The sequence below is a fragment of the Arvicanthis niloticus genome, chromosome 5 (genome assembly GCF_011762505.2).
Source record: "Arvicanthis niloticus isolate mArvNil1 chromosome 5, mArvNil1.pat.X, whole genome shotgun sequence".
NCBI classification, from domain to species: Eukaryota; Metazoa; Chordata; class Mammalia; order Rodentia; family Muridae; genus Arvicanthis; species Arvicanthis niloticus.
Window position 1 is genome coordinate 7,871 of NC_047662.1, and position 121,896 is coordinate 129,766.

Genomic DNA, 121,896 nt, shown 5'->3' on the forward strand with positions numbered 1-121,896 from the left:
CCCTAACCCTAACCCTAACCCTAACCCTAACCCTAACCCTAACCCTAACCCTAACCCTAACCCTAACCCTAACCCTAACCCTAACCCTAACCCTAACCCTAACCCTAACCCTAACCCTAACCCTAACCCTAACCCTAACCCTAACCCTAACCCTAACCCTAACCCTAACCCTAACCCTAACCCTAACCCTAACCCTAACCCTAACCCTAACCCTAACCCTAACCCTAACCCTAACCCTAACCCTAACCCTAACCCTAACCTAACCCTAACCCTAACCCTAACCCTAACCCTAACCCTAACCCTAACCCTAACCCTAACCCTAACCCTAACCCTAACCCTAACCCTAACCCTAACCCTAACCCTAACCCTAACCCTAACCCTAACCCTAACCCTAACCCTAACCCTAACCCTAACCCTAACCCTAACCCTAACCCTAACCCTAACCCTAACCCTAACCCTAACCCTAACCCTAACCCTAACCCTACCCTAACCCTAACCCTAACCCTAACCCTAACCCTAACCCTAACCCTAACCCTAACCCTAACCCTAACCCTAACCCTAACCCTAACCCTAACCCTAACCCTAACCCTAACCCTAACCCTAACCCTAACCCTAACCCTAACCCTAACCCTAACCCTAACCCTAACCCTAACCCTAACCCTAACCCTAACCCTAACCCTAACCCTAACCCTAACCCTAACCCTAACCCTAACCCTAACCCTAACCCTAACCCTAACCCTAACCCTAACCCTAACCCTAACCCTAACCCTAACCCTAACCCTAACCCTAACCCTAACCCTAACCCTAACCCTAACCCTAACCCTAACCCTAACCCTAACCCTAACCCTAACCCTAACCCTAACCCTAACCCTAACCCTAACCCTAACCCTAACCCTAACCCTAACCCTAACCCTAACCCTAACCCTAACCCTAACCCTAACCCTAACCCTAACCCTAACCCTAACCCTAACCCTAACCCTAACCCTAACCCTAACCCTAACCCTACCCTAACCCTAACCCTAACCCTAACCCTAACCCTAACCCTAACCCTAACCCTAACCCTAACCCTAACCCTAACCCTAACCCTAACCCTAACCCTAACCCTAACCCTAACCCTAACCCTAACCCTAACCCTAACCCTAACCCTAACCCTAACCCTAACCCTAACCCTAACCCTAACCCTAACCCTAACCCTAACCCTAACCCTAACCCTAACCCTAACCCTAACCCTAACCCTAACCCTAACCCTAACCCTAACCCTAACCCTAACCCTAAACCCTAACCCTAACCCTAACCCTAACCCTAACCCTAACCCTAACCCTAACCCTAACCCTAACCCTAACCCTAACCCTAACCCTAACCCTAACCCTAACCCTAACCCTAACCCTAACCCTAACCCTAACCCTAACCCTAACCCTAACCCTAACCCTAACCCTAACCCTAACCCTAACCCTAACCCTAACCCTAACCCTAACCCTAACCCTAACCCTAACCCTAACCCTAACCCTAACCCTAACCCTAACCCTAACCCTAACCCTAACCCTAACCCTAACCCTAACCCTAACCCTAACCCTAACCCTAACCCTAACCCTAACCCTAACCCTAACCCTAACCCTAACCCTAACCCTAACCCTAACCCTAACCCTAACCCTAACCCTACCCTAACCCTAACCCTAACCCTAACCCTAACCCTAACCCTAACCCTAACCCTAACCCTAACCCTAACCCTAACCCTAACCCTAACCCTAACCCTAACCCTAACCCTAACCCTAACCCTAACCCTAACCCTAACCCTAACCCTAACCCTAACCCTAACCCTAACCCTAACCCTAACCCTAACCCTAACCCTAACCCTAACCCTAACCCTAACCCTAACCCTAACCCTAACCCTAACCCTAACCCTAACCCTAACCCTAACCCTAACCCTAACCCTAACCCTAACCCTAACCCTAACCCTAACCCTAACCCTAACCCTAACCCTAACCCTAACCCTAACCCTAACCCTAACCCTAACCCTAACCCTAACCCTAACCCTAACCCTAACCCTAACCCTAACCCTAACCCTAACCCTAACCCTAACCCTAACCCTAACCCTAACCCTAACCCTAACCCTAACCCTAACCCTAACCCTAACCCTAACCCTAACCCTAACCCTAACCCTAACCCTAACCCTAACCCTAACCCTAACCCTAACCCTAACCCTAACCCTAACCCTAACCCTAACCCTAACCCTAACCCTAACCCTAACCCTAACCCTAACCCTAACCCTAACCCTAACCTAACCCTAACCCTAACCCTAACCCTAACCCTAACCCTAACCCTAACCCTAACCCTAACCCTAACCCTAACCCTAACCCTAACCCTAACCCTAACCCTAACCCTAACCCTAACCCTAACCCTAACCCTAACCCTAACCCTAACCCTAACCCTAACCCTAACCCTAACCCTAACCCTAACCCTAACCTAACCCTAACCCTAACCCTAACCCTAACCCTAACCCTAACCCTAACCCTAACCCTAACCCTAACCCTAACCCTAACCCTAACCCTAACCCTAACCCTAACCCTAACCCTAACCCTAACCCTAACCCTAACCCTAACCCTAACCCTAACCCTAACCCTAACCCTAACCCTAACCCTAACCCTAACCCTAACCCTAACCCTAACCCTAACCCTAACCCTAACCCTAACCCTAACCCTAACCCTAACCCTAACCCTAACCCTAACCCTAACCCTAACCCTAACCCTAACCCTAACCCTAACCCTAACCCTAACCCTAACCCTAACCCTAACCCTAACCCTAACCCTAACCCTAACCCTAACCCTAACCCTAACCCTAACCCTAACCCTAACCCTAACCCTAACCCTAACCCTAACCCTAACCCTAACCCTAACCCTAACCCTAACCCTAACCCTAACCCTAACCCTAACCCTAACCCTAACCCTAACCCTAACCCTAACCCTAACCCTAACCCTAACCCTAACCCTAACCCTAACCCTAACCCTAACCCTAACCCTAACCCTAACCCTAACCCTAACCCTAACCCTAACCCTAACCCTAACCCTAACCCTAACCCTAACCCTAACCCTAACCCTAACCCTAACCCTAACCCTAACCCTAACCCTAACCCTAACCCTAACCCTAACCCTAACCCTAACCCTAACCCTAACCCTAACCCTAACCCTAACCCTAACCTAACCCTAACCCTAACCCTAACCCTAACCCTAACCCTAACCCTAACCCTAACCCTAACCCTAACCCTAACCCTAACCCTAACCCTAACCCTAACCCTAACCCTAACCCTAACCCTAACCCTAACCCAAACCCTAACCCTAACCCTAACCCTAACCCTAACCTAACCCTAACCCTAACCCTAACCCTAACCCTAACCCTAACCCTAACCCTAACCCTAACCCTAACCTAACCCTAACCCTAACCCTAACCCTAACCCTAACCCTAACCCTACCCTAACCCTAACCCTAACCCTAACCCTAACCCTAACCCTAACCCCTAACCCTAACCCTAACCCTAACCCTAACCCTAACCCTAACCCTAACCCTAACCCTAACCCTAACCCTAACCCTAACCCTAACCCTAACCCTAACCCTAACCCTAACCCTAACCCTAACCCTAACCCTAACCCTAACCCTAACCCTAACCCTAACCCTAACCCTAACCCTAACCCTAACCCTAACCCTAACCCTAACCCTAACCCTAACCCTAACCCTAACCCTAACCCTAACCCTAACCCTAACCCTAACCCTAACCCTAACCCTAACCCTAACCCTAACCCTAACCCTAACCCTAACCCTAACCCTAACCCTAACCCTAACCCTAACCCTAACCCTAACCCTAACCCTAACCCTAACCCTAACCCTAACCCTAACCCTAACCCTAACCCTAACCCTAACCCTAACCCTAACCCTAACCCTAACCCTAACCCTAACCCTAACCCTAACCCTAACCCTAACCCTAACCCTAACCCTAACCCTAACCCTAACCCTAACCCTAACCCTAACCCTAACCCTAACCCTAACCCTAACCCTAACCCTAACCCTAACCCTAACCCTAACCCTAACCCTAACCCTAACCCTAACCCTAACCCTAACCCTAACCCTAACCCTAACCCTAACCCTAACCCTAACCCTAACCCTAACCCTAACCCTAACCCTAACCCTAACCCTAACCCTAACCCTAACCCTAACCCTAACCCTAACCCTAACCCTAACCCTAACCCTAACCCTAACCCTAACCCTAACCCTAACCCTAACCCTAACCCTAACCCTAACCCTAACCCTAACCCTAACCCTAACCCTAACCCTAACCCTAACCCTAACCCCTAACCCTAACCCTAACCCTAACCCTAACCCTAACCCTAACCCTAACCCTAACCCTAACCCTAACCCTAACCCTAACCCTAACCCTAACCCTAACCCTAACCCTAACCCTAACCCTAACCCTAACCCTAACCCTAACCCTAACCCTAACCCTAACCCTAACCCTAACCCTAACCCTAACCCTAACCCTAACCCTAACCCTAACCCTAACCCTAACCCTAACCCTAACCCTAACCCTAACCCTAACCCTAACCCTAACCCTAACCCTAACCCTAACCCTAACCCTAACCCTAACCCTAACCCTAACCCTAACCCTAACCCTAACCCTAACCCTAACCCTAACCCTAACCCTAACCCTAACCCTAACCCTAACCCTAACCCTAACCCTAACCCTAACCCTAACCCTAACCCTAACCCTAACCCTAAACCCTAACCCTAACCCTAACCCTAACCCTAACCCTAACCCTAACCCTAACCCTAACCCTAACCCTAACCCTAACCCTAACCCTAACCCTAACCCTAACCCTAACCCTAACCCTAACCCTAACCCTAACCCTAACCCTAACCCTAACCCTAACCCTAACCCTAACCCTAACCCTAACCCTAACCCTAACCCTAACCCTAACCCTAACCCTAACCCTAACCCTAACCCTAACCCTAACCCTAACCCTAACCCTAACCCTAACCCTAACCCTAACCCTAACCCTAACCCTAACCCTAACCCTAACCCTAACCCTAACCCTAACCCTAACCCTAACCCTAACCCTAACCCTAACCCTAACCCTAACCCTAACCCTAACCCTAACCCTAACCCTAACCCTAACCCTAACCCTAACCCTAACCCTAACCCTAACCCTAACCCTAACCCTAACCCTAACCCTAACCCTAACCCTAACCCTAACCCTAACCCTAACCCTAACCCTAACCCTAACCCTAACCCTAACCCTAACCCTAACCCTAACCCTAACCCTAACCCTAACCCTAACCCTAACCCTAACCCTAACCCTAACCCTAACCCTAACCCTAACCCTAACCCTAACCCTAACCCTAACCCTAACCCTAACCCTAACCCTAACCCTAACCCTAACCCTAACCCTAACCCTAACCCTAACCCTAACCCTAACCCTAACCCTAACCCTAACCCTAACCCTAACCCTAACCCTAACCCTAACCCTAACCCTAACCCTAACCCTAACCCTAACCCTAACCCTAACCCTAACCCTAACCCTAACCCTAACCCTAACCCTAACCCTAACCCTAACCCTAACCCTAACCCTAACCCTAACCCTAACCCTAACCCTAACCCTAACCCTAACCCTAACCCTAACCCTAACCCTAACCCTAACCCTAACCCTAACCCTAACCCTAACCCTAACCCTAACCCTAACCCTAACCCTAACCCTAACCCTAACCCTAACCCTAACCCTAACCCTAACCCTAACCCTAACCCTAACCCTAACCCTAACCCTAACCCTAACCCTAACCCTAACCCTAACCCTAACCCTAACCCTAACCCTAACCCTAACCCTAACCCTAACCCTAACCCTAACCCTAACCCTAACCCTAACCCTAACCCTAACCCTAACCCTAACCCTAACCCTAACCCTAACCCTAACCCTAACCCTAACCCTAACCCTAACCCTAACCCTAACCCTAACCCTAACCCTAACCCTAACCCTAACCCTAACCCTAACCCTAACCCTAACCCTAACCCTAACCCTAACCCTAACCCTAACCCTAACCCTAACCCTAACCCTAACCCTAACCCTAACCCTAACCCTAACCCTAACCCTAACCCTAACCCTAACCCTAACCCTAACCCTAACCCTAACCCTAACCCTAACCCTAACCCTAACCCTAACCCTAACCCTAACCCTAACCCTAACCCTAACCCTAACCCTAACCCTAACCCTAACCCTAACCCTAACCCTAACCCTAACCCTAACCCTAACCCTAACCCTAACCCTAACCCTAACCCTAACCCTAACCCTAACCCTAACCCTAACCCTAACCCTAACCCTAACCCTAACCCTAACCCTAACCCTAACCCTAACCCTAACCCTAACCCTAACCCTAACCCTAACCCTAACCCTAACCCTAACCCTAACCCTAACCCTAACCCTAACCCTAACCCTAACCCTAACCCTAACCCTAACCCTAACCCTAACCCTAACCCTAACCCTAACCCTAACCCTAACCCTAACCCTAACCCTAACCCTAACCCTAACCCTAACCCTAACCCTAACCCTAACCCTAACCCTAACCCTAACCCTAACCCTAACCCTAACCCTAACCCTAACCCTAACCCTAACCCTAACCCTAACCCTAACCCTAACCCTAACCCTAACCCTAACCCTAACCCTAACCCTAACCCTAACCCTAACCCTAACCCTAACCCTAACCCTAACCCTAACCCTAACCCTAACCCTAACCCTAACCCTAACCCTAACCCTAACCCTAACCCTAACCCTAACCCTAACCCTAACCCTAACCCTAACCCTAACCCTAACCCTAACCCTAACCCTAACCCTAACCCTAACCCTAACCCTAACCCTAACCCTAACCCTAACCCTAACCCTAACCCTAACCCTAACCCTAACCCTAACCCTAACCCTAACCCTAACCCTAACCCTAACCCTAACCCTAACCCTAACCCTAACCCTAACCCTAACCCTAACCCTAACCCTAACCCTAACCCTAACCCTAACCCTAACCCTAACCCTAACCCTAACCCTAACCCTAACCCTAACCCTAACCCTAACCCTAACCCTAACCCTAACCCTAACCCTAACCCTAACCCTAACCCTAACCCTAACCCTAACCCTAACCCTAACCCTAACCCTAACCCTAACCCTAACCCTAACCCTAACCCTAACCCTAACCCTAACCCTAACCCTAACCCTAACCCTAACCCTAACCCTAACCCTAACCCTAACCCTAACCCTAACCCTAACCCTAACCCTAACCCTAACCCTAACCCTAACCCTAACCCTAACCCTAACCCTAACCCTAACCCTAACCCTAACCCTAACCCTAACCCTAACCCTAACCCTAACCCTAACCCTAACCCTAACCCTAACCCTAACCCTAACCCTAACCCTAACCCTAACCCTAACCCTAACCCTAACCCTAACCCTAACCCTAACCCTAACCCTAACCCTAACCCTAACCCTAACCCTAACCCTAACCCTAACCCTAACCCTAACCCTAACCCTAACCCTAACCCTAACCCTAACCCTAACCCTAACCCTAACCCTAACCCTAACCCTAACCCTAACCCTAACCCTAACCCTAACCCTAACCCTAACCCTAACCCTAACCCTAACCCTAACCCTAACCCTAACCCTAACCCTAACCCTAACCCTAACCCTAACCCTAACCCTAACCCTAACCCTAACCCTAACCCTAACCCTAACCCTAACCCTAACCCTAACCCTAACCCTAACCCTAACCCTAACCCTAACCCTAACCCTAACCCTAACCCTAACCCTAACCCTAACCCTAACCCTAACCCTAACCCTAACCCTAACCCTAACCCTAACCCTAACCCTAACCCTAACCCTAACCCTAACCCTAACCCTAACCCTAACCCTAACCCTAACCCTAACCCTAACCCTAACCCTAACCCTAACCCTAACCCTAACCCTAACCCTAACCCTAACCCTAACCCTAACCCTAACCCTAACCCTAACCCTAACCCTAACCCTAACCCTAACCCTAACCCTAACCCTAACCCTAACCCTAACCCTAACCCTAACCCTAACCCTAACCCTAACCCTAACCCTAACCCTAACCCTAACCCTAACCCTAACCCTAACCCTAACCCTAACCCTAACCCTAACCCTAACCCTAACCCTAACCCTAACCCTAACCCTAACCCTAACCCTAACCCTAACCCTAACCCTAACCCTAACCCTAACCCTAACCCTAACCCTAACCCTAACCCTAACCCTAACCCTAACCCTAACCCCTAACCCTAACCCTAACCCTAACCCTAACCCTAACCCTAACCCTAACCCTAACCCTAACCCTAACCCTAACCCTAACCCTAACCCTAACCCTAACCCTAACCCTAACCCTAACCCTAACCCTAACCCTAACCCTAACCCTAACCCTAACCCTAACCCTAACCCTAACCCTAACCCTAACCCCTAACCCTAACCCCTAACCCTAACCCCTAACCCTAACCCTAACCCTAACCCTAACCCTAACCCTAACCCTAACCCTAACCCTAACCCTAACCCTAACCCTAACCCTAACCCTAACCCTAACCCCAACCCTAACCCTAACCCTAACCCTAACCCTAACCCTAACCCTGACCCTGACCCTGACCCCGACCCCGACCCCGACCCTGACCCCGACCCCAACCCCAACCCCAACCCCTACCCCTACCCCTGACCCTGACCCTGACCCTGACCCTGACCCTGACCCTGACCCTGACCCTGACCCTGACCCTGACCCTGACCCTGACCCTGACCCTGACCCTAACCCCTAACCCTGACCCTGACCCTGACCCTGACCCTGACCCTGACCCTGACCCTGACCCTAAACCCTAAACCCTGACCCTGACCCTGACCCTGACCCTGACCCTAACCCCTAACCCTGACCCTGACCCTGACCCTGACCCTGACCCTGACCCTGACCCTGACCCTGACCCTGACCCTGACCCTGACCCTGACCCTGACCCTGACCCTGACCCTGACCCTGACCCTGACCCTGACCCTGACCCTAACCCCTAACCCTAACCCTAACCCTAACCCTAACCCTAACCCTAACCCTAACCCTAACCCTAACCCTAACCCTAACCCTAACCCCTAACCCTAACCCTAACCCTAACCCTAACCCTAACCCTAACCCTAACCCTAACCCCTAACCCTAACCCTAACCCTAACCCTAACCCTAACCCTAACCCTAACCCTAACCCCTAACCCTAACCCCTAACCCCTAACCCTAACCCTAACCCTAACCCTAACCCTAACCCTAACCCCTAACCCTAACCCCTACCCTGACCCTGACCCTGACCCTGACCCTGACCCTGACCCTGACCCTGACCCTGACCCTGACCCTGACCCTAACCCTAACCCCTAACCCTAACCCCTAACCCTAACCCTAACCCTAACCCTAACCCTAACCCTGAACCCTAACCCTGAGTCTGACCCTAAATCAAGCCTTGTACAATCTTCTAGGGTTACAAAGATACTGAAGACAGGCAAAATGCGTCTGCTCACCCAGCAAAAGCATAGATAACTCATGGCCTCTGAAACCTCTGTGTCCTGAGATAGCTGTTGACTCGGGTTCTACAGTGATGTGAAGATACCCAGTTCTTTAGTTGTGTTCAGCCCATACATAATTCAAGCAGAAGCCAAGTTACATTGAATTCTTCTGCTAGAAGAGGCAAGGGGAAGGTCTGACTATAGGGGGAAAGGGGAGAGTGAGTGTCCTCAGTGAAAAGGACCCATGTACCTGCAGCTTCTCCAGATGTCTCTGGCTGCAACTATACAGTGCATCTGCCTGATTCCCACTCAACCAACCTCTCTGCAATCAGAGGTGAAAGGGTTAAACAGCTGTGGCAGTGTGGGAGCCTTGGAGAGTAACTCACTGGGGCAGGCCTAGGGGCAGCTGTGAAAGGACCAGCAGTGGTCCAGACTTCCTGGATGGGCTTGGCGCCCCATGAACGGAAACTGCACAGCTGCTTGAGGACAGCTCCACTCCTGAACCAGCATCCCCTTGCACCACTCCCAGACTTTTCTCTGAGGCTCATCAACCAAGGTGACAGCACTGTTGGCTATCAGCTCCACTGAAACCACCAGCCCCACAAGAAACAGCAGAATCACTCCTGTAGGATTGAATTTGTCTGACACTGTAACTAGCACAGAGATCTCCTTCCTGGCTGCTTGGAGATGGCATTAAGAAGCTTTACTTTGTACTGGGGATGTGGCTCAGAGGTTAACAGCACAGCATGATCTTCCAAAGAAGCTTTACTTTGGGCTGGAGAGATGGCTCTCTGGTTAAGAGCACTGACTGCTCTTCCAGAGGTCCTGAGTTCAATTCCCAGCAACCACATGGTGGCTCACATGGGATCTGATGCCCTCTTCTGGTATTTGTGTGAAGACAGCTACAGTGTATTCATATAAATAACATAAATAAATATTTCTCCAATTAAAAAAAAAAAAAGAAGCTTTACTTTGGTAGGATGGAACTACCTGAGAAACTTGGACATTTTTACTATGTGTAGGGCAGTGTCTACTTAATCACCCAGAACTCAGGAAATTCACAGGCCAGAAACAGATGAGATGTTTCCTCCTTGATTATTATGTAACCTCAAGCCTGCTGAATCCCTTGCTGTTAGCTGTGGTTTGGGTCTTCGGGGAAGATGGGCAGACTGGCCATAGGTAAGTTTCCTAATGGAATAAATGGAAGAGGTTCCAGGAATCCCACAATCCACATCCAAAGGTTAAGGCAGATATGATTGACTATGGATGAGACAGTGAAACAGACATTATCACACTAATTTGTGCAGAAGCTGAAGAAAAGGAGACACATGTGAAAACAACCTCATGTTTTTCTATCTGGGTATAAAAAATGTGCCTGTTTGTCCCTCATTCTCTGCCTCTGGACCTTGGCCCTGGGCATATTTGTGAGGCAGCCGTGTCAGTGCTTGCCTCTGGGACCTCTGGGACCTCAGGGACCTCAGGGACCTCAGGGACCTCTGGGACCCGAGCAAGAAGGCTGAGTCTATGTCTTCTGTCTCCTCCACTTCCAAAGTCTTGCCGACTGCCAGCCACACTGTCACGCTTTCTCCTTACCCTCCCTCTCATCCTCTGCCATCCTTCCTCTATACAAGGCAGGGGTTCTGAGCATCCCTCTTTAGGCAAGAGGTAGCCAGGCAATCTTCTGCCTCAGCTCCCTCATCTATCACCCTGAACTGTGTTTCATGATAAAATTACTCATACTCCGTCAGTGATAAATGAAACCAGTCTCAAGGCTACCACACAGCACGTAACTGGGAGTGCCCCATTCAGGAACTCCAGGCATAGGTGAGGGAAATCCAGGTGAATCATTTTTGTGTTAATGTACTGATCAACCAGTAGACAGGGCCCTTCAAGGAGCAGGAAAATTTCTTTGACAAGCAGTAACATCTCAGAGGAGACTCCTGTGTGCAGATACACAGGTCTGTTTACTTCAACATTTAGAGACAATGATTGGAAGGCAAAGAGCGCAAGAAGGCAGCATGGGCTCCAAATTACCTTGGAGGTAGCTAGACATAGCTTACCCATCATAGGCCTTCACCTAGAGGGTTTTCAGGAATCTGCTGATGGCTGTATTAAGGATGTATGGCTTCTGTTTCATTCTTTCTTTTACCTTCCTCTTTATTTTTTACAGTGCTCTGAATGAAGTCCGGACTTCACACATATTAGGCAAGTACTTTATCCCTGAGCTGCTGCATCCCAATCCAAATAGGTGCCGATTTTAACAAGGCCACCACCACCTCAGAGAATCCATTAGAAATAGTCTCATCAGAGTTAAAAACGTAGCTCAATAGTAGAACATTTGCTTAACATGTGCAAAGACCTAAGTCTAACTCCCAGGGCAAATGCATGCATGTCAGCACACACACACACACAGAGAGAGAGAGAGAGAGAGAGAGAGAGAGAGAGAGAGAGAGAGAGAGAGAGATTTAGAAGATGCTTGCCCACTGATGGCTTTGGGTGCAAGCTGCCTACCAAACTGAAGAAAAAATGTAGGAACTCAAGACCCAGGATTATCTCACACTCATGCTTTCTGCCTGCCTCTGCCTCTACCATCCCACTCTTAGATGCCCCATTCCTGACTCCTCTGCTTGTCAATCTGCACAACTGGGAGCAAAAGCCAGAATGCACCTGGAGGTGCTACCTTATTCCAGACTGTAAACCAGAGTACTTCTTTACCAAAGGGATTCCATAGAAATCCCAAATCCCCCAATAGCAGAAGTAACCTCATTGTCACCACAGACAGTGTTTCAAACTATTTCCAGAGACCAAACACTCACTAGGTGTCATGTCCAGCTAGCTGTATGCTTTATATGACACACATGTATGTATGTTCAGTCTCAGATGCTTCCCTGCAGCCAACAGAGACCTCACTTCCAGTGGGAAAAAATAGACCCCAACATCAGCAGGCTTCATTTCTAAGATTATCTTCTTACAGGGCATTGGTAATGAGTCCTCTTTACGGATAGGATCCTGGTCCAGGGCCAACAGGAGTCTGCTGCTTTCAGTATGAAGTAGAGACTCACCCACAATCACAATAAACATGCTCCTCCTGGTTCTACAAGAATCTCACCAGCCTCCCTGAACATCAGGGTCAACCTGAGGTGCTATAGATAGGAAGCAGTGCCAAGATAAGGGACTATAGGTCCCGTAGGTGACAATGGAGTTCCTCTGACCCATTCCTTGGGTGAAACTCAGGTAAGATCTGTCTAATCAAGAGACAACTAGGCATCTGAAGAGCCAGTGCTGCACCACACATTACAGGCACCACAGGGACTATCCATGTAGTACATGACCCAGGCACATTCAGAAAAGACTTCCAAGAAACTCCTTTGTGCCAGGCTATACTTCTGGTGTACAGTGATACCAGAAACACCAGTCAGGAAGAACAAGGAGCCTAAGGAGTCATACAAATGTTGAGTCCTGACTCAAGAATATCCAGGTTACAGTACCAAAAGAAGAACCCAGAATAGTTCAGAAGGTCTCTCAAGGGAAAAGAGCAGAGCTGGGAGCCCTACCATCATCAGCAAGCCCAGATCAGAGATAGCAATACTAAAAGGCCCAGAGAGAAGCAAACATATATATAAAAGAGAGTCCTGTCAGGGTCTATGCAGCTTCCACAGCTAATCTGTAGAACTTTAGCCCACCAAAGGGACCAAGCAGGGCCTTTAACACAGTGATGTGGGACAAAGTTCAACCTAGATGAAATGCTCTTCTGTCCAACCAGCAAGGCTTCAGAGCAAAACACAACAGGACCAAATGGTTTCCAAGTGCCTTTTTAATATCCAGAACAAAGTGAAATTTATTTTTTAAAAATAGTACACACTAAACAAAACCCACAGTTCCTTTTTTCCAATCAAAACTCACCAGACAGATGAGGCAGTAGGAAAATACAAATCAAAAGAAGGAAAATCCGTCAATGGAAGATGACCCAGAAACAATAGAAGTGATAAGATCATAGACATACAAGTTACAGTAGTCGTAGTCACTGCATTCCAATGTTTAGGTACTTGGTGAAGGGTTGATGGGATGTAGCAAGTAAGAACATTTTGGAGCAGTGCTGTGAGAAATGGGAATTGATGTGGTCCAGAGGGCATGTGCTGGGCTGTCTACACAACATGACATATCTGAGACATGTACACCTCACCAAACACCAATTTTATGTCTTTTAATAATAGTCAGTTCCATCTTACAAATAGAATTCAAGGTTAGGGTTGAGTGCTTTTCCAAAGCCACACAGCCAGAAAGTGGTGGACAAAGAGCCCTAGGAATGCTAGCTCCAAGCCTCTGTTCCATACAATATAGGCCACCAGATATCACCATCCTTACAAATGCTTGGGTGACTCCCAGCATCAGGAATTTAAGGCTGAGTCAGAGGGGTTTAGGTCTAACAATGTTACCTGGCTAGAACCAGAGGCTATTACCATCCTTCCTTCCCTCCATACCTACTCCTGGCTTTTCAACCTTGTTTGAAGCTCTCCTTCCATAGTTTGAAAGTGGAAACAAAGACCCAGACAGGCTGGGATCCTGCACTGCCACACTTCTGTTAAGCCTTATGGCTAGAGCTCTCCTTTGAGTTCAAACACAGACCACAGCTACCTCAGCCCCTGTATGTCAGAATTTAAAAAAAAAAAAAAAAGCATAGGAACAGAATTCTTGAAAGGTACCACAATCCCAGAAAGCTCCTGGTTCCCTACTTGAACCTGCTCTTCATAGGGGACCAAGGCCTCCAAATAGCATCAGTTCCAAGGTGGGCACTCTGCTCAATATCCCCAGACTCGGAGCTGGTCCAGAAAGACAGACAGACAGACAGACATTCCCTGCAGGTATGGAAATTCAAGTATAGATGCTCTGAGCCCCACCCAGTGTGAAGCCAAGTAGCTGGACAATTTGGACAGGGGCCAGTCTGTGAGCTTCTGTAATGAGCACATGGTGACAAAAGAGCTCTGTCTTTTACTGAGCAGGTGTGTGCCTGGGCTTTGGGCTTTACAAATAAAGGACTTGTTTTCACTTAGCAATGGTTAGAGGCCCAGGGAACCAGAAACAAAGCCCTATGCCCCATAGTAGCCACAGCCTCCAACTCTGAGGTTTCAGCCTGAGGCACTAGGATGTTGGCTGGAGTGACAAAGGGTCCCACCCACAGATTCCAAGACAAGTAGCTGCCCAGAGTACACTCTGAGTAGGACCTCTCAACCCCCGTCAGACCATGGCAGCATGAGCTATGGCAGCCCAAGCGATAAGAAACTAATAATTTATGTTTCCAGCTCCCACTGCTGGCGCCAAGGGATGGCTGAGCCACAACCTCCCCCTCACTGGAGCAGCCTCAATCCTTTGCTGCACGAATTATTAACGACCAGAAAATGAATGACTGTAATCAGATCGGGGCTGCCAGCACTCTTTATTTCATTTATTTGTATAAATCCTGAAGTCAGGGTAGCTCCCAGTGGCTAAGCATCCAGGCTATGACAGGTCCACATAGTGGTAGAAGGCATAAAAGGGCTAAGGGAGCTAACCTGAACCCACAAAAACCCCATTTGAAGATTGACCCTGAGGATCTGAACCATGTTCAAGCCTGATCTCTAAGCCAGAGATACCTGTATTGTGGAGGTGTGAGATCAGAAGTATGGGCTTCCCACCCCAAAGTGGCAGACCACCTCAGCACCGCTGCCCTCCTCATCTTCAACATGAATGGTTATTATCATAAACAGGGATGGCCTAGGGCAGCTCTGGCTGTGACCTTGTGACAGTCACTGCTCTCTTCCTGTTTATCCTTCGCTGTATATACCTCTGCAACAGAGTCTTACCTGCCCTTCACACTGCCTTCCTGTTGGGCAATCAGTCCATTTGAGCAGGAGTCAGGATATGAGAATTCCTGTGCAGCATTACAGACGTGCCTTCAGTGACTCTCACAAGTCCACTTTCAAGTTCATTGACCTCGTGGTATATAGTATGGTGTATAAACTTAGATTTGGAGATCTTATATTCCATCATAAATTGGGTTGGCAGACTTCTGATCAACAAGATAAAGCTGTCTTCTTCAAGGTGGGGCTGTTTTATTAGTCTTAACCTCACTGCTGCAACAGGGGCTTGAGCGGGGAGCGGAATCTGCTCTGGAGACTTCCTGCATTGTAGGAGAATAAACGGTGCTCAGAATAAAAGGGACATGGGTAACTCCAGCCTGGGCTACTACACAACCACTACCCAAAGACTTCACCACAGCACCAGAGAAACCTTGATTCCAAAGAAAGCAGCCATGCTGGGTCCCCTGGGCAATAGTCTTCATTTAAAACCCATGTACATGCAGACATCTGAGCATGTACTGTGAACATGTATGCCTTTCCTCCCATTGCAAACTGGTGGAAACTAGACCACAGGCTTCTGTGTACATTTTATGCAAGGCCTCCATGTACCTATTTCTCAGGCTACAACAAAGGTTGCAGTACATGACTCCAGAGTTACATAGCACGGGCTTTCTTTTCATTTTTATCCAGCAGATGACTTGGTCCTGACACCCAGGTATCCCTCACAGGATACCAAGACATCAGTGCACTGCAAAAGCACTCACCAGAGAATGGGGCCCATTGGCAATGGGGGCCCACCAGTAGCCCTAGATGGTACCACAATCATGCCAAGTATTATGTTATAAGGTAGTGTGCTCTATGTCATGCCCATGTTACATATCTTGACTCCATTACTATCTGTCAAATTCTGCTCTGTATCATGTGACTGAATCTTGCCCTAAGACATATGCCACACAAGGGCAAGGGCACACAGGGAGATCTTCGTTATTCTGGAAGCTGCCCTTGGGATGTTGCACCTTGATCATTCTATCAGGCCCTCTTGAGTTGGTACGCCTTCCTGTAGGTGACCATCAGATTCTTCCTGCTCAGTGGACATTACTCAACCAATGCTGTTACCAGGCAACTCTAGCTGGTTTTATCTATTTTGAGGTTCCATTGCCTTTCCCTTGTCCTGAGTTCTGCTTTCTAGAGCCCCAGAAAGTAAAACTGCCACACAAACTTATTGTACACAGAGAAACCAATGATAGATAAAACTTTGTTGGTATCAAGAGACTTCAGTCAAGCACCTAGAACTTGGGATACAGGATTGTAGGCCAATCTGGTTTTCTCCCAGCCATATTCTTGCATGCCTTATCAGGGCATGTAGAAAAGAGCACCATACATACCCCATATACCATACCCCTGGACTACAAACCTAGGTAGTGTCTACTAATAGCAAGGATGTCAACCCTGATTATGCCAAAATTTTCTCCCAGGTATGTCTCTTTGATGAAGAGGGGACCTATAATCAAACTCTTAATAATACTATGGGACACAAAGGTATGTAATATCCCACCAGGACAAGCATCTGAAGAAGAGAATAGGTAGGCAATGGGGCTACCACAACACTGGGAAAGCTGCCATAAGGCAGGGGCTACCCCATCTCTATGGTAGCCAGAAACAGGTATCTCTGCCCTGTTTAAGGGGAGGGGCTGAGCATGCAGATCAAGTGAGGACAGAAGATCCCTGCCAAGGATACTAGATCAAGATCTAGAAATTGTGTTGGGGTCACTGCATGTATCAGCATACATAAACATGGCAGTGAACGTCAATGCATAGATAACAGAGGTTTGGGTCTGCATGCCCCTATAGGCACCTGCTAGAGTGTGTTGGCAAGGCAATGCTTCCCACACACCCACATGTGTGGTACCAGTCTGAGCTTAGGCTCATCTCCATTTCTTTGGGTGAAAAAAGGTTAGGGTCAGTAGACAGCCCAGCCTCAGAAACATCTCCTTTCTCCTGAGAGACATAACATGCCCTATAGCCAGCTCATAGCAAGCCCCAGGAGAGGCATGTCCCAGCAGGGGAGCTCCTCTGTAACTGACCAGGACCAGAAGCAGACACATTCCTGGAGGGTCTGACCCTTTGCAAAAATGTCTAAGGAAGCATCAGCTAATTTACTACTGACCTCTAACCTTGAAGGTTAACCCTTCCTAGGAAGTCCAACAGCACAATCATCTAGATGCATAGAACAAACATGCTATCTTGGCAGAAAAATATGTGGAACAAAGTTTATCTGATACTAGTGACAACAAGTCTGGTATTTTGTGTACATGTTTTGGTATACATGTGATTTGTCTATGCTGTTTGTGATAAAACTGATTGCTTTGTGTAGACACTTGAGAGGATGCCTATGCCTTGTGCACCATCATGCACATTCAAGTTCAGGAACTTTAAAAGCAGCAATGTAGATGCAGGTTGAGACCCACCTATGTTTACTGTGTGATTTGAACATGCATATATTTGCTGGTGCTTAGACATGTGTGTGAACAGGTGTGCTTCCTCATAGCTCTGTGTCCACTGAGACATACATCTGTGAACCTATAGCTCTGAATTTGTCTGTCTGTATAGCTCTGAACTTGTCTGTCAGTATACTGGAGGGTCCAGACCTGCATGGTATGCATCCCCATTACCATAAGCAGGCAGACAGCCTGGGTGATAAACTAAGATTTTATTCACAGTACCTCCTCTGATCACATCCATAGTCTCCAACATTTCTGGTCTAAACAGCTGAACCTCTAGTTCCCTCTTTCAAGGGACTGTACCACATTTGGGCTTGGAAAACAGATAATTGATGGGAAGATGAGTAAAAGGGCCCTGAGAGAGGAGCAATCTTAAATTGACAGACAAGCCTTTTTGGGACAGAGGGGTCTATGACCAGAACAAGCCCCTCCTATATATCTCAGGTCACAGCCACCAGGGTTATTTATGACTCTCCTCCCCCTCCTACAGTGGCACTCTGGTCTCAGCCTGAAGCAGAGGGCCCCAAACAGGGGGACCGGGAGCAGCGACCAGGCCATGCCAAAGGCAGTGGGTGGGACCTCCTGAGTGGAGGAGGGGCTGTAGTGTAGGTGTAGGCTGCCTGGATGATTCTAATACCAAAACTATTTTCCCTTCTGAGGAGTACAGAGGAAGATGTGTCCCAGGTATTCAGACTAGGATACAGGTATAGCAAGTATAATGTCCAAAAAAAAAAAAAAAAAAAAAAAAAAAAAAAAGCCTGATATATGAACAGTGATCTCAATCCCCACAAAAGGAGAAGGTTGGAAGGGGTGTCCTTGTCAAGTCCTGGAATGGCACAGTGGACAAAGGAAGGGTCTTCCAGCCTGGAGCCTAGGCCAAGGCCTTTCTTTTCAAAAAGAGAAAAGTACTAGTGCCTAGTGCTCCAGGTGTGACAAGATGGACATGAGGTTAGGCTGAGTGTTTTGGACAGCCCCCTACACACACACACACACACACATACACTTCACAGTGGCTTTTTCAGATCTAAGTCTGTTTTTTCCAAATACACAGAAGGTCTCAAAGCCAAAACCTCTGCACACAGGTACAGATTAACATGAGAAGCTCTAGGCTGGGAGAATGTCTTTAGCAGCAAGATTGGGGGTTATGTCCAGACAGTGAACACACTTGGCCTTAATCAGGTGCTTTTACAGTCTCTCCATGTGTGCCACAACTACTCATTAATGTGATGGACTCTCACAGGCAGCAGCTATATGCTTTAGACATTGATGCATCATACCTTAGACAAGACACAGGCCATAGAGAGAGAAGAGGAAGGCTTATTGTCTGTCACACTTGATGTCAGGGACATGCTAGTGTCTAGAATCCAGGCAGGATAATGAAACCAAATTTGGTGAAGAAAGGAGTGGCCACCCACTTCCATCTGAGGATCAGATATGAACAGTAACATTATTAGGAAGAGTACAAGGGCTGTCTAGATTCCTAGCACATTCCTCACATGAACAGAGCATGTACAGATCTCAGTCTCCAAGTCAACTTGGGAATGACTGATGGATGAAGCAGGCCCATTGTTGGTGGGGAAAGTAGAATTACCACATACCAGTGGGTGATGGGTCACTAGGGGAAGTGGCAGGAGGCACTGTTTCCTCTCTTCCAGGCCCTACCTTGAAAGGGGTGTTTGTACAGAGAGGTGTCCCAGCTCAGCCCCCAGGACAAAGTCAAAGGATGCCAGGTACATTTCAGAAGGCAGGGAAAAACAAGGGGCCACTTTCTAGTGAGCCCAAGGTGACACATCAACAGATATGCTCCTCTTGCAAGCTAATAACAAAGCCACAAGATCTCTCAGTTTCTCTTCATGCTTATCTTGATTCTATTCAGATATGGGAAAGAAGAGTCATGCAGCTAATTTACTTCCTTCAAGATACCAAAGTGAACACAGATGTAGGGCAGGTCCCTCTTTCCCGATATTGGGACTCTTGGGGATAAAAATGTGTTGGTGTGCACACTTGTTCAGCCAACTGCCTCCACCGACTACTACCACCACGATTTTATTAAGGCCTCCTCTTCCTCCTACTCCATTCCATGTCCTGGAGGTAGGCATCAAAGTCTAAACAGATATGTGTCAACCAAATGCAAAATGAGAAAAATCTGCAATATGTGATCAAGTGAACCAACTCCGTGAGAAATGGGTAGTGAAAGAAAACTGACAGAGAACTGCTGTTCTTATAAACAAACTCATACCCTCCACAATCCAAACACAGACCCCCCGCAGTTGCATAGAGACACTCTGAGGAGAAGGTTCACATTCAAGGGGAAATGGGACTATCCCAGCTCCATTTCAGCGAAAGGCCACTCACCTATCCTTCAAGCTACCCCACTTTCCTTTAGGCTCACAGTTGGGGTCTTGCACTCAGCACCCACACTTTCCTCCACCCCACTGAGGGAAAGCCAGGGGCTGCAGTCCTGTCCCGCGATCTCCATGCCATCAGGGTCCAGTCGGCCTTCACGCACCCCCCGCCGGAGCCCGCTCCCGATCGCCGCGCCAGGGCTGTTAAAATGGGCCAAGTTGTGGCGGCGGCGGCGGCGGCGGCGGCGGCGGCGGCGGCGGCGAGTCTTCCAAGTCCTACAGTCAAGCGGTGTGCGCCGGGGCAGCTGTGGGGCGGGGAAAGGCGGGGCTGAGGCTTAGAACGCCCGGCTGGACTAGGAGCACGACTGGAGTCTGCAACTTCTCACTGCCAGGCTCAGCCCAGCTCTGAGGCAAGGACTGGCCCTGAGCGCGAGTGCAGTTGGACTTCAGATGCTCTGCAGAAACCCAAGACCCGGGAGATGCAGCCCAAGTTCGTAAGCAGTCCCAAGAGCACCATGCCTCAGGCGGTCGAAGCCAAGCTAACAAGCTAGACAACCGTCCAGCAAGGCGGCTGCATCAGTCGCGAGCACTGAAGCACAGTAGCCGGCCGAGAGAGTGCGTAGTCAGGCTCCATCCAGGGCTTCCCTGACCAAGACCCAACTCCAACCAAAATAAATTGAGCAACCAACAGAAAACCTCCATCTGAGTGCCATGCCAGCAGTGAAAAAAGAGCTCCCGGGCCGCGAGGACCTGGCCCTGGCCCTGGCTACCTTCCACCCGACTCTGGCCGCACTGCCGCTGCCACCACTGACCGCCTACTTGGCGCCACTGCCTGCTGCAGCAGCCCTTCCCTCGGCCGCTTCGCTGCCCGCCTCAGCCTCCGGCTATGAGGCACTGTTGACTCCTTCACTCTGCCCCCCGCGCGCTTACCTAAACCTGCATGAGGCCGCGCCTCATCTCTACTTGCCCAGAGACCCGCTGGCCTTCCAGTACTCAGCCACCGCAGCCGCGGCTCCGGATTTCCAGCCGCTGATAGACAATGGTGAGCCGTGTATCGAGGTGGAGTGCGGTGACAATCGCGCGCTGCTCTACGTACGCAAACTCTGCCAGGGCAGCAAGGGCCCGTCTATCCGCCACAGAGGCGAGTGGCTCACACCCAACGAGTTCCAATTCGTCAGCGGCCGCGAGACGGCCAAGGACTGGAAGCGCAGCATCCGCCACAAAGGTGCGGCCGCGGTACCTGGGTTTCTCAGGTTCCTCATTCTGACACCTGGGACACCTAGTGTTAGCCCAGAGGAGGCGCTGCAGTTATGGGGCTAGCGCGGGGGGATAGCCTTCTCCCTCCTACCTCCTACTCCCCCTCCCGCCCCACCTGTCCACCCACCCACCCACGCACGGGCGACTTAGTGGACACAGCAGAGGTCTCAGCCTCTGCGATCCCTTCAGCGCTGTGGGGTTCTGGGTTATCCACGAGCAGGCAGATCCCTAGCTCGGAAGGTCCGAGAAGCCTGAAGGCAGGGGAAGTTTACCGGAATTTGGTAGAGGGTGAGAGGGACGCCTCTTCTCTACTGGCACTGAGCCGGCGGTTCCTGGCAGGAGTGCAACAAGGGTGCGCTACTGGAGGCTGTGTGGGCGGGGGGGGGGGGGGGGCCAGCCGAACCTAACTACATTGGCAGTATTACCAGTCACAGCCTGTTGGACTGTGGATCCAAAGGTGAGATGTGGAGGCTCCTGAGCTAGATGTAGTAAGTGCTGGGGCTGGAGTCAAAAAGTTAAGGACCAGATTGCGTTCGGTTTAGGGGGTCACGCCCCCCATGAGGCCTGACTCTTCCTTCAAGGAAGGGAATGGAGGAGGCCAGATTCCCTCCACAGCTCTTACCTCATCCGGGCTCAACCCACCTAGCACCTTACTAAGCTGGGTTCCCTTGGGACCAGCTTGGAGAGGATGGAGCGCTGGGGTGAGGGGGAAGTACTCCCTTGGTCAGGAGGGGACACTTGCTCAGAATTTGAGTTTTAGAGCTCCCGAATTTCCCAAGCAGGGGTGGAACAGAATTGCGTGTGAGAGGTTGAACAATGGTGGATGTGAGAGATTGTGAATTTTGTGCGCCATCAGGGTAGGAGAGAGGTCTGGCCTTGCGACTAACTATACCCCTAAAAAGGATGCTAATCCTACCTGCACCTGGCCTCTCCCTCACGTGTTCTGCTCGGTCTCCTGGCAGGGAAAAGCCTGAAGACGCTTATGTCCAAGGGGATCCTGCAAGTGCACCCCCCGATCTGCGATTGTCCAGGCTGTAGAATATCTTCGCCCGTGGTGAGATATGGGACAAGCCGGAGCTTGTTGAGCAGAAGGGCTGGGTTTCTGCTTCAAAATTGGTGACTATGTTGTCTGGGACTCCTAACTTCAGCCATACATACATGCTAGAGAAACCTGAGAAAAGTAAATAGGGTAATGGGTTACTTTGCACTCTCCCAGACTGTTCCTGGGAAAGGGAAGGGATCCCAGGTGCAGAAGCCCCTCCCAGGTTGGATACAGGGTGAGCTTGTGTGTGTGTGTGTGTGTGTGTGTGTGTGTGTGTGTGTGTGTGTGTGTGTGTGTAAAGATGTATTATATTTTATGTGTGTATCTGTTTGACGTGTGTGTGTGTGTGTGTGTGTGTGTGTGTGTGTGTGTACACAGTACAGGCATGTCTGGTGTCTATGAAACCAGAAGAGGGCGTCAGATGCATTGGAACTAGAATTACATACAGTATTAAGGTGCCATATAGATGCTTAGAAACAAAACTCTGGTCCTCTGCAAGAGCAGTGAGTATTCTTAAACACTGAGTCACCTCTCTCCAGTTCTTCTACCGCTACCCTTGAAACTGTTTCTACTTAGATCATAGGAATGGTCCATAGCCTTGTTCCTGGATCATGTCATTCGACTTAGGCTTTTGGGACTCTCTTGGCCCAGGCCTGGAGTTTACCAAATCATCTGGCACATCTGGGAGTGATGCTGATTGTGGGATTGTTGTCATTCTGAGGCATGACGGACTGTGATCTGGAATAGTTCCAGGCTTGAGTGTGAGCAACCTGTGTCTCTGGGGTGTTGAGTTGGAATCCTGCCCACCATAGGCCTAAATGTCTGAGAGACCTGAGAGAATAGCCTGGTCAAGGAAAAATCTTTGTTGTATAGGTTCTAGTGAGCTGAAGTTGGGAACTGGTTAGAGATTCTCACCAAAGGTAGACAATGTATTGATGTGAGGAACAAGAGAGATTAGGGATCAAGCAACATGCCATCATGCAATAAGGGTTTGAGGGATTCATTTGAAAAAGAGGTTACCTCAAGAGAGGGACTAAGTTAAAAAAAAAAACCTGGGGGAGGGCAATTGGGGTCTTTTGCTGAACTAGGGCTGTACATGGCTTTACCCAGCATCCCTTCTGCAGGGTCAGAGTGAGACAGAGATGCCCTGGTAGGACCCAATTGACTACCTTAAGTTTGTTTCATTTGGGCTAGTGGTGGGGTATCCTCATGGGTTCCTCATGGGGCCTGAGGGGTATGCTGGAAACCACAAAGTCATACCTGTGGAGCAAGTGAGGAGGATCACATGCCTACCCCACCAGATCTAATATAAGTCAACAGCCTCAAGCTATCACACATACTAGATCCACACATGTAGGCTGAATACAGACATCATCAGCTGCCAGGACCAAATCTCTCCATTGCTGCACTCTGCAGATAGCTGGTGCAAGAGAGGGGTCCTCACTAGGCTTACAGGGCTGCTTTCTGTTTGGGTGGGAGGAACCATGCTGCTTATGAACCAATGCCTGTTGAGCAACTACCTAAGACTGGGAAATAAGTACCCAGGTCTCTCCCTCACTTCAAGTGGGAAATCAATGGGCCTATGACTTATCTAGGCCCCCAATCCCTACCATGCATGGGAGACAAATCCCACCTGAGGCTACCTTTCCTAACCCTTCTTAGAAAAACTTTCCCACCTTTCTCACACTGCAGCTCATTCCCTTACCACATAATCAGGACCACACATATGTATCAGTACCACAGATATTCCAGTAGTTGAATACAGTGTGCACATAAATCAGAGTCCCTAAACAATGGCACTGTATGAAAAGGACCAGATCTTAGTTAGGAGTCAAAGTTTCAGCTCTGTTAAGTAGTAGGGTTGGCTAACATTTCCAGTATATAAGAAAAGCTATGTCCTTGGGTAATATCAGGATGGTCATCTGGATCCTTGGTAGCATTTTTCATGGGTCATCCCCAAAGTACCACCCAAGATCAACCCCTCATATCCTTAGAGTATGGAGGGGGCAGGTAGGTAGGTTCCTGTGCCCCACTGTGTGTACCATGGGGCTGAGGCTGGCAATAACCAACTGGTTCTAGTTCCTTTTCAAGTGGCAGTCTGATGGTCCTTGAGTCTCTTTCTTCCTGTTGTATGGAAAGCAGAAAGAAATGCTTCTTTTTCTTACTGAAATGCAAGCAAGAGTTTATAGGAATGATTTTCCAAGCCTGTGGGATAACAGATGCCTGGGTCACAAGCCTGATATAGGGTCTGTAGGATGAAGCCCAGCCATTATAGAATGGCTTATAGAGTCTGTAGGATGAAGTCCAGGAATTATGGAATGGTTCCCCCACTGCAGCCTTACCTTCGCTTTGCTGTTCCTAGAACAGTAAAGGATAAAAACCAGATAGATCTTAAACAGAGCCATAGAAATAACACTCTTGTCCTGAGACCAATCCCCAGGCCATAAGAATTCACACCACTAACTTTGTACCACCGTATCACCTGCTCTGCAAAGTGTCCCAGTGCAGGCCCTAGAAGATCCCTGAGTGAAGATGAGGCAGAAGCTCAAAGACTCCCAGAGCCCAAAGTGGGACACTGTTCAGCCAGACAAGCCGTTTATCTGGAGGTGATAACCATTCAGTGTCTGAAGAGGTACCTCTGTATTGGAGGACATGACTAATGGTGGCAGCCCAAATGAGTACTGGATGATTTAGGGACAGAGTTCTCCTTTCTCCTCCCTCTAAAGGAAGGTTAAGATTCCCAGAGCTCATGAGTGTGATGAAGACAAGGGGTAAGGATGTCAGAGATCTTGGAGACTGAAAAGGGGGATGGAATTGGATATAGTTTTGTTGGTGGTGATGGGTTTTTGTTTTGTTTTGGGTTTTGGGGGGGTTGTTTTGGTTTTTGAGTCAGGTTTTTTCTGTGTAACCCTGGCTGTCCTGGAACTCACCCTGTAGACCAGGATGGCCTTGAACTCAGAAATCCGCCTGCCTCTATTTCCCAAGTGCTGGGATTAAAATCGTGCACCACTACCACCCAGCAGAATTGGATATTCTTAAGACTTGTACCACTCAGAGCCAGTAGCCTGTTATTAAATAAGAAAAGGCCTTCCTACATACTAAAAAATAACCAGTGATTTCCTTCTTTCTCCTGAGAGCAGAAAGACTTTAAGATATAGGAAGAATAGAGAAAGTCATGGGCCTGAAGCTAGAGCACTCCATTATGCTGCTCTGTACAGTGCTCAGCTGGTACATGTAACTGACCTGAGTACATGCCTATGTACAGAGTCCCAGCACAAGAACCCATAGCTCTACACACTTAGACCATGGATGCAAGGGAAAGAAGAAAAGTCTTATGAAAATCTGTGCCAATCGGGATAAATGGGGCAAATGGTCTGGCCTCTTCTTCAGGTGTCCTATAAACATTAGGCCTGCAGGTTGCAAGGGACCAGCAGTTCAGGAAGACACAAATTCCTCTAAGCATAGGCTTCAGATTGTCCCTAAGGTGGGCTCTGTATAGCACTACAAAGTAGAAAAAGGAAGATTGGTTGTAGCTGGAAGGCAGAGCACTTGCCTAGCATGCCCAATATCTCAGAAACAGGGGCTAGGGGTGGGGGGAGAAAAATGACTGCTCATTGATGGTTTTGTTCATCAACATTGAAATGGAGAGAGAGAATGGAACTAGAACCTTGCACCAGGTTGCATACAAATCCCAGCAGATTCCAGAACCCATGAAGGGAACTGGGTTGAGAGGCATCCTCTAGAATGTGAAAGGTGGGGTTTACCATGTATGATGAGCCATCACTCAGGTTGAGGCTACAGAGAACTGGTCGGGAGCATGTAGGTCCTACACTACCATCCTTTTGAGCTGGTCTACAGCAATGGGGCTTCTGCACCTTGGCCCAGGTCTTGGAGGCTGAGGGCCTGGCCTAACCTAACCTAACCTAACTTAACCTAACCTAATCTCCTCTTCCCACCTTCTCAGAACCGTGGACGACTGGCTGACAAGAGAACAGTCACTTTGCCCCCTACACATGCACTAAAGAAAGAAAGAACACCCAGTTTCTCAGCCAGTGATGGTGATAGTGATGGAAGTGGCCCAGCCTGTGGGCAGCAGCTGAGCCTGAAGCAAGAGGATGATCCACATATCCATATCATGAAGAGAAGGTACTTGATCCATGGCCAGGGCAGGAGGCTACTGTAGGGGGTGGGGCATCAAGGATCTGCAAACGCTGTGAGGGGAAAGTTCAAGCAGAAACCTTTCTTGACATGTCATCCAGGTACTTTTTGTCTGTGCAAAGGTCACTTTTAGGGTTATGGTTGGTGGCAATAGGGCCTGGAGGGTGTGGATGCTCCAAGTCTGCCTCAGATGGCTGCTCTGAGGTTTCTCCTTGTGGTCACACACTGGGTGAAGCAGTTCTAACAACTAGATTCAGTACAGTAAGTGCAATGCAGAGACCCAGGCAAGGCTACTTTGGGTGCCCAGAGTGAAGTGAGGTCAGGACCTCACTTCTGCTTGGTAAAACCAGAAGCTGACTCTAGCCTGGCCATTTAACATGGCATGGGGCACTGCCCTAACCACTGGTTCAGCTGCTAGAACCAGATTCATGTACACCCTTCTGTGCAGGTGTATTTCTAGAGCCTGCTGACCCTCTGTTTTCCCCTTTTAGAGTCCACACCCACTGGGATGTGAATATTTCCTTCAGAGAAACATCCTGCAGGTAGGAGTCCAAGTTTGTGAGACATCTACTCACGAATTGCAGGCAACAGAGAGTTTTATTGCTTTGCTTCCCCTTGGGCCTGCTTATTAGTTCTACACTGCCTGCCTTTTCTCCCTTCTCTGCCTATGGACCCCTTTCTTATTCATTATCTTAGCTAATATGAGCCAATGTGACCTGAGTATCCACCAAGTTTTCTATGTCTTTTTGCACAACCTGGAAGGAGGGTAAAAAGATCCTACCTATACTGTCCCTGATGGAACTGTACATTTGTATCCACCTGCTCAAAGACCGAGGCTGTAATGTTCTTGGATATCCCTCCCAGAGATAGGCCAGGAGATGAGAATGGTGGTGTATGAGTGGTATCTTGAAGGATGTATGAGAATTCACTGGAGCAAAGGGTGTGTGCAAAGCTGTGTTAGAATAGAGGAAGAGGCAGTGATGGCACACTCGAAAGGCAGATGCAGGTAGAACACTGTGAGTTTGAGGACAGTCTGGGCTACAGAGTAGGTTCAAGGACAGCCAGACTGCACAGAGAGATCCTGTCTAAAACAAAGGAATGAAGGAAGAAAGGGAGGGAGGGAGGGAGGGAGGGAGGGAGGAGGGAGGAGGGAAGGAGAAGATACAAGCCACAGGTCTGGCCAGGTGGAGGCTAAAGACCTGGGCCTTGAATGCTGGACATGTTGGGTTTTGTCCTCAAGAAAGAAGGCACAGAGAGCTCTCCACCAAGGAAGTGTGGAGCCCCTGCCTATCAGGTCAGGTGTTTTCTTGGGACTACATGGATTCATGATATGGAAGCATGGTGGAGGCTGCAAATGCAGGATATAGCAAAGAGATAAAAATGAAGTCACCAGGTAAGGAAGCTGGAGTGTTGAAAAGATCCAGTCAGTCTCCCAGTTCTTGAGGGAGAAGTCTGTAAGCATGCTCAACTGTAGCTTCTGCATAGTGGGGTCTAGTCTTATTCCAGGGTCTACAGGGGAATACATCAGGAAAAGTCCATCAGGAAGAGACTAGCTTCCTCTGATCAAAATAATATTTGAGGTGTCTGTCTTGGCTTCTTGTCAGATGTGTTATTATTTGTGTGATTGACATCAACCTGCATCCTGGGGTTGAATTAACATAAAAACATCTTTAAATTTATTTTTACCTCATTTTGGAGTTGCAAGCTCAACTGGTCATTTTTAATGAACCATTATGAACACTGACAACATTTTATGAGCCTTTTACTTTACATGGTATATGATAAATGTGTTAGCAAGGGCAGTTGGGAAGCTGGTGCTTCCACATGAGCAGTTCTGACCTCCGATGGCCCTCCCCACATTCACCAGGCTTTAGTGAGGATATGCCCATAAAGGTTTGTCACAGTGTCAACAGCTGCAGTCTGGTACCCCTCAAGAAGCCCTTAGTCCTAAGAGCCAGAATTATAACAAAATAAGAGGAAGAAAATAGCAGGCCAAGGGATACTGACAGCCTTCAGCTTGCTTACTGGTGGATCTAGTGTCTACAGGTGGCCAAGACCAGCTAGCTGCTTTGTGCTACCTCCACCTGACTCTTTGTTCTGCCCTGTTGGCCTGCCTACTTTCTCCTGTCTATGAATCTGTCTCTCTCTCTGAGCATCTGATCCACATGTCCATCTGTCTTTGGTCCTCTGATAAACCCTGCAGTGAAACTCCCTGCCTGCTTGGATCAGGCAGATAGCCCTAACTTCCCCTCCTGTCTATAAAGCCTTGGCAATATGGCATCTGGCACCTCAGATTTCCTAAACTGACAGAGAAGGGAACAAGTCTGGATTTCATGATAACACCAAAGGAACAGGGTGGAAACCTCAGAAGGCATGATAAAGCAATCTTTTTCTCTTTCTGGCTCTTCCATGACCATCCATCTCTTCATTCATGCCTCAACCTCCTGAGATAGTCAGGGCTTGGTCCATGTAACATGTGGTAGGGTGCAGTGGGATGCAGAGGGAGCATTGTAGCTTCAAAAACCCAATGCCATGATGCTAAGGGCATAATTAATGCATCTTCAGACACATATATGTGGAATTTTTTCAGACCTATATAAAATCAGCATAATCTTTTTCAATGAATGACCAAGCTATAGGAACAGGTTTTCAGAATTGGGTCACCATTGGGCCCATAGAACAAACTACCAAGGCAGAATGAGATGGATGGGGCAGATAGATGTCCCAAGTTCAAGTCCTGTTTGACCAGGTATCACATGGAATCATGTTATCCAGTGCCTAGTGACTCTGATGTCACCAGGCTTTTCCAGGTACAGGTTCAGGTAGGAGACCTCACTTTTTTTCTGTGGGCCAGGCCATGTTCATAGAGAACAGACTTTCTGCCCCCCCCCCCCCAGAAACTGCTTCACCTCCTAACCAGAAGGAGATCCCCATCAGAGCCACTCTGAAGCTGCTGCAGCCTGTGCCTAGTTAGCCCGCAACTCCCTCATGCTGAGATAGCATTTCTCTCTGACACCCGACACTGATGGGGATGCAGGGGATGAGTCTCATGCCAATTAATCCTATAAAGTACTTATACCCCCCACCTGCCCTCTGGGCCTATAGTGCTGGGGTGGAGAGAACACCACATCTGGGCCTCTAGGTTGGGCCCCTCTGGGGTGTCTGCTGATGAACCTTATCTGCTTAGGTGCCAGCCCTGGATTAGCCCAGCTCCAGCCACCCTGGCAGGGCCTGGAAGCTATTTAATGAGGGTTAGAGTTGACTCCCAGGTCACTTCATAGACACTCTGCCAGAATCCAAGGCTGCTCTGTCACAGGTGGGCCACGGAGGGCATGTGCTGAGTGCTGGGCACCACTGTTCCTGCCCTGGCTTTGGCTTCCCGTTTCTCCTTTCGCTACTGATGTGGGTGTGCTTACAGAACTTCAGGGTAAGGTATTCCCCATTTATACATCCTCTCCTCTATGGGGCTCTGTGGATGAGGATTCAGCTGACTCAGCAAGGAGAAACAAACAAACAAAGAGTTAAATGCTGTTATACCAAGCCAACAGTGCCTGACTAGAAGTCTTGAGCCCACCCATGGATGGTGTGTCACCTGGGCCTTCTAGCACTCTCTAATGAACATGAGTCTTGTTAGCTAAAGAGCTCTGGTCAGAACTTCAGTATCCTTACTTTAAAGTTCTAAGAACTAGGGAATATTTGCCATGTTCTTGCTGCCAGCTCTGGCAGCATGTTTGGCAGCTTACCTTCTCTGCAGGCTGCCCTCAAAGGCAGGGCAGGGCATATTTTTCTCCACAAAGAAGAATAGCTGGAGGGGCTGCCTTAGAACTGCAATTGGGTCTAAGTGCCAGGTCCTGGCTTCCCTTTGGTCTGTTTAGTAGGCATGTGCTGTCATATGTGCTCTGTCAGAGCTGTGCGCATGGCTTTGCATACTGTCCATGAGACATGCACCTTCATGCTATGTGCCAGGCTCCCAAACCATGAGACAGCTCATGGCTTGGCCTGTCTTGCTCTGCTGCAGCCAGGTCAACAACCTCCCCACCCTTATATCCAGTGTACATCGAAGCCGCTGCCTCGTTATGCCTGAGCATCCAAGACACTGTGACTTCCAGAGAGGCAACGTGGAGATTGGCCTTGGACCTGGAGGTGAGGAATCCAAGAGATACCAAGGGTGAAGTGGGACTATGGAGCCACAGCTATCCTGACTAAAGACAGCTTACTGTGCTCCCCAAGTCTCTGATCAGCAGCTCTGGGCTCTGAGCACTTTGGCTGGCAGCCAGAGGCCAGAAGAACAGGGGGGAGGTGAGGCTGCCTTTCCCCTGGGGCTACATGTGATGGTAATTGTGTTAATCCCAGCCAGCCAGGCAGACAGGGCTGCAACAGAGGCTGCTCCTAGGCTTTTGCTAGAGTGGGTTTAGAGTGTCTGAGATCTACCACTCTTTCCTCAGAAGGACAGATATCATGTAAGCCTCTCCTAAGCTCAGAACTGCCCACTGCAGAATGGCTCATGTAGCAAAAGCATGTTCTGCCTCCCTGGGGTCCTGAACCTGAGCAAAGTGTGTACATTAGGGCTCCCAGGACTACCGAAGCCACAGGAGTTCAGAAAGAGAGGCAACCTGGAGAGATCATGGCACTCCAGGGAAAAGCAGGCCATAAGGCTTCAGGGCAAACCTGAGTTTCAGGGGCCTTGAGGGACCTTTCTGTTCTAGATGGGATGTTTCTGGTTGTGGCTGCAGTATTTAGAAAGGCTGGGTGGGTGTGGTCCATCAGAGTGGACATCCTTATCAAAGCCCCATGTGCTTGAAAGGCTTTGTGGGCTGGTAGGGGGCTGCTTCTGGAACAGTTAAGGACCTGATGGAGGCCCAGCCTGATGGAAGCAGCTGAGCAAGCAGCTGATAAAATCTAATTGCCCCATTGATTGGGTAGAGCCAAGGGAGTCTGTAATGATTGAGATACTCTGAGCTCACAGGCCCTCCCCCTGTACCTGCTCATGGAGAGACCTCCTTGGGTGCACAAGTATGTGTGTGTGTACTTCCTCCCAGAGCCATGATGATGCTTGTTGTGGTGTCTGTGTACTGCACGTGTGTGTGCGCATGCACACACGCGCGCGCGCACACACACATATACACAGGTTTCTCTGTGATGTTTAGTCATCTATTTGGCAACTCCTCTTTTTGCACTGCATGCAGAGGTTCATACTATGCATAACTATGGGAGTGTGTATTGTGCCCACGTTTCACATATGCATTAAGGTCTTGTCCCTACTTCCTAGGGGCTTTCTTTCAGTCCTTGTAGGTGTTCATTCCTCCACTGTACCACTGTTCCCTGGACCAGAAAGAACTATAGGGTTTGCCACAGATTTTATGATTTTGTGCATCTTCCTATTACACATCAGGCAGTTACAGTGACTGCTTAATGTTAGCAGCACCTTGGTGTGCTGGGAGTGAATGTGGCTTAAGTCTGCCACAGTACTGAGTCTTATCTGAGGTGATTCCATGATCTTCTCCACCAGACTGTTACCCGAACTCCAGGAATAGAAAGATTCTCTGACTCCCCCTCTCTCCCTCCCTCCCTCTCTCTCTCCTTTGGGGGTAGCCACTTTTAAAGTGGGCACAGACTGCTGTGAAAAGAGCCCTTGCCTAATCCTTAAGGGGATCTGTGGGTTCGAACAAGGACAACAGGCACAGAGTAAATGCGACCAGGTCACACAGACCTAAAGAATCCTCCTTCCTGTCTAGATCAGCTGCTGCCCCTTCTACCCACTGGTCTCTGATACACTATTGGTGGCCCCAAGTGAAGCCAGATACCCATCATCTGTCTGCTGGATCCATCTGCCTTGAGATATGGGTGGAACCCTTGTCCAGACAGTAGGCGCTGTCTCTTTCTCTGGAGCAGAGGCTGAGATGACCTGCTAGACTAACAACAGTAAGGTAGTTGAGATCAATAAGTTGTTAGCACCATTCTGTCAGCCATAACATGGAGATTGATCAGCGTTTTTGCTGCCACACTTCCCCAATCTGATAAGACAGATTAAGGAATTTTTAAAAAATGGAATCCAGTTCTGGTGCTGGTACCAGCTTTGGGGGAGGGTGGGCACACATGTAGAAGCAGCCCTTACTGGGCATTATAGAGATTTTAAATAACCCACGGAATTGTTCCTCCACATTCCCTTAGCTGGTGAGGATAATGAGGGCAGAGACAGGACCTTAGCTTGAAGCCATGATGGTATGGGCTGTTCGGCAAAGGCCCTAAGCCTCAGGGCAGGAGATCAAGAGAAAGCTGGGCAGCAGTGTTTAGGCCGGTCTGGAATTGGGTCAATTAATGCCTGAGGTTTGGCATGTGGAGGTATGATCTCTGGGGATATTGTAAGCAGAGGCTGGGCCTGGCCTCATAAAAACAGTACATATGCACTATGGGGTGAGTTGCTTAGGAGTCCCATCACGAGCTCAGGACCTGGGAGAGAGACAAGGACTTCCTTTCTGAGTCACAAGTGTAGCAGAAAAGTTACTTGGGGAAGAACTTGAGCTTCTGGTGGCAGGGCTGTGAAGACCCAGAATGAAGTAGGTTGGGATTTTGAAGTATGCTTTATGGACTTGCCTCCCCAACACCTGCACAGCAGCCAACCCTATCCTAGGAGGCAAAGGCAGGCCACTCAGTTCCCCCAAGGAGAGGCTAGGGAAGCACATGAACTTCCAGGAGACTCTGGTGAAACACTGATGTGGAATTCTTATTATTTCTATTTCCATGCCCCAAGGCCAGCATCAGGATTGCTTTGTGCCTTTATTATGCTCCACATCTACCTGTCATAGTGTTCTCTAGCCTGGGACACCAAATCGGACAAAGTCTTTAACTGCCAAGGAGAACATAGTGGTGGTTGGTATTCCAAACTGAACAAAGACAGAGATGGCCTCTCCAAGCCATGAGGCACTGGATAGGGTTCACTCTATCCTCTACAGGTGACCTGTTGGGCAAGAGGCTGAGCTGCTCCTACATTACCAGTGACTGTTCTTCAGAGAAGAAGGCCCGAAGCAAGGCCCCCCAAGGTGAAAGACCGACTCAGGAAAGGGAGGCATGTCATAGGAAAGGGGAGGGAGTAATGAGTTTCTGTGTCCTGTAGGGCTCCCCAGACCTTGGGTGGATACCATAAGAGAGGAGGCCTTGACGGTCCCCTTGTGCTCTGTCCAACAGAGACTTTGCTGCTTCCAGAGCTGGAGTCTACAATGGCCCCTGAGGACCATTACCATCAGCTCATGTCAGCCCTGAGTGAGGCTGCTCCTTTTGAGGAAACCCAACGTCTCTACCACTTGGGTATCCCCAGCCACGGTATGTGCCACTCCCACCCCCAGCACCCCAACTTCAAATGTGCCAACTGTTACCTTTCCATCCTGTGTACTAAGCTTACCCCAAGAAAAGGATCTGGATGTTTGGAAGTCAACACCAAGACCAGTATTGGATACATAGAAGGGCTTCCAGACAGTGATGCAGCCTAACTGTCTCACTGTTCTCAGTCCTCTACTGTTCATCCCTGAGGAGAGCCCAGGTGAGGGTGGGACGATTTTGTTCACCTATTCTTTGCTGAAGAAATGTGGACTCTGGCCTATGCTAGGTTCTTCTCACTCCCAGAGCAGTCAGTGCAATACCATGAATCTGTGGTCATGTTGATATTCTGTCAAGACTTTATAGGCTTTTGTTGTTATATGGGGAGGAGGGCATGACGGAAATAGGAACCTGTGTCACAGTGGGGATGTGACCACTAGTGCCCCAGGTTGCTTGAGGGAAGGCAAGCCTTGAGGCACTATCCTTGCTACCTAGGAATTGAGAAACACCCTGTGCAGCGACAGCACTGGGGAAATCTTGTCTTTTCTGGCAGAAGTGGCTGGGGGCTCAGGGAAGGGAATAGGATTTCTGATTCTTGCAGAAGGCAATGTCCCCTAGGGCAGCTCAAGCACCAAGAGCCTGAATAATTCACTAAATGTTAATAATTTAAAAATCTTTCTTTTAAATTGCTTACCCAGCTCTGCTGGCCTGTGCAGGAGACTGTCCAAGCAAACTGGTTGTCAGTCACCATTGCATGGAGCATGACTGGGGTGGACTGGGCTTATTAGGGCTTCAAGCCCTAGTTAGAGCCACCTCCCCTTTTCAGTTACTAATTTATAAACAGGCAGCAGCAGAGTGGTAGAGAAGTGGAGCTTAAGCTAGGGGAACTAAAGGGGCTAGGAGCCTCCTCTCTTCCTAAATGCAACAGGGGCACGTATCACAACCATGTTGGACTGTGACCGTGTGTTATTGCTAGTTAATGGTATCTGCTATTATAACCATGTACGCTATGAGTTGCCTTCCAATCCATGGACTATTGTCCCACTCACCTACTTGCAACAACCCTATGCAACCCTTGTGAAGGTTCAAATCAAATTAGCACCAATACTCTATATATGTTGGAGCCCTTTTTTCCCAGCTCATTTTGGTTCCAAGTTCACTTGCCTGGTTGCACCCTGTAGGTCCTATTGCAAACTGCCTTCCCTGCTGATCCTCCACCAGCCTGTGACACAAAACTGGGCTTAGGACATATGAGAGTCTCCTCCTCCCATTCTGTTCTTACCTTCACTGGGTCAATGCCCTGCTAAGATAGAAAGGGGAAAATCCTAGGGGAGCTTATCTGGGTCACTGCCATCACCTCCCTTCCCAGATCTGCTAAGGGTACAGCAGGAAGTGGCAACTGCAACATTGAGGGGTCCCAGTAGCTTGGAAGCACACCTGCCCTCAACTACAGCAGGCCATCGACGGAAGCAAGGCCTAGTTCAGCACCGGGAGGGAACAGTTCCAGCTGCTACCACATCCTTCTCTGAAAGGTACTAAGATGGTGTTTCAGCAAGGACCCATATTCTGTGCTGGTTATTTGAAAAGGCCAATCCTTTCTTTGAGTCCTCTCTCACATGTATGGATACTACATTCACCATGTCTGAGATCCACTACAGGAAACTCCTAAAACCACCTGTGTTGAGCAAAGGCCCAAGAAAATATTTTGGGGGGGGTAAAATATGCAGGAATGCCCACCCCTGGCAGGAATGCCAAGAGCCATTACAATTTTCTTGTTGAACAATTCTATCCCAGCCTAGTAGAGGTGCCCTGAGAGCAGTGGCCCTCCCCTCACAGGTGGTGGTGGTGGTATGTTGAGGAAGACAAGGAATTCCCATTAGCCAGAGGATTCAGAGTTAAAGACATACACCCCACCCCCACCCTGCTGTAGCTCCAGAAACATCAGAGATGTTCACAGTATAAACTGTCTCCATAGCAGACTAGCTAAGCCAAGGAAAGCATTGGGTAGGGGCCCTAGGTTTCCCAGACATACCCTATCTCACCCCAACCTGCCACAGACTGCAGCATCTACCACATCTATGAATTGTGGCTAATTGCTGTCCTGTGCCCCTCCCCTCACTGCTCAGGATGAGAGGTATCCCTCACCCCAGTAATTACGGATGCAATGTGGCCCACAGGGTCATCACCTCTGTGCTGACAGGGAGATTAATTGGTGCTGCCTGCTTGGACCGGGGTGTGTGTATATACAAGCCGAAGCCATAACCAGCAAATCAACAACCATCTAAGGGGTCTGCAATTAGAGGGGTCAACAGGGGTGTACCCAGAGGCAATCACAGGAAAGAGGGGGTGTGCACAGATGGAACCAGGCATGTGCTCACTATTCTGCTGTCCACAGGGAGCTGTCACAGCCACCCCCTTTGCTGTCGCCCCAGAATGCCCCCCACATCACAATGGGCTCCCATCTCCGGCCTTTTTTGGGGATGCCTACAGCTCTGTGTCAGACCCCAGGTGAGAAAGTCGGGTATGTAAGCCCATTGTATCCCTATAAGGCTCTCTTTAGGTGCAGAAGGCAGCTAGATAAAAATAGTGCAGCGTGTGCAGCTTCAACAGCCTTTTTTTTTTCTCCTGTTCCAGGTTACAGCTTCCTACCCTCTGCCCAGGCTGAGATGTTAGCTCGGCAGCAGGAGCTTCTACGGAAGCAGAGCTTGGCTCGGTAAGCACCTGGAAGACCAGTGGGAGTACTTTTAAGCACGCCCAGGCTGATTCCCACCATCTGTCCTTTTGGTCCAGGCTGGAGATGTCTGAGTTACTTAGGCAGAAAGAACTGGGCAGTGCTCACCGGCCACAACTACTGGTGCCAGAGATGGCTTTGCATATTCCTGAGGGATCCGACGAGCTCCAGCGACGTGGCTCCATGCTGGTTTTGAAACACAGCTCAGCACCACTACTGGCCCTGCCACCCCAGGGACCTCCAGGCCCAGGACCCCCTATCCCAGCCAAGGAGTCTGTCCGAAGCCAGTCCCAAAAGGGGAGTCTTGGTGCTGCCTCAGCCCAGCCCAGCGAACCTAAGGAGACGACAGGGGCTGGCCTCTGGGCTCAAGATGTCTCTGAAGAGCCATCCAAGGACTCAGATGGAGAGGACCCTAAGATAGCAGCTGCCAGGGAAGGGGCCTCTACTCCCAGCCAAGTCCCAACAGGAGGGACCAGAGCAGAAGGAAAAGGGCTTCTATCAGGGTCCACACTGCCCCTGGGATTCCCCTGTGAGGCAGTCAGCCCCTACTTCCACACAGGTGGGCAACCCTAGCCACCCACTGATAGGGGGTTCCATGGGGAGAAAAATCCTTTGTCATTGAGCCAAGGACTTTAACCAATTAAGAGGTTAGCCAATGGGGAAGGAGGCAAAGAAACGGAAAAGCCCAAGCCCTAGTGACATCCTTTCTATCTCCAGGTACCATGGGGGGGCTCTTCACTGATGAGGAGACCACAGCCCCTGAGGATGTCAACAAGTGGACTGTAGATGATGTCTGCAACTTCGTGGGGGGCCTTTCTGGCTGTGGCGAGTATGCCAGGGTGAGGGGAGTGGCAGATCCCTAGGGCTACTGGGCAATGTCCCAGTCTCTACACCCTACAAAAAAAAAACCTTTCCTTTTGCTGAGTTATTTTCTATGCAAGACATACAATTCTACTCTATGGGCCTAACTTGTCCCCAGGTATTCAGAGAACAAGGAATAGATGGAGAAACTTTGCCTCTACTGACAGAAGAGCACCTTCTGAACACCATGGGACTGAAGCTAGGGCCTGCCCTCAAGATCAGGGCACAAGTAAGTATGTCCAGTGCTTTCATCAATCTAGAGAGGGCATAAGGATTCTTTGTACCTGAACTGTTTTCCTTTGCCCTTTTACTTAGCAAGTATTTACCCAGCTTCATCTCTTTGTAGGTGGCCAAGCGCCTGGGCCGTGTCTTCTACATGGCCAGCTTCCCTGTGGCCCTGCCACTGCAGCCACCAAGCCTGCAAGCACCTGAGCTTAGCCCAGGACAGCAACCCCTGTCCCCAGCAACCACCACCTCCCCATATGAAGGGACCCACTTGCCCACAGGCCAAGCCTCACCCAAGCAGGAAAATGGATCAGGGACCATAGCTCTGCTTCCAGGGGCCCCAGACCCTTCCCAGCTTCTCTAATGATCTAGCAGGCAACCATAATTCTCCCTAATACCCACTGAAATTGCTCACCCCACCCACAGGGTATTTCCCTCTTTTAGATGCAAAAACGCAAAGAGTATTTTTAAAAGAAAAACATATGGCTTAAGAAGAAAGTAACGGATTTACCTTCTAGGGGTAACTGCAGTGGTCTGCAAACAAACCAAAGACAGACAAAGTGGAGAGGCCATGGAGCCACCCTCCCCACTCTGAACTGGGACAACTCTGCAGGTCAGGGTCAGCCTCCTGCTTGGGGCAGCAGAAGGCTCTGCAGAAACAGTTTCCTTTCAGGGTCAAAATGGCTCTTTGTATATCTGTTCTGTTGTGCTATAACAATAAAATCCTGTTTAATGTTTACTGTCCTCTTGCTGCATAGTTCTCAAGGCCTCCAGGAGCTGGCAGGAGGACCTCAGTCCTCTTCTGAGAGCTGAAGATCCTCTAGCTCATCCTGTGGTCCCTGAGCCAGCTGCCACAGTTCACTCAGATCCACCCCTGTGTCTGTGTCTCCATCTGCGTCTCCATCTACAGAGAAAGAAGCGACTACATAAATTCTGCTAGATCATGAAAAAGCCAGCCTTACAAGTTATTTACCCATCACTAATTAATTACAGCATTAATTAAATTTATCATCATGCTATATATAGCTGGTTGCTAGAGAGTACACAGCAGCTGGCCTGGTACCCCAGGAAGGGGCATAAGCCTGGCTTAGAGCTGTTTTCCCATAGCCTTGCCTCCAGACAGACTCTAGGGCCAGTCTATTTCATAATAGAAACCACTTACCCTCTGAATTGCTGGCACCTTCTTCTTTATCTTCTTCCTCCTGATCATCTTCTTTCATTCCTTGGTGAGCTTCCAGGAGCCCAGGGACTCCTGCAAATGAAGAAACATACACACACAACTCCAGGTACAATAACAAGGCAAGATGAGTAGCTACACAGGAGGGAAGGCTAGCCTAGTAGCCCTCTGAACATCCAACAGGGCCCCAGGTCTCAGCAGTGGCAAGGGGGCCACTAGCCCTTTCTGCCACCCATATAGAGGCCCCGGCATGGTAATAATTACCAATACTGAGTCCCCAGCTTAAACATAAGGCACCAATGAGTAGTATAAGAAACAGATCCAGAGGCCAGAGAGATGGCTCAGTGGTCTAAGGACATGAGTTTGACTCCCAATGCCCACATGGAGACTCACAACTGTCTCTAACTCTAGTCTCAGGGGATCTGTGATACAGACATACATGTAGGCAAAACACACAGATATAAACATTAAAACAACACAACAGGTCTGCTCACTAACCAGACATGAATGCTCCAGACACACACAGCTCTTAACAACTCCCACGTAAGGCCTCACCTCTCTCAAAGAAGCCTGTGCTGTCCTCTCCCTCAGAACTGTCCAACTCAAACAGGTCTTTTAATTCTTTTCTATCTTCATCCTTCCTGTCTTCCACTTTCCGCCTCTTGATCTCTGGGAAGTTCAGGTCTTCTAGCTTCAAGGACCAAAAACAGAACAAATAATGAGGGTAGGGAAAGGCCAAGAAAGCTCGGTTAGTCCAGCTCCACCTCAGGCTTTCTTTTTTCCCTCTTGCTTTGTTTTCCTTTTCCAACTTCCCTCCCTTGGCCCTTCACAAATAACCTTCTTGACCACTTTCTACTAAGCCATCTTCAGACCCCAGCCATACCCGCTCTTTGCCACTGATCTCCAGCTGGATCTCACGGTCCCTCAGCTTCTTCCATTGGCTGTAGTATCTGGTGAGAGGGGTCCCCTCTTCAAGGACCCGCTTCTCCCAAGCATCCTAAGGATTGGGTAAATTCAGAACCATGATCATCCTGGAAAACCCCTAAACATCTACCACACCCTAATTGTTGACCTCAGGCAGCACCATTCCAGTGCAGATACCAAGTCCCAACCCACCACTGCGAGCTGGTCAGACACGCTGAAGGTTACTCTCTGTCGAATGCTTCGGATATGTTCTGCATTCTCTTGCACTTTCTCCAGCAGCTGGCGCACCTGCCGGCAGTAGTTAGCCACTTTGCACTCCCGCAGAAAAGATTTCAGCTGCAGAAAGGAAGGACTCAGTACAGGTCCACTGACAGTTCCATTCCTCACTCCCAAGTGGGTCCAAGCAGTGAAAAGCCATGTGACAATCACAAGGAGACACAAGGACCTGCTATCAATCTCTTAATTAGGTATCACAGGCATAAGACCGTGTTCATGTGCTTTACTTGTGTGCTTGTCTGAGTGCTACTGTAGCAGCCTGAGAGCTGTGAGAAGTCATAAAAGCTTATTTTATTTTTTTATTTTTTTTGCTATTTTGATTTTAACTGAAACACATCTGCTAACTCCTACTCTAAAGCCACACATCCATATACCTAAAATGTTGAACCTAAAACTAAAAGCGTTCTGACTACCTGACATCATCAGCCAAGAGGACGTAGGGGGAGGCCAATGCCACATTATGTAACCAACAGTGACAGAGCACATGTGCACAGCTATACATGTGATTTCTGCCTTCACACACACACCTGTAGGTCTATATGAGCTTGACCCAGGTATAGCTCAGGTATGAGCAACACCCCAACCCCAACAAGCCTATGAGTAATGGAGCTAATCCCTTACCAGTACCACAAAGGGACAGCACTAGCCTCCTCCTATGAGAAGGGCCTGAGATGGGAAAGAGCTGAGGCTGAGAGCTAGCAGAGTCTCAGAAGGGATAGAGAGCTGAAAAGAGGGAGAACTGCATTTCACTACTAGGACCACCTAAGAAAGCAAAATGGGCACCAGACCAACTCAGGCTTTAGACTTCCATAGTCTATGGTAGGCTCCAGACAGCCTAGGTAGGGGTCTGTAAATTCCTGAGACCCTGATTAAGTTACCCAGACCTGACCCAACTTTGTCAATGGCTGATAATCCTTTACAAGTTAATACCACAGTCCCCAAAGAAAAGCTCCTCAAGCCACCCAGGCAAATGATTACTCTCTCCCTGCACTGGCACCAATGACTCTGGCAGCCAGGTAGCTGGATAAACATGGTGTCGCTACTGGTCTTCTAGGACTAGAACATAAGGGGAAAACAAACCTACTAAAAGATTGTCCAAGTTAGCCACAAAGAGGATGCCAAAGTCTGGCCAGGGAAAGAAAGTCAGGTGTTGAGCACATACCTGTAGAACAGTAGGCAGCACCAACTCTGGGAAAGCGATGCTATGGGCCTGGCTGTGCAGGTATTCCAGAATAAGGTCATATAGCTGTTCCAGCAGGCCATCCTAAGGGGGGCAGGCCCAAATTCATTAGATGATGAAGCCCAGTAGCCCATGATCTTATATTTCACCCCAATTCTACTCAATCTCCAAGACCAGGACTATAAAAAACAGCACTCATAACCTCCCCCAAGCCACACCCAGCTTCACAGGGACTGAGATTAAGGAGTCATTGGTCTATGACTACAAAAACCTCAATCTCAGCATTTGAGAGGTGAATCTCCATGAGTTTAAGGCAAGCCTGATCTATAAGGCAAGTTCCAGGGCAGCAAGTGCTACATAATAGCCAGAGAGATCTGGTCTCAAAAGAAACCACAAATGTTGTACAAAGAGAATTCCTCTCTTGCCTGAAGTCCTAGTGAACCAACTAAAACATAGCCCCAGGCTTTTCCCAGAAGGCCTTGAGGTCAGCCTCACCCGGTATGCCTTCTCCTGCAGGTTGGTGCTGGACAGCTTCAAGATCACAGAGAAGTTGATGGGCTTGGAGCTCATGCGGCCTGGCCGCCTATTGAAGTCCACCTGCTGGAAAATCTACCCACAGAGTGTCAGCCCAACCCAAAGAGATCCCCCAAGACCAGGCTGTACAACTAAAGACAGCTCAACGCCAGAGATGCCTCCAGACCCTGTTCATCTTCCAGAGCCCTGAGCCCCTTGACAGATAACCATAAGGACTCCTGTATACACTTAACAACCTTTAGAGATAGTGGTTATATGAATCTGGGCCTCATACATCCCAGGCATTGTGAATACAACCAGCAACAAAGAAATACAGAGAAGAGAGTGACAAATCTCAGAAGAGAGACTGTGTTTTCCATATCCCACAGACTTTGCAGGCTATACAGTTTGGCCTTCCTTAGAAAAGAGGGAAATAGGAGCCTAGCCTAAACACTTGGTCCAAGGATGCCTCCCCAACTACTAGGAGACCCCACACACAGAACAGGTAAACCAAGAAGGCACGAGGTACATGCAGAAGCATAGAGAGGGAAGGTTCTATAGGAAAGCCCTGACCAAAAAAAAAAAAAAAAAAACCTTTTGTAACATGTTGCTGGAAGTCGAACCAGCTACAATGATTAATAATAAATTTGGGGTAAGGAATGTTCTTTTTCTATCTAAGCAAAGGATGCTAACTAACATATAGAACTGATATCAATATCCCCCTTTATCCTACCCATAAATTAAAGAAAGGGCAGTGACACTCTGTTAGCAGAGGGCTTGGTTTCAGCCCTTGTGGTTCACAAGGGAATCTGGACCTGATGTGAAAAGTCCAAAGGCAAGTACAGTAAACCAAGGTAGAGGTCAGAATAAGGTCTATCTAGGAAAACAAGAAAGGTGTGAGACTGGGAGAGACTAAACGCAGATCTACAAGGACTACAAGGACTGCAAGGACGGGGCCACAGGACCACTGTTAGAAGTTAGCACTGGCAGACACAAAGAAGGAGGTGTGGTTTCCAAAAGACATTTCTAAGTCTAACCCAAGTTGCGCCTAGCACAGTCACCTCGAGAATAAAGGGCAGAACAGGGATGAAGGTGCCGACGGTCTGGGACAGCAATGTCAGGGCACGTATACAATGCATGCGCAACGGATAGAAGCGGGCAGTAGGCAACAACCTGGAGAAAGAAGGAGCAGAGCTTAGTCAGGTAGCCAGGCCCAAAAATCAGCATTAGCTGCCCACTGCCTGACTCCTCCCCATTCACAAGCACCAACTACAGGAGGTCCTAGTCATTCCTATAGGGTGAGTACTCATAGCACCCATGGGGAATAGTAATTTAAATAGTCAACAAAATCAACAGGGACAACCAACATGCCTGGCCTTGGGCACTGCCCCACCCCTCAGCTGCAGGACTGAAGACACCACCCAGCTTTAGCTTGGTCTCATCCACTCCTGCCTCCTTCCTCTCCACTCACTGCTTTGTGTTCTTGTACCACCTGTCTCTTTCCCTTCGTCTTCAGTGGAGGTATGCAGCACATTCACAACATATCAAAAGCACTTAAAACTAGATCTGAATGCTCCCCAACTGCACAAGGCCCAAGCAGCTAACCTATTTACCCAAGTAGAGGCTGACTGCAAAGCCTGAAATCTATATCCAGTTCATCTTCTCAGACCCTTCCTCAGAAACCACAGACACAAAAACTAATATTTAAGGTGTGTCTACCCGAGAAAATCCTTTGTACGATGTAGTTTACAGAAGCTAACAGATCAGAAACTTCTGCCCTATACCAAGAGCATTGCCAAGTATCCCAAGGAACTTGCTGTCCCCAACCCCCAGGATAATCTAACATAGCCCTGTCCTTGAACTCACTTGATACAGCCAATGATGATCTGTGAGAGAGGGTAGAGTAGGGGCTGCAGGACCTCACTGGAACCAAGGGCACTCAGGACTCGACACCATAGGTAGAGGCAGTGCACATACTGCCAGTTGTACACAGACTGGTATGTCTCCTGGTGAGAGTGAAGTCCACATCTAAAGTCCATTCTTCCCTACCAGAATCACTCAAAGCCTCCCTCCAGAGTGCTGAGCAGTCTTCCCCATTAAAAAGTAGCTTCTAACATGCCTTAAGGTGGGGCTACTGACTTCCAAGGGTCTGACCATGTACCTTCTTGCCTGTGGTCATAGCATTTCGAAGGTGGACTGCAAGCTGTCGGATGTAGAGGAAGGCATGCTGATAGGAGACGCTGGGGTCCAAGGCAAGCAGTTCAGTCAGTGTCCGTTGCATGAAGCTTATGAGGGGGAGGGTACTGGGAGAGGTGAACTTGCAGTTTCTCACATACATGATGTACATTTGCTGACAGACAAACCAAAGTTAAGAGCCACCTGAGCAACCACTGTTCAGTTCCAAGCCACCTGCCAACACCTAGGACTTTCCATGAGAACTGCTGACCCAAACTCAGCTGCAGACTCAATTCTTAAATGGTTCCCAGCACTCAAGGACTCTGATGTTCCTCAGCCTACACACTTGCACCCACCAGCCTCAAGGCAATAATCTAAGATATGCAGAGAGGAAGGTGAATGGTAAGAGGATAAGATGAGGAATAGGCAAGGACAGGGTTGAACGCCTAGAAAGGAAGTAGAAATGGTCTGCTTCACGCTGAGCCTGTACAGTGGGACTCCAGGTGATGCCACCCCAGGCTTGGAGCTGGACAGTGGGGTCTGATCTTGGTTGTGGCCTTAGACATGTTCCTATTTCCTAGGTATAACATTCTCATCCCAAGGGGAAAAAAGCCCCCTCCCACCAATATCACCAATACCACTATCACCAATACCTAGAAGACCATGGATTCCTATTCCCATCACCACCCTATTTTCTTGGTAAGAAAACTGTGATTAGAGTTTAGCGTCAAGTCCCAGTAAGTACCATCAACCACAAAGGCCGTCTACTAGGCACTCATGCTGATTCCCAACACAGACCTTAATGAACAAGATTCACACTACCTTCAGGATGGGACCAAGGAAGGATTCCTTCTTGTGCCGGCAGACTCTGATGAGTACCAGGAAGGCCAGGACCCGCAGAGATTCTTCACCTGTGCTCCACAGAACTACCATCCTCTGAGAAAAAGATACATCACTGCCTTTCCTGGCCTAGAACCCTCCATGGCTAGCAGGCATGCCTCAGTGGAGCCTATTCTCACATTACTAAGCAATGCTGCCCTGAAAGGACAGAGGTCTATCTAAGACTGGGACCCTTGGTGAGGTGGAGGACACAGCAGGAGCACAACAAGTATAGACACAAATGCTGCCTCTGACCTAGCCAAGAGTAGGACAAAAAAGGTAGCCACATGCACTCCTAGCTACACCAACACAGTAGAACAGGCGAACATACCTTGAGCAACATTCGGCATTGCTTAGGGAAAGTCAGGTAGTAAGGAACCAGGCTGCTGATATGCTGCAGGACAGCGGCAGACACCGTGGCTTCAGCTAGACAGGCTACCAGCTACATATCAAGAGAAAGTCATTCAAGTCTGGGGTGTAAAAGAGCATCAGACTATCAGACATGACCAGGGCTCCTGGGATTCTTTACCCACCAGAACAGTACCTGTACAACTGCACTCAGGTATGTCTTGACATCCACACGGAGCTTCCCCCACAGTGGGCTACTAGATGGCAGCAGTGTCCTGCAGGGAAAACACCCACTCCATTCCTGAGATTCAGACACAAGTCTGCCAAGCACAAGGTCATATAACCCGACTCCATATACACAAAAGCCAAGGGACTCCTTACAGCTGGTAGATGCAAAGGCTTACCAGGACCTTGTTGAGCATAGCCCAGACTGACACCTACAGGAAGGCAACACCTGCCCCTTGCACAGGCCACCAATTTGGCCAGAGTTCAGAACAACTGAACTCTAAAGTCCCAAAGTATCTTCCCTAGGACTTTCAGATAGATTTCTCTTCTGAGTCCCTGTAGCTCCATCCATCCAAACTCGTAGACAGCATTCAAGACCTATGGGGCCTAACCAGTCACCCCTTGCTGTTGCAGGACGTGTGTCTTAGAACTGTACATGCCACATACCATAAAGAAATACACTTATATACTCAGTTTTACCTAAATTTACCTAAACTCCAGACCCTTTAATTGCCAAATAGCTGAACACCTGGCAATAACAACTAATTCCCTCTGAGTTTTACACCTTATTCCTTGTGTCCCCACTTATTCCTTATTCCCCACTGTCTAATCTTCCAGGTATCGAAACCAACACATCTCATCTGTGCGAAACCTCAGCACTGTATCCAACTCAGGGGGCAACTCTGTTTCTAAAATCTATTCCTTCATGACAACTGCTCCCCCAGAATCTGGGTGCATTAGCCATTGACTTGGGCTTCTGTCCAATCATCTGGCTTATTCTCTACCCTCTCCACCTGTTGGTTTCCTTGCCCTCTTTATTCTCTGCTGCCTCTGGATGGACACATCCTGTCAATACATCAACCAACTGCCACCATCTCTCCTTCAGGTTTTGCTCTTCTGCATTTGCTACCTCAAGACACATGGCAATGTCTATTCTCAGCCCCACCATGATCCATCTGTATTTATTAGTTGTTCTCTGTGTTTCCTTAAGACTTTCTGTGACCTCTTCTACCTTAATGGCAAAACTCCTGGCCATCCCTCCCTTTACCTGTTGCTATCCTTTGGTGTCTTTCCAAACAGTAGCTTCTGAAGGCAACCACAGAGGTCTCGAATGCAGAAAGTAACCAGAGCATTGAACACTGCAAGGAACAAAAGTGTCATTCACCTTTGTAGGGAATATAGGTGTCACATTGAAGCCTGACCCAGGTCCCCTGTCCCCAGCTCACCAGCACTATCTGCGACCTGGAACCTGCAAGTCTCAGCAGCTTCCTGGTCTCCTTGGGTGGTGGCTACAGCTGCTCTGAATGCCTGTACAACTTCATGAAACAGCTTGGGAGTAAGGTGGTGCTGAAGAGGCAAGAGATCAAGATCACTAGAAGAGTAGTGATGAGCCAACAACAAAATAGGTATTGAGCCCACTTGGATAGGCAGAGCCTGTCTTAGGAGTCCCAGAAGAAAGGAGAGAGAATACTATAGTACAAACCTGCTCCAGAAAGTGTTGGGAGCCGACTTTTAGCAAAAAGCGGTTATCAGCTTTGAAGCCATCTTGAGCCATATACCCTGACATGAGACTTGGATTACAATAGCCTACAACAGCTGAGCAAACTCTGATAATCTTGGTTTAGATACCTTGGGTGCATGAGATTAAAGGTGTGTGACTTAAAGGTGTGACTTAGAGATCAGATTTAGAGACAAGACCTAAGGGCATGACTTAAAGGTGTGACCTAAAGGCTTAGAAGTGAGACATATAAAAGAGAGAGGCAGACAGGAGAGTTCAGAACAATTTGGAGGAACAGAGAAGAACAATTTGGAATAACAGAGATCCAGACACTAGGAGTAGGAGTAGACATTAGACAATCGGAAGAGAACAGGAGGAGTACAACTAGGAACTAGATTGAGTACAACTAGGAACTAGGAACTAGGAACTCAAGACTTGGGACTTGGACTAGGAAGAGACTGAAGAATAAACGGGATTGAATCACACTGTCTGGTCTCCATTCTTCGAGTCCGTCCTCTCTCTCTTGCTGAACCCTGACCCGCAGACCAGAGCGGCAGCTTGGACGGGATACAGTGGCCGCCAAATGTGGTGCAGCCTGGGCCTCAACATTTTGCTCGGGCTGCGACATTTTTTGACCGCCCGAATGTGGGGCTAGTGTGGCTCCCAACATTTTTGGCACCCAAACGTGGGGCTAGTGCGGCTCCCAACAAGAAAGTACATGGAATTTCTCCCTTTTTACTTTCTTCCCTAAAGAAACCAATGTTAAAGCTAAGCATGATAGTTGATGTCTACTATGCCAGCACTGGGAAAGCAAAGGCAAGGAGGCTACAGCAAGTTTTGAGGTCAAACTGTTCTACATAGAGTTCAAGGTTAGCCACCAGGGTGATTTACAATAGTGGTCTCCTGTTGTAAAAAGTCTCAAAACCTCTAAGTTAAGTGTGAATGTATTCAAAGGACACTGACTTCATTTCCCACTCCCTAGTGAACAAATAACGCTAAGTCTGACTATGGACCAAAAAGCTTATGTAGCAGAAATTTAACGTCCAAGTTTATTTGGTGATAATTGGAAGTAGAACCTTTGAAAAGTAATCAAGATTACATGAAACAACAAGGTTCAGGACTCCATGGTGGCATTAGCAGACTTATAGGACAGACACAGGGTTCAGGATACTGTGATTACCTAGAATATACAAGTCCCGGGCTTGATATCTAACAATCCAAAAGAGATATATCTGAATAAGTATCATACATAACACAAGACGTTTACCAAAGACTATCACTATATGCTTGGACCTGCCATCCTCCAGCAATGTAAGCCAATTAAATTTCTTTGTTTGTTTTTGGTTTTTTTTTTTTTTTGGTTTTTCGAGACAGCGTTTCTCTGTATAGCCCTGGCTGTCCTGGAACTCACTCTGTAGACCAGGCTGTCCTTGAACTCAGAAATCTGCCTGCCTCTGCCTCCCAAGAGCTAGGATTAAAGGCGTGCGCCACCACCGACCAGCTAAATTTCTTTACAAATTACCTAGTCGGGGGCTGGAGAGATGGTTTGGCAGTTAACACTGACTGGTCTTTCAGATGATCCAGGTTTGATTCCCAGCACCCACATGGTGGCTCACAGCCATTTGCTAACTATGAACGTACATGCCAACATATATGCAGGCAAAACACACATATACATAATAAAAACCAAGGCAACAACAAAAAACAAATTACCAGTCTGTGATACTTTGATAACGAAATGAAAAGAAACAAACTCTACACCCACCCCACAATGGCCAGGACCCTGATAGAAAGTGAGAAGGAAGTAGGCAGAACTATACACTACAAATAAGAACCTAGCACTTAGAATATACTTCCCAGAAACAGTCTTTTCACCTACTGTCTCAGATACCTCAAATGAGGCAAGGTCAGAGTCTCCAGCCTGTGGAGATCCAGACACCCAACTTATACTGCTTCTCACCATGGCACCCTGCTTCCATCTCTCCACCATGGCAAGGGTCACAGGTATAGGTTCATTCTTCTTCCTCTGCAGTCCTCTGGGCAATGTGTCACTGTCCTCTCCTCCATCTTCCTCTGTTTCACTTGCTTCCTGTACAAGATACAAAAGGACAAAGCTGAGACAGTGTATAGAAATCACTGGTGCCCCAATGCCCAGGTCTGCCAAGTTTCACCTCCAGCATGTCCGGCAAGGAGTGGAATTGCTCTTCTTCCTCCACAGAGCTGTCTGAGTCACTGAAGTCCAGTAGGCTCTGGTCATTTTCCTGCAGGAACTTGTAGAACTCAGGGTCTCTGTCCTTTAGCCGAGAGAGCTGGTCTTTGTGCTCAGAAGCTCGTCCCTTATGCAGGCTAAGAAAATGGGTGTCAGTAACGCCAGTGAAAAGCCAACATGGGAAGGAGTTTTTTTGTCCTCCAACAATTTGGTTGTTGCCTCAATGAAGCCATATTAGTATATTCCCTTCACTGTAGAACCAATGACCAAGCAGGAGGATGGAGGATTATCCAGAGGTAAATCATCAGGCTCGTCTCTTTTCCATAATCACACATATACAGCACCTTTGACATTGTTTCAACACAACCATTTCAAATTCAGCATAAGATCAGGGCACCCACCATGCTCACCTCATTGTTGTAACTGTTGTTAGGACAGTAACACCTCCAAACCATGTGTGCACTTCCCCTCAAAACTCTCCATTTCCAACTTTGCAACTCTTCCAATCACAACAACCCTAGAGACCCCTTTGGATGTTACCTAACGTCAATTCACTGCTTAGCCCTGAGACAGCTTCCCATTTTACCAAAAGACTTTCTAGAACCAGGCCCCTTCATTGTCACTCTGACTTGCTACTTTCCTGAATCTGTTTTCTACTCCAATTCCTCAAAGGCTGCCTGCTTTTTCTTTGCATTTCTCGCTCAAACTGTCATCATTTAATATCAAGCCCTGCACCCATATCTGCATTCCCACCCCGAGACCTTATCTGCACTGGCAAACACGACCTTCAGTCTCCGTATCTCCCTTCTACCCATAGTTACCTTTCCTCCAACAAACCCACTGGTTTATCCAGGACCATGTGCTTTTCTTGGGGGGGGGGGGGGGGAAAGCCTTCTACACTATCTTCCAACGCACATCGGCCCCAAGTCCGCTAACCCACGGTTCTGTGTAGCAGCGTGAACTACTAGAAGTAGATCGCCGTGCGGCGGGGCCGGAGGGTGAAGGGAGGGACGGGCTCTCACCTGGGTGAGGTGTGCGTGCCCCGCTGCTCCCAGTTAGAGACGGCTCTTCGCCCTTTTTTCTCTTTCGCCGCAACCTCTTTGATGTCCTCCAGCTCGGACTCGGATTCCGACTCAAAGCCCGAGGCCAAGAACTCATCAACTGTTAACTCTGCCAGTCGCCTGCAAGTTATATCAGGTCAAGACCTCTGCCATCCCGCCAGCCACACTTAGAAACGTAAAGAACCCTGGGAGCAAGCGCCTGTCGGAGTCCAGACGCCCACTTATTCAACTCACCTCCGGGAACTACGCGACACAGCCATGATGCTCAAAGCAGCATGCTCCGCACTTCCGGGCCCAGAATGCCCTGTGCCGCCAGACTTCCGCTCGTGAGCCCCGCCCATCCTACCCTGCTGGTGGCTTTAGGGTTCTCAATCGGTAGTGCCGGCGGTCCCCAAGCGGGAGGGTGCCTTCTTCATCTTGGCGCAGCAGGTGTGCTAAGTAGCGAGTTCCGCAAAATTCACCAGTGCTCTCACATCTCAAAGCCCTTCATAAAACACAGTAACAACCGTTCCCACCTGGGAAACAAGGCTGAAAATCCGAACAGCCCTGCCCAACACGCCCAGGGAAAAAAACATCTTTTTAAAAAGAGTAAGGGGCTGGCCGGACCGCACGCCTTTTATCTCAGCACTCAGAGGCAGGAGAATCTCAGAGTCCGAAGCCAGTCTATACAGAGCTAATTCCAGAACAGCCACGACTACACAGAGACTCTTTTCTGTCTCGAAAAACCAGATAAAGATAGATAGATAGATAGACAGACAGATGATAAATGGTAGGCAGGCAGACCGACCGACCGACCGACCAGGGGCTACAGAGAGATGGTTGGGACTTAAAGCACTAGCTGCTCTTCCAGAGGACGGGGTCCAATTCCCAGTGTCCACGGGGTGGTTCACAACTGTTGGTAACTTGAGTCCCAGGAGATCTGATCCTCTCTTCTAGTTTCCGTAGGCACACACGTGATTTATATAATACACAACTAGGCAAAACACCCATATACATAAAATAAAATGAAAAAAATATTTTTTTAAGTCAAAGGACACCCAATTCCTTAGCGAGCCTGGGTGTGACAAGAATGCTGTATCCATGTCAATAGATAATACAGCACCTCTCAGACCCTAGCAGCTCCCATCCACCTAATGCTCAAATCTGTATGTGTAGGAGCGCTGAGCTTTTCCACACGCTTGTTGAAAAGGAGGCCTGAGGATAAGACTTGAGGGCTAGTGTCCAGCTCGACCCTAGTGCTATGGAGCTTTGTCAGTCACAGCAAGATCTAGCAGGTGAGTACTGGGGTACTGGAACTTGAAGCTAATCTAGGCGCCAAACGCAGGTTAGGTGTTCCTTGGAAGAGAGCGGGTCTGGGAGTGAAGGAAGCTGTCAGCGCAGCGCTGATTCGGTTGAGGGTAGGAGCAGGTCCTGCAACCTTTTGTGAAGCAGGGCGGGCGGCGCCGAGAAACAGGGGCTGCGGAGACCGGCGAGCGCCGCCGGAGTAGACAGAGAGTGCCCAGGCAGTCTTCCTACGGCCCGAATCAGTCAAATAGCGTTGCGCTGTCTGCCGCGGGTTTGGCGGCTGAAGTTATGCAGCCCCGTGGCGAGCGGCCTGCTGGCAGGACGCAGAGTCCAGAGCACAGTAGCCCCGGGCCCGGGCCTGAGGCGCCACCGCCGCCCCAGCCGCCGGCGTGAGTAGGGTGGAGGGATGGAGGAAGGGATGGCGCCTTGCAAGAGGTGGTGCAGGGTCTCAGCCCTTTGGTTCTCCAGGCACTGTTAAACAGATCTGCAGAATGGGGCAGAAGGAGCTGCTCCCAGCTCCTGGTGTGTGGGATCTGGGGATTCAGTTCAGAGGGACAGCGTTGGCCAACTTCTCTCCAGTGCTCACAATGAGTGCTGAGGACATGGCTCTCTGGGAAATGCCTGCTTCTCCTTGGGGCACTAGAAGAGGAGCTTGGAGCCCTAGGAGAGGTAGTCAGCAGAGGAAGAGGGACAGGTGCTAGTTGAGAGTAGCCTTAAATTTATGAAAGAATCTGCTCTGGCTCCAGCAAGGTTCCTTGACAGGAGAGAGAACTTGAGCCTTGGAAAGTGGCAGTGGGTGACAGGATGGTCCTTGATGGGCTTTTGGTCCCTGAAGACTTAACTACTGGGAATAGATTGCAGCTGCCTTGGCTGTGCTGGGAGTTCTCAAAGGTGTGTGAGTGACTCTCTACAGTGTATAAACACTGACCTAGTCCTGCGGCCTGCAGCCCTGAGGCAGAGCGAGCTCGGCCCAGGCAGGCCCGTCCTGCAGCACCGATGGAAGGTTCCATGCAGCTGTTGAGCAGAGAGGGTCACAGTGTGGCACACAACTCCAAACGGCACTACCATGATGCTTTTGTGGCTATGAGTCGCATGCGGCAGCGTGGCCTTCTGTGTGACATCGTCCTGCATGTGGCAGCCAAGGAGATCCGTGCTCATAAGGTGGTTTTGGCCTCCTGTAGCCCCTACTTCCACGCCATGTTCACAAGCAAGTACCATATACAACAGTCTGGGCAGCCCTAGGGGGGATCTCTGCAGATCGCCCAGGGCAGGCTGCCTAATCCACTGTCTTCACAGATGAGATGAGTGAGAGCCGCCAGACACATGTGACACTGCATGACATTGACCCGCAAGCCTTAGACCAGCTGGTACAGTTTGCATACACAGCTGAGATTGTGGTGGGCGAGGGCAATGTTCAGGTGAGGCATGCCTTTCCCATACCCATGTTCCCTGAGATCTCCAGCCCAGATCTGTGTACCCTGGCCTCCCCATGCTTCTCCTCAATATCCAGTTACTCTGTGTTCTTCTGGTCCCCTCCTGCCTCACCCATCTTCATTCCCCAGACTCTACTCCCAGCTGCCAGCCTTCTACAGTTGAATGGTGTTCGAGATGCCTGCTGCAAGTTCCTCCTGAGCCAGCTCGACCCTTCCAACTGCCTGGGCATTCGAGGATTTGCAGACACACACTCATGCAGCGACCTGCTCAAGGCAGCACACAGGTACGTGCTGCAACACTTCGTGGACGTGGCCAAGACTGAGGAGTTCATGCTGCTGCCACTGAAGCAGGTAACCACTGAAGCAGGTAACATTGCCAGTCTGGGCCCAGCCCCCACATGCACTGCCCCAGCCCAGACCCTAGCAGCCAGTGTTCTGCAATCCTCATTTCAAGTTTCTGGTGCAAGTTTCACCCTATGATTCATTCCCTGGCCATCTCCTCCCAACCCTGTTTCCATCTTCTCATTTCACCCAATCATTTGTTTTAGATGCCTGTCTTTACCACATTCTAGGACCATAATTTCCCAGTCTCTGATTCTATGTACCCAAGACTACTCAGGACCTCGGACACCCCTCACCCCTCTACCCATTAGCACCACTACTGGAAACAAAATCTGTGAATCTTGACTCTGCTTGGTCCTTCACTCTAAGAATATTAAGTGTGCGTGTGCGTGTGTGTGTGCATGTGCATGCACATGCCCTCTGTCTGATACTCTCAGACAGGTTCAGGGGTTTCTGGGCCCTCCCCTACCCAGATGTCAGGTCTGAGGACCTCTCACCCTCAGGTGCTGGAATTGGTCTCTAGTGATAGCCTGAACGTGCCCTCAGAGGAAGATGTGTATCGTGCAGTCCTGAGCTGGGTCAAACATGATGTAGACACTCGGAGACAGCATGTACCAAGGGTGAGGACAAGTCCTGGGGCTCCCATGCTGTCTAGAAGGGAATGCAAGTGGCTACGGTGTAAGCTTACTTCTTCCAGTCCTTAGCAGTTTCCATTCAGGGACTCCTGTGGAGTAATACAGCCACCTGTCTCAAGAACCAATCATACAAGTGCTATAGGCACCTGAGTGGGTCTTAGCCCACAAGTATGCCCTAGGGTCTTGCCTTACGTGGCACCTCCTGCCCTAGCTGATGAAGTGTGTACGGCTGCCTCTGCTGAGCCGAGACTTCCTATTGGGCCACGTGGATGCTGAAAGCCTTGTGAGACATCACCCTGACTGCAAGGATCTGCTCATTGAGGCCCTTAAGTTCCACTTGCTGCCTGAGCAGAGAGGTGTTTTGGGTACTAGCCGCACAAGACCCCGTCGCTGTGAAGGTGCTGGCCCTGTTCTCTTTGCTGTTGGTATGTTGAACCCTTTCTCCTTCTTGCCCTAGGCCATCTACCCCCACTCAGAATACAAACCCAACCCGTTATACTTAAGACCTGTGTGTCTCAAAGACCTTATGGTATGTGGCCCACTAGTGTTACCCAGTCTCTATCTTTTCCCATCCCTGGAGCCTTCATGTCTTTGTACTTGGGTCACACTAGAGTCCTCTGCCCAGCCTTCTTGAGCCCCTTTATTTATATCGTTACCCATATTCCAGGTGGTGGGAGCCTGTTTGCTATCCATGGAGACTGTGAAGCATATGACACTAGAACTGACCGCTGGCATGTGGTGGCCTCCATGTCTACACGTCGGGCTCGTGTAGGAGTTGCTGCTGTTGGGAACCGACTGTATGCTGTGGGCGGGTAAGCATGGACGCTGGGCATGCAGGCTCAAAGGTTTGTCACATGCCTGCCAGGCCATCCTTGATCAGTATTGGACTCTTCTCCTAGCTATGATGGAACCTCAGACCTGGCTACGGTGGAGTCCTATGACCCTGTGACAAACACATGGCAGCCCGAGGTCTCCATGGGCACAAGGCGAAGCTGCCTAGGTGTAGCTGCCCTGCATGGGCTCCTGTATGCAGCTGGTGGCTACGATGGGGCTTCCTGCCTCAACAGGTAGTAGTTTGGGTTAGGGCCCCAATAGCCTTGCAGGGTTGGTTCAGCAGCAGCAGATGAGGCTGTCTTGACTGTGAAGTCACATCTGGCTAAGAGAATGAGGTCCTGCCTAATCCAGGATATTGGGTCCGTAAGGTTTCTTTAACCTCGGGTCACAGCATCAGCAGGGCCTTGGCACCATTCTCCCTCTGGAGGGGCCCTCCCTCCAGCCCAAGCAGCCAGTAGCCTATACCCACCCAGCACACCTTGCTATCTATTCATAGAGTCTGTGATGCCCAGTATTTCAGCCATAGCTTTGGGGAGATGTGGGGACCAATCCTGGGAAAGGATCACTTGACTGCTGTAATTGAACATCAGCATCGTTCTGGTGTCCACAGTGCTGAACGATATGACCCACTGACAGGAACATGGACATCCATTGCTGCCATGAGTACCCGGAGGCGATATGTGCGTGTGGCCACACTTGGTGGGTGACAGGACCTGTTTCCTGTGGTACCTGCTTTCCTGCCTATCCCCTTCCCACCCACCCCCAAAACTCCTACACCCTGCAGGAGCTTCGTGGGTATATTGCCTTCCCACAGATGGGAACCTGTACGCCGTGGGTGGTTATGACAGCTCATCACACCTGGCCACCGTGGAGAAGTATGAGCCCCAGGTGCATAGCGCACTCCATCACAGTGTCCTCCTCTAAAGTGCTGGGTGGAGTGGGCATAATCCCAGATTCTGGCCACCTGTGCCATCCAAGGGGTCTACTCTCTATATCCCGTCCCTGACCCTCAGATACCCAGAAAAAAGCAGATTCTATATATTGGTAGAGGTGAGGTGCCCTTGGTGGGTCTGCTTCCAGCCTGTCCTCTTGTCTCTACAGGTGAATTCATGGACACCTGTGGCTTCCATGCTGAGCCGGCGAAGCTCAGCAGGAGTAGCAGTGCTGGAGGGTGCCCTGTATGTCGCAGGGGGCAATGATGGTACAAGCTGCCTCAACTCAGTGGAGAGATATAGCACCAAGGCTGGTGCCTGGGAGAGTGTGGCACCCATGAATATCCGCAGGTGTATAAGGCCAGGGGTGGGTGGTGAGTGGTTCTGCCACTACATCTGGTTTATTCCAGGAGTGTAGCTCCAGGGGTTGTGCTCACAGCACCTCAACAGTACAGCAGGTCCTTGGGTTCTTCCTGGGCATATGGGACTCCTTTTGTCACCCTGTCCCTATGGTTCCTCCCTCTGCACCCCACTCATTTGGCCTGTCTCTTGGTTTGCCCCTTGGGCTTACTCTTGCCTATCCAACTCCCCAGGAGCACACATGACCTGGTGGCCATGGACGGCTGGCTCTACGCTGTGGGGGGCAATGATGGCAGCTCCAGCCTCAACTCCATAGAGAAGTACAACCCGAGGACCAACAAGTGGGTGGCAGCATCCTGCATGTTCACAAGACGCAGCAGTGTGGGTGTGGCAGTGCTGGAGCTGCTCAACTTCCCACCACCTTCCTCACCCACGCTGTCTGTGTCCTCTACCAGCCTCTGACACATGTCAGACTGCACAGAGGCCCCGCAGCCTCCCACATGCCTTAAACCCTATGGGGTGGCCCTGCCACCTCTGTCTCCTCTACCAAGTGTTAGGGCAGATCACGTACCCCACCAGAGATTTCCTGTTCTGTCTTGGTCTCTGTGTTCATTTGTCCTTGTTCATTTATTTGTGTGCTGTTTGTTTACTCATTTATTTATTGATTCACTATTTATTGATGGATGAGAAGTGCTGCAGCTACCAGTTCACACATTTACTCTCAATTGTTAGCTCTCCTGCATGTAGAGGACCAAGGAGCCCTCGGAGTGTTCTCTTACCTACCTCCCTTTGTGGAACAGAAGAGAATGCTGGGGGTGGACACGAGCAACACAGCTGGGCCTTGCAAACAGTAAGGGGCAGAGCAACTGTTGGAACAGGAGCAGAGACAAGGGCTTTCTAAGAAGATGCAGACCCCTGGCCAGCGCTTTGCACACAGCACTTACCTGTCTCTGCCAGGCACTGTCCCTGAAGGACACAAAGCAGACGTATTTCCTATGTCTTGTGTATACAGTGTGATGTCTTTTCTGGGTCTTCTATGAAGCTGGGCACACAACATGCACTTAGATCCTACACAGCAATATGAGCCAACTTGAACAATAAACATGTTTCTTGGGCTCCATGGGCCTGGGGCTAAATGTCCATCTCTGGCCCACTTTGTACCTTCTGCTTGTGGGCCTACAGCACATCTTTGACTCCTCTCTGGACAACAAGGTGAAGGTCTACAGGCAAGTGTGCAGCCAGACTCAAATGTTAATGTCTGGAGCTACAAAATGGCACTTCTGCTTCCAAACAGAACAGAGACTGGTATATCTGTTGATCAGCAGAGACTGGCTATCATCCTAGTCCTGAGGCTCCTATTATCTGGGCCTATGGGGTAAATGGGGAAGATAGGCCCCTACTTCACATTACTGCCTTAGAAACATGGGAGGCATGTGGCCTCTTTCTTGTATTTGATTAAGCTTTGGGAACCCTGACTTTAGTCTGGGTGAGGGTTGGCCCAGAAAGAAGAGAAGCTGGGGGAGGGTTTTGGACTCCCTTTATATGAAATTGCACTTCTTGAGCAGCTGAGAGTGAGCACACGCCCCCTACAGTCACCAATGACTCAGACAGCTGGGATTCATGTGGCAACAGGACGTGTGCACCCTGGCAGGGGAGGGGCAACTGGGAGGAAGAATCCCTGCCTCCATAGAACTACAACATCTAGGCACCTCCAGTCTGAATTCAAGTGTCAGGGTGTATATAGACCAGGCCCATGAGTCCAGGTTTATACAGAGTGCTGAGATGAGGGCTCCTGATCCAATCAGGAAATACCTACCCTACCCCAAGGCTGACTGCCTTGGGCCTAGAAAACCTGGGCTCTCACTGGAAGGTTTCCCTCAGAAGGGGCCAATCCGGGCCCAGAGAGGAGCCTCCTTCAGCCCCAGGGTAGGGGCAGGGCATCCTGTGGCTACGCCCACCAGCGGGAGGCGTTAGCAGACGGAACCAAGGACCCAGACCTGTCGACCTGCCCAGCCTAAGCTAGCAGCTGCCATCCATGGGGAACAGCCACTGCGTCCCTCAGCCCCCCAGGAGGCTACGGGCCTCCTTTTCCAGAAAGCCCTCGCTCAAGGGAAACAGGTGAGGGGTGTGGCCTGGCCACAAGGGAACAGGGTCTCCCTGGACCTACTGCCTGGACCAGGCCTTGAGCCTTCGGTTTCCCTTGTTCCCAGAGAGGACAGCGCCAGGAAGCTGGCTGGCCTGTTTGGCACCGAGGCTAGGCCTGATGGGGACACCGCGGCTAACAAGATCTTCCACTACATCCCTGGGACGGTGAGCAGAGGGGCGTGTCTGGCTGGAGCGGTATGGCACGGGGCCTGGAGTCTGAGTACAACTTTGTGCTTTCCCTGTATGATTGTGTGTGCCACAGTGTGAGTGATAATGTGGGCATCACATCTTCCAGCAACTCAGGGTGATCCCTAGCCAGCTTGGAGGGATTCAAATCCAAAGCAAGATGAGGAAGTTGACACTGCTCCTCCCTGGGGAGCTCGCTTAAAAGTCTAGGCTGAGAGTGAAACCAAGACCAGCACTGAGTCAGTGGTGAACAGGCAGAGCCTGCCCAGTCTGTTGCATATCCAAGGGGACAGTGGCCACCCTCAACCTCCACTGCCCCAACCTGGGTCTTGTTGGGCCCAAAAACTGTGTGGGAGCTTTTGGTAAATAGCATAGTACAGGTCTTAGTCCCCAAGTGTTAACTGGTCTACAGCTGTTTCTGTTATGTGGAGCCAACAGCTACCGTGTTGCCATCTAGGCAGGCATTCATCCCCATACAACAAGGAGCCAGCTGTAGACATACAGTCCTCTTGAGATCAGAAGGCTAACCATTCTGTGGGTTTAATGACTCGCTAAGGAAAAACATACCTTTCCCCTCCCCTTTTCCCAACTCTATGGCAATACTTGGGAGGAGCCTGGGCTGCAGGTCTGACAGGAACACCTCCTACTCTGCTGTTCTTGGAGAACCACACCCACCCCAGTAGGCCAGGCTCTGTTATATATGTGCAGCCTCTACCAGGGTTGGGGCAAGGCTCCTATATTTTTGGGTACTGCAGCTGACGTAAACTCCCAAAGTATACCTTTCTCACAGGATCCTGGGAAACTAGGAAAACTGTACCACAGCCTCTCCTGGTCTCTGAGGTCCCAGGGATTTCTGTAGGCAGGTGTCGCCTTCAGAAACCTTACTGCCTCAAAGAAATAAAGAGGAAAATGGGGTCTGGAGTGACCAAGGGTGGCATCCTCCCCTATGGGCACATCTCAGATCCTGACTCCCTCTAGTCAGGCCCAGAACATAATTCTAGGAAAAAGTCCCAAAGTTCCAGAGTATTTGACCCTATCAGAACACAGTAACTGGAAAGGGCAAAACATGACCCCCAGGAAGGAGGGGCCCTAGGCAGGCATGGAACCAGTTCTCCTGAGCACTGTACATGGGCCATGGACTCTAGGTAGATTCTGCACCTAAACAAGAACTAGCCTTGCCACAACTCCAAGCTGAGCCCTCAGCTGTCTGAGCACCAGGCCAGCTTCATAGCCTTTTCTATTCATGGCCTATTTTTCAGTGCCATCCTGCATCCATTTCAACACTGGGTGTAGGTACAGGAGGCCCCACCCAGAGTTAGTGAGGATGTGAGATGTTTTTGTCTGTTCACATTTCTAGGCCTGTACTGGGGGTAGTTCACCTTGATCAGTGCATAGTAGCCAATGCAGGTAGTTCTGGGCAGCTCCCAATGGCAACATAGCACCTGTCCTAAGCCTGTGGCTTACAGCATACTCTATTCCTGATCTCTAATATGATATAGAGGACTTTTCCAAGACTGTCTAAGAGTTGTTTAGATATTGGACCTACCTCTCTCCCTGCTCCCCCCCCCCCTAACATTCCAGGTCATGTTCTAGGCTATGTGGAGTCAGCAGTAAGCAAAATAGAATAAGACTTCTGTTCTCATCTTCTTCCATTCCTACATCAAAGACAGTCAAGACAAAACAAGAGAAAATAGAATAAGCCAGACTAAACCAGTACTAAGTAAAAAGCAAAGGCTGAATTTTAGGACATTCAGAAAGAAGGTAACCCTGAACAGAGCCCACAAAGGGGAGAAACGGGAAGTTAGGGCTGAGCAGAGAATAACACACGCAAAGGTGAGACCCTTATGTATCTTACATAATGGAAAAGGAAGGAGAGGACTGGGATGCAAGTTTAGTCACAGAGAACTCCCAAGGCCATTGCTAACGCTGTACCTTCTACTGTAAGGAAGTAGTCTGTACATGGTGAGCTAGATAGCCAGCATAGACTCACAAAAGCTGACTGATACCTCTTTCCAGTTCCAAGTTCACAGATACCATGAGTTACCAAACTCAACTTGGGCAATGTTGAGAATATTTACACCAAAGAAATTAGCAAATATTACAAGCTAGGACCTTGGTTTTTCTTTATTTTTCATAGAACTAGATTTAAAAAAAAAAAAAAATCTAGCTGCTACTGAAAACCTGAGAAGACTTTGAGCACTATCTCATAATATAACCTCTGAATTCTTGGACAAGTCTGAGGGTGTTGAATGACCAAAGTGAAGTTGCACAGAACAGGCAGTGATGAAGATAAGGACTGAACCCAGTATGTGCCAACTTAAGTCTATACCACAGAGCAGATAGCTCTGACTGTAGGGAGTGTTATATGTATGTATGTATGTATGTATGTATGTATGTATGTATATATGTATGTATGTGGACTATACATATTCCACTTTTCATGTGATAAGAGTTAGGTGTGTGTGGTATGCATGTATGTGTATGTTCTTGATGAATGTATTCTGTAACCATGCATGGACAGATCAGAACTATAAATAGAAGCTGTGTGTATATTGTGTGGGGATCTGGCCCCATCTGGTCCCTCTCTTGAGCCCTACTCCCTCAGGACATCCTGGGCCCGGAAAACCATCCAGAAAACCTCGAACAGCCATTCCTGAGTGTATTCAAAAAAGGGTGGCGGAGGGCACCTGTAAGGAACCTGGGCAAGGTTGTGCACTATTCCAAGGTTCAGCTGCGGTTCCAGCACAGCCAGGTAGGAGCCACAACAAGTTGGGGAATACTTGGGAACCAACATCCATGCCTGGGGCTGTGCCCCCAGCCTCTGAGACTAGTGGCTCTGCTCTCCCCTAGGACATCAGTGACTGCTATCTAGAACTGTTCCCCTCCTACCTGTACTTCCAGGCCCATGGTTCTGAAGGACTTACATTCCAGGTGAGTGGTACAGACAAAGGGAGGGAGGGAGTATGTTTCCTAGGAGTCCCTGCAGCCCCTCCTATACTATCCTGTGGCAGGGACTGCTACCACTGACGGAATTGAGCATCTGCCCGATTGATGGGTCCAGAGAGCATGCCTTCCAGATTACAGGTGTGTGGAGAGAGCTGGCCTGGCCACCACTGGACCAGGACCTCTGGACCTGGCATTGGAGGTCCACTTGCAGCCCTTGGAGAGGAAACTTTCCTGAGGGCTTCTGTGAGTTCTAAGCTTGGCCCCTAGCCCACTTGACTCTTGTGCCCCTAGGCCCACTGCCTGCCCCACTCCTTGTTCTCTGCCACAGTGAGACTGAGCTTAGCCACTGGCTCTACCACCTGGAAAAGCAAATGGCTCTCTTGGGTCTGCAACGATGCCACTCAGCGCTCCCACAGGTCAGTAGCAGGAGCCTGTGAGTCCTCCCCTCATCCATATTCTCTGGCCTGCCTTTGACCTATTCTTTCCTCCTCCTCAGGGTTCTCTGGGGGATAAACACCCCTGGACCCAGATATGGCGAGCATATGGGTGTGAATCCATGAGCAACGCAATCTGTGCCTCAAGGGTCAAGCTGCAGCATCTGCCCTCCCAGGTGAGTGGGAAAAGACTTGAGGTGCAATGAGACAAGGAAGGACACAGGCACAGGTAAGGCTGGACTCCAGGTGCCCAACTCCACTCTATCCTTTGACCCCTTACAGGAGCAGTGGGACCGACTTCTGGTACTATACCCAGCATCCCTGGTCATCTTCTCTGAGGAGCCAGAAGGCCTTAGCTTTAAGGTTGGCCCTCTCCACATATACCTGTCCAGGAAGATGCCCTTTCTGGGGTTGGGGCGGAAACTCAGAAACCTGTATTTCAGGGCCTGTTGGGACAGAGCACAGGGCTCCACCTATCTGGCCCCACTGCCCTGGTCAGTCTGGTCTCTGCTCTGGCACAGAGCAGGAGTCTCCACCCTCTAAATCCCATCTCATCCTGCAGGGACATCCTTAATCCTGGAGTAGGTGGCATGGAACAAGCTACTTCTCAGAATCCCTGGTGCATGTTCACCCTTGTCTCTGAGCACCTTCCATACATCGTGGTTGGGGGGCATGCATGCACATGTGCCTAAAGCATGACACTAGTGTACACTCACAGTCACTGAAAAACACACTAAGGGGGCTTCCCTAACAGGGCCTGGTCCCTATTAGCATCTGCCTACAACTGGCATCAGCTGGTGAAGATCTAACAGGAGGTAGAGTGGAGATGTTCCAGAACAAATAAAGCTGCCTGGCCTTTCTCTGAGTGTCATCCTCAGGGATGGGTGGGCTGAGTTTCCAGCCCAACTCTGGAGAGCAGGATGGAAGGATAGGGCCAGGAAGAGGCTGAGATGACCCAGATAAATACCAAGTCCTTACTCTACAGGGGGAGCTTCCACTAAGTGCCATCCACATCAATTTAGAAGAGAAGGAAAAGGAGATCCGCTCCTTTCTCATCGAAGGTAAGGTCCTACCTAGAATCTACCCACTGCTTGACCAGGCTTCTGGGAAGGGTATAAGTTTGGTGGATGCTTCAACTCTTTGCTCTGTGGGGTGAAAAATGTACCTGTCCTGTCAGACCTTAGTTCACATATCTGTGTGCTAGGTCGCCTCATCAACACCATCCGTGTGGTATGTGCCAGTTATGAGGATTACAGTCAATGGCTGCTGTGCCTCAAGACTGTCTCCCACAGGGATGGGGCCCACCTGCTGCCTGGCTCAGAGAGTTTCCCAGGATTACAGAGACCCACACAGGTGAGGAGTCAGTGAGGTCCCTGTAACTCAGGTTGTGGCAGTAGTACAAACTAGGGAGCAAAAAGGTAGGTCCAGGCAGGGATTGAAAAGAAGCCAGATCCAGCCACTCACCTTACCTCTGCTACTTAGGTTGTAGGTAGAGGCCAAGGTTCACTCTCTTCCAATGGACGAACCAGCTGGAAATTAGAGTGTCCGGTGTTCCCCACCAGCCAATCCCTTCCTGAGTCCTCAGTGCCAACCACTACAGGCTTCCCTGCCCATCCTGTACCTGTAAGTACCTAAAGGAATGACATGGGAGGGGGATAAAAAAAAAAAAAAACAAACAGAACTTCTATCTTCTGGGGAACCTAGATCCCATTGTCCCATATGGTGATTACTGGACCATAGTTAGGGAGGGCACATGAACTGAAAGGATCTCCATACAGCCTCTTAGAAGAGTCTATGGGAAAGACGCTCTGGAGTTCTCTCTGAGTTGTTCTTGGTTTACACAGAACCAGACCAACTCTAACTGTGTCAGCACTGGCCAAAAGAAGACAGAGCTGAGGCGCAGTGCCAGTGGCCAGTCTCCCAGGGGCAAAGCTCAAAGAAAAGTATCTGGCTCCACTGTCCCACTGCCCCTGCATCTAGACCTGACCAAGGTAAGCCTACCACATACCCTGACCACCAGCCATTTTCCATCCTAGTTCTACTTCCTTCCTTGTCTAGATGATCCTAGAACTCAGAGACCTCGTGATCTAAGGACAGAAGGTTCTCAGTATATCTAACTGAGGTAACCCATGTGTTCCCTTTTTCTTGTAGATGAGTGTACTGAACCTAGATAGTGGCCCAGAGGCTCAGGATCACTCTTTGGACATTCCACATTCCCCGCTCTATGCTGATCCCTACACACCACCAGCTACATCTCACCGCAAGATTACAGACATCCAAGGCCTGGATGAGGTCAGTGCTCTACTAGGTGGCAGGACTGGATATGCTGCAGTGAGATCAGGAGATGTCAGAAACCTGAAGACTATGAAGGGAGGATGCTTCTGGGCAAGGGATCTCTAGGCTTCACAGTGGTCCCAGACCAGGGCTTCAAGTAACCCTCATTTTCCCAGCAGTTCCTCTGTGCAATACAGACATCACCTGGACCTGAGCTATCAAGCCCATTCCCCTCAGTCTCTGTGTCTGTGCCTGTCTCTGACTCCAGCTCTGGAATCTCCAGCTCCCCTAGGCCTCTGGGCTCCCACTTGCTCTCCAAAAAAGGTGCCCTGCCATCCAGAGCTTCCCAGAGACACCGGGGTTCCATCAAGAGCAGGGGCCCACAGCCCTCAGACTTCTCTCAGCTTGTAAGTCACATTCTCCATTCTCCACTGGTGTGAAGGCCAAGAGATCAAAGGATTTTGGGCATAGGGTTCTAGGACTCCAAGGAGAAAAACAAGAGACTATGGGGCATAGAGAAACCATGGACAGAGATAGTGTGGTAGGACAGGAAGCTAGAGGGTGATGAGAAGAAAGTGGCAAGGGATTGGCAGATTGGGTGGGCTGATCTGTGCTGGCTTTAAGACTTGTATTTTGGGGCTTCCAGGTCACCCCTGCCAGAGAAGGTACACCCAGTTCCCTGCCACCTCCCCCAGGTGAGTGAGGGTCTTCTTTCCTAAGGGGAAAGGGTGCTACTTCTTAAAGGCTGATGCCTGAGTTGTCTCTGACATCCCTACTAGATGAAGAGGCTCCTATCTGGAACAAGACTTCCTCTCCCTCCCACCAGAAGTGGTCACAGCCCAGGAAGCCTGCAGTGGAGGGGGGATTCATCCAGTGGATCTGATGGCCCCCAAGTTCTTCTCAAAAACACAACCAGCCAGCACCGACCTAGATAAGAGTATGTAGTTATACCAGTCCTCTGACTTACATTAAATACACCAGGGCCTAACCCCACCAGGTTAAGGGTGTTGCTAGAGTTCTGAGGATAGAAGCACCTCTCAGCAGGCTCTAGCAACTCAGCTTTACCAGCTAGAGCAACTGAAGGGAGGTAATTCTAGGAACAAACCAGCGAGGGACATCAATAAGATTCTGCAACCCCAGGGGCTATACGTCTAGGGGAAAAGGGTGAGGGTGCTAGAGCAGATCTTTACTTAGAAGTGGGGAACAGCATGAGTGTGAAGTGCAGGGTGCTGAAGAAGTCAAGCTGTCAAACTCAGCCTGTGAAGTCAGAGATCAGTAGAGTGAGAGCTATTACAAGAAGCAAAGGAGTATGGGAAGATCCAGTACTGTTGGGTGCACAGGGTAAGGTTGGTCAGAAAGCTTCACACCATAAACAAGAAAGATTTTATTGGTGCTATGTCCCTGTGTTCCCCTCTGAGCAGCCAGAGTAATCTACCATCCTAAGGACCTTTATCTGCTATCTTGGGTAGAACCCCACCCAGAACTGGCTATCACTTATCACCTCAGTCCCTTCACCTACCTTCCCACTCTATAACTTCTCTCAGCCTTGGCTTCATTCAAGCTCCCTTTAGTATCAGGAGACAGTCCTTTCATAAGATGCTATCAAATTCTATGTATATCCTGTCTGGGGCTGTTGGAGAAGATCCAACCTTGCCCCATAGATCCCACATTGCAGGGGCCTCAGAAACCACCCCTGGAGGTACACCCTAGAACAATGGTTTTCAGCCTATGGCTCACAACCCCCTTGGTAAACCTCTAGCCACCAAAATATTTACATTATGATTCATAACAATAGCAAAATTTCAGTTATGAAGTTGCAATGAAAATAATTTTATGGTTAGGGATTACTACAACAGGAGAAACTGTATTAAAGGGTTGCAGCATCACAAAGATTGAGAACAACTTCCCTAGAACCTATTCATTGAAAGCTGTGACTCAGGAATCAGGGCCTTGGAGGCCCTAGCCAGCCAAGCCTGCCTTTCAATAGGGCAGAGTTCTTAGACTGCCTCCCTCTAGCTTTGAAGGCACTTAGTAGCTTCATCTTGGCCTAGACATATCCAGAGGGGTCTTGTTGCTTTGACACTGATTGTACAATCCTCTTCTGCTTACTTTTATTTATGACCAGACAAAAGGCAGGGTGCCAATTTAAGCTAGGTTTCAGATAACAAATAATTTCTTCTTCATACAAGTACATTTCAGGGATTTCATGTAAATTCAAATTTAGCTAGATGCCCTGTAGATTTCCTTGCAAGTCTGATATCCTATTACCCAGCTCCTTGCTTAGTGCCCACTTACCCACTACCCTGAATCTCTACCCTCTCAGGTATGAAAAATGACCTTGGCCTTCATCAGTGGCTGGACCCTTAGGTTGAGTCTAAGTAAATCAGTACCAAGGACACTGGCTCCTTCCTAGATGCCTTAGAAGACAGGGATCAAAGGGTGAAGAGAAGAGCAACATCTTGTCCTTGTCACCTGGGTTCATCTTCATGCTCCATGCCTCACCAGGCCAGCCTGGCTCCTAGCAGCTGGGGTTTGAGCTGGAACTGGGTCTTGGTTTGCCACTATGCCCTCTCCCAACCTGATGGCGGAAGTAGCGGATAGCAGAGATGGTGCCAATGTTGGCCAGCAAGACTGTAAGAGAAGCAGAAGATATTTCAAGTGTCAGCTCTGGCTTTTTTCACTGACTTCTGCCTGCATAACCCAATCTTCAAAGGACAGTGTGTTGGAGGTATGTTAGCAGTGACAAAAGCAAGGTCAAAGAGAGCTTGAACCTCCCATGTGCCCTTCATCCCTGCTGGCCCAGCAGATGAGGTAAACAACTATAGCCCCTAGGTCTTCTAGGCATAGCACCCCCATCCCAGGCCCTCCAAACCTGTTTTCCAGGCATCTGGGGCATGTAGATCAGAGGTTCTCACAGCCCAAGTGGCAAAGGCAACAAACACCAGGCACATGTCATTTTGGCTGAATGTAAATGAAGTAAGGGGACTCCGTAGTTCCCCTAAGAAAGAAAAGTCCATGAGATGCTCCTCTCTGAAACAAGCCTGCCATAGAATACCACCCGTCCTAGACAAATCTTTGGAGTCAGATCTTCCCCATGACTTCTCTTATTTAAGACACTGGAGAACATGTGATAGTTGAGTCAGAACAATTTGGGAAATTTGCATTTTGGGTCTTCGGTTCTCTGGTCTGTGACATGGTTTACAGAAGAGAAAGGAGATATTTCTTTCACATTGCCTCAAGCAGCATGGCCTGAGTATGAATGAGCCTCTAGTGCCAGGCCTCTAAAAGCTAGAAGAAAGTCCCTGATGGCACCTAGGACTAGATTTAGGACAGTGGTCAGTGACAAGGCCAAAACCCTGAAGTGTCTGGCCTAAGCTGCCCTATCTTAAATGTTTCCTGGGGTAGCCTAGGAGATTACCCTTCCTTCATGTAGATCCCAGAACATAAATGAGCACACATACATACAAGCAGATGATCATTCCCTGTCCCTCCACCATATCCTCTTACCCTAGCTCCCTAGACAATATGTTTCAAGGACCCAGTTGGGGCTGGGACCTGATAAACACCTACCTGCCTTCCTGATTGTTAAACTAAGATGTTCTGCTGTAGGTGGAACAGGCTTGGAGGATACCTCAGGCCCTACTTCCCTGGAAAGCTCTGAGGTCTGCATCTGAATATGAGTGGCTGGTAGCTGTCTGTTCCCAAATCCTTCCTCAGTGAAGAAGTGTTCATAGGCCTCAGGGATGGAGATAGGCACCAAATCTCCAGGGGGAACAGGTGCCACCGTGTCTGTTCGTGGTGGTGAGACTGAGGAGTGTCCCCTCTGACATCTTGATCTTTGGGCTCTGCTATCCCGAAAAAAAAACTCGCATGTGTCAGGCCATTGGATTTCATCCAGGGCTTGGCTGTCTGTCTCTTCATCCTCGACATCTTCATCTTCCTCCTCAATGGTGTCACAGAAGAAGAACTCGTAGGCCTCAGGGAGAGTCACTGCAAAGCAGTTTCCAGGCTCAGCCTCTGCTGATACAGAGGATATAGGAGGAGGCAGGTGCTTGAGGATCCGAGGCTGGGGGAGTCGGGGCCCAACAGCCACAGCATCCCAGGCTGCAGACCCCCCACGGCTTCCTGCTGCTGTCCTGGGAGCTGGGGCCCAGTCTGGGGTTAGAAAGGATGAACCTGTAGGCTCGCCTGACCCTGATTCTTCATGACTGGGTATAGCCATGGAAAATCGTACTTTCTTCTTCTTGGAGGCTTGGACAGGACCTAGGCAGGGCTCTCCTGAGGAACCTGCTAAGAACTGCCCTACTGGCTTCTCAGTGTTTCCTCTTAAAGGCACAGTCATGCCTGTATCCACCATGGCAGCTTCAGCCTGAGAAATAGGGTATGAAGAAGGCATAACAGGTATAGACACACTCTCTTTAGACTCGGTCTTTGAAACAGAATGAGGCAAATCTATACAAAGCACATCCACTGAGGCAGGCATAAAGGGAGAAACTTCTGGCTTGATCTCTGAGCCTGTTGCGGATAGATCCACATGCAATCCAGGTGTGCAAGCAGATGCAAGCTCAGCCTTGTCCAATTGAGACATAGAGGCAGGTGTAGACTGATTTGTATTGGGTTGACATTTGAAGGCAAGTGTGGACAAAGTCATGTCAGGCGTGAAGGGGTGTGTAGACAAAGCTATGTCAGACTGAGGCTTGGAGGCAGGTTTAGACAAAGCCATGTAGGTTTGAGACTTGGAGGCATGTGTAGACATATTTGGTGTGGCTATGGAGATATCTGGATGAACTTCCTGAACAGGTTTAGATACCACATGTGGCATAGCTCTGGATGTCTTTCTGATCTGCTCTGTATCTTGTTCAGTCATCAGAGTAGGTGTAGAAAGATCCAAGCCTGACTCCTGTCTGGTCATCTGTTTGGGAATACTAGAGCCATGTTCAGTACCTGTGGAGTCTGACTGTGGCTTATCCTGCTGGGCTTTTGCCATTAGTGTCCCAGACATAAGAACCTCCTTGGGCCTGGTCTCTGTAAGTTGTGGGGAGCTCATCTGGATACCAGCAGAGTCCAGAGATCCAGAGTACTTGGTCCCCTTGGCACCTACAGCACGCCTCTTCTTACGACCAGGGTTCCGCAGTGAAGCTTCAAGGCTGTCAGGGGGACTCTGAGGGATGGCACTGTGGCCAGGGGGCTCAGGACTGTGAGGGGGCTTACCAGAAGAGCTAGGAGCAGGGCCTTGCAAAAGCCTCTGCATCTTGTCTCTGAAAGTTGCTGACCCTGGGAAGGATAAGGCCTGGCCAGGACAGACACTGTCTGAGCTGGGGAACAGAAGGGCTTCTGAATGTGTGGACGTGCTGGCTACCTGATGACTGACCTCCAGAGCCAGGACAGGCTCACACTGAGACCTGCTGACCAGCTGCTGAGCAGCCACGTCCTCCAACTCACAGCCCTGTTGTCCCCTCCCTTGGGAAACCAGCTGCCCAGTGAAGAGGGGTGGGGGCCCAGGGGGGCTGCTTCCACTGCTGTCCCCTTGGTCAATGTCACTGGACAAGAGCTCGTCACCAGAGGCCAGGTCAGCCTGCAAGAGGCCACACTCATCAGCAGTGGCTGAGAACTCGGCCCATTCTCGATCACTGAGCTGGACACTGTACTGGAAGTTGTCCATTGCACATCAGCAGAGGTGCTGGAGTGACAGCAAGACTTTGGGACAGGCAGGGTCTTCACAAATCCAGGCTCCATGCACTAAGTAGCACACACTGCCACCATCCTGCCTGACCTTGTAGTACCTGCCCCCTCCCTGGAAGTCCATTTCTATCTGGAAGAACCACAGGACAGACTTTGCTTCTTCCAGATTCTTCTACTTCATTCTTCTGAGTTAAAAATCTACTTCAGTTTCCCCTACTTTCAATTCAACTCCAAATAACAGTACTGTGACACACTGTCACAGTCCTAAAATGAAATATGATTTCATATTAGTGAAGTAAATTAAAGACCAGTGTTAGTCATGTTTGTATGGTGTTCCCTCACATCTCAGATCTTTCAATGGGACTGATTTACCTTCTCCAACTCTGTACACAATGTTCTGCATCAAAGACCACCCATCAGAGATCAGTTCTCTATGACAGTCATTCCTAGCCTCCCCAGCTACCACCACGGGCAGCTAGCCACAGAAGAGAATCTATAGTATCCAGCAGGTGACTAGCCTTCTGGATGATGACCTTCCACCAGCCTTGGCTGGAACAAGTTTTCTGAGCTTACCAAGGTCATGTTGATACTGGCTAGAGCGTACTCAAAAGTTTGTGAGGGGAACCTAGGCCAGAGGTCACAGGACTTAAATAATCCCCCCTGAACCCCAGCAACTAACTCTGGCTGTCCTCAGGGTCTGTACTCCCACGTCTATTCCTGCCCTGCTATCCAAGGCCCCATTTTCCCTATCTGAGTGAACCAAGATGATCTGAGCTAGCCAAGGCCTCCAGTGTCTGACCCCCCAAAGGGGCCATGGCCAGCTATATCTTGAATGATGAGAGTAGGTGGTCACCATGACTGGAACAATCCTGAGTGAGAAAACCCACTGGGGGCTTCCTCTAAGCCTTTCTGTCCTCTTATCCCCTGGAGAGGCCATGGTAAAACTTTCCTGCCATTAGGACCCCTAGACAGAAGAAAGGGGCTAAGTGTATCTTACCTGGTTCTCAGCAGCCAGCTAGGGCTATGGAGCTATCATCTAGAGGCCTGTCCCCAAGCAGCTAGGTGCTAGGCTTCTTAATGCAAGCTCCGCCCTTACTTCCAAAAATATCCTGTCCCTGGGATCACTTATGACTCGTGCCAGTCTCAGAGCCAAGCCACAAATAGATGGCATTTGAGGGGACTCCAACAATATGAAGGACATTTTCCTGGTGTGGGGCCAGCACTGGGGGTTAGCATTAGCTAAGGTCACATCAGATTCCAACTAGAGAAGACTGCCCTATGATTAGCACTAAGCAGGTCTCCCTTCCCAAGAAGAAGGAGACCCGTGCTTCCAGCTCATTATGAAACTTCAGTCCCACTCCATCTACCACCTAAATGTCTCTAGCCCAACCTTGCAGACTATATTGTTGGCCTAGATCTGACATCCAGGGCTCATGGAGCCTCCTGGGCATTGCTAAACCTGCCAGTGCTACTAGAAGAAAGTGGGTAAATCTACCGTTCTTGTGAAGGGCTCTCTAGATAGGTATTGACCCTGGGCCTCAAAAACAGGATTGAGCAAGGTCAGTGGGACATAGTCTGTTGTGGGAAAAGTGTATTTGTAGGATAGTCCTAAGACAGGGTGGCCACTCTACCTCAAGAAGACATGGGCAAAGCAACCAGTATCTATGCTGAGCTCTTTGCTAGGTCCCTGAGCACCTTTCTAAGACAGGCACTAAGAGGCTCTTCTTTCTAAAGGTCATGAGACTCAGAAAGGGTAGTTTCCACACAGCCAACACAGAACAGGTTCCTTAAGCCCTGCTTATTTGTTTACTTAATACTCCCCAGGCTGACCTCAAACCTGCTTTGTAGTTAGGCTGGCATCATATTTACAATTCTTTTATGTCAGCCTCCAAAGCTCTAGGATTACAAGCATGTGCCAGTATTCCTGGATACAGCTTATCCCATTAAAGACATTGTTCTAAGCTGGGCATGGTGGCTCACACCTTTACTCTCAGCACTAGGGAGGCAGAGACAGGACAATCTCTGTGGTTTCTGTGGGTTTGAGGCAAGCCTGGTCTACATCGCAAGCTTCAGGACAGTCAGGACCACATAGAAAAACAACCCCCCCACACACACACCTATTGCTCTAGACAAGGTTGTACATGTCAGTAATCCCACTTAGGAGGTAAAACCAGAAAGATCAGGGAGTTAAAGGCATCCTCAACTATGTACTAACTTCAAGGCCAACTTGGGCTACATAAGATTCTATCTAAAAGGGGGAGGGGTAGATTTCCTTGCCTGCTTCAAAACCCATGAAAATAATCTTGTTTTACTTTCCCAAGCTACTGGTATTAGTGGGTCACAGAACACTGGTTTGTTCCCATATTGGTCTAGGACACCCAGCATTGTATCCTACAGAGATAGCAGTGTTACTTTATTATAGCTTAGGAGATGCACACATGTGGATCTATGTCCAGGGAAACGGCAGCCAAGTCCACTTAAGAATATAGGGTCGGGGCTGGAGAGATGGCTCAGAGGTTAAGAGCACTGACTGCTCTTCCAGAGGTCCTGAGTTCAATTCCCAGCAACTACATGGTAGTTCACAACCATCTGTAATAGGATCAGATGTCCTCTTCTGGTGTGTCTGAAGACAGCTACAGTGTACTCATATACATAGAATAAATAAATAAAATTAAAAAAATATATAGGGTCAACAAGAGGGAAGTGGGGGTAGTAGGAATAGGATAGAAAAGGGTCTTACTGTGGGGCCAGGAGAAAAAGATTTGCTGAGATAAGCTTACACAAGTTGGCTCTGTCTTCAGAAAGAAGCCCTTTCTTCCACTCACACCTCAGCCCTGAACCTTCCCAATGAGAGTTGGGAGCAGATGTTTGTCCAGCGGGAAAGATCTGTAACTATTCTCAGTCTAGGCAGGAAGATGACATGTTCATAGTACAGATAATTGTAGAAGCCGAAGTTATAGATAGTGACAGCAGCCTGGTCAGTAGGTACGGCAGATGAGTTGGCAAAAAGAAGGATAGCCTTCACAGTCTTTGGCAGCTGGGGGGGTGGGGCAGGGGGTGGGGCGGGGGGGAGAAGGCAACTTGAAGGCCAAACTGAAAAGGACAAAGCTTTGTCTGGAGTGTCCCTGAATGCCACAAGAGGGCGCCAAAATTCTACTGTCAAAGGAAAGAACCACCTTTCTTCAAGTCCTTTTGCCTACACACACACACACACTTGCACAAATAAATGTAGTTTAGATTTTTTAAAAAGATTAATTTTAAAAGTTTTACTGAGCTTAACACAGGATAAACTACAAATGTTTAAAGTATACAGTGCTAGTATTCATCGAGGATGTCAATCTCCAGAGAGCCAGTTGTCCTAGGGATTCTTTCCTCCCCTTCTTTCAAGGTACCATTGCCAGTTTTCTGCCACTATAAAGTGAGTCACCTTGTCCAGAATTTTATGTAAATGGAATCATATGTTGCAGTATCTGACATCAGTGAGAGTAGAAGAGAGATGAATTTATCAGTGGACTGAAGTCATAATAGCTTCTGGAAGTCCTCATATTAGGTTCAGTCTGTGTTTTCATTTCATATTCTAAACCCACAAGATAGGGCTAACAAGCAAGCAAGATTTTACAGAAGCATACTGTCAGCAGGTTGTTAAGGGCAGCAGTCCATTGCTGCAGCTATTTCTCCAAGTCATTATGTTCCAGGTAGCAAGTGAAGTCATTCTTGGCAAACAGGCAGTACAAGTAGTACTTTAGGAAAATCACTAAATTACTCAATAAGTCAGTATATAATAACTGGTCTTTTTTTTTTTACCTTATTCTACTTTATATACAGTATCTATTTGTTTGTACTGTGTGAAATTAAATTCATCCACCCTACTGCATTTATCAAATTTTTTTGAGACAGGACCTCACATTATAGATCACAATGATCTCAAACTCAAGGAAATCTTGCTGCCTCAGACTCTGGAGTTCTGAGGTTACAAATGTGAATCCCCACAGCTAATTTACATTTATCATGCTTAAAACCTGGGGGCAAGGTGTGGCAATGCATACCTTTAATCCCAGCGCTCAGGAAGCAGAAGCAGAGGCAGGCAGGCAGGCAGGCAGGCAGGCAGGCAGGCAGGCAGGCAGATCTCTGTAAATGTGAGGCCTGCCTCATCTACATAACATAGTTCCAGGCCAGCCAAAGCTATATAGTGACCCCCATGTCTCAAAAAATATTTTTGTAGTTTCTTTTTAAAATTATTTTTATGATCTTTGGTGTTTTGCCTGGATGGATGCTTTGTGTGAGGGTGTCAGAAGCCTTGAAACTGGAGTTAGAGACAGGTATGAACTGACATGTGGGTGCTAGTAATTGAACCCAGATTCTCTGGAAAAGCAGCCAGTACTCTTAACCACTGAGCCATCTCTCCAGCCACAAATTCTATAGTTTCTAAAGACAGGGTCTCCCTGTGTAGCTCTGGTTAGTCTGGAACTTGATATGCAGACCAGACTGGTGAATTCAGAGATCTGCCTTGTGAATGCTGAGGATTAAGGTGTATACTACTATTGTTTTAGCTAGTCTTGGTTCAACTTGACACACAAACTGGAGTTATATGAAAGGAGGGAAACTTAACTGAGAAAAATACCTCCATAAAAGCAGCTATAAGGCATTTTCCTATTTAGTTATTAATAACAGAGCCCAGGCCATTATGGTCTATCCCTGGGCTAGTGATCCTTGGTTCTATAAGAAAGTAGTTTGAGCAAGCCATGGGAAGCAAGACAGTAAGCAGCACCCACCATCTACCACCCACCACCACAAGTTTAGCCTCTGTATCAACTCCTGCCTCCAGAATCTTGCCCTGTTTGAGTTCCTGTCCTGACTTCAATGATAAAAATGCTGTGGAATTGTAACCTGAAAAAACCCTTTCCTCTCAACTTGCTTTTGTTCATGGGTTTTGTCATAACTAGAAACCCTATCCATGCCCAGCAATTTTAACACTTATTTATTTTGTATGTATGTGTGGACATGCACATCCCATAGCATGCATGTGGAGGTCAGAGGACAAATAAATCATTGGAATTGGTTCTCTCCTGCCAAGGATGAAACTCAGATCATCAGGCTTGGAAGCAATCACCCTTACTCGTTGAGCTAACTCACTGGCTCTTGTGTGACAAAACTTACTGGATAAACACAACACACACATCTACTCACCATAGATAGGGAACCCTAGATAGGGACAGACCAAAGTGCAGATATCACCAAAGTCCAACTTGATAAACCAATGAGTTTTATTGGGGTTACTTACAGCACTCAGACAGCTAGTTGCATTACCAAAGCCCACCCCAGCATGGATGGCGGCTCACAAAGCTAGAACTCAGAGCATACTACACAGCCTGTGGGCAGCCTAACAGATTGGAGAGTGTCCTTCCTAGGTGCCTCAGATGGTCTGGTTTCTGCTTCTTCTGCGTCTTGGAAGCTTGGCTGGTCTGTGTCTTTTTGGCAACTGGTCCGGTCTGAGAGATTTCTACAGCTCAGCTTGTCTCTGCTAGTCTAAGAGGGACTTTCAGCTTTGATTGCTTTCTCTGGCAGGGAGAGACCTAAAGAATCTGGTCAGTTTCAGGGATTTCCTGAAGCTCTGAGTTGTTTACTTCATGTTTAAAGAGCTTCCATGCAGATTAGAATGTTTCAATCTAGAAGGAAACTATTACATAACACCGCTAACTCTTAAAGGTTTCACTAGCTTCTAGTAGTGCAATAGTGCAAGGGATAAAGTCCTCATGTATGTATGTGGTTTGCAGCTTTCTTCCTGGTCTGTAGTTTATCTTTTCATTTTTAAAAATATCTCTTGTAAAGCCTCCAGAACTGAGAGCTTCCTGCATTAACCTCCTAAGTACAAATGTGTGCTGTTAAGCCCAGGTGTTGTAGTGCATATTTTAAACCTCGGTGCGTGGAAGGTAGAGGCAGGAAGACCTGTGAGAGTTCAAAGCCAGATTGGTCTACATTGTAAATTCCAGGACAGCTAGAGCTACATAGTGAGAGCCGGTCTGAAAACAAACAAAAACCCAACTGTGCACCACCCCCCATAGCTGAAGCTATTACTACCACCACCACCACCTCCACCACCACCACCACCACCTCCTCCTCCTCCTCTTCCTCCTCCTCCTCCTCCTCCTCCTCCTCCTCCTCCTCCTCCTCCTCCTCCTCCTCTTCTTTTTAAGATACAGTTATAGCTGGGCGGTGGTGTCGCACGCCTTTAATCCCAGCACTTGGGAGGCAGAGGCAGGTGGATTTCTGAGTTTGAGGCCAGCCTGGTCTACAGAGTGAGTTTCAGGACAGCCAGGACTACACAGAGAAACCATGTCTGGAAAAATCAAAAAAGGGCTGGAGAGATGGCTCAGTGGTTAAGAGCACGGACTGCTCTTCCGGAGGTTCTGAGTTCAATTCCCAGCAACCACATGGTGGCTCACAACCATCTGTAATGGGATCTGATGCTCTCTTCTGGTGTGTCTGAAGACAACAACTACAGTGTATTCACATACATTAAATAAATAAATTTTTTTTAAAAAGACACAATTATGCTATATAGATAGCTCAGAATGGCATGGAACTCAATAGACTAGGCTTACAGAGATCCACCTGCCTCTACCTCCTAAATGCTGGAATTAAAGGTGTGTCCCAACACACCCAGCTAAAGCTCCTACTTTTTTTTTTTTTTTTTTTTGGAGACATACAAAATGTAGTTCTGGCTATCCTGAAGCTTTGTAGTCCAGGCTGGCCTCAAACTCACAGAGATCTTCTTGCCTCTGCTTCCCAAGGGCTGGGATGAAAAGTGTGTTCTACCATACCTGATTGAAACACCTTTAAATTAAACCAGTATGTCCATTTTCTTATTCTACAGATGGTAGATGGAAAGCTTCCTGTTGACCTAGGTGACTTCATCCTGTGAGTGCTTAACAAGTTGTGATGAGGACCAAAGCCCTCCTACCTCTATGGTCATACATCAGGCCTTCTGCTAATAGCAGCCCAAAAAGTACATCTGAACCACCAGCTAGGTGTTATATCTCTGTGATAACCACACAGAAAGTGCTCATCCTTCCATCATCAAACACATGACCCTGAGATTAAGAGTCTTGTACTCTACCAATTAAGTGGTCCCTTCATCTTTATTCTCTAGTTATCTCAGAGGATCTGTTCCCAGATTCAAACCCTCTGACTTCTTTCATACCCCATGGCCTCTAGGTGATTTTAGGCTTGTAATACAAACTTCAGAGACTATATTAGTGTTTACAGCTTCTGTTCTTTACATTTTCTTAATGGATTGTATAGAAATTATCTTCATTGCTACATAACAAAAACTAAGTCACTGGAAATGGAAAACATTTATGATCTCACAGTTCCTGATGGAAGCTATCAAAGAGTGGCTCTGCTGACAGTAATTACTCAGAGTCTCCCTAATTGATATTGACAGGTAGTTTCTGGTCTGGTCTGTTTTCTGTAGAAGTTCTGGGATCAAAGGAATGAGTTGCCCCATTGTTGCTGTAGTGAGCCCATGAGAGAAGACTACTAAGAAATGGGTTCAAGGCACTAGAAAGTCTTTTTTAGCTAGCCAGTGACTACACTGGATGTTCAGGACCCCATTGCACTCCCAAGCCTTTCTCAGATTGAGTTTTTTAGTGTGCACACACACACACACACAACCACACACACATTCTGAGTTGAAACATCTCAGACAGAAGCCTAAAAGCAAGGTTAGTAGATTTAGGGACTTTCAAATAATTATAGAACTTGATGGATTAGGTCTTTGTTTTTGTTTTCGGTGGGTGATGCCTATGTGCTGAGTTTCATAGCCCAGATGGTACTTCCATCATGCCATCAGTTGTGCTAAGGTCTGGAGGCCTGTTGTAACCATGCCCAGCATTAGCTGATCCTTTTGGTAAGGGTGTCCAGAATAAACTACAGAAGACAAGAAGTATGGCAGGTAGGCTGGGGTCTATTTAGGAGAATTACTGCTCTTCCCAGAATGCCCTTCTTCTGGAAAGATCCTGCAGCAGCCTTTGACTGCTTTTTGGGTTCTTTCTCCCACCTTTTAACGGCCTAAGACTAGAGAAGAGAGAAAAGAGGATAAAAAGGAAAGAGAAGGGAAGGGCTCTCTGAATAAAGTCAGGGGTTGTAAAGGGAGAGATGTTAGGCTACTTCCTGCTGATTAGGAGAATTGAGTTCCTTGGAGCAAGTCTGATTTTCACTGTCAGGATAGATGATTTCTTTTTTGTGTACAACTACTTAATAAACCTCAACCAACAATGACCAACAACAACCAACAGCCAATCCACCCTGCCTCTCAGGGCCCTAGTGTTAACATACCATCTAAATTCTCCAAAATTCCAAATGTCACACAACCACAGAAACTATATGCAGCTGGCAAAATCGCACCTCTACTAGAGCATAAGGCAAATCATAGTCAATGGCTATAAAGCAGCCCCATATCTCCACACCTGAGATTAAAACAAAAACATATTCTTATACTATTTCTGTGTCTTTTAAGGAAACCAAAATTCCAAAACTGTCACTACAGGGCCAATATGACCCACCTCCTAGTGCCTTCTCAGGTGACACTTCTTCCTCTGGCCACACAGAAAATGCCTTTCCCCCACCTCCTGAAGGTGAAGCCTAGATGTAAGTACCTTTCCTTGTATACATTTATTTTTGTTTATTTTTCAAGACAGGGTTTCTCGTCTGACTAGCCCTGGCTGTCCTGGAACTCACTCTGTAGACCAGGCTGTCCTCGAACTCAGAAATCCGCCTGCCTCTGCCTCCCAAGTGCTGGGATTAAAGGCATGTGCCACAACTGCCCGGCCCTTGTATACATTTCTGCAGTGAGCAGTTCCCACTTCCCACACAGACTCTCCTGCTATGAACATCGTCCAGTTTGTTCCTTAGTACCATTGTCCTCCCTCCCTCAGGTCTGAAGGTTACAACACATATCCCACATGGCACATACTGGTCAGGATCACTGGCTCCAAACTCTGGAAATTCAAGAAGATGAAAAGTAGTGAGGGAAGCAGGGGTGACAAGTTTAGCAAAGACTTACTGAGATTTCTCCAAGGCATGTACAACTCAATGTAAGAATATCCAGAGATCGCCTACTGAAGGAGGTGGTAGATCAACCTGTGATAGAGTTGCTTGCTTTACTTCATGGTGGCTTGGGTGTAGCTTCCATACCACTCACAAGATACTCTGCAGGCTGAACTTGAGATGGAGCCACCCCTTACACAAGGAAATCATAGTACTCAGTAGCAACTCTTGAGGATAAAGAGACATAAATAACATAATGGTAACTTTATGGAATATGGGTGTGTCCTAGCCTTTGTGCCTGGTATTTTCAATAACATCCAGATGCCAATGATCAGGGTAATACAGAAAGGAACCCCAATCTTCTCCCACTGGATGAGCATCAGGACTTTGACTCCTCATGAGTCTCTCTTGAGCGTTGAGTTTTTCCTCCCAACTACTTAATTCCCAGAAGTAGTGATTCTGAGACTTTTTATTAATAAATGCCTAGGCCATAAGCTTTGGCTTGTTCTCCAGCTAGCTCCTAACTCAGTTATCCCTTTTATTCTAACCTGAATTCATCTATGTGGCTGGTTTCCTCTCCTTGTCTTTTTACCTCCATCTCCTTAGCATTCTGGGGCGAATCTCTCTTGTTCCTATTCCCCAGAATTTTATCCCTGCCGGATGTCCTGCCTCCTACTTCTGCCTCAGCTCATTGGCCATACGTGTTTTTATTGGCAGGTGATCTTCCATATAGTTAATGACAGATACTCTACACTTGAGTCTAGGAATGATGTGTCCTTGCCAGCCTGTGATGCAGGAATCCCTGCCTTGAGCTGGGAAAGGGAACTCAGCTTGGCTAGAAGCTGGTATCTTTATGTTTAACCACGAGAATGAAGCAGAATCTAAGCAGCCAACATTGAGGTTTCATGGCAGACAAGGTCAGCCCTCCCCTAAGTGCAGCACAAATCAAAACAGATCACCTCTCAGGGTCTAGAGAAGAGTGGGAAATTTATTATTATTTTTTTAAAGACGGGTGTCACTGTCCATCCCTGGCTGGAACTGACCTGAAACTCACTATGTAGACTGGGCTGGCCTCAAACTCACAGTGATCCACCTGCTTCTGCTTCCCAACCATAGATTAAAGTCATATGCTACCATGCCCTACCAGGGCTAAGGAGATGTCCAGTGGGTAAGAACACTTGTTCTACAAGCATGGAGAACTGAGTTTAAACCCATGTAAAAAGCTAGACATGACTGCCCTGCCTGAAACCCCAGCACAGGGGATAAGGAACAGAGATTGACAAATTCTAAGAACTCACTGGCCAGCCAGCCTATATAAGAGGCTCACCTTTCCATTCAATGAGAGATTTCTTTCGTTGTTTTGTTTTTGTTTTTGTTTTTTTGAGACAGGGTTTCTCTGTGTAGCACTAGTTGTCCTGGAACTTGATCTGTAGACCAGGCTGGCCTCAAACTCTGAGATTTGCTTTCCTCTCCCTCCTGAGAGCACTGGTATTAAAGGCATGGACCACCCTCACCACCACAATCCCACCCCACCACTATCACCACCCCACCCTACCCCAACCTACCCCTGGCAGAAGACATTCAATGTCTTGCTGTTTGTCTATGGATACATACTAGCACATGCATACAACACACACACACACACACACACACACACACACTTCTCCCCAATTACCTTCCTGCACTGAGACAGCTTGGTGACTGTCATCTTCTCTGCCCCCTCTTGGGGTACCTATTATATCCGAGGGCAGTTGCAGACTCCACCACTAATCAGAGCAAAGCCAACCCTGGAGTGTGAGGGGATACATCTGTATATGCCCTGGCTAGATGAAGGGCTTGGGAAATGATCTGGGTCAGGGATGCCAGAGCTAGGAAGTGATGCTACTGAACCACACCATTTAAAACAAAACAAAAGCGCCACGTGACTCGACTCGGTAAATAAGTATCCTCTGGTACAGTCTAGGCCTCAAGCCTGCAGTCGTAGGACAAGCCACACATCACGGCTGCTACAACCTCCAGGTTCAGCTCTGGCCCAGAGGTCCCGTTCTCAAGTAAACGAAGGTTATTGGTGTCAGCTGTAATCAAAGCTTCTGCTAGTACACCGCTGAAAGCGGGAGGCGGAGCCATCAGCAACTGGAGCAGCATCTGGGTTCCAGCTGGGACAGGCAGGCCGCCAGGTGGCTAAGTAAGCGGGAGCACACCCGCTGAGACACCCTCACATCCCGCCAGGAAACAGATATCTCCGTGAGGCACTCGTTGAAAGAGTCCAATACTTGCCCGGGATCTCAGGATCAGCAAAGCAATCTTACTGAGATCTCAGGGTTAGGGTTGGGGTTGGGGAGCAGCAAAAACGAGACTCTGTTCCTGCGGTAGTATCCTCACACACATCTCATCTCCACGCAGTGTCAGCCCCACCCAACAGCTGTCACCCCGTCATGTGGGTTCTGCAGATATCTTACGGTCATCTCTAGGATGTCAGCTCTCCCCAGTTTTGTGAGCTGAGAGCTCTGGAGGCAGGAACGCAGGATGGGTGGCAAGCCAGAGAGTTACCCTACCCTGAATCTTAGGCTCTGAGGGCCACAGTAAGCCCTGAGAACTGGACTCTTTGGGCACTTCATCCCAGACCGACTCAATGCGCGCGTTCAGAAAGATGGTCTGGAGCAGAACCATGCTTGCGTTGATGTGCACTCACCGCCCCCTCTCCAGCTTGAAGGGACTATTAGGCGGAGCAGCGGTTGAGTCCGGTGTTCCATTGTCCCTCCCTCAACCTTGCTGGTTTTTTGGCAGCGTTGTCCCACTTGTCTGGGGTCCAGCTAGTGTTGGTCAGAGTTCAGGCGAGAGTTGAGACGCTCGGCTTTCCATAGTGCACCTGGCGCTCTACTGAGTACAGAGTAGGCGAACACCTACAAGATTGAACCTCGAGCCCGAGTTTTGAGAGCTTAAATAAGGCGGGGGGGGGGGGGGGGGGGAGAGCGGCGGGGCCTGTGAATCCTTCTTGACTTCAGTTCCCACACTCCTCCCAGCCAATGGGAGGGCCAGCCTCCAGCCCGGCCTGCGGCCAGCCCTCTTACGTGTAGTCAACAACCCGGAAAGACCGGCTACAAAAGTGAACCCGATGCAGAAGTCCACTATCGAGAAGACAGTGCACCAAAAAGAGCTCTCTGGTTAGGGTGGTGAAGTGGGGCGGAGGTTCCAGGATCAAGTACTTTCAGAGAGGAAGCACTGGGGGATATGGGATACAGTTCATGATCACCTCGTAGGAAATCCAGAAGGAATTTCTCCAAAGGCTAGAAAACAAATTCTCAGGACTGCGAAGCCAGGACCCATTGCGGCTCCTCGAAGTCCTACTCAAGACTCTAGTAGTAAAAAAAAAAAAAAAAAAAAAAAAAAAAAAAAAAAAAAAGCCGGGCGGTGGTGGCGCACGCCTTTAATCCCAGCACTTGGGAGGCAGAGGTAGGTGGATTTCTGAGTTCAAGGCCAGCCTGGAATACAGAGTGAGTTCCAGGACAGCCAAGGCTATGCAGAGAAACCCTGTCTCAAAAAAACAAAAAAACAAAAAAACAAAACAAAACAAAAGACTCTAGCAGTATCAAGACAGCCACTTGTCACTCAGTTGAACATCTTTTGCTCATGTGCAGTGTTGTTTCCAGCAAAGAGCCTGTGACAAACACAGAGGCCTTGGAACAAGCTTTGGTAAAAAGATGAACCGATACCAGCTACTGAGACTAGAGGGAGGTCAACTAGTCCCAGTCACCTATCTGGTAGGTGACATCAGCTGATAGCACAGGGCAGTGGAAGGACAACTTCATGCAGTGTAAGGATAAGGATTTCAGTGACAGAAACCAGATGGGATGATGTCATGATGCGAATGATGTATTCTGAATTACCCCAGTGCTAAGTCCAGGAAAGAAGAATTCAAAAAGTTAGGGCAAGTGGGGCATAGTTGCACATGCCTTTAATGTAGCATTCAAGAGGCAGAGGCAGGAAGAGCTCTGTGAATTTGATGCCAGCCTAGTTTACAGAGTAGGTGCCAGGACAGCCAGAGCTACATAGTGAAACACTATCACAAAACACACACACCCCAAATATTATGGCAAATTCAAAATTTTCTGTTTTTTCAAAGGAGAATAAGAAAAACAGGGCCATTATTATTTTAATGATTGCTATTGTTTGCATTCTGAGTTACACTGCAAGGCATACAGACATTTTGTACTCAGGCTACTAAGCACAGCATAGCCTGGCAGCTGCCTCCATATATTCATTCAGTGGAGGTGGCCTGAGACCATAGTAGAGGCTAGACACCCTACTGGTTTAGTAAGCCACAGAAAGTGGCTAGCTTGTTGGGTTAGACTAACTGGCACTGTTTGTTTGTTTGTTTGTTTGTTTGTTTGTTTGTTTGTTTGAGACAGGTTTCTCTGTGTAACCCTGGCTGTCCTGGAACTCACTCTGTAGACCAGGCTGGCCTTGGACTCACAGAGATCTGCCTGCCTCTGCCTCCCAAGTGCTAGAATTAAAGGAGTGAACCATTACCTTCATCTTGAAAATGTCACTTCTATTGAGTAGTTCCAAAGCCTTCGAAACTGGTTCTTCAGAGAGATGGACGCTCAAGAGGCCAGGTACAGGGAATGGCACTCCCAGGGTATTCTAGAAAAGGGACACAGTGAAGAAGGGAAGGGATAAACTAGGGACTGCAGGACAGAGACTTCTGGCCCCGGAATGGGTCTGGGGAGCCTTGAGGAGCTTTTCTGAACAGAGTAAGCTATCTGGTACAGGGAAAAGGTCTTTATCTGTCTAGTGTGTGAGGCTGATAGCTGGAAGATAGTCTCCTGAAAAGAACCTAGGTACCTTCCCAGAAGCTGACTCTCCTTTCTCTGAAGTCAATCAGGACCTAGTCTGGTCCTAGTCTATACCTAAAGGAATTCTGCTTCCCGGATTTAGGAAGCCTTTTATGATTCCAGTGCTAAACTATCCTTTGATAGCTATTCCTTCCAGGACTGGAGATGGGTGAAGAACAGATGTCCAACACCCCAGGCACACATACCCATACCTTCTATACAAGAGTCAGTCCATGTCTTGGGGTTGACAGGAAGGCTGGGCTGTAATTTTCACAGCTATGTATCTATCCTTATGAAGGAGTCTGTGTGGAATCCCCCAGACTTCTGACTCCTGCAGATATCAGACAAGCAAGGGACATAGAGGGAAGAAGCCTCAGGAACCCCATCCCTTCTATGGTTGCCATACTAATGGTTAAGGTTAAGCTGTGAAATGGGCTGTCTTTGTTATATAAGCATTGGAAAGAAAAATAAAATCCTATTTCTTTATTTTTTTAATTTATTGGACTGGAGAGATAGCCATGTGGAGAGTGATTGAAGAAAACACTCAGCATTAATCTCTGACATGAACAAGCACACATATGCATATTACAAGCAAAATAGATAAATAAATAAAATTTATATATCCAGTTCCTTCTTCTAAATTTCAAGGGCACCTGCATTCACATATACACAATGCCTCTCCTATACCCTGTATCCAAATAATTAAAACTAAATCTTAAAAAAAAGAAATCTAGCCGGACAGTGGTGGTGCATGCCTTTAATCCCAGCACTTGGGAGGCAGAGGCAGGTGGATTTCTGAGTTCAAGGCCAGCCTGGAATACAGAGTGAGTTCCAGGACAGCCAAGGCTATACAGAGAAACCCTGTCTCAAACAAAACAAAACAAAAAATCTGAGTACTAAGTATATAATTCAGTTGTTAGAGCACTTACTTAGCATGCATGAAGCTCTGGGTTCTATCCCCAGCACTGCAAAAAAAAAAAAAAAAAAAAAAAAAAAAAGGCTCAGGAGATGCATGACTAAAATCTCAGAACCTGAGCAGGAGAAACAGAAGGACCAGTTTAAGGCCAATTTCAAAGTAAGTTTGAAGCCAGCATGGACTATATTGTAAGACTACCTCAAAAAACAAACTGTCTGACTCATTGAGAATCTTTATATAAGCAATACAGTATTTGTTCTCTTAGCTTTTCAAGACAGAATCCTGGTGCTTGCTCTGTAGACCAGGCTGGCCCTGAACTGAGACATCCACCTACTTCTGCCTCCCCAGTGCTGGGATCAAAGGTGTGTACCACTGCCCAGCTACAATAAGGTCTTAGTAAACTGTTCTAGGACAGAAATGCTTCCTACAAGCCCCCCCTCCCCCCATGCTCTGAAAACTATTGTTCTAAACTAATAACCAATAGTAGCTGCCTTTGGGCAATTCTGATTGATACTGAATTAATTATTATGACATTTTCCAAGATAACAAATTTTCACGCTAAAAAAGAACAAACAAGTTTTCTATTATTAGTTCCTGTTCTGACTTTTACATGACTTATGAAGGACCTAAAGTGCTGGGTGTTTAGGGAGTTTTAGAGCACACAGACCTAGTTATGGCCTTGACCCTTGGGAGCCAGTCCCTTTCCTTCCCAACTACAGTTTCTTTTCCTTCGGTTTTGTTTTTTTCCCCTGATCATTTAAGGTATGCCTTAGGAAAAGGAAACTGAAACAAAAAATAGCTCTGGTTTCTGGAGACTCCGCCTCTTCACACCCACAGCTCACACTTAAAAGAGTTGACCCAGTCTCTGACTGTGAGAGCAAGCAGCCAGAACCTGAGGGAAGCAGACTCCTTCGTTCCAGGGGACCTAGTGCTAACTAAAGCCTACAGCCATGGTAAGTCCAATTCCGGGTAGAGGCAGGTGGGTTTCATTCTAGTTGACTTTCCTCTATTCTTTGATAGGGTCTTCTGGAGGCAGAATAGTCACAGTGTGGGAACAGAATATAACTGCTCAAAGTTCACTTGGGGGGCGGGAGTACCTAGGTTCTTTGTTTGCTCAGCTACCAGCCCTAGATCCCTTAGGGCTGAACCCAGAAGGCTATCTTTGTGGGTGAACTGAAACAATGTGATGGTTGTGGGAGGCTGACCCTTTAGAACTGAGGCCTCTGTATCATACAATACCTGGGTTGTCTCCCTGGTAGAAGAGAGGATGGGTGGAGGTGGGACATGGGGGCTGGCTCTGGGACCAGTGCTTTGCATGTAGTAACTCTCAGCCAAAGTTGCTAAACCAGTGGTTCTCAACCCATGGTTCATGAACCCTTTGGGAGCCTGAACAACCCTCTTGAAGGAGTCGAATATCAGATATCCTGTATATAGCAAAATTACAGCTATGAAGTAGCAATGAAAATGGGGGTCACTACAACTCAAGGAACTGTCCTAAAGAATTGAAGCATTGTATTAGAGCTGTAGCATTAGGAAGGTTGAAACCACTACTAAATCCATGTGATGCTTACAGGCCTGGAACCTAAAGGTGAAGATGCTGGGGGGTGATGAGTTCCTGGTGTCTCTGACTAACTCCATGATGCTGTCAGAACTGAAGAAGCAGATTGCCCAGAAGATTGGTGTGCCAGCTTTCCAGCAGCGCCTGGCCCACCTAAGTGGTGAAGTGCTACAGGATGGTATTACCCTTTCCAGGCTGGGGCTGGGTCCTGACAGCACAGTCATGCTGATGGTACAGAACTGCATGGATCCTCTGAACATCTTGGTGAGGAATGCAAGGGGCCATAGCAGTATCTACAAGGTCCAGCTGACACAAACTGTAGAAGCGCTTAAGAGGCAGGTGTCCCAGCAGGAGCAAGTCCATGAAGACCAATTCTGGCTGAGCTTCGAGGGAAGGCCCATGGAGGACAAAGAGCCACTGGGGGAGTATGGCCTAAAGCCTCAGTGTACAGTCATCATGAATTTGCGTCTGAGGGGGGGAGGGGACTACTATGCCTAAGGCCCCTATCCACAGCCAACATTGGTTATAAAAGATGATGCAATAAAAAGTTCTGCCTCCTGTTTGCTTGTCCCTCTTCAGAAATGCTCTTCTATCCATGGTGACTAGGCTCTGGGTTGCCAAGAGACAAGAATTTCACAGTTAGACTCTAGTTTGGAAATTCCCCTTCCAAACCCTTGGGTTAGGGTTAAAGACACTTTTGCTGGGACCCAGTTCTGAGCCTCAGCCAGCCCCTAAGAACTGCCCCCTGTCTACATGTGGTTCAGGGACAGGTCAGACCAATTCCTACCAGTAACAGGATGAGGCTAGGACGGGACCAGTTAATTGCTCAGATCCTTTGGAAACAGTGAAGGAATGTTCTTGGACCTATCTGGGTAAGCTGTGAAGGAAGGTGATGTATTCTTTTGTGGGTGTTCCTAGTCCCACCTGCACTAGTCCACAGAGGGTAGGACAGGGTCTCACAATCAGTCACCTGCTGTTTCGGACATGGTGGTTAGCAAGTATGCCTCATCAGGGCTATAGAGGCCAGTATAGGCAGGTTAGATGGGCACCTGGAATTGGGGGCTCATTTGTCCACAAAGGAAATCATATCTCAGATAGGAGGCACCCAATTTGAAAAAGCTTCACCCCCTTCCTGCCTGATGGTTCTTTATCTTGTCTTTTCCTCTATCAACTTACTCAGGCCTTTGAGTCGGCTTAAGGCACAAGCAAGTCAGGACAAGTACCTCTATGGCCATTCAGACCTTGAAGAGAATTTGAATGGAGACTCTCAAAAAACCCCCTTCTTGTTGGTGTGTTTGCGCTCATTAGGTGACCCCAGACCTAGTAATGCCCACTGTGTAGATGTGACTTCAAATCTTCATTGACCACTTCCTTCCTTGAGTCCAGCCAGGGTCCTGGTGGTGGAGTCTTTCTCAGGAGGAAGAGCTTCTGCCACTCACACACTTCACTCTGGCTTCTGGTTCAACGGCCTATGGCCCATACATAGTCTTAGGAAGATAGTACAGCGTCTTCTCTGTTTCCTTCAACCTTCTGTAAGTCTAGTGCTAGCTTGGCTCCCATGGGCCTCAGTTGTACCTAACCAGGCCAAGTTGGAGAAGCTCTGGTCCACAGAGGGAGAAATGGAGGGGGCGGGGACGTGGTAGGTTCTGTAGCTAGAGAAGACAGCCTTAGGTCGATAAGGCGCATCCCACTGCCCTACCCAGCCAGGGACCTGGTGGGCGGGTCTGAGCGCAATTCAGAACAGTCACCGCTGACCGGCCACCGGTAGGGGGCGTAGTCCTGCTGGACCGCTGTAGAGCCTGAGGTGGTACGGGTACAGCCTCGGGGAGCTCTGTGAGCAGTCCTAGCGTGAGGCGCACCCAAGGGGCTGGGGAACGGAAGGTCCAGCTCCGATAGCCTCTCCTGTCCAGGGAGCCCTGCAGCTCTTGGCTCCCGGGCAAGCCCCCTTGAAATTCCCAGCACGTCGCCCCTCGATTATACATTAACCTGATTTCAGCCGCATTTCCTGGTGGGAGGACAGTTTAGGCGGACGGGGGAGGGGCCCCGGCGCCACGCCTTCCCCTCCCCCAAGGCGGCCCGCCACCCACCGGCCGAGGCCCCCGCCCCAGCTCGGCGCCGCAGTCTCCGGGCTTTGTTCGCTGCCCGCGCGGGTCGTAGGGAGCAGGGGCGGTCTGGGCTCCCAGAGGGAGGGGCGGTGCTGCCCAGTTCCCGCCCCTGGCCCGCCCCCACGCCGTCCGCCCTCCCACCTCCTCCGCCTTGCTGCGGTCCAGTTCTGTCCTGCCCCCTGAACGGTCCGGCCCGCGCGCTCTCCTGGCTCCCTTCCGCCGTTCTGGGCTGCGCCATGGTCAGCCTGCGGCTGTGTTTCCCGGCCCCGCTGCTGCCACTACTGCTGCTCTTAGTGGTGGCCGCGCGAACCCTGCCGGGCGCCAGCGGGACGTGCCCGGAGCGCGCCCTGGAGCGGCGCGAAGAGGAGGCGAATGTGGTGCTCACCGGCACAGTGGAGGAGATCCTCAACGTGGACCCGGTGCAGCACACGTACTCATGCAAGGTGGGCCCCGACAGGACCCCCCAAGACCTAGACCTCTGGAATCCCAGCCAGGGGCTCTTTTCCCCGTGGTTCCCCTCCCCGAGGCCCGCCCTTCGCGTGCCGGCCACCCCGCTGGGACCCCGGCCCCAAGCCGTGGGAACGAGCCCGAAACGTTTCTGCAGCCCCAGCTGGAGCTCCCTTGGCGACCGCCAAGCCTCCGGGTGGGGCATCAGGTCCCGGAAAACTCTGCAGCTGAGGGCGAAAGTTACTGCGGGGCCGCTGTGGTTCCTTTCACGGTGTCCAGGCCCCAGTTGCTGTAGTGCCTACCCCCACCCTTGTCCAAAGCCCCTCTTTCTTGTTGAAAACAAGTGTACATTCTCGCCAAAAGAAAGGAATAGGGTTTGGGGAGGCATGAGGTGGGAACGAACTCGAACTGTGGTGAGGCCTCTATCAGGGTGAGGAGTGGTCTGTAGAGAGTAAGGGGTGCGTAGCCTAATCCGCAAGTCCGAGGAGCCTGCGTAAGGTGCTGCAGTGAATGCGTGTCGGGGGAGTGGTAGAGAGATGGGCCTGGGCAGAGAGCTGTGGCTGAGTCTTCCGTGCTTGAGCAGGTGCTCAGTACCACTGCTCGAAGAACTGGGTTTCCCCTACCATATAGTAGAAGAATCAGCTCTGTTTCAACTAAAGCTGAATTTGAGAGCACCTTGGAATAGGTATGGGATCGATATCCCTCAAATCACTTCACTGGAAATAGGAGTGTTCTTACTCTTTGGGGATGAGAAGGATGGTGACTTCTTTCAGAGTACCGTGTGTTCATGGGATCCCCCCGCTGGGCCCCCTCCTCTCCCTGCCAAGGCACTTTGCCAAGTCCCTGCAGGATTTTCCCGACTTCCTCCCCGCTGCTCCTGGGTGTGGCTGTGGTGGGGGAGGTGTGAGAACTGTGAGCTTCCCCCCTTTGGGTTATCTCTCACAATAGTTGGGGGGGGGGGGGGGCGCAGGTAAATGAAGTTCTTTGGGTGCTGCAATTCTTAGGTGCCTCAGGAGCTAGGCAGGTGGAAAATATGCCCATTGTCTTTTTTGCTCCCTCCATTCCAGAATCCCAAATCCCCAGAGCACCTGAATAAGGGGCTCTTCCCTAGAAATCTTTTCTAAAAAGTGTCTGGGCTCCTGGACTTGTCCTGTGGGCACTGCAGGCTACATCCTCCAGCCATGTCTGTCAGAAAGGATGCCCTCGAGGCCCCAAATAAGAAGGTGGAGGGTGGGGCCGACTTGCATTGCCCAAACTTGACTTTGTGGTTCAGAGCTGCCTTGGCTGCACAGACTCTGGCAGACTGGAGCAAAGAAGTGGGTCTTTCCTTCCTGGGAGAGGTGTCGGCCCACACACAAGGTTGTGAAGCTCCCATCTGGGATATTGCTTTTAAGTCCTTCCACATAAAGTGTCTGGTCCTGAGTGGTAAGTCCCGAATGGACCCTTGTAGTTGGACTTGGCTGGTTAGACCTGGGGTGGGACTATTGTTAGGTGGTATGCCTTGTGTCATCCTGAATCCAGTAGATGTCTACTGCACTGCAGTCTTTGAACATCTCTGCCCAAGGCTGGAGTCCACTGTGGACATTGGCTTGAGCTAGTGAGACCAGAGAGGGGAAAGGGTCCAGGTGTCCAGTCTGCAACCCTATTCCCTTAGGACCAATACACTTTTACTTCCATGCCCGCTCAGGTTCGAGTATGGCGGTACTTGAAAGGCAAAGATGTGGTGGCCCAGGAGAGTCTGCTGGATGGTGGCAACAAGGTGGTAATTGGTGGCTTTGGAGACCCCCTCATCTGCGACAACCAGGTGTCCACTGGGGACACTAGAATCTTTTTTGTGAACCCAGCACCACCCTACCTGTGGCCAGCCCACAAGAATGAGCTGATGCTCAACTCCAGCCTTATGCGGATCACTTTGCGGAACCTGGAGGAGGTGGAGTTCTGTGTAGAAGGTGCGTTGTGAGGGTGTTCCTTTAATGGCCAGTGGCTTGCTGATAGTGACAGAAAATTTATGGAATCTGAGGGTGGGGTTCTGAGGAGAGCTTGCCATGGGCAGGATAGTAAACCATCCTGCTGCCTACCTGTGATGCAACAGTATTGTTTCTAGCTCCATCTCTAGCCACACAGATTTAAAAACCCCAGACTCTGATGTTAGCTGTCTTTGTTTGGTCTTGGAGCCATAAACAAACAGGCTGCTGTCCTGAAAAGAGACAGGTGTCTCTGCTTTGTCTTTCTTTTTCCCCAGCACTCTACATTCCCCCTTGAAAGATCCTTTTCTATGGAAGCTGGGACCAGGTAAATGCACACCACTTACCTTAGTCCTACAGAAGTCTAAACATCTGGTTGGATTGGCTAGGCACGGGGGATTGGAAGGTGGGGAACTCTTCTGTGTGTTCCAGAGGCACACAGTTTGTGGAGCAGCTTTGTGGGATTATGCTGCCATCCTCTAGAAGGTGAATAGAATTACCTAGCCATCCAGGTCTTCCCTCTCTTTTCTTTAGGACATCTCCAGTTGGTGACTGATACCTTTAGGGATAAATGTGGTATAAAGAATGCTTTTTTTTTTCATTGCTACTACACTCTGTCTGTTCCCTCATGCCTGGCTGGAAGGGTTGTAGGGCTGGGGACAGAAACTTCCTTTTCAGGGCAGTGGCAAGGGTCGTGACTTCTGGTTCTCTGATGTGATATGTTTGCCAGCCCAGAAGACTTAAATCACCTGTTTCATTCTGCTTTGATACTGGCTTGACTCAAGTGGTATCTCTAGAAAGAACCCTGTCTCTATGCTGGCCTTAGGGGGGAATCAGTATTGGAGGGGCAGGGCCAGAATGGAAAGCCCTGTGGCCTCTCAGCCAGCTCTGAGACCCTATCTAGAGAAGATCCAGAGATTCTAGTACTATTATGGAAGTTTGTACTTTGGGAAATTGGGGGCAGGAAAAGTGAGGGAAGATGTGTATGTGAGGACAAAGGTAGGTATGTCAACTTGGGGTTTTTAGGGGGCTGAGGAGGAACCATAGTCCTTTGGCCCTATAAGATCAAGAGGGTGAATCATTAATAGCCGGGTGTATCTAGTAGCTTGAGGGTCTGTGACTCAGTACCTGAGAACTTGCCCTGAGATCAGAGGTCATGGTAGGGTGTTCACCCCGGACAGAACAAGGTTTAGCATCTCACCAAAGCCAGCTATTATTACCCCCTGGTTTTGGTGCTGGCAGAGCCCAATTTGGAGCAGGACCGCTAGGAAGAAGAATCATGGAAAGACGCCCCCTTCCCCCTCCTGTGCACTTGTGTATGTCTGATACTTAGCTCCTAAGACTCACAGACCAGCATTTTACCAGTGGAGAGCCCAGGATTAGCTGACAGGGTGGGTGGGAAGGCGCAGGATGACAGATATGGAACTGAGGACTCCTAAGTAGTAGAGCCAGAGAAGCTGAAGAGATGCCTTAAGGTGTGTGAAAGATACAGTGGAGTAGGGCAGGGAGCCTGGGCATCGCTAAGAAGCTTGAAATGGTATGTTAAATCTGTTTTGAAAGTAGACCAGAGTGCCACAGGGTGAGTTGGGTGCTAAGGCAACGTCAAAACACACCCAAGGAGCCGTTAGAGCTTAGGATCTAGGGTGGAAATGAGACATCTCTTGCCCACTCCTCTGAAGCTGTATCCATTTCCTGATTTGTAGGTGATCTGAGGCTTTTGAACCTCATACTAGATCCTCAACAAGCTCAACCCTCCAATTCTACTTCCAGTTCTGCCTCCAGGTCTCCTACTCTGCCCCACCCACACTGGGAACTGGGTGAAATCTGGGCCACTCCTGACCTCTTGTTCACTCCAGGAACACCCCCCAGCCAGCCAACCCCTCCCCCACACCAGAAAGGCTCCTCTGGTCCTCTGCCTGGGGAGCCACATTCCTGGCATAACTGGGGCAGGTATGTGCCCTTCCCTTTGCATCACCTTTGGGCAGAAGTTGCTGCTGCTCCTTCTGGAAAGGGACTACTCAGTCTGACAAAGTTTAGTCAGGGAAGTAGAGAATCCTTTTACTGAGCATAGGCCCATTATTATCCTCACCCCATCTCTAGAGAAAGTTGGATTGGCCCCTCTGAAGCCCCCAGGAGAGACACAAGCTTGGCTTGGGACCTGCACTTCCCCACTAAGAGCCAGTAGCAGAGAAAGGAAGTGTTGTCTGTTCCAGCCACCACCTGGCACAAGGACAGGGCAGGGGGCCAGGATTGAGTGAGTCTGGCACCTGACCAGCCTGGCCCTTCCCAACTCTGAAGCTGGGGTCTTGGTGACTATACTCTCAGGCCTAAACTAGCCAGATACGTTCTGCCCTTCTCTCTGCCAGATCAACTATCCAGGGCTTTTAGAAGGATAGAGTAGAAGAGTTCCGTGGTAACAGCAGCCTGAGCACCTAAGGGTGGCTTCTGGCACTGAAGTTGCCTAGGATATTGTGACAGTCCCTAGAGTGTTGGAAGGACTGCCCTCCAGGCTACACTTAGACTCCCATTGCCATGTTCTTTCCCCTCACCTCCCCCACATTCCTTCTGCTGAAGGGGGAGGTGGTTCTCCCTTTGGACTCCAGGTTCTCTACTACTCTACAACCCCACCCAGAGTCCTTTGAGGGCTCCGCCCCAAGGCAGGTCTGGGCTGGAGGCTGCTAGAGCTGGAGGCTGCTTGCTATCCCTACTGCTTCTTGCCCAGAGAAGGGCCTGCCCAGGTAGGGAAAGGCCTCTCTTCCATGCCAGGGAGTTCTGGTAGGAAGCTGGCTGCAGGAATGGACTTGTCTCATCTTTGGGCTCAAGGCAGCCTTGAGTGGGCTTTGCTTGCTAGAATTGAAGAACAGTGCTTGTTTATAGGTGAGTGACAGGCAGGGTACTATTGGTTCTGTGGAAATGACTTCCCTTTAGGTAGGCAGTAAGAAAGGCTGAGCTTGTGGAAGTTACTTTTTTCTTTTTCTATACCCATCCTACTCTTCCATCCCTACCCAGAGCAGCTGGGAGAGTTGACAAGATTTTTTGGTGGAGAATCCAGGGATGAAGGGATTTGTGAAGAGCTTCTGTGAATGAGAAATGGGGAGGGTGTTTTGAAGCCACTTCTGTCTACATGGATTTTTTTCTGGACAAAGCAAATTCTGCTCCCACATGCTTGAGGCCTCACAGCAATCCTGTGTGTATGGGACCTGTATTGCAGACCTGAGGAATTGGGAGACTGGGGTGTTGACCCAGGTCTCTGGCTACTCAGCAGTTCCTACAAGCTAAAGTAGGAGAGCCGAGGATGAAAATAGAGAGGTGGGGAGGACACACTCAGGAACACAGAAGCCCTGTATTCCTGATGGGTAAGGACCTTCTATTGCTTCCTGTGCCTGGCTGCTATAAGACAGAAGTCACGAGAAGGTGACAAACAGCTGTCTTTTCCTCCTGTGAGACTCAGACCAGCTTAGGGTCAAGATAGAGACCCAAGCCATTGAATCCCTGGTGGGCTGGACAAGGGGCTACCACAATCCTCCTCATCTGAGGCAGTTAAAAGAAGAGGGCTCTATGCCCCCTGTACCTCCTTCTGGGGCTCAGGAGGAGGCCTGTGTGTGACCCATGTTGGAAGCTGGGGGATTTGATAAGATCTGTGGTGGAGGATCCAGGGTTGAAGGGATTTTATCCCCTCCCTTCCTCAGCACCAATCCTGAGAATTTCCTCTGAGAAAGGCCCCCTGCAGGGGCAATTTACTAGGGAATAGAGATGGCCTCTCCCAGGCCTGGAGGCAGGCTCAGTCCTCCCTGGCTAAGGCAGTTTCCAGCTGCGTGAACTTTATATAGATATGTATGCCTAGGCCTGCATTTGGGGGTTGGGTAGTTCTCACTGTCTTGATTTTTCTGGGTTTATATTTAAGTGCTCGGGGTCCTAGATGCTGTCCTCATGTGCATGTGAGACTCAGCATCTGTTTGTTAGTTCTGTTTGGGCCCCTGCTGGAGAGGCAGGGACACCATATTTGAGCTCTACCTGTAGGAATGACTGAGGTGGGTTGCAAACATTTAAAATGAGGGATGTATCTGGTGAGCTGCTGTGAAGACAGGCGACCAGGGAACTTGGTCACTGACCTTTACAACCTGCAAGACTCTGAAGCTGACACAGTCCTTCCTCCCCTCTGCCCCCTATCTGCTGCTAGCCTGAGGTCAGTTTGAGAGCTCCCTTGACCATCACTCTAAGTCCCAGAGGATAATAGGCTAGCATTATGCCTGTGCAGGCTCCTGTACCCATATGTAAGGTTCTAGCACATATGGAAGAACAGCACAAACACCATATTGGTAGAAGGATTGAGGTGTTTGTTCCCTATTCAGGTATGAGGAGTGGCCATCCATGATGGATGATGTCATCCATCATTGTCAGTTCCTTCTTATGTGTGTCAAATCACCAACACTCTACAGCCATTCCCTATAGGGTTCATGGGACATCTGCTGTGGCTGCCAACTCAACAGAGTCTTGCTGGTGTTTTGCTGGCTTCTCAAGAAGTAGTGAGTTGAGAGAAAGGTGAATGAAGGAATAGTAGGTAGTTGTTGGTAGATAAGATGTGTGTGTGAGGCAGGGCAAGTACTAAAAACCATGCTCCAGCAGCCTGTCCCCTCGGCTAATCCCTTTCTGGGCTGCCCTTCCTGTCTGCTGATCCCAAGCACTCCTTGCTTGTCCCAGCCTCATTCCTTTCTGAGTCTGTCTCTGCTCCCTCCTCTTCCTGCCCTACCTTCTCATCCTAATACATGGCTGCCCACCACCTCTATGATGCCCTCTGGAACTCAGCCTGGGGCTCTGGGCCATAGAACCCCTGCTGTGTTTACCCCTCCCCTATATCTGATGTCTCTCACCTACTCAGGGAGTATTAAGCAGGGATGCCTAAGTCTCCTGACTCACCAAGTTCTCTGATCACATGTTCTCCTTCCATTTCCTTCTGGAGATAGGCAGGGCCTAACAAACCCGGGTGTGGGTATGCCAAAGGGGTAGAAGAGACTGCATGAATATCCCTGCCTTCACTGACTTCTCATCCTGCTCAGCTGGCAACCCTTGGTCATTTTGGAAATGCTGGTCCATGGTGGAATTCCCCAAATTCAAAAGGTTGAGAATCTCCATTAAAGTCTCTGACCCTGTGACTGCTCTGGCCTCACTCATCACTTGGTCAATATGCAGATTTCACTCTACCCATTTGAACTTCATTTGAAACCACCATAATTTCTTTTGAAAGTCAGACAGACATACTTAGTTTGTGCAAACAGTCTAGATTGAGGAGCCCAGCTAGCCAAGGAAGGTGAAAAGGCAATCAGGTAGCATACTGGCTTCCTAAAAGCCCTATTGTGTCTCAAATTTTAATTTAATCCAGCCACCCTGCTGAACAGGATAACTGTCTAGGTGTGTTGGTTGGGCATATATCTGATCTTAGCCTGAAGCTAGCAAGAGGAAATCTGGAGGCCCCTTCATGCTGGCAGTTAACCAGGCTGAGCACCTCTGCCCTGCTGTGAAGTGCTTATTGTCTAAGACTGAGGGGAGGTGGGGAGAGAGAAAAGGCAAGGTGCAGTTTGAGGCCAGGCACCTGAGGTCCTGGATAATACTGCCCTGCCCCAACCAGAGCAGCCAGAACTAAGTCCATCAGGTTTCTCTATTAACCTGAGCCTTGAAATAACCCACAACCAAAGAGAACAGGTGGGCTTCACCTAAGCCTGACTAGAGGTCAGAGGGTAAGGCATGTCTACTTGTGGGGTGTGACCTGTGCATTGGGGAATTGAATGTGTGCTAAATATCCGGAAAGGCAGCTTTTTCCTTGGGCTCCCCTGTGATCCCTAACTCTTTATCTTCTTTTCTAAGGGAGTGAAGGCTATCTAGAAATGTCCAAGGGTTGTCTGCATGAGAATGGGACCAGTGAGCTAACTGTAGCTGGACTCAGAATCTTCTCTAGCCCCCATCCCCCAATGGCTTCTGGTCCTGAGAAGAATCGGAGCGTAGGGCCGCACCCATTATGCTTGGGAGTGAGGGACAAACTTTGTACTACACAAAGAATGTCTAGTGTGTCAGGTGGGAGATGTAGTGCCTTCAAGCTTGAGTGACTGTTGGAAAGCAGGAGTCCTTAATGCCTTGGCTCATATATGTGGTTGTATGTTGGTAGGGTGTGAGCCCAAAGGGGTAAGCCTGGTCCAGCATCCTGTTCAGTATTGGGCATGAGCCTCCTGGGGCAGTCTAGGCTGAATAATTTTGTCTAAAGATCCCAAAATAACTCCAGTAGCCTGTTCTCCCCTCCCCCCACTGGCCTGGAGCCTCAAAGGCTCTTTGTTTTTTGAAGGCATCCTGCCCCTGCAGGGGGCTCAGACACTGACTGGGGTTTGGTGGGGCCAGGCTGCCTGCTTAGTTCCCTTTCCCATGACTAGGCCCAACAGACCTCAAGCCCCATTCCAGTGTTGCCCAGAGCTGACTAGAGCACTATATGCCCTGAAAAAAGTTGCCTATCGAGACCTCTACAGTGGCAGATCTCAGGGTTTCTGCTTGGTGAAAGCGGGTAGGCAAAGGCTACATACAGCAAATTTCCCAAGATCACTGGAAGCTTCTGCCAGCTCTTGCCCAGGGTTTTCTATTCCCAGTGGGGTCAAGTTCTTCAAGACCCTGATTCCTGTGCATCTTGTAGCACACTGGGACATTCCAGGGTTTAAACAGCATATCCAATAGTATACTGGGTATTGTCTGGGGCACTTGTTTTCTGGCACCTTCTGTGGAACAGAAAACAGTGAGGCAAACAGAAGATGTTTAGGACCCTGGGACAAGGGATTGAGGTACATATTCTACATATTAAAGCAGACCTGCCCTCCAAGTTTTCCCAGCATCCCTCAGTCTCTTCCTGGCCTACCCTACCCACAACCCTGAATTTTCCAGCTCAGGGCCTGGACTGCCCTTCTCCCGGAGTCTCCTCCCTAAATAATCCAGACAGTTTGGTCTCTTCTCTCTTTTCTCCCTGGGAGCACGAGTGCACCCCTTCTCTATTTCTCTTTCCCCTCCCCCATCTCTCCCCTTGGTGACTTCCCTCGTCTTGGTCCCTGGGGCCAGTGAACTTGCCCAAGAGCAGCTTCTCAATAAACCTGCATTTAATGTAATCTAATCTGGCTTGAATTGGCTCATTTCACTGGTGGCGGAGAAATAATTTATCATATATGGCCTGTGCTGGGCTCCCCAATTCTAAGTGCTCTTGCCTTTCTATGCCAAACCCTGCCCTTGGAACTTAGAACTCAGACCCTACTCCTGGTACTAGGGGAGCTAGCATCACAGAGACTACTTCTGTGCCACAGACAGTGCCAAGGTCGAGTAGAAAGTATTTAGGGCCAGAGTTCTCCTGAGGAGAGGGTGAGGCAATCTGAGAGTTTTCCAGTAAGATCTGATGCTGTCCTAATAGGGTTCAGAAACCCTGCTTTATTTTGGAGTTTCCTGTAAGATTTCATTAGAAGAGTAAAGTTGGGGCCACAAATGATGGAAAACCTCTTATCATAGGTGGTGAGTGAATGGCCCAGTGGAAGATGGCACTTTATGCCTGGCCAGGGGATGCAAAGGGATTAGAAGGTAGAATGTTATCAACTAGGGTTGAGAAACCTGTCTGACAGATCAAAAGGTCATGCTGAGGGTACCAAGTGCCTGGCCAGAGAGGCCTCAAAGAGATTTCACCTGCAGGTAATATGGAAGTGGGGCTGTTTCCAGTCAATATGCAGTGAGTGTAGGGTCTTAGGGCCCTGGGAAGGGCTGGTTGAAGGAAGGAATAGAGGATTGGCCAACAGCTCCTGGCAGAGAGAGATGTGGCTTTCTTAAGATGTACTGAGATGAGGTTTGAGAGTAACTACAGGTGGCTGAAAAGTTGGACTTAACTGGTACAGAAACCTGATTTGAGTCTTGAGTTGTAGGCACTGTGTACCTGTTGGTATAACCCAGGTGTGTGGTATGGGGGCTATTTGGGTGATTTCAGTTGAGATGAAGACTGAATAGGAGGGTGGCTATGTCAAGTGGGGTTGGTGGAGAATGTGCATACTCCCCAAGCTTGTGGATACCTGGGCTGGGGATCTTTCCCAGCAGAGGCCAGGAAAGGAGCCCCTCAGTGGGCCTAGGTAAATTGTGCCTCCATCCCAAACACTGACTCATGGCCCTGCTGGAGTTTGCAAAGTAGCTTGAGGGCTGGGGTGTGCTCCAGGCTCAGTGTCAAGGGATGGCAAGAGTTTCACAGCCATTTGCATCATTGCTGGGGAGTTGAGTGAATGGGTGGTTTAAGGTGTTGTTTTCAATTACAAGAGGAAAGTGATTTATGAACCCATCACCTCACTCTCCAGCTTGTACCCACTTGAGTATCTTACATACCACTTGGAGACCCCACTTCACACCAGGGCAGAGCCTGCAGGAGCAGAAACAACAGGAGCACTGGCACAATGGCATGCATAAGCACAAGCAGACCAAGTCCCAGAATTTAGTGCTTCCTCCAGGCCCAGGTCCCCTGTGAAGGTGATTCAGGAACCTCTCAGCCCAGCCAGGCATTAGGAGTGAGTGAGTGATCAAGGAGAACTGACTGCCTCTGCTCACACAGCAGCCTGTGTTGACCCTCCCACTTGGCTGCCTCCTGCCCCACCTTCGTCAACAGCTCCATATGCCAAGCAACCGCCTTCTCTCAAGGCTCAACCTCTGCTCCCCTGTGACAACACTTAGCCCACTCCTACTTCTCCCTTGTCCTCCAATTTCTAGCTCCATTGCCTTCCCATCGCTTGTCCCTCTCTTGATTCCTGCCCTCTTACCGGCACCACCACCAACCCTCCCCAAGCTTCTACTTCTACCCAAAGCTGCCCTGTCCCTTTTGTACACTTTGCATCCTGGTCTTAATCCACCCCAGCCTCTTTGCTACTAACTGCGACTCCCTGTGGACGCTAGAGTCCCCAGAGACATCCTCCTTTGTCTCTGCTCACCGCCCCCGCCCCCTCGGCTTCCCTCACCCCTCACTCACTGCCCCAGCCCAGTGAAGACAAGAAGAGCTTCACTGCCTGCCACCGCCGCCGCCGCTACGCTGCTGCTGCTGCTGCTGGCCGCCGCTGCTGCTACCACTGCTACTGGAGGTGGGCAGGCGCCTCCGCGGTTCTTTATTCTCTCTCCAAAGCCCGTTGCTCCTCCCGCCGCTGCCATCGTGCTCCCCCGCCTCTGCCAGGCAGGAGCAGACAGGCCCTGCACCGGCGCCCCTGGTCTTTGGGGCCTTCCCTGCGGTGCAGACTACAGGGGCTACAGAGAACCGTACTGGCTAGTGGACAGAAGAATTGTAACCAACAGGGGTTGCTTTGGCTCTCCATCATTCTTTGCCTGCTTCTGAGCTCACATTTGGGATTTCTACTTGGAAAGAATTCTGCTTATCTCCTACCATGAGCCTGGAGGGCTGGGGAGAGGGCCTGATGCTCCCCTAGCCATAACTGGCTAAACTTTGAGATCACAGCTGCCATCTGCTGCTCCAGAGCACCCAGCATGGGGGGAGTAGCTCCGAAGAGGCCTAAGGGCACTCCATAAGAACACCCCCACACACCCAGGAATTGGGCCAGAGCTGTATATCATGCCTCTGCCACTGGAACACAGACCCAGGCAGCAGCCTGGTGCCTCCATGCTGGTTCGGTACTTCATGATCCCCTGCAACATCTGCTTGATCCTGTTGGCTACTTCTACGTTGGGCTTTGCGGTGCTGCTTTTCCTCAGCAACTGTATGTGGCTGCTGGGTGTTCCTCTTTGGCTCACTGAGCCCCTCATCTTAATTACCAAGGGTTTCTGGGAGGGCAGGGTCAAATCAAAATCCAGGGTTTGCTGTGGATGGGGCACCTTTTCCTTCTGGGTATTGAATAAGTCACACTAGATTCCTGGCCTATAATAACCTATTCTTAGGTTCCTGATGGTATAGATCTTTATCCTGAGCTGCAGGAAACCGTGAGAATTGGCAAGGATGCATCAGTGCTGGGATTAGGAGCAGGGGGCAAGATCTTGACTTACCCAGAGAAAGAAGGTGGCTGTGCAGTTGGCAGGGCAGAATCTATCCTGCCTTGGTCAGTGACTTTCCAGCCATCCTGATTTTAACTGGAATCTTGAGGAATGGGTATGAGTGGGCAAAGTACCTGCTTAAAAGAACCTAACTTTCCCCCCCCCCCAGACAAACCTGGAATCCACTTCACAGCAGCGCCTTCTATGCCTCCTGATGGTGAGTGCAGTGGTTGGGACTGGTGGTTGGGACAGGTGGTTGGCACGCTAATAATGGGGGTGAAAATGGGCAGGGTTACCAGGATTGGGGCAGTTTTGTAGTGTGTACACCAGGTGTATTTTGAGTAGGAGGCTGTACAAGGGAGTCTGGATCCCTTCCAGGGAGTCCACAGGGGCCTTTAGGTGCTGGCCAATACTCCTAAGCAGGATCAGTTTTAGAACTGTCAGAGGATTTGTGTGAGGTTTGGATGGAGCACTGAAGTCAGTTTGTGGAGGGATTCCTTTTCTTTGTCTTTTTCCTATTCAGGAAAGGGTGGGGCTGGAAACAGACAGAAGCACAGAAGGGAAAGTGGGCTGGGTAGTGGGGGAGGGCCCAGTAAAGCCAATGACAGCTGTCTGAGGGCTGGAGGACCTAGGTCTGCCCCTAGGTTGGGGGAGGAAGCAAATGATGGAAAGGGTAGGCTAACCTTTTTTATGGTATCATGGACTGGGGCTAGCATTCCCAGGGGTTCTACTAGTGTAGCTAGTACTAACTAAGCTAGCCCTAACTAAGCTAATGATAAAAAGAAGAGGAACTGACAGTGTTACAGAAAAAGCAGACTGGGGATAAACTGTATCTCTGCTAGCCTAGCCTGGTTTCTCACAGCAAGTGGGGCACAGCTCTAGCCTTTGTACTTACTATCCTATCAACTCTGCTGCCTGACTAGTTTTTTTGTTTTGTTTTAAAGATTTATTTATTGTATATATGTGAGTACGCTGTCAATGTCTTCAGACACACCAGAAGAGGGCATCAGACCCCATTACAGATGGTTGTGAGCCACCATGTGGTTGCTGGGAATTGAACTCAGACCTCTGTAATAGCAGTCAGTGCTCTTAGCCACTGAGCCATCTCTCTAGCCCTGCAACTGACTAGTTTTATAGAAGACATATGTCTAGAGTTATTTCATGGGAGGCAAAGCCATGCTTTCTGGGATTTTTGGTTTGGGGTAGGCGGTTGAAACCGAGTGTCTATATAGCCTTGTCTGTCCTAGAAATCACTGTGTAGGCCAGGCTGGCCTCAAACTCAGAGAGGTCTTTCGGCCTGTGCCTCTCAAGTGCTGGGGTAATGGTGCATACTACCATGCCCATCCATGGTTCCGGTTTTGTGCAGGATATGGGTTATGGGGATATCAGGGAATCCTGAGATTGAGGTTGTGGGTGTCACTCTGAGAGCAGACGCTGTTCTCTTTCTAGGAAGCAGCCCTGTTAGATAGTCTGGGTCACTTCCTTGGTCTTGAACATGGAGGAAGTATCCTTTCCTCTGTCCTATACTGGGAAGTTGGGGCAAAGTTAGAGCTCTCTGGAGGCCTTAGCAGTCTGTAAAATCCGGTAGGAAGTTTCCTTGGGACTGGGGAGCCCAAGCACCTCTTTTTTTGTTTGTTTGCTTGTTTTTTGTTTTTGTTTTTTCCAGACAGGGTTTCTCTGTATAGCCCTGGCTGTCCTGGAACTCACTCTGTAGACCAGGCTGGCCTTGAACTCAGAAATCTGCCCGCCTTTGCCTCCCAAGTGCTGGGATTAAAGCATGAGCCACCACTGCCCTGCGAGCCCAAGCATCTCAAAGCAGGAACTTGATTATATGCAGGATATCAGAGGGTCTCTTCTATCTTTTCATGGCCAAATGGGGAAGGGTCAACTCTAGGCAACTGCCCTTTATTCCCTGCATCTATAATATTAACAAACTGATAGTGTATTCATTGACACTTTGCCAGTAGACTTTTGGTGCCTAGTTAGATTGCTAGTTGGGCAGTTTTGGAGGATAGTGTGAATGGAGGCTGTTAGTAAGTAAGTGGTAGGTGCTTCTGACCTAGCCCTGGGCTCTGGCTTTATGGCCTCAAGTCTTGGTCTTAAACCCCAGTGTCCTTCCTCAGGCTGCTTCCCAGGAGCCTCTGTCTGAGAAGTTACTATTAGGGTAGTAAGATACCACTGTGTTCTATGACCCTCACTATTACTAGAGCTACAGAGACTATTGGCTAGGTTGGTGGATGAGTAAGCAAGTTGGGTTGGGAAGCAGGAGGAAGTAACTCTTACTTATCAATATCCTTTAAAAAGGAACCAAATCACTCCCAGTGAGGTAGGCTGTTAGTAGGCAGAGTGTGTCCTTTAGTGTGGGGCATGAGGTTAGGTCTAAGTGTTTATAGGCTAGGGGCAAGAGACGTACAGATAGCTGTCTACATTCAAGGAAGGCTCATGAGGAAAGAGATCTTCCTACTTGGCAATTTCTTCTTCTGAAATCTCCAAAACTGCCAGATGTCCTCTTTTCCCTATTCACACTGCATTCCCAACTGTACATGCAGTCCCCCTTATTGATACCCAGCTTCAGACACAGACCATGGCCAACACACACACACAAATAGACATAAGCAGGCTCTTGGGATATATATTTGATAGATATAAAAAGTAGAAGACGATTTCAACAAACATCACAGGCAAAGATGCCTGGCTGGGTAAGAAGCTAGGAGGCCAGGGAGAAGTTCCTCAGGGGCTAAGGACACTTACTGGGGAAACCAGACATGACCCATTAGAAACTGCTGACTCATAGGTGCCCAGGTATGCCACCTGTATTTATGAGAAGCAGTTTGGGGAAGAGACCAGGAGCACAGATAGGGACCAAGCTAAGCTCTGGTGTTTATTAGGAATGAAACTTCATCAGGAAGCCTCACTGAGCCTCTGCTTTCATTTCTGATACATGGACATTGCATATGATGGTACTTTAGTGGTGCCTGAAGTCCAAAGCTGTTAAAACAGCTCAGCCTGCTGTAGTAATGTGTATAATTCCTTCATCCATACCTCTCTGCAGGTGGTCTCAGATTGTGCCTGTTCTAACATTAAGAAAATTATCAGGTGGTAGTGGTGCACACCTTTAATCCCAGCACTCAGGAGGCAAAGGCAGCCAGATCTCTGAGTTTGAGGCCAGCCTGGTCTACAGAGCAAATTTCAGGACAGACAAGACTACATAGAGAAACACTGTCTCAAAAACCAACCAATTTTGTCTTGAACTTTTGTGATCTCTTGGTCCTGTGGGGAAGGGATACAGGTAAACTTTGTTAAAACAAGGATCACCATAGTTTAAGGGATCATTCTTCATCAGTTTGAGCATGAGTGTGGTGATAGATGGTACCCAAGCTGTGTGATCTCTTTCTCTCTCTTTTTCAAGCACTTATTTGTGTGTGTGTGTGTGTGTGTGTGTGTGTGTGTGTGTGTGTGTGTGTGCGCACACACACATGCTCATACATGCTGTAATACAACATGTGGAGATCAGAGGACAACATTTGGGAATCAGTTCTCTCCCACTATGTGGATCTTGATAATCAAACTCAGATGGTCAGGCTTGGTAGTAAGTGCCTTTATCTATTCAGCTGTCTTGCCAGCCACCAGTTAACTCCTGATAAATAACTTAATTGCAGAAACAGGATGGGTCCTATGCTCTCTAAATCTTGATTTGCCACAGAACTTCAGTCCAGGTTCTTCATTGTCGTTGTTGTTTTGTTGAGACAGAATCTTACACTTGGAGAGCTACACCTGGCTTTGGTGTATGGATGAAGGAATGAATAGCTACCCTTGGCTGTGGATTTGAGACCTGGAGGAGGTTGGCTAAACCAAGTAATCAGATAAAGAAGCCCAAGAATCATAGACACCATCAGTCAGCCAAGGAACTTGGTGTTAGGTACAGACCCAGAGACTGACCTAGGGGACACCTTGGCCAATAGCCAAAGAGTACAGCCAAGAAGCATCAGCTCAGCCTCAGAACATACTTGTTAAATTTGACCTTCAAGGAACTTGGGTAAGAGAAGACCAAATGTGAGGATGGTATTACTAGGAGAGAGAATGCTAAATAGGAGATGGGTGTTGGCCAGGCATGAAGAGCGGCCACTGGTGGATATGTTTGTTTTGAGCCAAGACAGGGAAGGCTGTTGCTGCTAAGAATCCTATTATTATATGGTCTACCCAGTACTTGTTTGGGACCCCTTTGCTTAAGCTTTGTGGATATTGGCAAACCCGTAGTTCTGGGAGTAGGTACTTAGTGTTCCCATTTATAAAAAAGGAAGAGGACACTAAGGCACAGTGTGGGAGCTCAGGAGGGTAAACACAAACATAAGCAGGTCATACATAAGGCAGGTAGATGCTCTGAAATTTTAGCTTTCTAAGGTGGAGGCAAGGCTACCCAGACAAACAAACAAGGGAAGGAGGCCGGGTGGGTCATTGCTATTGCAGTGGCTGGCTCTAGCCCCCAGGGTATTCTGCCCTCCTAGGAGATGTCCGAAACTACTTCTGGCATGATGTGACGTGATGATAATTACACCCAATTAAACATTTAGTAGATCTAGGTAACTGTCACCCCCTTAGGGGCCCACCCAACATGTGGTTCATCTTTTCAGAAGGGGTCAGCTCCAGTGTGGTTAGGAAGGCTTCCCCATTGGGTATCTAAACTTTAAATATACCAGTGTCGCCGGGCAGTGGTGGCGCACGCCTATAATCCCAGCACTTGAGAGGCAGAGGCAGGCAGATTTCTGAGTTCGAGGCCAGCCTGGTCTACAGAGTGAGTTTCAGGACAGCCAGGGCTACTCAGAGAAACCCTGTCTTGAAAAACCAAAAAAAAAAAAAAAAAAAAAAAAAAAAAAAAAAAAAAAAAAGATATATATACCAGTGTCTACTTTACCTGTGGGCTTAATAAACAATACCTGGCCCTTCTTCTGGACATTGCTGTTTGCAACACTGAGACTACAATGTTAGAAAGCTCTTGTGTGAATGGGTGTGTGAGACTGAATATAGGGGGCACTTGCACTGAGGGGGAGTACCTGTATGGTCCTAGAGAAACCTATGCCGCTCCAGCTTGAGGCTGAGTGGCAGCATTATATGATTGTGAGAGAAGCTTTGACAGGTTAGGGGAATAGACAGAGAATAGAGTTTGAGGGAGAAAAGATAGTGGGAACAGGGAACAGGTTGAGGCAGGTCAGGACAGTGTGCTTCTGGAGATGAGAGACCTACAAGAGAGGTATGGGGGAAGGTAGCAATGAGAGAAGGAAAGGGGATATGTGGAACAAAGTTCCAGACTCCTAGTAGTACACAGTTCCTATCAGGCCTGGAAGGAAGTAAAAGAGGTTGGGGGGGGATGACCTCAGAAGGTTATGGAGGGGTCCTTAATGGGAGGTAGCAGGATTCAGATGGACTCAGGAGTACACCCGCCTCCATAAAGGAGCCACATAAACCTTAAATGAAGTGAAGTAAAACATACAAATGTATGTTTTGTGAAGTAAAAACATACAGATGTAACTCCTATAGCCAGCTTACCTCATCCACATCTCTCAGTTTCTCAAGCTAGCAATGGCAAGGCCCTCTCTGAGATTACATAGGCATCCCTACGCAGATCCTTCAGAGCCCTTCCAGGGCAACTTACCCTCACATTCAACCCCAGCAACCACAAGAGCTGAGCTCGTGGATGGGGCTAAGGCTTCCATAGCTGGAGCCCTCTCCTGCACGCATTAGGGCCCATGGGGTGTGCAGGGAGTAAATGCTTTTCCTATTGTGGGGGCATGAACTCAATAGTTGTAGGGTATGTAGTGAGGGAAACTGCTCTCCCATGGGGGAAGGTCCCAGGAGACTTTCAAGGGCAGAGTTGAGCATAAGCAGTGTGACAGTTGTAGGATGCAGGTGCTTATGTGTTTGGGTGGGACCTTAGTCATGTGAATTCCTTTTTTTTTTTTTTTAAGATTTATTTTATTTGTATGAGTACACTGTAGCTGTCTTCAGACACACCAGAAGAGGGCATCAGATCCTATTACAGATGGTTGTGAGCCACCATGTGGTTGCTGGGATTAGAACTCAGGACCTCTGGAAGAGCAGTCAGTGTGAGTCAGTGAGTGCTCTTAACCGATGAGCCATCTCTCCAGCCCAGTCATGTGAATTCTTGGATATGGAACTCCCCATGAAATTTGGGCACAAACAGAATGTGATGCAAGGGTTCATCTAGAAACAGAGGAACAGATTCCCAGCAGCCTGCCTCTGAATAACCTTTCTCTGGTCTAAACTCAGTATGCAGGGGAATGTTATGTGGCTTTGGTGCTGTGTGTGAACCTAGTGTTGAGGATCCAGGCCGGGCCTCCTGTGTGTGCAAGAAGAATGTCTGCCCTGCTATGGTGGCTCCCGTGTGTGGCTCAGATGCCTCCACCTATAGCAATGAGTGTGAGCTACAACGTGCACAGTGCAACCAGCAACGGCGCATCCGCCTGCTTCGCCAAGGGCCATGTGGTAAGTGAGTGTGGGAGGTTGGGGGGGGGTAGCCCGTGAACAATCAGCATGACCCCACCTACTCACCCACAGGGTCCCGGGACCCCTGTGCCAATGTGACCTGCAGTTTCGGTAGTACCTGTGTTCCTTCAGCCGATGGACAGACTGCCTCATGTCTGTGTCCTACAACCTGCTTTGGGGCCCCTGATGGCACAGTGTGTGGCAGTGATGGTGTTGACTACCCTAGTGAATGCCAGCTGCTTCGTCATGCTTGTGCCAATCAGGAGCACATCTTCAAGAAGTTCAGTGGTCCTTGTGGTAAGGAAAGCAGTCTGCATGGCTTCTCCCCATATGTGACTCTTCAGTGTGTACTGGTGACAGCTCCTGATTTCTACTCTTGGACTCTAGACCCCTGCCAGGGCAGCATGTCAGACCTGAACCATATTTGCCGTGTGAACCCACGTACACGGCACCCAGAGATGCTTCAGCGGCCTGAAAACTGCCCTGCCCAGCACACACCTATCTGCGGAGATGATGGGGTCACCTATGAAAACGACTGTGTCATGAGCCGTGTAGGTGCAACCCGTGGCCTGCTTCTCCAGAAAGTGCGCTCTGGTCAATGCCAAACTCAAGGTTGGTGCTCCCAGGGGATGGATCCAGCCCTGGTACTGTGGCTCATTAGGCCCCTGTTCCTATATACCTGTATCCCCATGCACTATGTCAGGTGTCCACAAATACCCTGTACATGGTTGGTAGTTGGTGTGGTACTCTGCCTATCTGATCTCCTTGTCTACTCCCAGACCAGTGCCCAGAGACCTGCCAGTTTAACTCTGTATGCCTGTCCCGCCGTGGCCGTCCCCGCTGTTCCTGCGATCGTGTCACCTGTGATGGGGCTTACAAGCCCGTGTGTGCCCAGGATGGGCACACATATGACAATGACTGTTGGCGCCGACAGGCTGAGTGTCGACAGCAGCAGGCCATTCCCCCCAAGCACCAGGGCCCGTGTGGTGAGCAGCCTGGGGTCCAGCTGGGAATAGCTGGTTTTGCATCACTCCTTGTCCCTGTCATACACCATCTCCATTTCTTGTCATATACCTCCTGGGGTCCTGGGCTGGGGTCATTTGGGGAGGGTGCGGGTGTGTGGAAGCTGTGAGGAGGGGAACTGGGGAACCTGGGAAGTGGGACAAAGGCAGTGTGCACTTGGCCTTGCTACACCAGCAGGTCCTCTGGTCCATCATCATCAGTCTCTGTACTGCACGGGGAACAGACTACTTGGGTGGGCAGAAATGGATGTGATGCTGCAGATTTCTTGCTCTAGAAACACAGTGCAGTCCCAAGCCTCTTAGAAGTAGATTGTAATTTGGGATTTGAGGGATCAGTGGAGAGGGTGGAGGAAGTTGGGCAGTGGCCAGCAGGCCCCTTTGGAGCTGTAGGCATCTATGGCCCTGCCTGCCTCTGCTGTCTGTCTTGGTCAGTCCTCTGTCCATCTTTCTGCATCTGTCTGTTTCTTCTTGGTCCTTCCCTCCCTCTCGGCTCCGACTCTTGTGTCTTCCAGCCTGACCTGTTGGCAGGATGAGGTGCTGCGCCTGCCCGCCAGGAGCCCACAGCCCGAGGTCTGCCCCTGGCGCGGCTGGGGGGAGTGGCTTGCTACTGCCTGGCCTTCTGGTCCTCAGAGCAAGTTGACAGACACCTTCTTCCCTGTGTAGTTTGTGATTGTGGGGTATAGAGTTTTCCTATCCATGGGGGAAAAGTTTCAACCCTCATGTGCATGGTATCCCAGGGCTGCTGGTGGTCCAGGGTCAGTGACCTGCTATGGGCAGTCAGAAACTCATGTCCCCATCCACCTCTGTTATGTGTCTGTCCCTTTCTCTGCTGTGTCCTGTGCATCTAGCTTTTCCTCCACCATTCCCACCCTGGAGAGGGGCTATTGCATGGGAGTGGGCTTTGTCCATAGATGGAGGAGAATGTGGACTGAGTACCACATCCTCCCCAGACCAGACCCCATCCCCATGCCATGGAGTGCAGTGTACATTTGGGGCAGTATGCACAGTGAAGAATGGGAAAGCCGTGTGCGAGTGCCAGCGGGTGTGCTCAGATATCTACGATCCTGTGTGTGGCAGTGATGGTGTCACTTATGGCAACGTGTGCGAGCTGAAATCCATGGCCTGTGCCCTTGGTCGGGAAATCCAAGTGGCCCGCAGAGGACCCTGTGGTCAGTGGTGGGTAAGTGGGTTGGGTTGGGAGGAGGCTTCTAGTCAACGTGGTCATAGAGCTTTCTCCCCAGACCGTTGTGGGCAGTGCCGTTTTGGATCCCTGTGCGAGGTGGAGACTGGACGCTGTGTGTGCCCCTCTGAATGTGTGGAATCAGCCCAGCCCGTATGTGGTTCTGATGGACATACATATGCTAGTGAATGCGAGCTGCATGTCCACGCCTGTACGCACCAGATCAGCCTATACGTGGCCTCAGCTGGACACTGCCGTGAGTGGGACCAGAAGGGATAGGCTCCATGAGTCTCTCTCCATCAGGGAACCATGCTTATTCCTGCTTCTTACCATCTCCTGTAGAGACCTGTGGAGAAACAGTTTGTACCTTTGGGGCTGTGTGCTCAGCTGGACAGTGTGTATGTCCCCGTTGTGAGCACCCTCCACCTGGCCCTGTGTGTGGCAGTGATGGTGTCACCTACCTCAGTGCCTGTGAGCTACGAGAAGCTGCCTGTCAGCAGCAGGTACAAATTGAGGAGGCCCATGCAGGGCCATGTGAACCGGGTAAGCTCAGGTAACTGGTGTAAACCCCTAGAGTCCAGTCTCTGATGGAGATCTCATGGGTGACTGCTCTTTTTTCCTGCAGCTGAGTGTGGCTCAGGGGGCTCTGGTTCTGGGGAAGACAACGAGTGTGAACAGGAGCTATGCCGGCAGCGTGGTGGTGTCTGGGATGAGGACTCAGAAGATGGGCCATGTGTCTGTGACTTTAGCTGCCAGAGTGTCCTTAGAAGCCCAGTGAGTACCCCAACTTTCATGGTTCCAGGATGGGTACAGTGAGGAGGGGGTCAAGGTTGCTGAGGTTGACCCCACTCCTCCAGGTATGTGGCTCAGATGGGATAACCTATGGCACTGAGTGTGACCTGAAGAAGGCCAGGTGTGAATCACAGCAAGAGCTATATGTTGCTGCTCAGGGAGCCTGCCGTGGTAAGTGGCTGTGCGAGAGCACCCAGCATGTGGTGACATGTTCTATGTTTGTGCTTCTGTTGTTCTGTGGTGCATGTTCTGTGGTGCATGGCATAGAGATATAAGCCTGTGGGCATATTCACATGCTGTGGTGACTTTTCTTATTGTTGATGGTAATGGCTATTTATTTATTTTGGTTTTCTTTTTGTTATTTTACTTATTTTGAGGCAGGGTTTCACTACATAGCCCTAGATAGATAGATACATAGCTACATAGATCAGACTGGCCTTGAATTCATAGATTTGCCTGCTTATGCTCCTTGAGTGCTGGGATTAAAGGTGTGTACCAAGTACTGGCTTTTTACTAGCCAGATTAGGTGCCAAACGAGGCAACAAAGAACATGAGGACCACCCACTAGGCACTTTTACTTTTGTAGAAGAGATTGCTGCTAGGCTAGGATTGGTACACACCTTTGATCTCAGAGGCAGGTGGATCTCTGAGTGCAAGGTCATCCTACAGAGCCAGCTCCAGGACTGCCAGGGCTACACAGAGAAACTCTTGTTTCTGGGGATGGAGGGAGGTGGGGGGGGGGAGGGAGGACATTGTGCTGATGTATGTGTTTGTACATGTACACAGATGTATCCACACAAGAATAATGTGTTAGAGGAATGTGAGTGAGCATATGTAAATGTGTCTTTATATATTTGTTTACCCTTATATCTGTATGTATGTCTTTGTGGCTCTGATAATGTGTGCACTCGGATGTATGTCCCTACCTGTATGTGGCTTTGTACGTTTTATGGATTTAGAGTTCTATGTTTACTGTATGTCTTTATATGTGATATGTTGATTTCACCTATGACACCCTCGATTTTCAGTTCCCAGTGGGATTTACTGTCAAAAGGGATGAGGTCATGTGACACAGGTCATGTGACATAGGTCATGTGACAGGAAGCATTGAAGCAGAATGATTGGGCTTAGGGTGAACAACTACCACTACATCAAATATAAACTACTGTGCACCTCTCCTCAGGCCCTACCTTGGCTCCACTGCTACCTATAGCCTTCCCACACTGTGCCCAAACCCCCTATGGCTGCTGCCAGGACAATGTCACTGCTGCCCAGGGTGTGGGCTTGGCTGGCTGTCCCAGTGAGTATTTGAACCCAGCCCTGACTGTGGTCTAGCAGAGCTGTGCAGCTTCAGTGACCAGTACTTTTTCCTCTTGTAGGCACCTGCCATTGCAACCCACACGGCTCCTATAGTGGCACTTGTGACCCAACCACAGGGCAGTGCTCCTGCCGACCAGGTGTAGGAGGCCTCAGGTGTGATCGGTGTGAACCTGGCTTCTGGAACTTCCGTGGCATTGTCACTGATGGACATAGTGGTTGCACTCGTGAGTAATGGAGCTACATGCGTTCCTGCCTGTCCACCCCATCACTGATCATGTCTTGGCTTGACCAGTGTCTGGTAGGGCTGGGGCAAGTAGGGAAACTTATCCAGGTACAAATCATAAATTTTTCCCTCCTACTCCCCCAGCCTGTAGCTGTGACCCTCGAGGTGCCGTAAGAGATGACTGTGAGCAGATGACTGGATTGTGTTCCTGTAGACCTGGTGTGGCTGGTCCCAAGTGTGGGCAGTGTCCAGATGGTCAAGCCCTGGGCCATATTGGCTGTGAAGCAGGTGAGGGCAGGAACTGGTACTGACCCTAGGACTCCCTATGCTGAGGATGGGAATACCTAAGTTAGCAGGAATTTTTTTTTTTCTTTTGTTTTTTTTTTTTGTTTGTTTTTTGTTTTTGTTTTTTGTCTTTTGTTTTTTGTTTTTTTTTTTGAGACAGGGTTTTTCTGTGTAGTCCTGGCTGTCCTGGAACTCTGTAGACCAGGCTGGCCTCAAACTCAGAAATCCTCCTGCCTCTGCCTCCCAAGTGCTGGGATTAAAGGTGTGCGCCACCACTGCCCGGCTAGCAGGAATTTTTTATCCCTACCTCAGATCCCATGACACCTGTGACTTGTGTGGAACTACACTGTGAGTTTGGTGCCTCCTGTGTAGAGGAGGCTGGTTTTGCCCAATGTGTCTGCCCAACTCTCACATGTCCAGAGGCTAACTCTACCAAGGTAAGGAATGAAATATGTAGAGAGTGATGGGGGTAAGGAGGCCTTTCCCACCCATCCTTTCCCCATACTCCAGGTCTGTGGATCAGATGGTGTCACATATGGCAATGAATGCCAGCTGAAGACCATTGCCTGCCGCCAGCGTCTGGACATCTCCACTCAGAGTCTTGGTCCATGCCAGGGTAAGAACCTAGAGCAACCCAACCGCCTAAAACAAACTAGAGGGACCTGACCCTGTTCTGACGCAAACCCCTAACATCCTTCTTTTTTCAGAGAGTGTTGCTCCTGGGACTTCCCCAACATCTGCATCTATGACCACCCCAAAGCATATCCTGAGCAAGACATTGCCATTTCCCTACAACAGCCTTCCTCTGTCCCCCAGCAGTACTCCCCATGATTGGCCCACCCCATTACCTGTATCACCTCAGACCACAGTCAGCATCCCCAGGAGCACTGCATGGCCTGTGCTGACTGTGCCTCCAACAGCACCCTCTGATGTGACCAGTCTTGCAACATCAATCTTCAGTGAATCTGGCAGCGCCAATGGGAGTGGCGATGAGGAGCTGAGTGGAGATGAGGAGGCCAGTGGGGGCGGGTCTGGGGGTGAGCAGGGCCTCAGGGACGTGTGGGCAGGTCTGAGGGTGATGTGGGGGCAGAGCCCAAGAGTGGCTCCTACCCAGGGCTGTACTTAGACTACATTTCCCCAGGACTTGAGCCCCTGGTGGGCAACATTGTGGTGACCCATGGGCCACCCATCGAGAGAGCTTCCTGCTACAACTCACCTTTGGGCTGCTGCTCAGATGGCAAGACACCCTCACTGGACTCAGAAGGCTCCAACTGTCCTGGTAAGTGAACAGCAGGCAAAGGGGTAAGCTGGAGGAACAGCATAGACAGGAATGTTGTCTTCACCCTGTGGCAGCAGGTTGGTATAAGGTCATGGTATTCTGGCTCCAGCACTTGAGTGTGTTGGGGGATTAGAGATTTGGCACACATATGCACTCTGGTTTCAGCCATTGAATGTGCATGTGTGCCAGGGACCCTATACCTAACCCATCTTTCTCCTTGCAAGCCAGCTTGGGGCACCTGCTCCTAGGAATTGCCTGGTAACTGACACCAACCCTACCCTGGGGTTCCTACTTACTAACCCCATGATCATCTGACTAACATCCCCTGCCCTGCACCCCACATGGCTTGCTGTGGGACTTGCTTCTGTGGCTGCCTAGGAGGCTAGATGGCATTGGCAGGGCCTTACTGCTCCTCCCCCACAGCTACCAAGGCATTCCAGGGAGTGCTGGAGCTTGAGGGGGTCGAGGGACAGGAACTGTTCTACACACCTGAGATGGCTGACCCCAAGTCAGAGTTGTTTGGGGAGACTGCAAGGAGCATTGAAAGCACGGTATGAGGGTTTGTGGGGCATTCATTTAGGACAGACCCCGATGACTGGCTTAAGTGAGTCTTACTGGGTTTAGACAGTACCTTGTGCCCTCACCCATTACCTGCCCACAGCTGGACGACCTATTCAGGAATTCAGATGTCAAAAAGGACTTCTGGAGCATCCGCCTACGGGAACTGGGTCCTGGCCAATTAGTCCGTGCCATTGTGGATGTTCACTTTGACCCTAGTAAGCCTCTGTTGCCCTCATGGGAGATGATGGGTGTGGACTACATGGAGCCAGGTTATGCTCAGGACCCTCATGCTCTTCTACCCAGCCACAGCCTTCCAGGCATCAGATGTGGGTCAGGCCTTGCTCCGACAGATCCAGGTATCCAGACCATGGGCCCTGACAGTGAGGAGACCTCTGCAGGAACATGTGCGATTCTTGGACTTTGGTGAGTACCAGGTTAGGCCTCATCTTGCCTGTTCTTCCTTCTGTAGTCTCCATGCCTCAATAGTACTTCATATGTCCTGTGGCATATAACATATAACATATGTTAAATGCATATTTAACAGTTATCCTTCCCTGCAGACTGGTTTCCAACTTTCTTTACGGGAGCTGCAACAGGAACTACAGCTGCTGTGGCCACAGCCAGAGCTACCACTGTGAGCCGACCGTCTGCTTCTTCTGTCACCCCGAGAGTCTATCCCAGTTACACCAGCCGGCCTGTTGGCAGAACTACAGCACCACTAACCACTCGCTGGCCACCAACCACTACCACCAGCATTGACCGGCCTCAGACCCCAGGCCCTCAACAGCACCCAAAGTTCTGTGATTCCCAACCTTGCCTCCATGGAGGTACCTGCCAGGACCAGGATTCTGGCAAGGGTTTCACCTGCAGCTGTACTCCAGGCAGGGGTGGTACTATCTGTGAGAAAGGTAAGGTCACCCAGTGCTGGAGGGTTTGGGGTAATGGCCAGAGGGTGTAGCAGGGTCTTAGGCACTAGCTTAACTCTGTCTGTCTCCTGCAGTACAAGCCCCCTCTGTGCCAGCTTTTAAGGGCCACTCCTTCTTGGCCTTCCCCACCCTCCGGGCCTACCACACGCTGCGTCTGGCACTGGAATTCCGAGCGCTGGAGACAGAGGGACTGCTGCTCTACAATGGCAATGCACGTGGCAAAGATTTCCTGGCTCTGGCTCTGTTGGATGGTCATGTACAGTTCAGGTGGGCATGGTGGATGGGTAGTACGTAGGCATGACTTCTGTAGGTCAGATGACCTGTATGGTGGTAGAGACCAACCTAGATCTTCTGAATCTAGGGAATGAAGTCTGGTGGGCCATGGGTGAGATGAGGTAGGCCAGGCTTGTGGTAGGCCTGGACCAACATCCTAAGCACTGGCTCCCATGTCTAGGTTCAACACAGGCTCAGGGCCAGCGGTGCTAACGAGCTTAGTGCCAGTGGAACCAGGACGGTGGCACCGCCTTGAGTTGTCACGGCATTGGCGGCAGGGCACACTTTCTGTGGATGGCGAGACTCCTGTTGTAGGTGAAAGTCCTAGTGGCACTGATGGCCTCAACTTGGACACGAACCTCTATGTGGGTGGTATCCCAGAAGAACAAGTTGCCATGTGAGCAGAAATAGGCTGGGACTAGCTGGGCCCCTGGTCTCTGACTCTGTGTAACAAATGATGGGTAATAGAGGACTGGGTGTGGGTGGTAGCTGTAACTTTGACCTCAGCCGATCTTCTGACCCTCTATCAGTTTTTGCTGTGCATACCTTTGATGGGACCTATGGAGGTGGCTATCCCTGACCTCCAACCCTGACCCTTGACCCTCATCATACCCACCTCCTGATTCTGTCTTATTATTGACCTGGCTACCCTGTGAACACAATAAAGAGAGTAGGCATAGGGTCATTACTGATCCCTAGCTGTGGTTTATGGGGTGTGTTAGTATTACAGCTGACTGTGCGAGGATACCTCTGACTGACCCCTCCTGGTATCAGGGTGCTTGATCGGACCTCTGTGGGCATCGGCCTGAAAGGATGCATTCGTATGTTGGATATCAACAACCAGCAGCTGGAGCTTAGCAGTTGGCAGAGGACTGCGGTTCAAAGCTCTGGTGTGGGAGAATGTGGAGACCATCCGTGTTTACCTAACCCCTGCCATGGTGGGGCCCTATGCCAGGCACTGGAGGCTGGCATGTTCCTTTGTCAGTGCCCACCTGGCCGCTTTGGTGAGAACTAGCCTAGGGCCTGGGAAGGAATCTAGATGTTGTGGGAAGAGACTTCATGTTTCCTGAAATCCCTATCCAATCTCCCCTCAGGCCCAACTTGTGCGGATGAAAAGAGTCCCTGCCAGCCGAACCCCTGCCATGGGGAAGCTCCCTGCCGTGTGCTTTCTAGGGGTGGGGCCAAGTGTGAGTGCCCACTGGGACGCGGTGGTACCTTCTGTCAGACAGGTAAGGTCAAAGAGCTGCCGGAAGGATGAGGGGTTAGGGTCAGATTCCTGGGTTAGGGTTGTATTCGATCATTTAGATACAGTAGTAGGGAAACCAGGGCCTGCAATCTTGTTTTGACAAATCTGTTTGGTCCTCCATAGTCCTGGAGACTGCTGGTTCCCGGCCCTTCCTGGCTGACTTTAATGGCTTCTCCTACCTGGAACTGAAAGGCTTGCACACCTTCGAAAGAGACCTAGGGTTAGTAGGGCAGGGATTAAGGGAAGGGAGCTAACCTGATGAGTAGAAAGTGACACACTCCCACAATTCCACATGACCCCAGGGAGAAGATGGCTCTGGAGATGGTATTCTTGGCTCGTGGGCCCAGTGGCTTACTCCTCTACAATGGGCAGAAGACAGATGGCAAGGGGGACTTTGTATCCCTGGCCCTGCATAACCGGCACCTAGAGTTCCGCTATGACCTTGGCAAGGGGGCTGCAGTCATCAGGTGGGCATATGGGAGCTAGACTAGGCATTAACCAGGGTTAGCTCTAGATATTTCTGTATGGATCACAAGGAGGACCTGAAGGACTACCTGAGGTTGGGATGACAGTTATCTATACAAGGGGTATATGCTGGTGCCACTTGGGCTCTGGGTAAGCAGAGAACAAAACCTCCTCGTACCTTTTTGCAGGAGTAAAGAGCCCATAGTCCTGGGCACCTGGGTCAGGGTATTCCTGGAACGAAATGGCCGCAAGGGTGCCCTTCAAGTGGGTGATGGGCCTCGGGTGCTAGGGGAGTCTCCGGTGAGTATCCAGGGCATGAGGAAGTTCTAGATCTCCCACACCCTGTTCCCACCACTTCCCTTCCTCTTCCCTGGGGGCTTCATAGACCTTGATAGCCACCTCTCACAGAACTGTTTTCTCTGCCCGCCCTGTGCCTCGGTCTGTCTCCTTTTGCTCCCACTGCTCTCTGGCTCTTGCTCTGCAACCCCCCCACCTGCTCTCCGGATGTCAGAAATCCCGCAAGGTACTGTTGGCCTCTTACCCAACTCAGCTCACCATCTCTTGTACCCATTCTTAGAGTAGACTTTCCCACTAAGGCCCAGTCTGCCATTTCTGTGTGATTAATGCTGCCTCATAGATAGTGAAGGGTGGGTGAGGGGCATCAAGCAATGGGGCACACTCCAGCCCAGTGGGTGGGTCATACATGACCCTTTACCCCATGCCTCCTCTAGGTGCCACACACCATGCTCAACCTCAAGGAGCCTCTCTATGTTGGAGGAGCTCCTGACTTCAGCAAGCTGGCCCGGGGGGCTGCAGTGTCCTCTGGCTTCGATGGTGCCATCCAGCTGGTATGGAGATGGGCCCCAGCCAGGTTTCTCCACAATGGGTTGGAGAGGGCCATTGTATGTGGGGATTATATCCTAGGTGAGGGTTGTCTCATCAGCAGATGTGACTAAGGTGCTTCCTCCTCTCTTGTTCAGGTGTCTCTAAGAGGCCATCAACTGCTGACTCAGGAGCATGTGTTGCGGGCAGTAGATGTCTCACCTTTTGCAGACCACCCTTGTACCCAGGCTTTGGGCAACCTCTGCCTTAATGGGGGCTCGTGTATCCCGAGGGAAGCCGCTTATGAATGCCTGTGTCCCGGGGGCTTCTCTGGGCTGCACTGCGAGAAGGGTGAGCACTGGCAGCCCAGGGCTGAGACTTGGCATGGCCTGGAGATCTCACCTGAGGCCCATTTCATCCCATCTGTCTCCCAGGACTAGTTGAGAAGTCAGTGGGGGACCTAGAAACACTGGCCTTTGATGGGCGGACCTACATCGAATACCTCAATGCTGTGATTGAGAGGTAACATGCAGTCAGGAGCCAGGCATTCCCTCTACCCTTGGCTGTCTTGTCTGGTCCTGTCTGTGTATGCCATGCAGGGTATGGGTGTTAGATTCTCCATATCCCTCTCAGCTCTGGCCAGGAGGGAAGGCCCAGAATTTACCCTATCCCCTTCATTCTCACTATCTCTGTCTCTTTGTTTACAAGCGAGCTGACCAATGAGATCCCAGCGTAAGTAGGCTCTTGGCTCTAGTCATACCATGGCACTCACTCATGTCCATGCTTTGCTCCTAGCATTATAATCTTGAGCCCTATTAAAGGTAGAATTTCTACCCTGGATGGAGGATGGAGTTGGGGCCTGTTCATATACTGTCAGGCTCAGCTTCCTGCCTTGAAGTGGTCAATCCTCTACCTAGGATATACCTGCCAAGGGCCATCACCCACACCACTGAGGCTCTACTGCAAGTGTGATTCTGTGCTTGTGTATACATGTATACATGTTTCTATGTGTATATGCTTGGTATGTACTAGGTATGTGCTTGGGTGTATATCTGATTTATAGGTATGTGTGTATGTATTGTATCTACATATACCCATATGTGCATGCAACATGCACGTGTGTATGTAAATGTGAATTTGTGTAGATATATGCAAGGGTGTATGGTGTGTGTGTGTGTGTGTGTGTGTGTGTGTGTGTCTGCACAGACATGGTCATGTATATGCTAGGACATCTCCAGGACTGCTTCCATCAGAAGAACCTTTGTGATTCCATATCACCAATGCCTCTCTCCTTGAACTACCCACCAGGGCATGTCCCCCACATATGTGTTACATGAGGGTCACTGTCAAAGCCCTTTGTGGGCAGGGCCATTGGCACTCTGGAATCATGCTTGCTCTTCCTCTTGTCTGCACATGTTGGCAAAGGGGATTTTGGCCTGCATTCAGCCTGTCTTGTCTCCTGCTTACTGCTTCCCTCTCTTCCTGCTTCTAAGCCCTGAAACTCTGGATTCCCGGGCCCTTTTCAGGTAAGCACATGGCAGTGTTTGAGAGACCCAGCACATTATGTTGCCATGTGCTTGCCTCTTGTCTGCCACCTCTCTGATCAACTTTGTCTAGTTGGCCATGTCTATCATCTCTCCTTTTTTGCATTGTTGGTTTTGCCCCTGCCCACCCAGTTGCCAGGGTCTGATCACCAGCTTCTAGTCTCTATGATAGTAGCTCAAGCTTTGTGCTCTAACATTACCCACACCCACCCCACTCCATTGCCTACTACCCTGGAAGCCCTTGACCCATCCTTTTACTTTACAGTGAGAAAGCACTTCAGAGCAACCACTTTGAACTGAGCTTACGCACTGAGGCCACTCAGGGGCTGGTGCTGTGGGTTGGCAAGGCTACAGAACGTGCGGATTACATGGCTCTGGCCATTGTGGATGGGCACCTACAGCTGAGCTATGACCTAGGTTCCCAGCCAGTTGTGCTGCGCTCCACTGTGAAGGTCAACACCAACCGCTGGCTTCGAGTCAGGGCTCACAGGTCAGTGAAGTCCACTGAGAATGACAAGAGGTAGTGGATTAACTTGCTTAGCTGGGTCATATCCAGTCATTCATGGTCACTAGCAGCCTGACTCAAGGTCTGTTTGTGAGAGGGGAAGAGAGAACAGTAAGAAGACATAGGAGAAGCAGTCAGCCACTGCCTGCCAGGATAACATAGTGTTACTTTCAGGGTGTGGTATCTACAAGGCATGTGATGGAGAAAGTGTGGTGTCTAGATCCTAGATGAGGTAGGGAGGACACTCTTGACAGATTTGTCCTACCCATCCCTAGGGAGCACAGGGAAGGTTCCCTTCAAGTGGGCAATGAAGCCCCTGTGACTGGCTCTTCCCCATTGGGTGCCACACAATTGGACACAGATGGAGCCCTGTGGCTTGGTGAGTGTTTGGAACTGGCCAGGGGTGGGGGATACTCAAGGGTCTCAAACTGTATGATGGATAGACTGTCCTAGAGCTGACATCTGAAGTGGCCCATCTGGATAACAGAAGGGCTCTTCAGGGCAGGGCAGCACCCTCTTCTTCATTAACCTTGCAGATCATAAGTCTGTGTACATGTATAGCACCTCACTGATATTCAGGTGCTGGTGGGCCCCATATGTTGGCATCACTGCCTGCTAATCTGCTGTCTGTCCTGTAGGAGGCCTGCAGAAGCTTCCTGTGGGGCAGGCTCTACCAAAGGCCTATGGCACAGGTTTTGTGGGCTGTCTGCGGGACATGGTAGTGGGCCATCGCCAGCTGCATCTGCTGGAGGACGCTGTCACCAAACCAGAGCTAAGACCCTGCCCCACTCCCTGAGCTGCCACCAGAGCTGCCACCTTCCCTACTGTAATTATTTTCTATTTTTGTAAACTTGTTGCATTTTTATATGATTTTCTTGACTGCACGTTGGCCAGAAGGACTGCTGGCCTGGCCTCCTTTCCGTCCGGGCAGCTGTGCTGCAGAGACAAAGTGGTGCTGAGGGACTCTTAAGTAGACGGTAGCACCTAGAGCCCTGGGCTTTGAAGGCAGCCTTAGGACACACTCCTCTGCCTAAGGTACCATGCCTCAGCCCCTTGCACTGTATGTTTCTACCTGTCCACTTGTATTGGTCCTTTGGGTTTCCTGGCCCATTGCTAGGCCCTGTTTGTGTGTTATTAATGTGTTATTGGATGAGAACTGTGTCCCTGAGCAGGAGGGGGCTGTTGGGGTTGAGGGGGCCCTTCATTAAACCAAGTAACATTGGGTCCTTTGTAGGTTCCCACTTAAGCTGCTCTCCTGTGTGTGCTAAGAGCCAGCCTCACCCCAGGCTAGCCTGGACCCCTAGTGCTCCTGTGACAATACTGTGATACTGAAAAACTGATAACAATTGGGACATCATCTTACTTACCAAAATGTGTTTGCCTGTCCCTGGAGGCTGGAAACAGAAGCCAGGCTCCATCTAAGTTGGCCTGACTGGCCCTCAGCTGGCCTTACCCACCTACTCAGTTACTCTGAACACGGTCATCCTTTCCCCCAAAACACCAGGCCACTTAGGAACCCCTAAGAGGGAGTGAGTCACTATGGGATGTGGTTGACCTCCATTGCTTACCTGCCTGAGCAGCTAGCTGCACCTGTCTCTCAAAGATACCTAGCCAGACTCCTAACCACATTCTTCAACCACTGATTTTGTTTGATTTCTGATGTGGAAGTACGGACATTCCTGTTTAACTCACAGCAACCTTTAATTAGTCTAATATGAGGGCAACCCTCAGTTGGACCATTGTAATGCCGGTCATCCTTGTCTGAGTGACAGTTACCTGCCCAGTGTCCAGCCAAGGTCAGGCACAGGAATGACAGAGATGACTTTGGAGCCAGAAATTACTGAAACTGAAGCAACTGTCTGCTTCTCCATTCCCTATCTTTAATGTCCAGCACAGTCATTTTGGGAGACTTGACAGATCAGGGATGGGGGCAATCTGACCTTCTTCCTGCTTCAGCAATCCAAGACTAGAGGGAGCTGCATGGTATCTTGTTACTAACTCCAGTATGTGTCAATGTCAAATACCATGAAATAAAATCTGAAAACCTTAAAATAGGGACTGTGTGTGTACTTACCAGCCTGGTGGCTTCTTGCTCAGATTCATGAGGCACAAACTTTAAGCTCTCCTGTCCAATGGTGAAGAAAGTATAACCTGAACTGAGAATCCACCACTCCTTTTGGCTGAGCCTTACTTGTTAAGTGGGATGGGCACAGGGTGTGTGTATGTGAAGGCTAACTCAAAAGGTAGTATTCTTGGGCAACAAAGCTACAGTGTATCTGTGTGTGT

General features: G+C 49.4%; 7 protein-coding genes and 1 long non-coding RNA gene across 45 annotated transcripts; 5 read left to right on the plus strand and 3 right to left on the minus strand.

Annotated features, from left to right (window-relative positions):
• Positions 1–13,385: 13,385 nt before the first annotated feature.
• On the minus strand, positions 13,386–21,271 carry LOC143442253 (uncharacterized). The gene is made up of 3 exons (XR_013110270.1): positions 21,164–21,271; positions 20,244–20,538; positions 13,386–15,707 (listed from the first exon to the last, which is right to left on the minus strand). It is a non-coding gene; the product is annotated as an uncharacterized LOC143442253 (long non-coding RNA).
• Positions 20,555–38,558, plus strand: Samd11 (sterile alpha motif domain containing 11). 6 transcript variants are annotated; one of them, XR_013110264.1, is made up of 14 exons: positions 20,555–21,458; positions 22,453–22,544; positions 26,497–26,678; positions 27,182–27,232; positions 30,709–30,833; positions 33,644–33,730; positions 33,876–34,010; positions 35,374–35,536; positions 36,400–36,512; positions 36,639–36,717; positions 36,795–37,294; positions 37,453–37,564; positions 37,715–37,825; positions 37,943–38,088. XR_013110264.1 is itself a non-coding variant. In XM_034502106.2 (14 exons), the coding sequence occupies exons 1-14, from the start codon at positions 20,945–20,947 to the stop codon at positions 38,183–38,185; spliced, it is 2,517 nt and encodes an 838-aa protein (XP_034357997.1). In that variant the 5' UTR covers positions 20,558–20,944; the 3' UTR covers positions 38,186–38,558. The 6 variants fall into 6 exon arrangements, 5 of the variants coding, with proteins under 5 accessions (XP_034357999.1, XP_034357997.1, XP_034357998.1 ...); XM_034502106.2 differs by having other exon boundaries at positions 20,558–21,458; positions 37,453–37,574; positions 37,943–38,558; XM_034502107.2 differs by having other exon boundaries at positions 20,558–21,458; positions 30,742–30,833; positions 37,453–37,574; positions 37,943–38,558.
• On the minus strand, positions 38,309–50,666 carry Noc2l (NOC2 like nucleolar associated transcriptional repressor). Its single transcript, XM_034502113.2, has 19 exons — positions 50,521–50,666; positions 50,248–50,406; positions 49,188–49,362; positions 48,977–49,105; positions 46,745–46,865; positions 46,567–46,657; positions 45,490–45,568; positions 45,277–45,387; positions 44,889–45,002; positions 44,053–44,241; positions 43,758–43,897; positions 42,953–43,064; positions 41,874–41,987; positions 41,361–41,462; positions 40,115–40,258; positions 39,882–39,995; positions 39,554–39,689; positions 38,984–39,073; positions 38,309–38,725 (listed from the first exon to the last, which is right to left on the minus strand). Exons 1-19 carry the CDS (start codon positions 50,625–50,627, stop codon positions 38,613–38,615), a joined length of 2,340 nt encoding a protein of 779 aa, XP_034358004.2. The 5' UTR covers positions 50,628–50,666; the 3' UTR covers positions 38,309–38,612.
• A 1,060-nt stretch (positions 50,667–51,726) lies between these two features.
• On the plus strand, positions 51,727–57,246 carry Klhl17 (kelch like family member 17). Of its 19 annotated transcripts, none has more exons than XM_034503151.2 (12): positions 51,728–51,959; positions 52,518–52,777; positions 52,867–52,988; positions 53,133–53,354; positions 53,849–53,965; positions 54,192–54,405; positions 54,648–54,792; positions 54,880–55,047; positions 55,425–55,513; positions 55,599–55,702; positions 55,916–56,097; positions 56,340–57,246. In XM_034503151.2, the coding sequence occupies exons 1-12, from the start codon at positions 51,859–51,861 to the stop codon at positions 56,566–56,568; spliced, it is 1,953 nt and encodes a 650-aa protein (XP_034359042.1). In that variant the 5' UTR covers positions 51,728–51,858; the 3' UTR covers positions 56,569–57,246. The 19 variants fall into 19 exon arrangements, 15 of the variants coding, with proteins under 15 accessions (XP_076789659.1, XP_076789660.1, XP_076789661.1 ...); XM_034503152.2 differs by having other exon boundaries at positions 55,629–55,702; XR_013110265.1 differs by having other exon boundaries at positions 51,727–51,959; positions 52,867–53,354; positions 55,425–55,494; positions 55,599–55,689; positions 56,340–56,484.
• A 178-nt stretch (positions 57,247–57,424) lies between these two features.
• Plekhn1 (pleckstrin homology domain containing N1) lies at positions 57,425–65,033 on the plus strand. 4 transcript variants are annotated; one of them, XM_034503154.2, is made up of 16 exons: positions 57,425–58,224; positions 58,317–58,416; positions 61,043–61,189; positions 61,288–61,368; positions 61,449–61,521; positions 61,675–61,799; positions 61,880–61,993; positions 62,100–62,180; positions 62,803–62,878; positions 63,022–63,170; positions 63,300–63,440; positions 63,662–63,808; positions 63,969–64,109; positions 64,268–64,498; positions 64,738–64,786; positions 64,871–65,033. In XM_034503154.2, the coding sequence occupies exons 1-16, from the start codon at positions 58,142–58,144 to the stop codon at positions 64,972–64,974; spliced, it is 1,842 nt and encodes a 613-aa protein (XP_034359045.1). In that variant the 5' UTR covers positions 57,425–58,141; the 3' UTR covers positions 64,975–65,033. The 4 variants fall into 4 exon arrangements, 3 of the variants coding, with proteins under 3 accessions (XP_034359045.1, XP_034359046.1, XP_076789672.1); XM_034503155.2 differs by having other exon boundaries at positions 64,271–64,498; XR_013110269.1 differs by lacking the exon at positions 64,871–65,033 and having other exon boundaries at positions 64,360–64,498; positions 64,738–64,766.
• Positions 65,034–65,460: 427 nt separating this feature from the next.
• Perm1 (PPARGC1 and ESRR induced regulator, muscle 1) lies at positions 65,461–81,745 on the minus strand. Of its 5 annotated transcripts, XM_076933541.1 has the most exons (5): positions 80,497–81,506; positions 78,838–79,048; positions 67,662–70,037; positions 66,964–67,089; positions 65,461–66,722 (listed from the first exon to the last, which is right to left on the minus strand). In XM_076933541.1, the coding sequence occupies exons 3-5, from the start codon at positions 69,751–69,753 to the stop codon at positions 66,610–66,612; spliced, it is 2,331 nt and encodes a 776-aa protein (XP_076789656.1). In that variant the 5' UTR covers positions 69,754–70,037; positions 78,838–79,048; positions 80,497–81,506; the 3' UTR covers positions 65,461–66,609. The 5 variants fall into 5 exon arrangements, with proteins under 5 accessions (XP_076789656.1, XP_076789658.1, XP_076789657.1 ...); XM_076933543.1 differs by lacking the exons at positions 78,838–79,048; positions 80,497–81,506 and adding an exon at positions 81,514–81,745; XM_076933542.1 differs by lacking the exon at positions 78,838–79,048.
• A 3,641-nt stretch (positions 81,746–85,386) lies between these two features.
• On the plus strand, positions 85,387–86,690 carry Isg15 (ISG15 ubiquitin like modifier). Its single transcript, XM_034503359.2, has 2 exons — positions 85,387–85,525; positions 86,146–86,690. The coding sequence occupies exons 1-2, from the start codon at positions 85,523–85,525 to the stop codon at positions 86,626–86,628; spliced, it is 486 nt and encodes a 161-aa protein (XP_034359250.1). The 5' UTR covers positions 85,387–85,522; the 3' UTR covers positions 86,629–86,690.
• Positions 86,691–88,394: 1,704 nt separating this feature from the next.
• Agrn (agrin) lies at positions 88,395–121,662 on the plus strand. Of its 8 annotated transcripts, XM_076933558.1 has the most exons (39): positions 88,395–88,678; positions 90,370–90,631; positions 100,836–100,883; positions 106,952–107,167; positions 107,240–107,464; positions 107,555–107,779; positions 107,947–108,153; positions 109,140–109,358; positions 109,431–109,625; positions 109,712–109,912; positions 109,995–110,143; positions 110,227–110,332; positions 111,345–111,461; positions 111,541–111,705; positions 111,849–111,992; positions 112,302–112,426; positions 112,500–112,605; positions 112,697–113,026; positions 113,131–113,268; positions 113,692–113,819; positions 113,930–114,044; positions 114,133–114,252; positions 114,390–114,737; positions 114,830–115,022; positions 115,210–115,425; positions 115,803–116,032; positions 116,123–116,257; positions 116,398–116,494; positions 116,577–116,741; positions 116,928–117,039; positions 117,251–117,262; positions 117,471–117,587; positions 117,720–117,912; positions 117,996–118,083; positions 118,270–118,293; positions 119,055–119,087; positions 119,371–119,595; positions 119,886–119,989; positions 120,249–121,662. In XM_076933558.1, the coding sequence occupies exons 1-39, from the start codon at positions 88,472–88,474 to the stop codon at positions 120,404–120,406; spliced, it is 6,198 nt and encodes a 2,065-aa protein (XP_076789673.1). In that variant the 5' UTR covers positions 88,395–88,471; the 3' UTR covers positions 120,407–121,662. The 8 variants fall into 8 exon arrangements, with proteins under 8 accessions (XP_076789673.1, XP_034358221.1, XP_076789674.1 ...); XM_034502330.2 differs by lacking the exon at positions 119,055–119,087 and having other exon boundaries at positions 88,396–88,678; XM_076933559.1 differs by lacking the exon at positions 117,251–117,262 and having other exon boundaries at positions 88,396–88,678.
• The last annotated feature ends 234 nt before the right edge of the window (positions 121,663–121,896 follow it).

What these genes read in the sequence shown, in the direction of transcription:
- Samd11 (XM_034502106.2), top strand. Translation starts at nt 20,945, where the DNA reads ATGCCAGCAGTGAAAAAAGAGCTCCCGGGCCGCGAGGACCTGGCCCTG. An exon ending in CGGAAGCAGAGCTTGGCTCG is followed by an intron (nt 36,718 to 36,794) that starts GTAAGCACCTGG and finishes CTTTTGGTCCAG; the next exon opens with GCTGGAGATGTCTGAGTTAC. An exon ending in CAGCCCCTACTTCCACACAG is followed by an intron (nt 37,295 to 37,452) that starts GTGGGCAACCCT and finishes TTCTATCTCCAG; the next exon opens with GTACCATGGGGGGGCTCTTC.
- Noc2l (XM_034502113.2), bottom strand. Translation starts at nt 50,627, where the DNA reads ATGGGCGGGGCTCACGAGCGGAAGTCTGGCGGCACAGGGCATTCTGGG. An exon ending in GATGGAAGCAGGGTGCCATG is followed by an intron (nt 46,866 to 48,976) that starts GTGAGAAGCAGT and finishes TTGCCTCTTCAG; the next exon opens with CACCACCTTACTCCCAAGCT. An exon ending in CTATGACCACAGGCAAGAAG is followed by an intron (nt 43,898 to 44,052) that starts GTACATGGTCAG and finishes CACTCTCACCAG; the next exon opens with GAGACATACCAGTCTGTGTA.
- Klhl17 (XM_076933544.1), top strand. Translation starts at nt 51,859, where the DNA reads ATGCAGCCCCGTGGCGAGCGGCCTGCTGGCAGGACGCAGAGTCCAGAG. An exon ending in CCCTGTTCTCTTTGCTGTTG is followed by an intron (nt 54,406 to 54,647) that starts GTATGTTGAACC and finishes CCCATATTCCAG; the next exon opens with GTGGTGGGAGCCTGTTTGCT. An exon ending in TGGAGAAGTATGAGCCCCAG is followed by an intron (nt 55,703 to 55,915) that starts GTGCATAGCGCA and finishes TTGTCTCTACAG; the next exon opens with GTGAATTCATGGACACCTGT.
- Plekhn1 (XM_034503154.2), top strand. Translation starts at nt 58,142, where the DNA reads ATGGGGAACAGCCACTGCGTCCCTCAGCCCCCCAGGAGGCTACGGGCC. An exon ending in CAGAAGGCCTTAGCTTTAAG is followed by an intron (nt 62,181 to 62,802) that starts GTTGGCCCTCTC and finishes CTTACTCTACAG; the next exon opens with GGGGAGCTTCCACTAAGTGC. An exon ending in TGCATCTAGACCTGACCAAG is followed by an intron (nt 63,809 to 63,968) that starts GTAAGCCTACCA and finishes TTTTTCTTGTAG; the next exon opens with ATGAGTGTACTGAACCTAGA.
- Perm1 (XM_076933543.1), bottom strand. Translation starts at nt 69,753, where the DNA reads ATGGACAACTTCCAGTACAGTGTCCAGCTCAGTGATCGAGAATGGGCC. An exon ending in TTTAACAATCAGGAAGGCAG is followed by an intron (nt 67,090 to 67,661) that starts GTAGGTGTTTAT and finishes TTTCTTTCTTAG; the next exon opens with GGGAACTACGGAGTCCCCTT. An exon ending in CCCAGATGCCTGGAAAACAG is followed by an intron (nt 66,723 to 66,963) that starts GTTTGGAGGGCC and finishes CTTCTCTTACAG; the next exon opens with TCTTGCTGGCCAACATTGGC.
- Agrn (XM_076933558.1), top strand. Translation starts at nt 88,472, where the DNA reads ATGGTCAGCCTGCGGCTGTGTTTCCCGGCCCCGCTGCTGCCACTACTG. An exon ending in GGCCTCAGCTGGACACTGCC is followed by an intron (nt 109,626 to 109,711) that starts GTGAGTGGGACC and finishes CATCTCCTGTAG; the next exon opens with AGACCTGTGGAGAAACAGTT. An exon ending in GGATGTTCACTTTGACCCTA is followed by an intron (nt 114,045 to 114,132) that starts GTAAGCCTCTGT and finishes TCTTCTACCCAG; the next exon opens with CCACAGCCTTCCAGGCATCA.